General features: G+C 39.1%; 1 protein-coding gene and 1 long non-coding RNA gene across 3 annotated transcripts; one reads left to right on the forward strand and one right to left on the reverse strand.

The window, feature by feature from the left end:
• Positions 1–16,663: 16,663 nt before the first annotated feature.
• Positions 16,664–110,539, reverse strand: LOC137063113 (uncharacterized). Its single transcript, XR_010901346.1, has 4 exons — positions 110,290–110,539; positions 93,568–93,672; positions 19,594–19,685; positions 16,664–17,404 (listed from the first exon to the last, which is right to left on the reverse strand). It is a non-coding gene; the product is annotated as an uncharacterized lncRNA (long non-coding RNA).
• An 11,117-nt stretch (positions 110,540–121,656) lies between these two features.
• Positions 121,657–123,802, forward strand: ppp1r3c2a (protein phosphatase 1 regulatory subunit 3C2, duplicate a). Of its 2 annotated transcripts, none has more exons than XM_067433338.1 (3): positions 121,657–121,829; positions 122,035–122,103; positions 122,414–123,802. In XM_067433338.1, the coding sequence occupies exons 2-3, from the start codon at positions 122,090–122,092 to the stop codon at positions 123,396–123,398; spliced, it is 999 nt and encodes a 332-aa protein (XP_067289439.1). In that variant the 5' UTR covers positions 121,657–121,829; positions 122,035–122,089; the 3' UTR covers positions 123,399–123,802. The 2 variants fall into 2 exon arrangements, with proteins under 2 accessions (XP_067289439.1, XP_067289440.1); XM_067433339.1 differs by having other exon boundaries at positions 122,038–122,103.
• The last annotated feature ends 20,377 nt before the right edge of the window (positions 123,803–144,179 follow it).

Genomic DNA, 144,179 nt, shown 5'->3' on the forward strand with positions numbered 1-144,179 from the left:
TGAACATTATGTTGTATTTCGCTTGTTCCGATTGCTTAATGGGTAGTAATGGGCGGCACTAGAGCGCGCTCGCGCCCCTAACACAATTGTCGCCCTAGGCAACCGCCTAGCTCGCCTATAGCAAACGCCGGCCCTGTATATATATATATATATAGATAGTCATCTTTTCTATTCAATGAAAATTGTAGAAAAGATCATCTTGGATATTCTGTAAAAATAAAAAAGTATATAGGCTTTGCACAAAATAAAGTGTATAAATAGAGAATAAATAATTTCCATTTTGTGTGTGTGTGTGTGTGTGTGTGGTGTACAAAGAGTTCTTTTCCAGTGATAAGTCAGAAATTTAATTTAAAAAAGGAAGCCGTCACCTTAAGTAAAAGTTTAAGTGTGCTTTTGCTTATTGCACGCACAGCAGCTGCAAATGATATATAAGTGTGTCAGCAGGCATAAGCGTCTGCCATTTATTCTTACTGCGTGTTGGCAACCTGTGGACTTCCATCAGTGACTCTTGACAAAAGAAATTAAGGTCTCGTGTCGCGTGCCGTCACTTTGGTTCAGATATGTTAAGTGCTTGAGTGGATGTGGTGCGACACCGGAAATTAAAACGCATGCAATCATGCCTGAAGGACTTTTGAAGAGCAATAAAAGGTTTGTAGAAGACCTTTGAAGGTTCAGCTCAGAGAAATTACATTGCGCCGTTATATGCTAAGCGCTTTCTTCACATTGCATTTGGAATTTGAGCACTAAAAAAATTTGCAATGCTAATGCTAAAAGGAAATTAGCATTTCTTTTAGAGGAAGCTGACTTATAACATATAGTTTCTCTTCTAAATCTTACAAAGACTTGCCTTCCTATATGAATGACCTTCTTCTTTTCATTTACATAGCTGCAATCAAAGATGCAATCAAAGCAGGAACTCATCAATTTTCATGTCTTGATTTGTGTCACACCACTCTTAAGATGTACTTTATCATCTTTTTGGGTCAGAAGCAGAGTTAATGGATGCAGGTATGTCCTGCATATCAACATTTTCAATATAAACAGAATGGCTTATCTATCATTGATTAAAGTTATTTTAGAGTGATGAGCTCTAATGATAATGGCTTCTCAGATGAATTATATTGTTATGCTAATATTCATGAAAATAAATCGTTTTGCTATGAGCTATAAGTTTTGGTAATCGCACTGCCTGTAAAAAAAAGAAAAAAAAGTTACTGCTCTTCCTGTTGAATAAAGTTAAATATGAGTTATAAAAATAAATAAATAAAAAAATCACACCCCTCACAGTTGTCATGATGTCAAAATTAGCTGTATAGGCCAAAACCACAATTTGTACGAGGCTGTAAACATGTTTTTTTTTCTGCTGTAAAGTTGGGAATTTTAACATGGGGCTCAATGAGATTCTGCTCCCTTCTGGAGCCTGCCTCTAGTGGCCAGTCAAGGAATTGCAGTTTACATTACTTCCGTATTGGCTTCGATAGAGATCGCGGGACCTTGCACCTTTCATTTACATGCAAACGGAGAATTCGCCTCTGAAAATGAGACTTTCTAAAAACTCCGGCCAGAGTGGAGATTTTGAAAATCATCCTTTGCACGTTTGTATGTAAACTGAGACAGATGGCTGTTTAGGCAGCCAACGTCACAGTATGCGCCAGAGCTCACACCTTCGTCAAAAGTGCGACCTATGTGAACATGTGATCATGGAAGAGTTCAGACTAGCAGTCGCATTTATGTTGATGCAAACTCTTCTCGTGTGTTTGCATTTGGAAATACAACTGATCCATTATGTCGAGGAGCAGAGACGAATGAGTGCTCGGAGGTCAGCAATATTGCAACAACTTTCCACTCCAACAAGAAAAACCAGTCCGCGTCACCGCCAGCACCGCTGCTATTTTCGGGATTCTGATTGGCTTACGTATGCTTGAGCTTCTCGTTACACCGCCACCTACAGGTTTGACATGCTCTGGAAATGAACACTTTTCTGAAAACTGTCATGTGTGCACAATGTTATTTTTGAAACCGGAGAGGTTGAAATGTCAGTTTTTGAAAATAGCTGCCCACGTTTAAACAGAGCCTTACACATCCATTTCTTGAGACTTTTTCAAATCTGAGGTCAGGTGTGAACAATCAAGCTAAAACGTGGGGGGTGAATGGGGTGGGTTTCATGACAAATCCAAACAGCGATTTTTCTTTCTTTCTTTTTGGCCGGGCAGTGTAGCAAAATATACAGTAAGTGTTAACGGCTTGCTGTTTTTAGCATACATTTTGAATACATTTAATATACATATATTTGTGGCCATTTTACATTTCCCTCAATATACGTACATATATAGTTGTCAGTGTTTATTTTTTTATGTATTTTTCTGTTCAAAATATATTTAAAGGGGTCATCATGTTTTACATTTTCTTTAGTGCATTATTTAACTGTTTGTGCATGTATCTGCAAAGTTACCAAGCTCAAAGTCTCCCACAAAAAGATTTATTCTGTCTAAAGCTGGCCACACACAAGATTTTGAGCCCATTTTTGAGCCCAAATTGCACCAACAAGTGATCGTGGGTTGTAGCCTAATTCGAGGCTTGTCGCAAATTACTTTTAGTCTAAAAAATCCTCAATTGTGTGGCATCATTACGATTATTTTATTGCTCCTGATCGCGTCCGAGCGCACACAATCCCAAATCGTGAATATCAAGCATGTTTGTTCGAGCTGCCTCTGACGTGATACCTGTGGTATCGAGCAAGCATCACCAACCAGATGTTGCATACTTCTGTAGCTGAAACTTGGCAGCAACAAACATGGCATGAAAGGGGAGTATTGAGAAATATCCCATATTTTTCCCGCAAAACAAAACTCGCGCCAAAAGAACCAGCTGATGACGTTAATCGTCCTCCATCTGTTTTTCTTCTCAAGTCACGTTTGATCTCGTGAGTCTCCATGAGATCTCGTCTCACTTTAAAAATGTTACTTCATTTGACAGGTGTGTGGTCTCACGGTCTGGATGAATCTTCTAGTGTGTGCATTTGGAGGATAATGGTGCTAAAAATCATCTTGTGGTTCCAAGGCCCAAATGCATACACAAATAAAGAAGGCATGGCGTCAGTTATCGTAGTAGTGCTGTCGCCGTTATGTTGAGGAGATGCTGTGTGTTTCTATGCTAATTCAAAAGCAGTAATCATTTTACAGGAAAAATAAGTTGATTTTAAATTTCATGGCATCAATAAATTAGGACAAGGCCATGTTTACCACTGTTTGGAATCCCCTATTCTTTTCGTTACAGTCTGCAAATGTCTGGGGACTGAGGAGACAAGTTGCTCACTGGCTCCTTTTTTGACCTATAGAGTTTTAGCCGGCAACGGCGGATGGCACAGTGGATTGTGTTTTCTGGAAGTATTCCTGAGCCCATGTTGTGATTTCCATTACAGCAGCATTCCTGTATGTGATGCAGTGCCATTTAAGGGCCCGAATATCACGGGCATCCATTATGGTTTCCTGGCCTTAATCCTTACGCACAGAGATTTTTCCAGATTCTCTGAATTTTTGGATGATATTATGCCCTGTAGATGATGATAACTTCTAACTCTTTGCCATTTTTCTCTGAGAAACTCCTTTCTGATATTGCCCCACTATTTTTCACTGCCGCATTGGGGGAGTTGGTGATCCTCTGCCTGACTTGACTTCTGAGAGACACTGCCACTCTGAGAGGCTCTTTTTATACACCAATCATGTTGCCAATTGACCTAATAAGTTGCAAATTGGTCCTCCAGCTGTTCCTTATATGAACATTTAACTTTTCCAGCCTCGTATTGCTACCCGTCCCAACTTTTGAAATGAGTAGCTCTCATGAAATCCAAAATGAGCCAATATTTTGCATGACATTTCAAAATGTCTCACTTTCAACATTTGATACGTTATCTCTATTGTGAATAAAATATAAGAGTTTATGAGATTTGTAAATTATTGCATTCCTTTTTTTATTCACAATTTGTTCAGTGTCCCAGCTTTTTTGGAATCGGGTTTGTACGTGAGCAGCGCCCTTTATGGAGGACAGATTCATGAACCTGGGACAGTACAAAGCCGGCTGTGCACAAAGGCTATTTAAAAAAAATGGGGCAAATCCAAAATTTCTAGGGCAATTCTGAATCAGAGGTAGTTGAGTATGTTTTATTATTTTGTTACAGTATATGCTTTTGACTATTCAAATGATCTATTTTTGATGTATTTTGATCTAATGATCTATTCGAATGATCTAATCATCAATTTTTTTCGTGTAGTATAAGGAATTAGCTCTTTGTTTCAAAGTTCTCCTGAATTCGTCAAATAATAAAACCTCATGCACAAAGTCCAGTTCTGTTTGTTGGAGCCTGGTGAAACTTGGCACTATCTCCTCATCGCCAACTAGCTGGACCCTGAAAGCATGAGATTGATTGCAACCCGTGTCATACCATACAGTTTTCAGTCAGGGCAGCTCATGCTGTAATGTTTAATTAGACAGAATCAACATGATTAATTTCGCTAATTAAAAGTTAAATGTATTGATAAATAAATAACGTTGACAGATTAAGACTGTAAATGACACCTATTTCATGTTTAATTAAGCAGATGTTTGGAAATAAGCTACAGTATCTCCCTGCACACGAAGAGCTCTGTAAATCCATTAGGGTCCCTGCTGTGGCGGCAAGTTAAACAGTGGGCTTTTACTTTTAAATGGGAAATACTTAGAGCTACACTTGACTCACATTAGTGAAAAGCAAATGCTAAACCTGCTGAATTGATTTTGCCTTCACTCAAAATCTATAAATGTATAAACTGCCATCAACTAATTCAGGAGTCTCAAACTCAAATTATCTGAGGGTCACCAGCACAGGACAGTTGAATACTCACAACAAAGACATGTTTTCCAACCGCCATGAATTTTAACTATTGGCACAGTAATACAGCTATTGATGCATAGACTGATTTTTTTCAGAGCTGAATGCCTCATCTCATCCTTGTATACTGCACTGCATGTTTAGTGGAGTAATGATGCCTGAGATGAACTGCAATTTTCTCCTGCAGATGAGGCAGGTTTCAGTCCCATTAATAGAACAGGAACATCACGATCTGGCTGTGATGTAATGATCAGCTGTTTAATATATTATGTATAAGGAAAAATGTGGACCGGATTTGAAGATGATGTATTAAAACTTGAAGGGCCCTATGTTCCCTAGGTTTAAGACCTCTGAACTGAATAATTTCCTGTATTTTCCTTATGATTTTAGTTCAGCCATTAATAGAGCTCTTTCGATCATGACAACTCTCGAAATAGCTTTAGTATGTTGATGAATCTGGCATTCTTCTCTGCTGTATGGACTTGCTACTGCTAGCAAATATACAGACACACTGCTGTGAGCATGTAAGATTCTGCTGTGACACATAAATCCCACACTGTAAAATCCAATAGCTGTTCTTACTTAGACTTTTTAATTAACTTTACTTAATGTCCAATAATTTGTTGAACTTACTTGAAAAAAATAGTAATCTGAACTATTTACATGTTATCGTACTTCTTAGTTGCATTCACTCATTTTTCAGTCATCTTGAATGTTATTGACAATACAACGAAATACTTAGGGATAGCATACTACGGAAGAGGATTAGGGCCAAGCAAAAAAAAAAAAAAAGCATCTCGAGATTAAAGTCATTATAATGCAAGATTAAACTTGAGAAATTACATTTCGAGAAAAAAAGTCGAGATACAATCTCGAGAATAAACTCATTAAATATCGAGAATAAAGTCGTTCTGTTTCGAGAAAAAATTCGTTATATTTCGAGAAAAAAAGTCAAAATAAAATCTTGAGAATAAACTCATTCAATATTGAGAATAAAGTCGTTGTGTTTCGAGAAAAAACTTGTTATATTTCGAGAAAAAAAGTCGAAATAAAATCTTGAGAATAACGCATTCGATCAGTGTTCATTGCATAGCATACATCAGTAGAGGACATGGCAGAGTTGGATCACTTAAGCCCTATTCGGACTGGATTAGTTTAACATGGGGATGTGGGGGTAAAGTAATTATAACCAGAGGTTCTCGGTGATTTTAGTCCCGTCCGAATGTGCCATCTTGGTAATCATTACGGACAATGTCAGTAAAGATTACCGAGGCTTTTACCTTCTGTAAAAAGGTCTGGAAAAATGACCTTGGGTAATACTAATCGCGTTCGAATAGACCTGCTGTAAAAATGTATGGTAAAATTCCGTCATTTCCTGTTTAAATTTTTTTTTAAATAGCGCATTTTGCGACCTTGGAGGCGCTTGAAGCATTCGGTTGCGTTGTAGGTGGGGGGACAAATCTGTGGCAAACGTCCAGTATTTTCCGCATATCATTTAAAGCAAAAAGAAGATCAAAAGCACTTATTAGAGGCACAACACATATTTTAGCTCTAGGAAAGTGTCTATTACCAACACAATCCAATCAGAATCGTTAGACTGGACCTAACTGTTTATTAAAACACACATATATATTGGAGACGGAGTTCAGACTGGCGCTCAGGTTGTGTGTTTGTTCAAGTTATAACGGTAATGTCATACGCACATGACGTCAAGGAGGTGCGTAAAGCGAGTTACTCCTCCCACTTCTGCTAGTTTTACTGAGATGTCTTATCCCGTGCCAATTGGCCATTAATATTACAGACGTCCTGAGGTAAAATGACTTTACCCCCATGTTCCCATGTTAATCTAATCCCGTCCGAATAGGGCTTTAGTCAAGCTATATTTCAGACTTTCTTTCAGTAACAAAGAAATACTACCAACTTTAGCTAATTATGACAAAATTATATTAATGTCCTCTATCAGTATGCTATGCAATGAATACTGATCGAATGCGTTATTCTCAAGATTTCATTTCGACTTTTTTTCTCGAAACACGACTTTATTCTCAATATTTAATGAGTTTATTCTCAAGATTTTATTTCGACTTGTTTTCTCGAAATATAACGAGTTGTTTCTCGAAACAGAACGACTTTATTCTCGATATTTAATGAGTTTATTCTCGAGATTGTATCTCGACTTTTTTTCTCAAAATTTAACAAGTTTAATCTCGCATTATAATGACTTTAATCTCGAGATTCTTTTTTTTTTTTTTTGCTTGGCCCTAATCCTCTTCCGTAAGCGTCACAAGTTGACTTCATAAATTTATGTGGATTTCCTAAAATTTCTCACCATTATGGTGATCAGTGTTCCCTAGGTTGGGCACTTGGAACTTAATTTATATTACTATAAATCTCTTCCTATTGATGCAGCAATGCAACACAAAATCACAGTTATCTGATTTCACAGGAAAGGATGGAAATAGGTATATATATATATTTATATATATCACGCAACACATTGGGATCGCTCAACAGCCAGAGGGCGTGGGGATGAGAGCTGTGATATCTCTGCGGCCTCGATCTGGGCTGACGCTATGTTGCTGTCTGGGTTTGCATATGCCATTTATTTTCAAGACTGATAACTAGATATTAACATTAGTCAATTATTTATCTTGAATCTATTATTTGGAATCTAAAAACACAATTTGTAATCAAAAGTCATTATGAAGAGGTCTCAGCCATGAATATTGATGGATGGACAAATAAAGCATTTTATTGTTCAAATTGTGCAATTAAAAAGCAAATTTGTTGTTGTTTTTCCAGAGTGGATTTCTTCACGTTTAATCCCTCCAAGCCATAATAATAATGCCGGTTTTGTAACCTCAGCTGCTCCGGAACATTTCAAAGTATCATTTCAGACTTCCCCCACTATGATGCTTTGTTGGTTGTGTTCCTCAGGGATTCAGAATTTTTTTTTTTTTTTAGGCTGAGAAACATGATCAAAGAACTGGGTCAGTCAGGTTCAACATTCATATTTCAAGAGAAATGTTTCTGTACCACCTTCAAAGTTGCATTTTAATCAGCATATGCTAGGACTGAACTGATAAACCGTACTTTTGCACATCACATCCATCAGCAGTCTACCACCGAAGATTCCACTAGCACTCTGGGAATTTATGTTCTTCTCACTAGGAGCCTTTGAGAACCTTCTGTAGATTGTTTCTTATTTCATATGACAACACTGGTAGACTAATTATCTTTAATTATCTGTATTGTTTTTTGAAAAGCTTCATTCCCTACAGAAAAGGGGGAAAAATACTGTCAAATTGGCAAAAATCTGTCTGTGCTTCTCGGTAGGCCAGGTCGAGCGTGTACAGCATATGGCTAACATTTATGTCTGTATAATCAGTTTATTTTCAGAAACTTACCCAAAAAAAGGATTCTTCCAGAGGGCAGGATGGCTTTTAATAAGCCAGCTGTTAGGCTATGACAGTAAGCGATCCACACAGACTCCAGCGCTGATTTCATCCACAGTCATTGAAATGATGAAATAATTCTGCCCTTATTATTTTAATACAGCGCAGCCCCTAAGGACAGATCAGACTGCATGGGGGAGAGTAGGGTAAGACGTGTCGGTGGGTAATCTAGCAAACTGCACAATATTTGTCATGTTACCATTTCTCAGAGCAGATACATTTATCGTGCATGTTGGTAAATTTCCAAAGTATAAAAAAATACCTTTTTTAGCTACAAAGAATGGGTTCTATATAGACCCCTGTGTTTGAAATCTACTGTTAATGAACATCCTGATGCCGCCAACACTGCTAAACGCAACATTTACATGAATATGTCAATATGTCATGTGCACTTTCGTTTCAGTAACAAAATAAGCACAACAAATGTGACAGCGATGAGAAACAGTAGTTATGAATGCATCTGATCACAGTAATGTAGATGTTTGCGCACTTGCTGGATGTTATTAATGTGGTTGTTTGCACGTTGTAATATACCACTTTATACAATAGATTGTTTAAAAGCAGGCTGTTTTACAGTATTAAACATGGAAAATAATAATAATAATCAGTGTCTCTTTCAATTAGAAGGACAACTTAATATTCTACTATAAAATGACTCATTGTGTTCAAGTCCAAGACCTCGAGAGATTAGAAGAAAGGCAGAGCCTCAGAGCCAGACCTACCTATTACATAATCGCTATGGACCAATGGCAGTTCGAAGGTGTTTACCAGCCAGAGCTAGTAAAAGTTCAGGGTCCCCATACAATGACACCTCTTCATCCATGCTTCACGGTGGTGCGTTTATTATTATTATAGGCCTATTTTTCATCAGATTTTCGAAGACACCGCTCTGGAGCGTCTTTGATGTTTCTATGAGACAGCAATGGATTTTCAAGTAGTGCATTTGCTTAAATTGAACTAATTTCCTGACCAATAAGGTGTGGTTAAGACAAGTAAAAACTTAGTGTTTAGTTATTTTGAGCTTGGCTCTAATTATGCATTATATAGACATTTCTAAACATTACATTTGATTTCATTATGGGCCATATGCCCATCAATACCAAGTACTAGATGGTGCAGGCTGAATTGAGCTCAGTCGCATCCTGTTTATACTGATAATCCGTGAGATGTATCTACAACTTGATTAGAGTCCACCTGTGGTAAACTCAGATGTTTGGACATGTTTTGGAAAGCATGCACACTCAAAAAAATGAACTTGCACTGTTGCACTTGCACTCAAATCATACTTTTTCACATGACTTAAAAAGTCAGCTTTACTTAAAGGGGTACTTCAGTGCTGGGAAGATGAATATGTATTTAAACTGGGTCATCAATGTAGTATCAATGTAAATGTGAAATTATTTTTGAATTTGGTGCCTTCTAGACTGAGAAAAGACAGAAAATGTATTTTTGTCTCATGGAAAAGAAAGACTACAATTCCCAGAATGCTTCGCTGCCCTGTGAGGCCATTCCCAAAGCCACCAATTTGATTACAGTGACTGAGTTGGAGGAGACACTACAATTAAAAACTGAACGTGTCTGTTCAATATGATGAGTGAGTCACCACGCGAGTATCACAGCACTGAGCACTAACTGCACGAGTGAGATAAATGAGCTCTCATGATGAGAGCTGAGGTAATCGCGACTACACTCGCGGCATACATTCACAACGCGAGTTCAGTCTGGCGCGTTTCAATTCATGCCTTTGCAAGCTTAACTTTCATAGAAATTAATTTGAGAAGTTAAAAGACTTACATTGCTCACCATAGCTCCATTTAAATGAGTGCCTGTAGCTGCGAGCTGAGCTCTGAGTGAGATCTCTCATCCCCCTATGCGCGGGTTCAAAACATGCGGAAATGGCTCCTTCTGCTGGCTGTAATACTAACAGTACTAGCGCTACGTTTCCTTACAAATTACGAATAGAAAACATGCTAAAATGACTAAATCTGGAATATAAAGGAAGCTAAGACCACTGTCAAACAAATACTTACAGACAGATAATTCCCAGGGACCAAAATAACGAATTACAGACTTTAACACTCTGGAGATCGACTTGCTGCAGGATTGTTAGTAGAATAACTGAGCTACGGTAGCTCTGAGAGGACAAAACACAAGAAACTCAAAACGCAAATTACTCTTCCCACAAGGGGGCAGTACAATTTGAATATACTCCAGGGTTTCTACTGATACAAAGCCATATGCTAATCGCTGAAGTAACCCTTTAACATTACAATACCAATTTATCTGAGAGTTGTCATGACAGAACTGTAAATTCAGATACAATAAAGTTATAAGAAATTACTTGCTATTGGAAATTAGATAAAATATACCAGAAAAAGATGAAAGATTAAAGGAAAGAAATAATTATGATGAACATCAATCAAAGCACTATTTAAAGAACACAAGGAATAAAGATAACTTTGATGAGAAATAAAAACATATTATACACATTATACATATAATGTCTCAGAAATCATTCATATATGTGCTAAATGCCTCGTCAAAACTCTAAGTCTTTTGTTCAGTTTCTCTGAAAAATTAAGCTTTTAATCTAAAAATAAAAACCTAAAATGTTTTACAACAAAATATTCCGAATATTAAACATTTTCCTCGGTGGATTATGAATATCTTTTAGACTGTGAATAATGTGCAATAAATGCAACAGTGAATTATTAAAGAGCTGGGGTCAGAACAAAGGAGCATCTAAGTTCAAAAGAAGATCTAATTCAGCCCAAAAGATTTGATGCTTGGTTACATTAAGCCTAAGGGGAGTTTCTGCTTTCTTTCTTTCTTTTTTTTCTTTCTTTTTTATATTATTCTTTTTTAGGTATTATATGTTACGTAGGCTGATATTATCCTTTCAGATAGCATCATACAAATAGGATATGTAGTGTTTGGACACTATGTCTAGTTCAGTTTCACTCTGAATACTACAAAATGGGCCAGTTAAGAAGACATTCCACCGGAATAGAGAATCCGCACACATATCTGTGTAACATGTTCTCCAGACATTCAAAATTCCACGCATGGATGAATTGTGTCAGATATGACAGAACATAGTAGATTTATGGCATTCTGTGATCCCATGTCTTCAAAAATAAAGCCGTCCCTTGAGTTTCCTCCATTTTTGGCCCAAGCGAGTGGAATCAGCAACCACAGACAGTGGCTCTTGTTGAGAACTCCCTGTGGTTTCACGCATGAGCAGAACTTGTAGGTCAGCGTGTCTTACCAACACCATCAGTGATACAAGCTTCTGTCTGTGTTATCTCTAAAAGAGCAAGACCAGATACCAATAATTCTCAAGTGCCCCATAAATCATGCATAGATAGGTCATATTTTCTCATGCATGCGTGTTCCACCTTCAATTTTAACGTCGTATCAGCAGGCCCGCCCGGGATATGCGCCTCTAGAATTCCATATGAAGCACTGCACATTTCCATATTTCACAAAATCCCCTTGTGTGTTCGTTCATTAAATATTTTGGCTAATTTTATTATATTTTCCGCTAGCACATTAAGACATTTTAAAATCCATTCACATCTTTCCCCAAAATCAGCAGAAAAGTGTCCATATTCCTTCTGAGCCTATGGCTATATTTCTTTATGAATGCTTCTATAATTTAATTTATTGTTCATCAAATCTCAAACCTTGACCCAAAATCCTAAAGGTCTGTAAAATTATTATTATTATTATTATTATTATTATTATTATTATTATTATTATTATTATTATTATTATTATTATTATAAAACTATTTCTAAATTATTTATTATTAAATAATTTATTTATTATAATATTTATTATTAATTATTATAATACAAATAATAATGTGTGAATATATATATACATGCAAATATTTCTTAAATATACTCAACGAGTGTGTATTTATATACACAATAATAATTATAATAATGATGAATGATTGCCCAGCACTAATTTATTACTACTACTATTTAATAATATCCTTGTTGTTGTTAATATTATTACAATAATAATTTGTTTTTGTTGTTATTAAGGTCTGTCAGTGAAATAAAATCATATAATTAAATTCATTATAGAGTCAGACTGATGTATTTATTCATTTTCTATATGTGCAGTATTCCAGCGCTCTGTTGCAAGTGTTTTCTGAAAACACTTATGCTTTTGTACATCTAATTGTATCTTTAGGTTATATTATATTTTCATTTATGAACCTGAGGTTTTGCAGAGAACGTTTTCAATGACAAAGTTCCCATATGACATCAAAAGCCTCGGCCTGTAGCATCAATCCCGCCGTGCTCTTACACTGACGTAAGTCGCCAGCTATTCTGGCATCTCCCTTTCACCTTCACATCTCTGCAAACAAGTAAAGACAAGGCGTAAAACAAAGGCAAAACAAAGAACGTCCGTCAGCATACCATGTGATGCGCACCACAGACCAGAGAGGTCGATTCCAACTTGAGAAAGCATCTTAAGAGTACAAAAAAAACAACAACACACAGCTGACGTTCACCTTACGTGGCCTTGGGGACAAATTATAATTTCAGGGAGTAAAACAGCTCGATTTTCCAAATGAAAGTGTAAACAAATGATGGATGGCGATAATCTGAGCAGTCAGTGGAGCACAACGAATGGCTAAACGCCCACACAGCCATGTTTGAACACCGAGAGGATATCAGCAGGCACAGAAAATGGAGGCAAGGAATAACTGATAGATTCAATAGAAATCAAGGTGGAAAAGTCTCTTTCAAAATAGCTAGATGATACTGATGAGGACATTTAATGTTTAGGCTATTAATGTTGCAATGTATTATTTTACACATACTGAAAGATACAGTGCAAACACTGCTAATAATCATAATCATTTGTAAATCTAATTAATTAATTACATGATATACTGATTAATGCACATCATGTACATCAATATTGGCTGAAAAAGTTCAAAGACAATTCATTGGTCACGTTTATGCTCTGTTTCGATTTCATGCTTTTCCTGTGGTCCCTGTTCCTGATTTCTAAGGGGTGACACACACACACACACACAGACACACACACACACACACACACACACACACACACACACGCATACATATAACGGTGCACTATATCTCCACCCCACCCCACCCCAAAGTATAGTGTGGTGCAGGTGAGGACGGGACTTTATCACCTGTGTCTGAAGCTCAGTAAGCTCCAGTTTTGCCTTACTGACTGCTATCTGGTAACTCAACAAACTGTTAGGTCTAGCATAGGACAGTAAGAGCTGTATGTCTAAACCTTACCCCCCTTGCCTCAAGAGGCATTCTAGCACTTGACGCTGAAGGTTACGATCTTTAGCATCTTTGTTAGCACAACCGTCTCCCAAGATGGAGACCCGGGTTTGAATCCCGCTCTGAGCTGCTCGAGTAGGACTGATTACATTTGGTGCCATGACCCGGATGGGAGTGAGGTTTAGGGGAGTGAGTGCAACTGCAGTAGGCCAATTAGAGCTGTGCATGTAAACTGTGCATGGCTTAAGGTTAGGTATACAGTAGATCACGGTTGGTACCTAGTTACTACCCAGTTATTGCAATTATTATAAGTACATAGTTTGTAAATGGGGAACAGGACTGTAAAGCAAAGTGCTACCATTAGCCTACATTTGGCAGTTTGGAAATGAAATGTCTATCCTAAGGGAGTTCCAAAGAGCAAGTTTTTGAAAATGATACTGTTATTGTCTCTGTGTAAACTACAAAAAAGTAAATTTTGTGAACATGGTGATGTCATGCACAATGCACTTTGAAAATTTTTGCTTGTAGTTTGTTTGCTAGACAATACTTTCTAGACTGAGAAAAGACAGAAAATTTATTTTTGTCTCATGGGGATAAAAGACTACAATTCCCAGAATGCTTCGGTGCCCTGTGAGGCCACTCCCAAAGCCACTGCTACTGAATCACTTTTATTTTCCCACCAACGCATTCATAATCATAAAATCAGTTCAGTTAGAGAACAGACACTACAATTAAAAACTGAATTGAACGTGTCTGTTCAATATATATTGTGATTTGGCTGCTGAGGAAGTGTCAGCACAAATACAGCAGGAGTCAGATTACACGCATCGTGATGAGCTGAATGGGCTCGTGATGAGAGCTGAGGTAAACGCGTCCACGCTCGCGGCAGTAGTTCTCAGCGCGTGTTCAGTCTGGCGTGTTTTCAGTTCATGCCTTTGGAAGATTAACTTAGGAATTAACTTGAGAAGATAAAATACTCACTTTGCTCCACCGGCCGCACCGTTTCCATGAATGCCTGAGCCCAGCTGAGCTGTGAGTGTGACCTCATCCCCCATGTGCGAGTTGAAAACATGCGGAAATAGCTTCCTCTGCTGGCTGTAGTCTTTAGCCTCTGGCCAAACATTTTACCGATGATGCAAATTGACGATATTTGCGTCACCGGAGTAATTTTTCCAGAAATAAAATGCATAAATCTCTCGTCTCAGGGGGTTATGAGAGCGGGGAGCACGATCATTCGAATATAGGTTTCTACTGATAGAAAGCCATATGCTGATCGCTGAAGTAACCCTTTAATTAAGAGCTAAAGCAACACAATTTTAATACATTTTGTCGTAACTTAATTTGATTGTGTTCAATCCAAGTCAAATTGAAGTCAAACTTTATTAATTTGTGTTGCGTTATATAAATGATTTGTGTTGCATTAAATTAAACTGGGCGGGGCTTATTAGTTCCCATCATGCTTTGCATATGGCTAAATCAAGAGAGAGAAAATGTTGTTATTTTATATGTAAAAGTATAATTTTATGTATTTTTAAGCAAGATTAGAAACGAGGGATTTGGTTGTGTTTTATAGTGTTTAATGTTTAATTAGGTTGGAATTATTTAACCAATCTATAATTACATTGGGTTATAATTGTACAAAAGAGTGGAGAATTTGCTTAGGCTGTAGATTGATACAGCTAATGTCAAATATGTATTGCTGAAAGAGCTTTAAATGCTTAGCATTTAATATGCTAATGTGTGTTATTGCTAGCTAACAGTTTGTCAACTAGCTACTGAAGTATTATAATTTAGTTGTGTAACATTAAAATATATTAAACTGAAGTAGATGAATGAATATATGATTTGAATGCCTGAATCATGTCAGGGAACCATATAAAAATCACTTTGAAACTACTTAATTGGATTGCTTAAAATGTATTAATTCCGTGATGTTGAAGTTACATGAACAAATAATGTTTAACTTAATTGATTCATGTTAGCCTAGAAATCTAGACGAACCCTAGCGGCAGCAAATTTAATTTGCCCGCAAGTGTCGTCTAGGAACTCTCAATACCCTTCTGAGCTGTATTCCTCAGAATCTGGACGGCCCAATCACATCGTGTATAGAGTCGACAGGCGGGGCCATAATGACGACGGCCAAGTTGCGTTTGCGTGCTTCTAGTAAACACAGAAACTGGTGAACGGCGGCGGTCTTTCGAATCAGCTCTGACCGGGACTCTGGAAGACTTGGAGTTCAGCTTTTCTCTGAGAAAAGAACAAAGAGCGGCACTGAAGTCATTCTTAAAAAGGGAAGATGTGTTCGGAGTTTAGCCGACCGGTGAATGTTTAATCTGTCAGCGAGCTCTGCTTCACCTTCATGTTGCTCTGGTTGGTGTAGCGCTATCCTATCGCGTGCAGAGGGAGTTTGAAAGACAACCGTTTATCCCACCCCTCGGATTGAGCCCTGTCTATGGTGAGTTTCCAGACCAAACATCTTGATGTGGGTCTGGCTTGTCAGGCTAGATTCATGTAGGACCGATGTACACAATTAAATCAAGTAAATCAAACACATTTTTTTTCAGTGCATGTTATACGTTCAGTCTATAGGCGCAAAGTGTTTCTTTATAAAGTGACATCGCAAACTACTGGCCTGGCATGAATAATACAGCGTTTTTAGTCATTTTCACGGATCTGTGGGAACGTGTTTTGACAACGTTGTCGTCTATAAGTGAAAAAATGCAAAGGAGTTTTTTATACGTTGCATGTAAACATACCCTCAAATGCTATTAGCACAGAACCTCTTGCAAACATTGAGTTGTATATTCAGACTTCAGTGCTATTTCAATAAACACACTACAACTGATGCATCTAATTCTTTTATTTCATTTCATTTTTTAACAAAACAACTAAACACTTATATAATATAATGTACAGGTACAGATATAAAAGGTGATATATATTTTTTATATTACTGCACTGTATTTAGGCCTGCATATTTTAGTATGCTATTAACTTCCTAATAATAACTTGCTTTTGTGCATTAGCCTTTGAGGCAGGTAATACTCATTCATTTTTAAAAAATCACTTAAATTCACCTCACTGAACTCTCTCAAACCATGTTGTCCTGTCACAGTGGCTGTGAAGATTTCGTAACGATGTCAGAGTTAAGCCCAATCCTGCGCACAAAGCCCTCACCTCTGAGAGCAGATCCAGACAGGGGCATCAGGATTAGGCTCGGATCTGCCCTGGTTATAATCACAGAAGAAATCCAAATGGATATTGCACAGACAGAACAAAAAAAATCCATTTGCCTATTTTGTCAATGGTGGTATTAATCACATAAAAAGCCATTATGTGAATAGAGCTTTTTACATGCATAAAAAAATTCCATTCCTCCCTCATTCTCTCTTACTCACACACTCACACACTATCTCTCTCTCTAATGTGTATACAGTCTATTCACAGAAAACTGATAGGTCAGTAAGTTAAGAGCAATTTTATGAAACAAAAAACACTCTCTGATTCAGATGCAGTCTTATTTAATTCTCTCTTCTGAAACAAAACTATAAATTCTGACTGGAATGGGCGGCATTCAAATGTGAAAAAAAGCCAATAAACATGAAAGTTGTTATATTGTTAAAAAAGAAGCAGAAAATGTTTTAGCGCTGCTCTGTGACTGTGTGGGCGGGGTCAGCAGTGTGATATTCAAATAACATGCAAATCATTCTCTGACTGCTGTAGTCAGATGGCAACCAGACAAGGAGGGCCGCTGTATCTGTGAGGTTTGTCAGCAGATGGTGGGAAGTCAGACTTAGCTGTGTGGGAGACAAGATGGAGAGAGACAGAGAGAAATGCATAATCATTGTTTTATTCTTCCAGTCTCTACTGCCTCTGCCTTAGGGGCATCTTAAGGAACTGCAAATCAATACAGACCTCTCATTCACACTAAAAAGCAACTCTGTTTATCGAAAACACGCGGCAGACAAACAAGAGACATTGAAGACTTCGTCTGCTCTCTCCACTCCGTTCCCATTATACATATCTTGTCTTTAATAAAGCTGCAACATTCATTAAAATCGATGTTTACTGCCAGTTGCTATCTATTTTACACCCATGATGTGATGTTTTTCCAAGTGAAGAGCAAAAATGTAGGGTAAGACTTGATTTTATCCATGGCAATTGAATGAATTATGGGAAAAACATTGCACACCAGAATGGAAGAATGTGATTTAAAGGGGGGTCTAATGCTATTTTATGCATATTGACTTATTTACACTTCGTTCAGGTTATGGAAGCCGTCAGCAGTGCTAACATTTCGTTTTTTAGACCACAAAATTTCGTTTTTTGCTTTTCCGGAGCATTTACAGAGTTCTGCAAGTGTGTTTGTTTGTTACCGGTCACAAGTCGAAACCGCAGGCAGTGAGGGAAACTGCATCAAATGTCTGTGTTGTTGGCGTATAAGTGCATTTAATGTTAACAACGTGAGCATGCAGTGAATTGATAGTTATGCATGGATCTGGATTTTTCTGAGATATGAAAAATACTACTCTACATAGTTGTGTCTATGTATAACTAAAAGTATGACAAAATAGCAATTTTGGCTATCTTTGGTAAAAGGGGAACCAAATCATATTACAAAATTATGTAAAAAAAAAAAAAAAAAAAAACAATTAAACAAGTAAATAATTTGTATTATTCTAAAGCTTAAACTCAAAATTCCTGTGAAAAGAAAATGTTGAAACTGGACATTGAGTCATGAAAACAGTCCGTTTTTGTGATATCAACTTCAAATTTGGAACATAACTTAATTAGACATACAGCTTTGTTTTTCTAGCAATTCTGAGTCCAAATTATTTTGTAAAATGGGGGGGGGGGGTTGTTGAGTAATTTACAGTTTAATGCTTTACAATAAACGTAGTATTATAACATTCTTAGAGAGAGAGAAGAGAACTCAAGAGAACAACTTTAGGTCTGTATTCAAAAGCATTGAACTACAAATTTATTCTCAGATCTGAAAATGGGGGTGAAAATTATTCTAAGTATATATATATATATATATATATATATATATATATATATATATATATATATATATATATATATATATATATATGTTAGGGCCGGGACTTGATTAAAAAATGAATCTAATTAATTAGAGGCTTTGTAATTAATTAATCAAAATTAATCGCATTTTAATTGCATATAAATATTTGACCTGACAACAATAAGAAGTAATTTTTCACATGGATTTTTAGTATATCATTGAATAATGACTGAATACATAAGCTTAATCAACAAAATATTGTTTATTTATTTCAGTCCAGCAGACCAGTGCAATGTTTGCTATTAAGTGTAGCAAAAGCATATTTGTGATATTTGAGGCTCGATGTGTTGCGGTGATACGCAAGTTCCTTGTTGTATAGCTTGCACACAACCATGCTCTTGTCGACGCTTCCATCCTTTCATTTCCTAAAACAAAATTTCCCACCCACGGGGCCAAGTAAAGCGGTCTCATCAGCGTCTGAATTCGTTCATGTTCACTATGGTTTGATGTTGTCATGACTCGTGAAGGCTAGTTGGTGTTCCAGTATAATCGGTCCGTCGAAACTCATTCATTGAAAAACGTTCCGCGGTGCAAAAATAAGTGTGGTTAAAATTATGTTATTTATTTTTTTGCGTAATTAAATCTTAATTAACGCGTTAAATTCCCGTAATTAATTAATCTTAATTAACGCTTTAAAGTCCTGGCCCTAATATATATTTTTATTATTTATATATATTATATATATATATTATTATATATAATATATATTATTTTATTTATTTTTATGGTCATTATTGTATTTGTCCAAGTGCGTCCCTTTTTGAGCATGATGGGCTGCATGCTGCAGTCTTTATACCATTTATGAAGTTACCCGAGGACAGTTTACTTATGGTTGTCTCTGCACGTTACACAGATCTAGGAGGATAGTATTTTACTATCGAAAAAAATTACACACTTCACCTTTAACGCAGGAAATCGAAGCCCCATGTGTCTGAAGGCTGCCGTAAGTAGTTAGTTGTCTCTTTCTGTCTCTCTCGTTCTCTTGGAGATGCCTGTGGGACACAGCGGAGGACAAGTCGTATTGTCAGACCGCACACATATATATATACACACTCATGCACCACTGGTCATGCGCCTGGCAGGGATGACAAGGAGAAAGCAAGGTATGAGCCATTCCCCAGCCACAAACTAACACACACAGCTCTGGAAAAAAAAATTAACAGACCACTTAACAATGATTTCTCAATGTTAAGTGGTCTCTTAATTTTTTTTCAGAGCTGTATATGCCCTATCATACGGATGCGACTCTCAGCACATATCATATATTCCCTCTACTGTCATCTTCATAGGCTTATGGATTTATTGAGGCTTTAGTTGGAGAGTTCCAATAAACCGTATGTGATAAGGAGGTGCGGTCGACCTAGAAAGGGAGGGGGATGTGAAAAGTGTTGGATGATAAAGGGGATTACATGGTTAAGGTGATAGCTGTAAAGGAAAGGTGAATAGGTTTCAAGTTAAGGACACGCTTGATGCGTATTTTTATTGCGTATAGTCATGTAAATTGGACTGGTTCATATATCATTTCCATTGGAAATGGAGATAGTCCTCCCTGTGGAATCAAACCTGAGAGAACGTGCTCAGATCCGGCTCCTTCCGGATCTAATTCCTCTTGCGAAATATTTCCTCTGGAATATAAGCCTTTTGGTAATCCTAACCTCAGCCTCAACTTGTTTTTAGCCTTGGAAGCAAAATTGGGCAGTTCTGTCTTTTCTATAAAAAAAACAGAACAGAACAGATATGGACAAGGGTGCTGCATACACATTAATGTGTATGTAGTAAATAAAAGCCTTAAATATACCTTCGCATATACAGTAGGAGGTGTCAGTCTCATCCAGGCAGAAGTGTATGGTGCATTATCATGGTGTGCACCCCCATCATTGAAGTGTAAATCCAGAGGTAAATATGGATGGGGAAGGGACATACAGGGATTAGTGAGAAAAATCCATTACAATCCTGGGCCTGTAACATAGTTACTCGCAGACTGCTAAAACCTTTGTGTGTGTGTGTGTGATGTGTGCATGTGAGCGCTCTAAGTCTGACCTCCTGCACTTAGATTTGATTTGACTGTTGTAGAAAGAATTATATCAGTCTTAACTGAACCGTGCTGTGAAATTCACATGCAGAAGGGCAAACTTTAGTTCATTTTTATAAAACTTAGAAAAGACACAACTTTAACAATATGCATATTTTCAAAACGACGGCATTGCTATTCATATCTAAAAGCCTGTTTTGACCTTATATATTATGTGGACAAACACTTTGGCACACTTAAATTATATCATATAAGTCACACGTGGGTGTATGCAAAACCACGTAAAATAAAAGACGATACCGGATTATGAAACACAGAGGAGGCTTGACTGAAACAGAACAGGTGTAGAGCTAATTAATAATTAATTAATAAAAAAAGGAAACTAACTGGTCACTCACGCAGGAACGGAACACAGAAAAAAAAACTGACTACACGTTACAGTAATACAGTAATTGATTACACATACTGTAATGAGGGAGAGAGGATGTTTTTTTCATGGATTTTTTTAATGGGATGGTAGGCAGAAAATTGTCGTACTCATTGAAATATTACTGTCCTGAGATATCACGACGATCTGAGTCCTGAGTCTAAGAGCAAAATGGTTATGATGAGACTTTTTAGGAAATCGCTACATGCTGACGAGTGTTCATATATGGCAGTCGATATATGGGGAGACAGAAGCAGACAGAGTACACCTCAAGTTCAGCATTTCATGAGTTTGAGAGAGTGCTAAATGTTTGTGATTTCTAATCTATCAACAAAAGGACGACGATAAAGAAATCAAATAGCCACTTGACTAAATAAAGCAAAAGAAAAGGAATATTTCAAAGGCATGAAAGGAATTTCTTTCATTGCCAAAGTGAGGCTGAAAGATGCCGAGGTAAAAATATCATGGGCACCCTGACTGGTCTGCGCTATGCAGCCCCATACGCAACAAACTGCGATGCACTGTGTATTCGGACACCTTCCTATAAGAATCAGCATTAACTTCTTGAGCAATTTGATCTACAGTCGCTCGTCTGTTTGATCGGACCACACAGGCCAGCCTTCACTCCACACGTGCATCAATGAGCCATGACTCTGACGCCAGTTCACCAATGTTGATTCTTGAACCACTTTTGATAGATGCAGACCAGGAACAACCCACAAGAGCTGCAGTTTTGGAGAAGCTCTGACCTAGTTGTCTAGCCATCACAATATGGCCCTTAAGGCCCTTTGAGGACAAGATGTTCACTTGCTGCCTAATATGGTCATAATGTTATGCCTGATATATATATATATGTATGTATTTATTGGGTAGAAAACAAATCCGTGTCCTAATCCTGTGAATCCAGTCAGGCGAAATTTCTAGAACATTTACAGCACTTTTTATTGCCATTCCGATTAATGAAGTGGATCTGGTGATTGACAGTTTGCATAGCTTGATCTTGTTTAAGATGCAGTAGGCCAGTTTCTTATGTAACGATCACAGAATCACTACTGCTCTTCTAAACGATAATCCCAATCCTACCACAGGGGATTTATATACTGCTATTCTTGTAGTATATTCATCTTAATCTACTATGCATGTAGTATATTCCTCATAAGCATGTATTTCACACAATCATAGACTTATCCAACAATTGAGTGGCACAGAACAATAAGATGTGTGTAATCTCTTAGCAAGATACCATTAAAGAGTTGTGTGTGGATGGAAAAATGTGTCCACGATCCACAAAAGAAAAAGGAGAAGGGACAATTGTACCTCCATTTCATCATACAGGCATTAAGTTGTCCGTTGTTACCCTCTGGGAGTGTGTGAAGAAAAAATGCTCTTTCTCTGTCTCTCTTTCTCTCTCCTATTGTCTAGCATCTTTCCTTGTTCTGTCAACTACAGTAAGATTCAGAGAATTACAGTGCGTGCGATATTATGTGGCGAAACATTTCAACTTCCAAACTCTAGATTTTGCAGAACATTCAGTTACTTAGCATTTACATTATTTACAAGTATAAGTTGTGTCTAGAATGGAAGGCAAAATTGTCCCATTATAATCTTTTTTTTTTTTTTTTGCATATTTTTATATTCATTTTAGTAATTATTATAATGATATTATGAATTTAATTAGTTCTTTTTTTAGCACATTTTTGTTCATGATATTACAGGAATTTTAGCACATTATTATCACAGTTTTTATATTCTGCCAAGCAAATATGTCCACGGTTTTTGACTATTGAAAAGAAAAATGTCTTTTATGAGGATGCAGCATTTTCAAAGTAAATGTATGATGCAGGTACAAAACATCTTGCTAAAATTCTTTCTTATGACCTGTAAATTAAACCATTAATCATTTGTCCATGTGTGTATTCTATGTCTTATTTAGACAATTGAATTACAGCAATGCAAACACTTCCTTTCGGCATGAGGTGAAATATATCTTGACTGTGCAAGCATTATATGCTAAAATATAAGAAGCATCCAAATGGGCATTAAAAAACGTTGCTTTTAGTTTGGGTCATTTACCATTTATCACTGATATATTCCCCAAATAATCGCATGACATTGCGCCTTCAAACCACGTAGTTAAAATAAACAGCCATTTTCAAATATTATGTTTCCAGTGGCAGAGGAAAGGATATTCTCACCCTGTGAAGATCAGTGATGTGCCAGAGCTCGATGGTAGTCTGGTTACTGTGTACACTTCTTGTATTTTTATTGATTTAATATTAGACCCCACAACCCAGACCCCATTTATTTAATTAGAGTGCCCTTACATTCCTCTTCGGAGGCGTGATTAATTGAATGTACACTCTATGAACTCGTACTATGATTAATGAAGGCCACACAAGACCAAAATTTTCCACTGTTGCCAAGCTGCCTTCAAAATCAAGGTAATCTGGGTTTTGTGTGCAAAGCAGCTTTGGTGCTGTCTGCATGTTTGTTAAGCAAGAAAATAAAATAAAAAATCATACGTAGTCATTCACATATCTTTTTTAGTTAGTCAAGTTTTAGTCGATTAAAAGAAATAATGTCATTTTAGTCAAATAGTATTTCACACATCTCAAATATTGGTTAAATATCATAATTACCAGACAAAATACACTTGTTGAAGGATTTTTTTCTGAATGCAACTCTGTTAAATTTATCAATTTTGACCAGTATCAATTCTCAAATCAATATATATAGCCTACTGTACATATAAGGGTAAATAAGTTTGCCTTTTTAAGCACTATTTTAAACTTTTCTTGGGTTAAATTATATTTGCTTGCATTCATTAAAATTCACTTTTGTGCCTATATAAGTATAATAAAGTTAAAATATTAGGATGCAGGGTATTAATGTTTTTAAATTTCACATTTAAGGAAATCTAGTTCCCTTTCAGTCGGTCCCATTCGACGTACGTCGGACTTAGACCGACGAATTGGGATCTCAATTCGTCTCCAAATACGTCTCCGTTTCCTCCTTCAGGGAACGAGGGTTACATACGTAACCGAGACATTCCCTTTCAGTCGGTCACTTTCGACGTACGTCGGACTTAGACTGACGAATTGAGATCCCAATTCATCGGTCTAAGTTTGACATACGTCTCCATTCCCTCCTTCAGGGAACGAGGGTTACATACGTAACCGAGACGTTTAGACACATGTATATTTATTTATTAAAGAGCCATTGGCTACAAGCATAAAATGGGTAAACCATTTTACAAATGAAAATTATTATATTTCCAGCCACAAAGTGACTCTAAATTTGCCTCTTTGCACTGGAATTCTCTATTTTAACCTTAATCAGTACACTAATAGTAATATAAATAATTAATAAATAATAGATTGGAAAATAAAAATATTTTAAGTGCTCATTAATGGACCATAATTATTGCACAAAAGTTTTTACTACCAAAACATCTCCTCAAAATGTTCATGTGGCAAGGGGGGCGTGGTTCAGCGAGGTCTGCAGCGGGAGAGAGGGCCGCGGGACGAGCGGTAAGTGAGTGGGTTGGACGCAGATCAATAACACCTGTCTCTTGTTCCAGTAATGAGCGCGGAGACGGGATAAAACACCAGCGGAACCGGAGACCAGGGAGAGAGAGAGTCGGACTGTTGGTGCGAGAACACAGAGACTGAGTTTACCCGGAAGCCGGAAGTGCCGCGAACCGGAAGTTATTGTTGCTTATGAGTTTGACTGAGAACACACGAAGAAGTGTGTTATTGACATTGAGAAAGAGAAAATAAAGATACGCATCAACAGTCCAGCCGACCCCTGTGTCCTCTTCCTTCCTTACTATATCGAACTTGTTACACTGGTGCCGAAACCCGGGAAGGAAGCAGGACAGAGCCGCCGCCATGACAACGCCCTCCGCCTCGCCATTTGCGGAGATCATCAACTCCCTCGCGGTCCTCCACCAGGAACACCATAAGGCATTGCTGGACCTTCGGACCGAACAGGAGCGCCGCTTCGAGGCCATCGTCCAAGGCCAGCAAGAGGGCCGCGAGCGGTTCCGGAGCTGGATGGACCGGGAGGTTCGCGCCGAGGCCGCTGGGCGGGCCAGCGCACCGGTGCACGTGCCCCTCCAGAAGATGGGGCCGGAAGACGACCCCGAGGCCTTCGTAGATCTGTTCCAAAAAGCCGCGGAGGCCTGCGGGTGGCCCCGGGCACAGTGGCCGGTGCGCCTCATCCCCCTTCTATCCGGCGAAGCCCAGGCGGCCGCGCAACATCTACCGGTCGCGAACCTCCTGGACTACGACGACCTGAAGCGGGCCATACTTCAGCGGGTCGGCCGGACCCCAGAACAACACCGCCAGCGTTTCCGCTCCCTGGAGTGGGGTGAGGCCGGTCGACCCTTCGCATTGGCCCAACAGCTCCGGGACGAGTGCCGCAGATGGCTGCTGGCCGGCGGCAGCGACGGGGACCATGTTGTCGATCTGGTGGTGCTGGAGCAGTTCATCACTCGGCTTCCCCGGAAGACCGCCGAGTGGGTCCAGTGCCACCGGCCCACGTCGCTGGAGACGGCCATCCACCTGGCGGAGGACCACCTGGTGGCGTGCCCGGGGGTCGGCGAACCCCCACTAACTTCTCTCTCTCTCTCTCCCCCCTCTCTCTTTCTCTCTCGACCTGTCCCTCTCCCCAGGTCCCGCCCTCCAGGCCCTCCTCGCGTCCCCCCCAGAGGCCGGGGTGGGATGGGCCTTGGACTGTCTGGGAGTTCGCGGGTCCCGTCCAGGGGGGCGGGGCCACTGGGGGCTGGTGGTGACAATGGCTCTGGTTCCGCCCCCTTTCCGCGCTCATCCTCCAACCCACTCCCCGCCGCAGGGGTGGCGGGTAAGCCTGGGCTGGCCTGCTGGCGGTGCGGTGATCCGGATCATTTTGTGGACCGATGTCCGAGGATGGACATCGGGACAATGATCCGGATCCCGGACGTCCAGCGGACCACCCCCGATCAAGCAGGAGAGTACCAAATTCCTGTAAGTATCAAGGGGGGTACATATCAGGCCTTGGTGGATTCAGGATGTAACCAAACCTCGATCCATCAAAGCCTGATGCAGCCTGGGGCATTGGATACAAGCCGCATGGTTAAGGTGCGGTGTGTGCACGGGGATGTGGTGGAATATCCGGTTGTCCCAGTCACGATACAGTTTAGGGGGAAAAAGCATAGTGTTGAGGTGGCGGTTAGTCCCCACCTCCGGCATCCGCTAATTCTGGGGACGAATTGGCCCGCCTTTTCGGCGTTATTGGGGTCGTTATGCGCGGATGCCGCTTGGGGAAAAAAGGCTAGGAACGGGGCGGTGCGAGTGCAGGTTGGCGAGACTGATACGGGACCCTTGGGAACAGCTTCAGGGGAACCGAGCGGGGTTGAGAGACTGATTCTCTCGGACCGCGATGACTTCCCTCTGGAGCAGTCCCAAGATGAGACTCTAAAACATGCTTTCCAACAGGTCCGCACTATCGACGGTCAGTCCCTCCAACCCGCATTGCCCGTCACGTATCCTTATTTTGCCATAATTAAGGATCGGTTGTATCGAGTGACCCAAGACACTCAGACAAAGCTAGATGCAACCCAGTTGTTAGTACCAAAGAGCCGCCGGGAAATGCTTTTCCAGGCGGCTCACTCTAACCCGATGGCGGGCCACCTGGGACAGGCGGCCACGCTGAATCGTTTAATGACCCGATTTTTTTGGCCAGGCATTCATGACAATGTGCGCAGGTGGTGCGCGTCTTGTCCTGAATGTCAGTTGGTGAACCCACTGGCCGCCCCAAAAGCGCCATTGCGCCCCCTACCATTAATGCAGGTCCCCTTCGAGAGAATTGCGATGGACCTCATCGGGCCATTAGAGCGATCCGCACGCGGACATCGTTTTGCGCTAGTTATCGTGGACTACGCAACACGATATCCGGAAGCAGTGGCTCTCCGCAACATCTCGGCGAAGAGTGTTGCGGACGCACTGTTTCGTTTAATCTCCCGGGTGGGGATTCCGAAAGAAATCCTCACTGATCAAGGCACGGCGTTTATGTCACGCACGTTAAGCGAATTGTACGGATTATTGGGCATTAAATCCATTCGAACCAGCGTCTATCACCCACAAACAGACGGCTTGGTCGAACGATTTAATCGCACTCTTAAATCCATGATCCGTAAATTCGTACAGGAAGACGCCAAAAATTGGGATCGGTGGTTAGAACCCCTCTTATTTGCTGTGCGCGAGGTCCCGCAAGCCTCCACGGGGTTTTCCCCCTTCGAGCTTCTCTACGGTCGACAGCCACGGGGGGTGCTGGACGTCCTACGAGAAACTTGGGAGGAGGGGCCTTCGTTGGCCAAAAACGAAATTCAGTACGTCATGGACTTGCGAACAAAACTCCACACATTGGGGCGGCTATCTAGGGAGAATTTGTTGCAAGCCCAGGACCGCCAGAGCCGGTCATATAACAGGGGTACTAAACTACGCAAATTCACACCGGGAGAGAAAGTGCTCGTTCTACTCCCAACGTCGAGCTCAAAATTAATGTCAAAGTGGCAGGGGCCGTTTGAGGTCGCACGGCAGATAGGAGAGCTCGATTATGAAGTGATACGATCCGATAGGAACGGGGCACGTCAAATATACCACCTCAATCTGCTAAAAAAATGGAATGAGGTGGAATCAGTGTTGTTGGCAACGGTGATCGGGGGAGAGGATGATCTCGGGCCAGAGGCGAGCATTAAAGCACAATCAGTCGCATTGGCCCCTGGGGGAGATCACCTCTCACCGTTACAACTCGCTGACTTATCGAAATTGCAGGCGGAATTCGCTGACGTGTTCTCGCCCCTACCGGGACGTACCGACTTGATTCAGCACCATATCGAGACCGAGCCGGGCGTGGTAGTTCGCAGCCGGCCGTATCGCTTGCCTGAGCACAAGAAAAAAGTAGTTCAGGACGAATTAGGCGCAATGCTCGACATGGGAGTAATCGAGGAGTCCAACAGTGACTGGGCGAGCCCGATAGTTTTGGTCCCCAAAACAGACGGCTCGGTCAGGTTCTGTGTGGACTACCGCAAGGTGAACGCTGTGTCGAAGTTCGACGCGTATCCAATGCCGCGGGTTGACGAGTTGCTTGATCGGTTAGGTACGGCTCGATTTTATTCGACACTGGACTTAACAAAGGGCTATTGGCAGATCCCCTTGTCTCCATTGTCCAAAGAAAAAACAGCTTTCACCACGCCGTTTGGATTACACCAATTTGTCACGCTTCCTTTCGGCTTGTTCGGGGCGCCCGCAACCTTCCAGCGACTCATGGATAGGATTTTGCGTCCCCATGCTGCATATGCTGCTGCGTACCTGGATGACATAGTGATTTATAGTCACGATTGGCAGCGGCATATGCAGCATGTGAGGGCGGTCCTGAGGTCGCTGAGGAGAGCGGGGCTCACGGCCAATCTGAAGAAGTGTGCGATTGGGCGGGTGGAAGTAAGGTATCTGGGCTTCCACTTGGGTCATGGGCAGGTGCGTCCCCAAATTGATAAGACTGCCGCAATTGCAACCTGTCCGAGGCCCAAGACCAAAAAGGAGGTAAGACAGTTCTTGGGGCTGGCGGGATATTATAGACGGTTTATACCAAATTATTCGGACCTCACCAGCCCTTTGACTGATCTTACTAGAAAGGGGCTACCAGATACGGTCCAGTGGACGGAGCCGTGTCAACAGGCTTTTACCCAAGTAAAGGCTGCTCTATGTGGCGGGCCGCTCTTACACTCCCCTGACTTTTCTCTCCCTTTCTTGTTGCAGACTGACGCGTCGGACAGGGGGCTGGGCGCAGTCCTGGCCCAGGAGGTGGAGGGGGGAGAGCGGCCGGTGCTGTACATTAGCCGTAAGCTCTCCAAGAGGGAAGCTAGGTACAGCACCATAGAAAAGGAGTGTTTGGCCATCAGATGGGCCGTTCTTACTCTCCGCTATTACCTCCTGGGGCGGGAGTTCACTCTCTGTTCGGACCACGCTCCTCTCCAATGGCTCCACCGCATGAAGGATACCAACGCGCGGATCACCCGTTGGTATCTGGCTCTTCAGCCGTTTAAGTTCAAGGTGGTCCACAGGCCGGGTGCTCAGATGGCTGTGGCCGATTTCCTCTCCAGAAATGGGGGGGGGGGGCTGCAGGCCGGACGGCTCCCCGGCCTGAGTCGGGCGGTGGGGGTATGTGGCAAGGGGGGCGTGGTTCAGCGAGGTCTGCAGCGGGAGAGAGGGCCGCGGGACGAGCGGTAAGTGAGTGGGTTGGACGCAGATCAATAACACCTGTCTCTTGTTCCAGTAATGAGCGCGGAGACGGGATAAAACACCAGCGGAACCGGAGACCAGGGAGAGAGAGAGTCGGACTGTTGGTGCGAGAACACAGAGACTGAGTTTACCCGGAAGCCGGAAGTGCCGCGAACCGGAAGTTATTGTTGCTTATGAGTTTGACTGAGAACACACGAAGAAGTGTGTTATTGACATTGAGAAAGAGAAAATAAAGATACGCATCAACAGTCCAGCCGACCCCTGTGTCCTCTTCCTTCCTTACTATATCGAACTTGTTACAGTTCATTACTGTACTGTTTTCCTGTCTAGTGAAGCTGTTGTCTATTCAAATGTATTGACAGCGCTGGCTTGTGTGGAACTATTGAGAGCTCCATGAGCAACGTGACCACACGTGCACCGCTGGGAGATGAACGCTTGTCGCAACTCTGTTATTTAACGGCTCTGGCTTTAAATGTTATGCCACATTAAGTGCGCCAAAACGCTATTTATAGTTTGAATTTCATATTAAAACTATACAAATTTGGTGTGAGATTTACTTTGCCAGAGTGAGAGCGTGAGTCAGAGCCGGACGCTCGTGACTCATGCAAAATGCGCGACAGTTGGCAACTGTTTTCTGCTCTGTGTAGTTTCGTGTTGCAGCCACAGGAGACTGAAACAAGACTTGAGCAACAGCGCAAACTCATTCAGAATATTTTGAAGGCATAATGGCTCTGGTCTCGCGATGGAAAACTAGAGAAGATTGTAGACCAAAATGAACAGAGATTTTATCTTAGTTTTTATTTTATACAAAACATTTTAGTTGCGTCCTTTTTCGTCAACAATAATGCATGTTACTTAGTCAGCGTTTTTGGACATTGGTGCAGTCTCGTCATCATCTTGTCTTAGTCATGGAAAAAAAAGGTTGTTGATGAATATATATTGTCTCTTCTCGTCTACATACTGGTCAAAATGTTTTTAATGTTGAAAATGTTAACTGAATTTAGGAGCCCGATCTCACGAAAATGTGTACGAGTACGAGTGTGCAATCTCGTGGAATGTATATGCCAAAATGAGTTTTGCCGTGGATATGGTATGCGGTTTTTCACGTGCATATGATACGCACTTTAAGGCATATTATACGTTCGAACCACCCACTCCACCACTCCCATCCTATTCAAAAGCGTGTCATATGCACGCCATAAAGTGCGTATCATATGCACGCGAAAAACTACGTAGCATACACACGTCAAAACTCATTTTGGCGTATACATTCCACGATATTGCACACTGATTGATACGAATCACCATATTACCATATTACCATACATTCTTTCAAACATCTCCTTTTGTGTTTCACAGTTTAACGCAGCTGGATGTAAGTTTTTCACTTTGCTAAAGCATAAAAACACCGTAATATGCTTGCAGATATGTAGGAAACATGCTAAATGTTTAAATGCTAAACTTATTTCTAAGAAAAACAGTGCTACAGCCAGTTATTCTACTTTGAAATGTGTGCTCCGTGTTGGAATGTCTGTTTTTGTTTTGGTCTGTGAGATAACACACTTTGCCAGTTTACCCAACAGTATTTGACACCACAGGTTGCCAGTTGGCGGAAATCACAGCGCATCGCAGAATTTCAGCAAACAACCTGGGTCAGAGATCACAGATTCTACCCAACCTAAAAAGCCTCAGCATTTACAAAAAATCTTGATGTACGAGAGATTATTCAAATGCGGATAAATCAACTCTTACAGTGTGGCTTTCATTGTCAATTGTGCTCGCTCCTGTTGCCTGTGCATCAAGTCTAAGGAGAGGGAAACAACACTCTCCAATATTTAGAAGTTGAACAACAGTACCCATTTCCACCACTAGTCAAACCTACATACCGCACCTTTAAAGAAAGTCAAGTTTGGTATGACATGAATATAATTAAATTATGTTAATTTAGTTAAATGTTACTTTGTATTTAAAACTCAACTTTTGTTCAGGGCAGATCGTGGTTGTCCTTTTAAATTTGATGATCTGTATTTGCTCTGTGGAGTCAGTATCAAAGCTGTTCTAAAGTTTAGAAAGTCCTGGGTATCATTACAAGTATCAGTAAAATGGCTGAGCTGACACTAATGCTGAGAAGCATTCTGCGGGAAAATCTAGCAGGATTCCGGAACAACAAGGCCGTATCAGGCTGTCCTCTCAGCTTTCTTGTGGCAGCAAGATCACTATCTGCAATGCAAATGTCAGTACAGTTCTATTGGACAGGTCTTTGTTGCCTAGTAATATCAAAAGAAACCGGGAAAAAAAACAGTAATGACGACCTTGCTATGTTCTAAACAGCCTAAAATATAACTTGACTAGCCTGGGAGAGAAAATTACTTTAAGAGCAATTTACAATGCTCCCAAAAATCTAGGATTGCTAAAAAATTGCAATACCATGAAAGAGGGCGTTGACTGGTACAAGGGAAGGGATGGTGGGGTTAAAAGTAAAGCCAAGGGTTTATCCTGACTAACAAGATCTACAATAATGAGATTTATTCTGTCATTAAATGTAACCATAAAGCTAAAATAAGATTAAGAGCAGACTCTGATGGTGAAATGGAAAACAACATTGTGATTGATCACCTTTAGTTTAAAGTTGGGTTCTCGTGACAACTAATAGATGTTTTTAGACGTGCCAGCCAATAATGTGCAAGCTCCATTAAACAACCCCAAAAGTTTAATAGAATTAGAGGCTACAGGGTAATATTAAAGAAATCAGTGATGGACAATAAATAAGTAGTAATTGTTTTGTAAAATAACAAGCTACTTTTCACTTCCCCTGTCTTGTGTTTTGGGACTTTTAAGTTGAAATGTTTTCTGTTCCTATTGTTTCTGTGTTCACTGCCTATGTTCAGTTCCTATGTTAGGTTATGTGGTAGATGTAGATTGGTTCTCCTGTTCATTAGTCTTGATTGTAATTTTGTTAGCCCTTGTGTATTTATACCCCCATGTTTCCAACACGTTCTCACTCCCAACTTGGTTAGGATCCCTAGGCGTCACTTTTTAACGCACTGGGTACCCCTTTAGTAGTCTGAATGCCAGGCAAACTCAGCCACAACATTTGAGCTCAGGCAGTTCGGTCTGGACTTGATCCATAGAGGAGTAATTATGCCCGAACAGAAACTGTTTGGTTTCAATCAAATTTCTTAAAAATGTCTTTAATTTGGCTTTAGCTGATGACGGACAGATGATCAACAGTAACGTAATCATCCACGTCATCAAAGGCGCTTGGGTTGAATTTGTTCAAACCCTAAATGGAGAACTTGTTCGTATGTGCATTCACCTTAACTATTACGCTCAGAAATTATGATCGTGTCTGTAAGTACTCTGTGTATCCTTAAATTATTTTTTACAACACCGGCAAAGATCATTTACACTCATCTTTTTCTTCTAACGTTACTTATTCCAGCGTGCTTGCAGAAAGGGTTGCCAAGTTTTCACAACAAAGCCCGCCAACTACTAGCACAAAACAAGTCCAATAGCTTCTCGGGGGTGGCAAGGTGGCCTTGCATTCTGGGTCTATATAACACATAGTTGAGGTTGCTTCAACCCACAGACATGGAAAACAACCCGCAATCAAAACTGCAGACTTGGCAACACAGTGCAGTTGTGTTCTGTTGACATTTGACAACTAACGTTATGCGTCACTCTGTTGTTCTGATTGGTTGTAGGTCTATCCAACTGATGTCTTTCCTGGTTCGGTTGAAAAACGCCTCATCCCTACGGAGGGGTATCAGACTCATTGGCGTCATACAGATGCATTAGGCATGGGAATGTTATCATCATATTTAAATTATATATTGGGTTATAATTTTGCCCTTTAATTTTGGATTGTGATTCTCAATTTAATCAGCCAGTATAATTTAATTTTACACGTAACCCAACCCCACCTCAGTATTATTTAATATACAGGCGAAATTCCAAGTGTTCCCGAAGCCAACTGATTGATATGTTTGCAGAAAATACCCAAAACTGACAACCGTCTCCATCTGCCATACATCCTTGGCATTCCAGACCGGAAGTAACTTTGATTGATTGTATTCAGTGCAAATCAAGGTACCGTGATCATCAAGTAACGCCTTTCAAATTGCAGATTATTTTCATATTTTCCATGGAAGGAAAAACAAAAATAAATACATTCAAATTTGAATAACCAATGTGCTGCCTGTGAAATGATTTAAGATTTTCTGTCAGACTGTTACCTACTATAACCCAAGCCTCCTCTTAACTTTAAAAGACAAGTGTTCTCAGTGAAGCCTGTTGTGCTGGCAAATCTTTTATCAAAAACAGTTCAAAATCTTCCAGGTTTCAAAAACGAACAGACATCTACACAGCCCTCCGCTCATGACTGAACCGCCTTATGTTCAGAAAAATTCTTAAGTGTCTTTACCATGCCCGCTGGGAAATTTGCAAAAACCATCCCTGACAAAAAGCGAAAGAGGATGAGCGCAGAGAGTAAAAGCACAACAAAGTAGAGGGGGTTAGACAATCGATAAATAAATGCTTCAAAGGAGATACCTGGGAGAGAGGTGGGGATCGCTCCAAACAAGAGAGAGAGAGAGAGAGAGAGAGAGAGAGAGAGAGAGAGAGAGAGAGAGAGAGAGAGAGAGAGAGAGAGAGAGAGAGAGAGAATTGATTTTCTGTAATGGTTTCTGTGCCACACTCTGACACGATTATGATTTAGCTTCTCTTATTGGCACGGATTCAGGCCATGGTCAAAGCTCATCACTCACATTAATTAAACTACACAATCAATTGCTTGTTTAAGAAAATCACTATTATACAGCATTCATATTCCTGACAGAAGCTTCATGAAGGGAGTTTATTATCTTTTAGCATATGCTATAGATGGGATTTTATCTCTTGAGTCTCGAGCCTCGCCTCAAAGTCATCTGTTTTATGCGCTAAAGGATTTGGTTGACAAATATATAAATTCCGGAGAATTCCAGAGTCAGATTATGCTGTTTGCCAGGTAGAAGGCGAGATAAACCCAAAGTGAATAACATCTGCTTACGGTGCAGTCTGCCTCCTCTGTTGTTTACTTCTTTGACATTCTTCTCATGGGTAACAATTCAATCTAAAAGCCCCTGTAACCCCTCACCTTGCCTAAGGACACCCACTGCACCTTCGCCCAGGAAGCGGCTTCGCCCCTCGGGCTGCTGGGTTTTTTCAATCAGGTTAGTCCTTTCCCTCAGACATGCCAACATGACAGCTGACCTTCACAAAAGTATAGCCTTGGCCTTTTTCTCGGCAGAAAGTGGTTTTACTGTTATCCGGTGATGGAACGCTTTGGTCTCCGAAAAAAGGAAAAGTGGAATGGACTTAGACGAGGGTGGAAAGAGCACAAGAGAGTGACACAGAGAGACCGATAGATGGACAAAAAGATAGCGGCCTGGAGAATGATCAGCCTAGAACCGACTTCCTTTTTGGTCAAAATTGGTGTCTTGGAATTGCACTTTTCCCAAATTGCTTGACAGCCACTTCTTCAGGGAGAATTTGTTTTGAAGGGAAAAAAACATCGTACAGGTGGCTCTTTTGGCAAACTTCTGTAATTGTACACCAAGGCGTTCTGTTTAGAGTGCACTTTTGGCAATAGGCTAAACACTGGGTGCATTTACATGCACGTTCTTAAGCCGATTTACCTAATAAGCCGACAGTAAACATGGTCATGTAAACGCGGTAACCCGTTATCTTTTATCACAGTAAGGTCATAAACGGCGTAAGCATAAACCGGTCAGGACAGGTAGTTTTTTGCCTCTTAGCCCGATTTCATGCGGCATGTAAATGCATTAACCTGCTTTCTGTCGGCTTATTGAAGTGCACATAGGTGACAAAAACGCAAACTTAGAGCAGATTTAAACACATCCAGACAGAGCGAGCTAGTGTTTTACATGAAATAAGGACATATATCACAAACGCAGACTCTTTTAAAACCCAGAAAATTGTACAGATGTGTTCTCATCTCATGCAGAAGTAGAAGAGGTGCAGTCAAAACGCTGCATCTGTAACTTCATGAGGTACAATATGAGCTGTAAATCTCACGCTTTATTTAACATCACAATTGGCGTAACATTTGGAATACATAAGGAAATAAAGTTTGTTAATAAAGTCATGTAAACACGGTTTACTTGCGTTATCAGTTTACTGGTTTGCATGTAAATGGGGAAAACTGGATATTTCAATAAGCTGATATTTGTGAGTTATCGGCTTACTGGTGTGCATGTAAACGCAATAGGGACTGGCTGCAGACAAGATGCATGCTCAGACACGCATGCGCACTACACAAGATGCGCTCTGCCGCGCATTATACATATACAATACAGCTCAATAAAGTTTGAGCTTTTATTTTTTATTTTTTGCTCATCAAGGCTGAATTTATTTCATTAAAAGTAGAGATGCCAAAAATACAGTATTGTGGAATATTGCAATTCAAAATAAGTTTTGTATTGTAAAATTTTAAAAAAATGTCTGTAATGAATTTTCATTACCCGAGTGTCGCATGATCTGTCAGAAATCTTTCAATATGCCGATTAATCAATGTTGGAAACAACTTAATTCTTTACCTGTTACAATTGTAAGAATAAAAAAATAAACTGAATTTATTCAATATTTAATTCTTAAAGATCTTGACTTACACATTTTAACGAATGAAAATATCCTGAATACAAATATACATTTTTCAAGTGTAGCTGAAAGTATTATATACAGGTCCTTCTCAAAAAATCAGCATATCATGAAAAGGTTCTCTAAACGAGCTATCAACCTAATCATCTGAATCAACTAATTAACTCTAAACACCTGCAAAAGATTCCTGAGGATTTTAAAAACTCCCAGCCTGGTTCATTACTCAAAACCGCAATCATGGGTAAGACTGCCGACCTGACTGCTGTCCAGAAGGCCATCATTGACACCCTCAAGCGAGAGGGTAAGACACAGAAAGAAATTTCTGAACGAATAGGCTGTTCCCAGAGTGCTGTATCAAGGCACCTCAGTGGGATGTCTGTGGGGAGGAAAAAGTGTGGAAAAAAAACGCTGCACAACGAGAAGAGATGAACGGACTCTGAGGAAGATTGTGGAGAAGGACCGATTTCAGACCTTGGGGGACCTGCCGAAGCAGTGGACTGAGTCTGGTGTAGAAACATCCAGAGCCAAACTTCTGTGAGACCAGGTTGCTACATTTACATGAAACCAAATAATTAGTTAGTAATTCAATTGAATTTGAAAAGCCTTCGTGTAAACCCCTCAGTCAATCCAATTGAGCTAGATACAAATTAATCTTCGATCAGTTTGAAAGGAATGGTGTATAGATCTGAAATAATGAATGAATAGAAAAAAAGAAAAACTATACTTGAATACGACTTCTCAATCAGATAAAAAAATACCTTGCTTGATAATTGTCTTGATGCTTACCGAAGTCCTGTTATAATAAGATCTGACTTTATTTGACTTCTTTTGAATGTGCATACACTGTAAAAAAAATAATAAATCAGGTCTCCAATTGAAAAAAATTTAGTCACTGAATACATCTAAAATTTTCCGTTGGCCAAATGAAACAGAAATCCAATTTGGCCAACTGAAAATGTTTTAGATGTCATCAGTCACTAGAAAATTTCCAATTGGAGACATTACTATTATTTGTTTACAGTGTATGTTTATTTATATCTTATGAACTGGTCAGTGGAAGAGACTGATTTTTTACAAAATATGTGTTTATAAAAGCTCTATATAGACATATTTATTAACTTTAGGGATGTCACTAAGGCATGGAGTAGGATAGGATAGCAAAGTTTAGGATTCGTGTTTCAGAATCTAAAATCGGATTATAGTTATCTGGATTAGTGCATATAAAAAAGCTATTGACTTACTTTGCATTAAAAAAGTTTTTAAAGTATACAGTTTTTGCTTGTGGCAGAAATTACACTACAACTGTTAAATTTGCCAGATTGCAGTAATCTCCACAGTCTAGAACCCCAAAATGCAAATTCAGGAATTATACTGTGCAAATTACATTCAGCTAAACACCAAAGATGACGTAGAAAATTTACCACAAATTTCCAGCAGTCACAATACATTCAATTATCCCCCATCCACAAAGTCTTTTTATAGCTTTTATAGTGTGCACTTTAATGATCTCACCTCGCAGGGGTCCTTTATTTTCATCAAATGCCAGCGCTACAAAAGAGGAGTATATAGATCTCTCTCACAGTGGACACTTGTTAGGGATTAAACAATCTATAGCACTCCAGATGTGACCCTAGTAGTTTCTGTCAGGCGGCAATTCCTGTGCAGAAGATTAAGGCTCTCAGGAAAGTGTGTCAGTGTAAGGTCAATCGAATCCATCTCCAAAACACACTTACTGTCGCTAAATATCACGCTGAAGATATCAAAACATTGCCCGCAATCTATCTCGGCAGATGTCTGCTTGTGTTTTGGTTCAGTACGAGGTAGTGGAAGAACGCAGATAATAAGCTTAACTGAAATGACAACACACATTAGGTTCAGCGGCTGGAGACTTTGGAAAGTTTTGCATATGTCTCAGCTAAATGTGCATTTGGTCCAGAACTAAGGGAAAGCCTATGCAGGCTGTCGCTTTAGTACAAATATGGGCTGTTACTCATGAAGTTTCCCTTCGGCTATACTTCATTACTGACCTAATGAGCCAAAACAAACGAGTAGAGAGCTCTAGCCCCGCTAACAACATAGAGTACACTTTAACCTCTCAATGCACCACACTATAATCGCTGTATGACTGTGGTAGTCCATGGTGAGTGAGCTGACTCATATTGCTGTTCCTGCAGAAATTGTTTGGCGTTATTGACCTGTTTTGGACTTCTTGGCACTCTATATCCAGGAACATTATGTACAGTGTATGCCAGCACTTGAATAACCTTTGAAATACACTCACCTAAAAGATTATTAGGAACACCTGTTCAATTTCTCATTAATGCAATTATCTAATCAACCAATCACATGGCAGTTGCTTCAATGCATTTAGGGGTGTGGTCCTGGTCAAGACAATCTCCTGAACTCCAAACTGAATGTCAGAAAGGCGATTTAAGTAATTTTGAGTGTGGCATGGTTGTTGGTGCCAGACGGGCCGGTCTGAGGATTTCACAATCTGCTCAGTTACTGGGATTTTCACGCACAACCATTTCAAGAGTTTGCAAAGAATGGTGTGAAAAGGGAAAAACATCCAGTATGTGGCAGTCATGTGGGCGTAAATGCCTTGTTGATGCTAGAGGTCAGAGGAGAATGGGCTGACTGATTCAAGCTGATAGAAGAGCAACTTTGACTGAAATAACCACTCGTTACAACCAAGATATGCAGCAAAGCATTTGTGAAGCCACAACAAGACATAATCTTGAGGCGGATGGGCAACAACAGCAGAAAACCCAACGAGTAACACTCATCTCCACTAAAAATAGGAAAAAGAGGCTACAATTTGCACAAGCTCACCAAAATTGGACAGTTGAAGACTGGAAAAATGTTGCCTGGTCTGATGAGTCTCGATTTCTGTTGAGACATTCAGGTGGTAGAGCCAGAATTTGGCGTAAACAGAATGAGAACATGGATCCATCATGCCTTGTTACCACTGTGCAGGCTGGTGGTGGTGGTGTAATGGTGTGGGGGATGTTTTCTTGGCACACTTTAGGCCCCTTAGTGCCAATTGGGCATTGTTTAAATGCCACGGCCTACCTGAGCATTGTTTCTGACCATGTCCATCCCTTTATGACCACCATGTACCCATCCTCTGATGGCTACTTCCAGCAGGATAATTCACCATGTCACAAAGCTTGAATCATTTCAAATTAGTTTCTTGAACATGACAATGTCAATGAGTTCACTGTACTAAAATGCCCCCCACAGTCCCCAGATCTCAACCCAATAGAGCATCTTTGGGATGTGGTGGAAAGGGAGCCTCGTGCCCTGGATGTGCATCCCACAAATCTCCATCACCTGCAAGATGCTATCCTATCAATATGCGCCAACATTTCTAAAGAATGCTTTCAGCACCTTGTTGAATTAATGCCACGTAAAATTTAGGAAGTTCTGAAGATGAAATGGGTCAAACACAGTATTAGTATGGTGTTCCCAATACTCCTTTAGGTGAGTGTTTAGAATTGTCATTGAACTCGGGTTTTTCTGTGAGCTATCTTGTGATATCTTTAGATAACATCCTGAAGTAAACTTTTACTGGGCTATAACTTTACCAAACTTGCTAACTGAATTTATACTCTTGATCCTTTCATCTTCTTTATTTTACCCTTAATGCTAATTAGCACAACATTTACATTATTTGGTTTGTATCTTAGTGTCTAATATGCACCAAAAACACAAAAGAAATTACACATCAGGTGCTTTATGCACACTTTAAGTGCCCAGCATTCTAGTACAGAAGTTTGAATTAAATAAAGGCTGTGAGAAAGAGTTGATACTTCTGTATTAAATTAAGGCAGCAGCTATTTGCCCTAAGTGTAAATAGAATCTAGTCGCTATTTACACTAAGTGCAAATCACATTTTCTTTTACATTACCCCTTTGCCAAAACCCATTTGTTTGACCTTCCTAAGGCAAACAAACTTAGTGGTTAAAAAGTGATTTTAACATTTAACATTATAACCGCAACGCACATGCACCCTGGCCATCCACGTGATGTAAAATAAAACGTGATTCATCATACCAGGCCACCATCTGGTAAAAGCACATCTACTAGTAAAACTAGACACATCACACCTTTTGACAATAAATGTGTCTTCGAAATAAATCTAAATCCACCTCCTTTATGGCATAAAATAGCTTGTGGGAACGTTTTCTAAGAAATGATTGTCAGGCACCCCAAATGCATAGCTCAGCTATAGCCTATATCCCCAGCCCACATCCCATCCTAGACGTTCCCTTCTTTCTGTCCAAGTTCCCAGAAATTCTTTGAAAGGGCTGTCATCCCTCCAGTGCTGCTGCAGTAAGCTTACCCTCTGCTCAAACACCATACTAGCCCAATTGGCATTACCCTCAATAACGTGAAGTACAGTGATTCATGCAAAGGCAGTTTTTCAGAGGGACATGCCAGACCAACTCTTGTGAAAGCTCAAAGCTTTTTAGTGGCTCCTTTTTCCATCCTTGACACGAGCCAGTTTAGGAAAAGACTTTTGTAATCATGCAGATGTTGGCTTCTTCAGGAACAAACTGAGATGGTGTCTGTTGGAATGTAATGACAAAAGTTTGATGACATCCATAATTTAGGCCTGCTCATGAAACATGCACAGAGATGGGTAATGAGCATCAGTTTCCTGCATTGTTGCTTATATGTTGGTCTTTCAAAATATGAGGTTTTTTCCTGTCCTCTAGAGATTGTGTCAGCTGAATGTTTTGGCTTACAATATTAGCTTCTTTTTGCAATAAATAGGGAAAAGCTGTGATGTGCCCATTCATTCATAAACACAGTACTGCCTTCTGGATTATGTATTCACAGCTAATTCTTTTATTACACTGCAAATATGTGCCTGCACTTATGTTCCAACTATTTCAAATGTAATTAAATAACAACTTCACTGTAAAAAAAATAAAAAAATAAACGTTGACATAACTTTAAATTTTAAGGCACTTTATTTTTATTTATTTTTTATGTCACCATCATGATGATCAGTGTTTTCTTTAGCTGGGCAGTTTGACAACTTTTTAATGTTAGTGTTTCTCTGGCTGCTGAATAAGAATTTAATAATTGTGTTGTGGTTTAATCCACTGATTTTATGACTGAGTTTAATATGAGCAATATACTATTAACTTTTTTTTATTGTGATTCTAGAAAAGATCCAGCACTGTCTTAAGCAGACAAGCTGAATAAGTTTTAAAACTGATTGTACATTAAGCACTTTGACCTCCTGTGAGATTTACTCCCACAGACATCATGAATCTCAACAATGGTGACATGCTTCAAGCCGCAATGCATGCTGGGCTCCCATCCCACGGTGGATGAGTTTTGCATGATGCATCCAGGATGTACTGTTAACTTGTTGCAACTTGTGTGCTTGTTAGCTTGCAATTACAAATCTAATTGACAATTAATAATAGGTTGGTCCAATAATTGTTGAACCAACTTCTTTTCCAACTGGTTAAGCCAACTTTTTTGCATTTAATTGTCCGGTTAACTAAAACATAATCGGACCCACTTTATATTAGGTGGCCTTAACTATGTACTAACATTTTAATTAATCATTTGATACAATGCACTTATTGTGTACATACATGTTTTTTACATTTTACTTATATTTTAAAAAATACCTGCATGTAATTACGTCTGTAATTAATTTCTGTAGTTACATTTGTAATTACACAGTTGGCAGTTCCCTTAAACCTAACCCTACCCTTAAACTGACCCACACACCACACCTGTCCCTAACTCCACCCATATCCCACCTCAATATCAGCAAAAGTGCTTTGCAATACAATTTAAGTACACTGTACTTATTTTTTGATGTAAGTACATAGTACTTAAGGCCACCTAATATAAAGTGGGGCCACATAATCATTAACCTAAATTTGTGTGAGTTGGATTTTTGCATGTAAACATAAATACATGTATGTATAAATGGTAAATAACTTGACTCAAGTATTTGAGTTATTTATCAAGTTCCCATCATCTCAGGTATAGCATAAATGCATTTAAACTGCAGTTGCATAAATAATAAACATAACATTTAGTTCAATTAAAGACTGCATTTCCCATAATCCTTTGCCCCGGACTCAGCCACTGACCTCCTGTCCCGAGTCCAGAGAGGACTCCACCTCCTGACTGTATGCACTGCTTTGGTGATTGTCTGCGCCACTATGGGGTTCTTCAAGACCATCTGCACTGCTGAGGCGGTCATCTGCTTTACCGTGGGGGTCTTCAGTCCCATCGGCACTGCTGTGGCACTCTAAGTGTGACATGGTGCATTATCCTGCTGGAAGTAGCCATCAGAGGATGGGTACATGGTGGTCATAAAGGGATGGACATGGTCAGAAACAATGCTTAGGTAGGCCGTGGCATTTAAATGATGCCCAATTGGCACTAAGGGGCCTAAAGTGTGCCAAGAAAACATCCCCCACACCATTACACCACCACCTGTGGCCCTTTACCCTGGTCATCTACCTGTTACGCCCCGGGTGCCTGCTCTGCCTGGGGGGGGGGGGGGGGAATATGTCACGATTCACCAGTGAGAGTGCGCCGGATTACTCCACCTCGGACTGTCATTCCATCAAAGACTACATTTCCCATAATCGTTTGCCTGGACTCATCAGCACTCATTGTTTACACCTGTGTCTCATTTACCTCATTACCTCAGCCTATATAAACCATGTTCACTCTGTCATTAACTGTGAAGTCTTGTTTGTTTCTGAGTGTTTTCCCTGGTTTCCTGTCTCTTGGTTTTGGATTACTTGCCCGTTCTGTGGATTACCCTTTTGCCTGTCTCTCCTGTCTTGTTTGCCAGTTTGGACTGCTTGCATGTGTATGACCTTTTGTCAGTTTTTTTATTACGATTGTGGATTATCCTTTAAAAAAGCTGCGTTTGGATTCTCAGCCTTCCTGTCTCGGAGCAGTTACACTACAGTCTTTATGAAAAGGCCATTGAATCATTAAATTGAATGATTTATTCATTTAAAATATTACAATAAATGTATTAGATAATGTTATATTGCGTAACTTAAAATAATAATAATAATAATAATAATAATAATAATAATAATAATAATAATAATAATAATAATAATAATAATAATAATCTAGTATTCAGAATATTCCCTGGCATTATCAGTGTTGCAAGGTGACACACCTGATATTCATGTGATGCAACCATAAATTCTTGATTTAAAGGTGCCATGTGTAAAAATTGAGGTAAAAATATCCAAAAAATGACCTATACGCATCAAAAGAATGAGAAGAAATAAGGGCAATGATGTAATAAAAAAAAATGTCAAGTTATAGTGTTGCGGATATATCAACCTTAATTAGCAGTAGCATTACTAGGCCCGGCCCGACAGGTATCGTAATACCAGTCTCGGCCATGGGAGGCAGTTTGCAGGCAACATAACCACCAGCCAACCTGGCATACTTGAACCTGATGTCAATCGTGTGGAAAGTACAGCCCACAACAGTTCAGGGAAGAGGGTGGACGAATGGCCGAAGCCCTTGGCCCCTTAAATGTATCTGATATGATAAAAATAGCTGTTTTTACCTGACAGGAATAAGCGGAAGTGCGTGCGCCCGGCGACTGTGTCCCGTCCCGTCATAATAAAAGTCCCGGTACTCGCGAGCCGTTTAGAATAGGCGCCCTCCAGTGGACGAAAAGTTGCATAGTGCACCTTTAAAGCAACACATAATAGGCCAAACGGAACAAATGGCTGAAAACTAGATTGTGAATAACAATTGTAATGCAAGCATTTACTAGTATAATTGTATCATTATTTTTCTGTCTTTAAAAGTAAAATCAGATAATAAAGATAATAAATACCTAGTCTCATGTAGCCAGACCTTAGGACGGCAGAATGTCTGGATGTCTTGAATCACCCAAGAGGACGTTTGACTGACATGTAACACAGGCAATCACAGTTTATTTAGTTTTTTAACAATCTAAGCGCATGGTCTGAAGCGCATGGCACATAGGACATGTTCGAATCCACTTTTGCTAGTTTAACGAAGGGAAAAATGGTTGGCATGTGTGTAACTTCAATGATTGTTAATGAAGTATGAAGCAGAGCACCATTTCTGTTTTTCCAGTCTTGAATATGAGGTAACGCAGCTCTGTTTATCATATTAGATACATTTAGGTGTGTTTAAAATGATGTTATGACGTTACTCTGTGCGTTCGCTCAGCGGCTGCTGTGACACTTGTTCACACAAGAGTAAAGCAGAAACCGAGGGTAACGCAGATATGACGCAATTGACAGGCGACTCCCTCAGATATCCCGGCTCCTTGCTTAAAATAGCAATTTTTTCACAATTTACAAATAGAAAACATTTGGGATATTGTAAGAACTCAACTGAACAAAATTTATAACACTGGCCTAGTGGTTTTTGGATATTTTACTGCAAAAAAAATACTACAGTGCAAAGGGAAAGAAGCCTTTTCGTTTCCTCTTTCGAGTTTTTAATGTTAATCAAACAACAAATTACTAAGAAATCACTCCCTGTTCTTGACTACATAACTTTTGTAACTTCAATAATAATTCATCTTTATTTAATTTTTACAGTAAAAATTATAATATGCAATGTTACTTTATACTCGATTACGTGGAAACCACTGTTAGATATCTGAATAATATCTAACCACTAACCACTGTTAGATACCTGAAAAATCTGAAATGCACTTTATTTTATGCATCTTTGCTGTACTTTATTTATTTGATTCTACCACCTGACAAAAGCCAAAAAATGATTTTAAACATTGTGGTTACATTGAAAATACTACATAAATTACACTTACAATGACCTATATGTTATTGGTTTAAATTTTACAATCCAGTTTGGTGATGAACTAATCTCCCAAGCTCCACTCCCATGCTCAGACTTTCATCTCTACTAGATGTCTCCCCTTGCCGAGCAGATATAAAGAGAGAGTTGGCCGAGAGACTCTGGCCCAGAGGAGGCCACTGTCAGGATGCGTTAACCTCACAGAAGTTGTTGGCTTTTCTTTGCTCTCAGAGGTGAAGGGGCTTTATGCTGCAGATATAGTGCTGTTCCTCAGTCCATTTAATGAAAAATCTTACTCAGACAGAAAGCAGACTATTGCATTTCAGTCCACCATAGAATCATGAAACTGGGAAATAAAATCAAGCTACTGAAGAGTACAGAGCACATCACATTCTGATGGGAATTCGCTAGGAATGAATTGCCGGCCGCCACTTGATAGTGTCGTTTAAGCATCTGATAAATTATGCAAATGAGTTAACTGTGAAAATGACAAAACACAATCATATTTTGTTTATACAATTCATTTTATTTTTCACAATTCTTATTAAAATGTGCATGAAACATAAGCCTCAAGTGTCTTGTGTTGTCTTTTGTGACACATCCAAGTGAAATGGCCTCTTGAAAAAAAAATTGCACGAAGAGATTATGATTATGAGGTCATGTTCATTTTTGGTTACACGTTCTTGATACAAATACTGTTATTCTCTATGTGTGCTGAATGTCCCTCGGCTGTTTGTCACTTGTCAGTTGAGGTATAAAGGGATTTTTCTTCTCTCTTGCAAGAGTTTAAAGAAGGTAAGGTATACTGTCAATGCAGCAACTAACTTTGTATAAATGAGAAATGGGAACCAAGAGAGAACAGTGTATGTAAAACAAACACACACGCACACACACACACACACACACACACACACCTCAATCCCAGGAAGCGGTGCATGAAATACAGAGCCGTCCTACTTTCTAAAGGTTGTAATTAATGTAATGCCCCATCCACGATCCTCCCCGTGCCATTTCCACCCGACAAACGGGAGGATCCTGTTAGCTCTCCACTAATCCCGCTCAGGGTGGCACGGTTCCCAGATCATCGGAGTGGTTGGACACAGAGAGATTAGCGCTAACTGAGGAAATGCGGGGCCAGGCCTATGACATGAGCGCTTTTTACACACATTCATGACTTCTTCTACAACCTAAAGCCGCCCGTGTCCCAACCAGGCCCCAGCGGTCTCTCACCTCAAATCACCATATAATGAATGCTTTCCTGTTGCTATAGTCATAGTTAAATAATGTCAGTCTTTTCAGACAGAGCAGATTCAGACACTGTTTCTTTACAGTGCTGCACATTGCAACACTCTTATGTTACAACTTTCTTTATGTTTTTCACGTTAGGTTTCATACATGTTTTACTTCGTTGAAGGAGGTTGTGTGAAGAAAATTAGAGCAAGCAAAGTGCTTTTATATATGTGTTGCTGTTGTTTTTTACTCCCCTGCATGTTGTGATGACTTTGGCCTATATGTAATGCAGTGATACATAATTCTGCCAGAGATGCTTCTGCAGCAGTGAGGTGTTTTGCACAGTCATAAAATATTTCCAGGATTTAATTTAACAGTAACTAGTTCGGCATATAATATACAGTAAATGTAAAATCAGTTCAGGACTGACTTGAACTGATCTGCCATAAGACAAGAAATTACTATAAAAATTACCATATTTCATTACTGTGCTTCATTTGATGTCACCATTATGATGATAAGCATTTCCTTTCGCTCAGAAGTTGGACCTGATTTACTTTTAATCTTCAATTTCTCCTAGGCAATGTAAAGGGCCATCCACACTTTAAAATGTGAGATGCAGGACAGTGGACTGGGGAGAACGCAATGTCTAGAGAGGCATGTTTTACTTGTTAGGCGTTTTTGAAATGATATGAGCCACTGCAAGAGGCAAACAAACCAGAGGTGGACAAAGTACACAATTCTATTACTTGAGTAAAAGTAAAAGTACTACTGGTCAAATATTACTCCGTTACAAGTGAAAATTGTAAAAACAGATTTTTACTTAAGTAAAAGTACAGAATTATTTGTTTTCAAAAGTACTTAAGTATCAAAAGTAAATTTCCTTTTTTATGTCAACGCATAATTTTATAATTGTTGTATAAATGCACACTGTCATCGTGGTTTAAGTCATTCAGTGATGCTCCATCTGACATACTAGCATACGACTAACTTAAACTCATTTACAGTAAATACTTGTATATAAGTTACAAAGCCCTTTACAAAGCTGATGTCACTTTAAGGCCCAATGCACGGATCCAATACACTGATACACTTCTGATATTCTCCCAACTTTACTCTTCTCTTTCTTCCAGACGTTAATATTTTAAATATTTTATAAGACATGCATCAAGTGTATGGCAACTAAACTAATCTTGATTTATTTTTTTAAACTGAAACATACTTTCAAAGTATGGCTATGGGTGCACACACTTGTGCTTAAGAACCGTCTTCTTCCATTTTGCTATGAACTGATCAGTGTTCAAAAAAAGTTGGGAAATGTATATGACTATAAGAGTGATTCCCGACAGACTGTCTGCAACAAAAACAAAAAACCTTTTAAAGGAGGAAAAAATCATCCAGCGACTTTTAGAGCTGCTACAGAAACGACTTTCTACCTTGATAGAAATGTAGTGGAGTAAAAAGTATGATATTTGTATTTCAAATGTAGTGAAGTAAAAGTCATAAGTTTCCAGAAAAATAATACTCAAGTAAAGTACAGATACTCAAAAAGTGTACTTAAGTACAGTACTCAAGTAAATGTACTTAGTTACTGTCCACCTCTGAAACAAACGCACAGTGGTCGAATTGTAAACAAGCATGTTTCATTTTCATTGTATTCAGTTCATATTTCGCCTGCCATAGTTATCTTTTTGTTTTACTTTGTTCTCTGTTTCCAGAGTAACTCCAAAGATGCTAAATTTTATGCTAAAAAGGTTCTATAATGACAAGAAAGAACCATTTTGGCTCTTAAAAGGGTTCTATGTAGAATCTTTTAGGGGTTTCAAATACGCAGCGCCGATAGTACCTTTTAAGGGTCAATATAGAACCTTTTATTCTAAGAGTGTGGTTATTCAGTAATTAGATTCAGTTCATTGTCTTGTGTATATAAGCCCTCTTTAGTTCCAGAGGGTTTGGCTTTTATTCCAGAAAGCATGTGACATACCTGGGTATGTTTAAGAGTGAGCAAACAGATAACTTCAACTTTTGGTTCCAAAAACAGAGGTAACTTTGAGGGTATGTAAGCAGCCATAGCATCTCACTCTCTGAACATAACCTGTTCCAGAGGCTGCATCCTTTATGCTGCCTCTCTACCTTTCATTCTCAGTCTTTTTCTTTTTAATTTTCTGCTGGTATTTACCATAGAGTGTTTTATACAGCTACTTGAAGGCATAACAGTAACCATAGAAACGTTTTCAAACATGTTTATTGATTTTATCTTTCTGTCTTTTTTCTGAGAGTGTCCCTGACTTAAGAACTTGTGGCATTTAAGTTTTTCAGAGCTTGTTTTTGTGCCTTTTTATTACACTGGTTTGATGTATAATTACTGTTATTTATTTATTTATTTATTTATTATTTTAGATGATATAGGGCAGCAAAATGTAAAATAGCAACCTTACACTGATATACAGGCAAATAATGCTGAATTTCCAGCAGAGGGCACTCCCCTCTTGTTCATTGTCATTCTAACATGGACTACATTTCCCAGAACTCACTGCGTGGACTCATCATCGCTGATTGCCATCAGCTGTGTCATATTTACCGTGTTAACTCTATGTGTATAATCCTGTGTTTTTTTGTTTTGTTTTGTTTTTGTTTTTTGTTTTTTTTATTCGATGCAAAGTCTTGTATGTGTCACAAATGCATTTGTGACAGTGCTACTCCCATTAATTATGGCAATCGTTCATTAGTAGTCCTCGTGTCACTGCAGCTGCCGTTTAAAGCTCTGGTTTTTATAGAAACATGTCGGAGACACGGGAGATGTCCAGACAGACCCGCCTTTTTAGGAGCCTGAAACCAATATTTTTTGAAAACGGGTCCCAGAGTGGATAAATCTAAAACAGACAGACTTGCGTTTTCGTGTGTTCAGCCAATCCATATATTTTGTGAAACGGTGATGTCATCACACCTTGTCCCTAACGATAAAAACAAGAAGGCAATACAACAATGGGCACTGGGTATGCGCACATCAACATCGCATCATTTATAGGGTTAGGGTTAGGGTAGGCATTAATAAAACAATCTGCTAAGTAACAAATGTATTTATTGTTACTTTATCTTGATATTTTGCCTCACATCCTACCATTGCTGTACCCCTTCTAGACACAACTCCTATGTGGCAGAATTACAGCGCCACACACTGGCCTGGCCATAGACCGTAAAAAAATATGGACGACTCGACATCATCCGTTTCCGCTTGCCATATTTGAAGCTTTCAGGCGGCCTGCACGGCGCTGACATCTTGGGACCGAGTCTGCGCAGTAGCGATTTCAGGACAGAGTCTGCGCAGTAGAGCGCAGGAAGTAGAGCAGGAAGTACAGCTGCGATATTAAAAGCCCGCCCACACTCTCGCAGATGCAGAACAATTAATTATGTTGGTGTGAAATAAACAGTTATGGAAATGTAGAAATTAAAGCTAAAGCTCCAATCTGCTCCCAAAAATTCTGAAAAAAGTCAGTTAGTGCCTCAGTGACAACTTCACTCAGAGAAGATGTCAGTCTCAGCTGTCAATCATGACGTCACACCCCCTGTTTTTAAAGCGTCAGATAACTAACTAAAACTAAACTTATTTTAAAAACGAACACTTGAAATGAAATCATCGTGATGATAACTGCCTTCAATGACATTAACTAACTTTGGGGAAAAAATATTTGAAGTGTAATTTAATTGTTTAGTTTGTCTCGCATCCATTAGAAAACACAGAGGGGCGGCTATACTGGGACCGGCCACCGGGGGGGGATCGAGGCGCGAAAGCTTCAGTAAATGAGAGGGAGACTGCAGGCTTGGGCCTGGCATGTATACTGCATTGCTTGTGTCTAAAAATATGATAGGAACTGCACTTGAATGCCCGAGAGGCGTTTCAAAGATGGCAGCCAAGTGAAAGGACTTGTCTCACTTGACAACGCCGTGGCAAAGAACTACCCAACACAGAGTTGAATTACTTCAAGAACAGCTGTGTTATCACTCGTTACTAAAAATTTAATTTAGTGATAAAGTATTTTATTAATAGCAGTGTTGATAAGTTTATATGCTCCTCTCTCTCTCTCTCTCTCTCTCTCTCTCTCTCTCTCTCTCTCTCTCTCTCTCTCTCTCTCTCTCTCTCTCTCTCTCTCTCTCTAATTGACACATTCAAGCCAATAAGAATTGAGTATTCATACAGACTATGATGTAATTCATATATAATACCCCCCCCCCCCCCCCCCCCTTAATTCTTGAATTAGTTGGTGTACTGTAGAACTACAAATTTGAGTGAAATATCATATATATTTCCTAAAGCAAACATTCTCACTTTTGTCCACTGGAGCAGCTATGTATGCGTGCATCTTGCTATTACCATAAAACTTTGTTTTTTTTTCTGAAAAAAAAAAAATCAAATAACAATTGTTATTTGCAATTATATCATGGTAAACACATCTTAAAAATTAATAAATGTTATAATATAATTAATGCCAGTAAATATTCCCAATGAGAAAATGCATTAATGCAATTCCATTGTAGCACAGAGTTAAAAGCATATTTTCTGTAAAGCTGAAGATGAAATGAATCAGTTAGCAACAACATCTAATTATCAAAAATGGAGCACAAAAAAATCTGTCAACACATTTAATAGATCACTGTGTGGAGTCTCCTCTGTAAAAACAAACCCCAGGAAAATGAGTCTTGAACAGGAAAAGCAAAGGTGTTGCCGCTTAACAACAGCATGTTATTTGGTTACTTGAAAATGTGACCTTGGTATTGACCAATCAGGATCCAAGACCAAAACGATCGGTTTTAGGATTCTCTATATTCCCACAAACTCTCCTTTCTTTATTAACAGTTTTTTTTTCTAAAGGCAGCATGATATATTTTTCCATTACATGCAAAGGACAACCTTGAAATTAAAAGAAAATAAAAGAAGAGAAGAGAAGCGAAATCCGTAAAGTCAGGCGAAGACAAACTGGAAACATCACAAGTCTGCACAGCACGAAACCAAAGTGTTGGAGGAGGTCTTCTCTGCCAGCCCGGCTGTGAGGTGTCGTAATCAATTGAATGTTCCACTGAGGAGAAACCCCCGAAGGCCCTGCATACCCAGCCAGAAGTAGGCCGCTGTGAACTTTCTGCAACGCTGCCCTCGAAGACATGTGTCTTAATTAAAACCTGGGAGTTGTTAGGTCCTCCAACTTTCTCCTTCTCTCCCCCATTGGCAATCTAGTGCAATACAGCCTCTCTAAGGGCCTACTAAAGGCGCCTCTGGAGGGAACACTCCGGTCCAAAATTTGCCAGTGACAGGAAGCTGCTGTATTTCCAGTCTCAGTAATCGTCTGCTTTGGTTCGCAAAAAACTTCACATGAATAAAACTAAAGAGGATAAGTTGATAAGATCCACTGCTAGAGGTCATTTGTTCTTATGTCTTGTACCCGAGCACCTCTTTGCAAAACAAAGTGAAAGGCAGAGGTCAGTTGGCTCCAGTCAAATACAGATATGCAGTCTTTTCCTTTGCTTTATGAACTCGAAAGAAATAGGTTCCTCCGTGATGACCACAGCTCTGCATGCTGCTAGGATAAAAGAACACATAAATAGACGCTGTGACATTAAATCAAGTTGTCAGCAGACATAAAGTTGCCTCTGGTGCTTGAATGAGCCCCAGGCGTTTTTGTTGTGGATTTGAAGAGCTCCCTATCTCATTTGCTAGCTTGTTAAGTTGTACTCTCCAATGCACCAATCAGTAAAAAGTTCATTGGCATTGAAAGATCATTTAAGTCCTGTTAGACGACGTAGGTGTTTCGTTTCATTACAGTGACTAAAAGGCTTTAAAGCTTTAGCTTCTGAAGTCAGTGTTCAGAGGATCAAATTCAATAGGTCAATGCACCAAACAGGCTCATTTTTGCTTTTGTAAAGCAGTTTGCCTGTCAGAAACACATAACACTCTTTTATCCCTGGAGATTTTTTATTCAGGAGGCTTTCAATAGCAATCAGTCATTGATTAACAGTGTAAGCAAGTCCTGATGAGACCAGCTTTGATTTTAGTTCTTTTGGGGGGGGGATTTTTTTTCTACCACATTTGTTTTGGGAGCTTCTTTAGGTTATTACCGTCATGCAATTTACAACTTTAATGTGTTATCCCTGTCATTTTGACATGTGAATTTACTACAAATAATTATTAATGTTTAACTACTAGACAAAGACCTGCAAAAACGCTGCATAACCAATTAAAAATACAATTTATTGACTAAAGACCATTTTGTAGGAGCTTAATGATTTACTGTAATGTCTATTCTCATTGAATATTGGTAATTAGATTTTTTTCTTACATAGACTGAAAAAAGATAGATGATGCCCCTTTAATATCTTCCTTTGCAGAAAAGTGAAGCCACCAATGTCAGAAAATGGCGCTGACATCTTGTGCTGATTTGGGACCTGCGCGCAGTATAGTGTCCTTGGGACTTGAGGAGCAGAAAGTAGAGCCAATATATCAAAACCCTGATATCAAAGTCAAGATATCAAAACCCTGCCCACATTTCCGCAGAAAATATAGTACAGTTTAGTACAGTTAGTACAGTTTACTGCAGAGCAACTTATGTCAGTGTGAAATGAACAGGGACCCACTTTATATTAGGTGGCCTTAACTATGTCCTAACATTTTAATTAATTATTTGATACAATGCACTTATTGTGTACATACATGTTTTTACATTGTACTTATATTTAAAAAATACCTGCATGTAATTACGTCTTATTAATTAATTTCTGTAGTTACATTTGTAATTACACAGTTGGCACTTCCCTTAAACCTAACCCTACCCTTAAACTGACCCACACACCACACCTGTCCCTAACTCTACCCGTATCCCACCTCAATATCAGCAAAAGTGCTTTGCAATATAATTTGAACACAGTTAGTACACTGTACTTATTTTTTGATATAAGTACATAGTACTTAAGGCACGTGGCGCTGCTTCAGCTTAAGGCATGAACGGTTATGGAAATGTAGAAATTAAGGCTAAAGCTTCAATCTCCTCCCGAAATTCCAGAAAAAAGTATGTTGGTGCCTCAGGGACAACTTTAGGGACAAGTGTCAATCACAGCTGTCAATCATGCAGCTCACCCACCCGTTTTTATAGCATCAAATAATTACTAAAACCAAGCTTATTTAAAAAACATCAGCGTGATAAATACTTCCTAAAATGACAGAAACCTAGACTGGGCAAACCCAGCCTGATCTGTAAGAGATGTACATTAATTTATCTTGCTTCTATTAAACATTTGCAGGAACCAATGTCAGACCGGCTTATCCACCTGGCGCGCTATTGGCGGGTTTAACACAATGACGGCTAGAGAAGCGATGCATCAATGCCCGTTCATCACAACCCCTCTTGTGGTCTGATTGGTTGAAGGACTATCCAATTGCGTAGAGAGTTATTTGAATTATGCTTGTTGATCACGCCTCTTGTGCAGTAGAAAATACTTAGCAGACTCTCCAGACCAATGTTCAATCTTAAAAGATTGAGCTTGGTCTAGTGAAAGGCAGACTAAACAAAACCATCTTTGTAAAAATAAAAATAAAAAATTGGACTAATTTGATTATTTGTCTTGCATCCCATTAGAATAAATGGAGGGAGCGAAGTTATGACCTATACTGAGCTATACTATACCCGAGCTCGTGAATCAGTATATGGTGTATATGAGTTCGGGTGTTTGGATAGTAAAAGACGCTGGCTCACTACACAATGGAACACTGATGACTCTATTTCTGGCTAGGTGACAATGTCCTCACTGTACAACATCATTACTGATATTTATGAACAATAGCAGAGCTTATATCTTTCTTACATTACTTGTAATGTGATTTAAAGTACATTATGAAAAATACTTTGCTTATTACATATAAGTGCAACTTTTCAGCCATAAATAAATTATAAATGTTAACTAGATTGTGTTCATGATAGCCCTTGAAATGGCCAATAGTCCTTAAAATGGCCGACTCCCTGATCATTTCTCTGACTACTGAACCCTTGGGCTGCGTCTCAATCAGCACCCAGTCTCCTAGGTCATGAATCATTGTATTGTGTACATGAATGTGGCCGCCTCAATGATCAGTGCCTTGTCTACTGAACACAGGAGCTGATTGAGGCACACCCTTATTTTCTTAACTAGAATTCTCTCAATTAGAAAATATCCGGCCATTAATTAGATTTTTTAGAGATAGATATAATGAGATAATGTATATATAATATATATAGTAAATATATCTGAGTTGTGTTGTATCAGGTCTTCTGTATGATTTGCTAAAAAAAAAAAAAAATTCTTTGTTTGCTTTGTTTATATACCTGGATCTGAATTACTGTGACACAGTCTATTTTTCCATTATTTACACAAAGGTGAATGGAGTGCAACATAAAATAAAAAAAATAAAAAATAAACAATTTGAACAATTATGAAACCCAGTGACCTATTCTGTATTATTTTGCCGTGAAAATAATTAATCTCCAGTGCAAATTATGGTTAACAAAGACTTCCAGTGATGCAAGTCTTTTAATTACAGGGTTGTGGAAACATGCGTTCCACATTAGTGCGGCAATATGGAATTAATTCAAGCATATTTATCAAAGTGATAAGCCATGATTGGTTTTAATTGGTTTCACAGCCTTCCTCATCTCTTTTACATCTCCAAAACATCCACATTGGTGTTTCAAGAATAACTCATGGAGTTGCAACAAGCAACAGCAGATTATAATTGAGACAATGATTATATGATTGATTACAAGGCCACAACACTTATTTGACAGAAAGTAGAGAGAATCTGAATAATTTGAGCATTTTCATTTCTTTCTTTCTCCTTGTTGCTGGAACCGCCATGATGTGAGGAAAAACAAATAACCATTTCCTTCTTTTTCAGAGTCGGCGTATATTACATTACAGCAAGATTGGGTCACAAGCCGCACTGATTAAAAGTCAACAAGGTCTCTCCTTTCTGATTGGACAGCTCGCAGGTGATTAGCAAAACATTCAAAAGCTCCTGTTTGTTGGCTGCACATCAAACAACCATGAAATTCATCCGTTTCCTGGTTTGCAAAAAGAAAGAAACTGAGAGTGACATTGCCAAAAAAATATCATTAATAATAACAACGACTTGGTGAAGGAGATCAGCTTACGGCCATTTATCTAGAGATGACAGCCGAGGAAGCGCTGAGGAACATAAGTTTTATGAGCCTGGATGGTATTTTTACGCAGATGCTACTTGACATGCAGTTCACGGCGAGGGTTAGCCCCAGACCATCACATTATGTGGCTATTCTTGTAATCTTCCGTTTCTTCACGCTGCCATTTCTGAAAACATGTCATATTCCTAGTGTCTCGAGCATGAAGACAAACCTGTGTGCAGTTGGATTCTGAGTAATTTTGCTAGCATAATGAGAAATTATCCGACGGCGTTATCAATGTTGCTCTTATGTGACATCCCTTATCTTTGGACAAATCATGATTGGTCATTAATGATTCTCAGTTTAATCCTGTAATCCATGAGGTCACATGGTGCCATGATAATAAGGAAATCTCCTTCAGATGAATACAAAGGATGTAGATGTCTAATTCTCCAGATATACAATAAAAATGAGTTCACTGGTCACTAATTTCATTTTGATGATGATACGCCACTCTTCTCGTTTGTGGTCTTAACGCAACAAGTCTTTCTTTGGTGATGCTGGAAGTTGCACTGATAAGACTTTCCTCCAGACACAGGGGAATAGATATGGATCTCCCCTCCTGGTATTTAGCTTTTAGCGGAAAAAAAGGATTACCTGCCGTGGCCCAAAAGCTCTCAAGCTCTTCAGAGTGATCCCCCTTCTAATCGTCCAAATTGAAAAAGTATTTATAGTCAATCTGGCGGCCTGTCTGGGACCAGATAATCAGATCTGGAACGTGCTTTTGTTGCAATTTATTTTAGGTTGAAGTCCCTTGTGTGCACATGCACCTGCTAGTTTAGATTAAGTTGGAAATTTTACTGAAATTATTTACTGTTGTGAGTTTAGCCTGAATAATGGACTAATAAATATGATCTCAGACCCCCACAAACACTTGTTAGCAGGCAGAATTAAAATCACACCTGTTGTCATTTAGTGCAGATGTGTTTTTCTGAAGAATATCTGAGTGTTTTGTTTAATAATGCATCGATTGGTGGCCACCGAAGCTATGTCTACATTAATCTGGATAGATTTGAAAACGTTTTCGTTTCAAAATGCACTCCGTCCACCAAAGTTTTCCAAAAGTTTCTCATGAAATGTCAGTAAACGCCAAATGTAACTTACAGCGCATGCGTAAAAGCTTACTGTAAAAAATATTGTTGGTTTAACTTAAAAGGGTAAGTAATCTGGTTGCCTTAAAATGTGCGTTCATTGAAATAAAATAAAAAAGACTTAATACAATGAAGGAAATTGGTCTAATAAACAGAAACTCAAAATGTTATTGTATCTGAACCACATAAAAAAATGTTATGATAAATCATGAAAATTTGGCATGTTTCACTACATTATTCCGCGCAATATGCTTACAAAGTCTTTTAATACTATTTGAATTAAGGGTAATGTCAATTTTAAAAAATGTTATTAACTAAAAATAAGTACTTCAATGAACTCAATTTTAAGGCAACCAGGTAACTTACATTTTAAATATTATTATTTTTTTACAGTGCTGGGATGATACAGACGTCATAAAGTTATCACGCAATTCTTCTGGCAGGATCATTTTATTTAGCAAAATATTTCACCATTCGCTGATGTATGAACCTCGTGAGGTTATCGCACAGCTGAAGCAGCGCCACGAACTGATTGCTCTATTTCCCCTCACTGCGCCCGCGCGAAAGCAGAAGTTGAACCAATTCATTTTTAAAAGCAGCAAGGAAGAAAACGAAAAGAGGGAGATATTTAAGTTATGTAGTCAGCTATCAAATAGCAGAAATTACGTAAACTGTTGTGCCTCCAGTTTGTGTTGGATAATGGATAAAATGGATAATTAGTATTCCAAACCACCGTATATTTCCAGCATATCCAGTGCCTCTTATTAATTTATTTATGTGGATCATTAATTTAGGGATACTTGTTTTACTTTCACACTTTATTTATTTATGTATTTACTTACTTGCTTTTATTTAATATTAATTAATATTTAGCCTACTTAATCTTATTATGACAGGAAGTGGGAACCGTTGTCCATCTTGACACAACGTGTCATGTTGTCCTTTTTTTCTCTTCTTTTTTTTCTTTTTCCGTTTTAATTTATAAACGCGAGTCAGTGGATATCACGCAATGTGCAAACGCAGTCTCAAACCCATTCAATTATTCACTACAGAAAGTGAAAGTAAAACCTGACAAGCTTTCGGCGCATATTCTCAGACAACGAGAGATAAATCTAATTCAACATTCTGATACATAGCCTACTGTCTTAATTGATTTTCTCAATATTTCTATCTTGGTCCATATTGTGAGAAAAAATAGAAGAGAATTAGGTCCATTTCTTGTTAAACAAGTTGTTTTTATATAAATCTGCTCTTACTTTTCATTGAGACTGACATTATTGCAGTGTTCTGACATTATAGACTGATAATAGTTTAACTATAGACCTATAATTCCTTGTTTAATCAGGCTAAATGTTTTTAAATAGTGAGGAGTATTCTATCTATTATTTTATTATGCAGTGTGTCAATTATGCATTATGAAATTGTTGGGGGAAGGGGGTGCAAATTAATGTAGCCTAAAATCAATTTAATAATAAAAGTTGGTCTACTCTAATAATAATAATAATGTTTATAAATAAATTCTAAATACCTCTTGATATCGATAGCTAATGCATTTGATAGGCTATCTCTATATTACACCATGGTCTATCGTCGCAACAAGGCACAGGGGTTTTATTGGTAATTTTTCACCCGTCAGTGTAAGCAGACAAGTCGTGCTCGACAGTCGGACCACACATTGTGAGCACATAAATTGTAAACTTTGGCTTTATATTGCATGTGATCTACTCGTAGAGTGTATAGGTAACCTTGCTGAAATCACACAGAAATCGCAGTGTATTCCCAGCTTTACGCTTACCAATACTAGAATCAGCACATGTAGGCACAACATATAACGAACCAGCAACACACGAGGTAAAGAGTGCATATTATAAAGGAAGCAGGAAACTTGAGGAACCGGTGAACACTGAGACAAACAAGGAACGGAGAACTTAAGGAACAGGTGAACAAACTCAGACAAACAAGGAATGAATGACTAAACAAGAGGATTTTGAAACAAGGCGGCTGAACAAGAGGAGCACATGGCAAACACAAAAAAGCCAAAGCCATGTGGTGACACACAACACAAACAAAAAGACATGAAAAAAAGACAAGACTGACAGAACTGTTAGAGGAAAACTCTGACAATCTCACTTTATTAACCAATGTATTTTCTACTGATATTGATGATCCAATTCAACCATACTAAGCAAAACATAATTTATATTAACATCACATTTGTTAAATGTTTTGTTTTTTGTTGCTGAAGTGTTGAACTATCTACCTCTGTCCTATTATTCTGTAATCCAGAACAGCAGAACAGCTGAAATGTGTAGTACAGATGTGAATTAGCATTTCCTTTTGCACTTCATGTGAAAGGGCCTTTACATTTGCTATTTTGTTATTAAAAAACAAACAAGCGAGTCCAGCCCAGGTGAGAAAAAAGTAACACAAAAGTAATGTAATAGCTTACTTTCCATTCAAGGTAACTAAGTAATGCAATTAGATACTTTTAAGAAGTAATGCAATATTGTAATGCATTACTTATAAAAGTCCCAACACTGCTGCTTGAATTGTGTAAAGAGACCTAAAAAATGACATTCGAATGCTCGAGATATGATCTGTTAGTCTATAGATTTTTTTCCACCTGATTTCTCATCTGTCATGTTAACATTGTCCATTAGCTTAGAAAAGTAAATCCTGCACTCCATGTCAGATGCTGGACAATTTGTATGTTTCTTATGTTCTACACTCATTTTCAAGACGTCCATGTTTCCCACAGTGTCCTTTCCACATTATATATTAATTATTCAGCGGTGACTAAGTGGAGCCACAGAGCTCCCTCCCTTCTACAGCAGATCTTTGTTCGCTTCAGTGTTGCCAAATTTGTATCCTTGTTTTTTCTTTAAGTTATTGTTGTTTCAGAGATTTGGTAAAGGAAGTCTGCTTTACATAATGTTCCAGCTACTATTGTTAATCCGTCTGCAGAGCTTAAATCAAAAACCTTTATATATTTGTATTTGTTGCAATGATGAAATTAGATGTTTCTATTTCTTTATTCATAAATAAGTATGAGCTGGGCTTAAAATAGAAGTGTGACTATACTAAATGAAGACCTCATTTAGATCCCTTTTCCTGTAGCAGATATGTCTTGTATAATCCATAAAATGATGTATATTTTGACGTTTGTGTGAAATTAACCTGTCTGTAAAATAAATGCATGAAATGAAATCTGATTTGTTTTCAAAATGCATAATACATGTGAATGATTCACCCATGTAGGTTTTTTTTTTTCTTTAATTATTATTCTTTTTTTTTTTTTTTATCAAAACATTAAAACTGGGTCTTCAGATGAAACTTCTCTCATGATGTATGCCAGACTTGCAATCGTTTAGTCTGCTTAAACCCCGCCACTCCAAAATCAACTCGTATTTGAATCGTATCAAGCTCATATTAATTTTTTATCGCAACACTACATGTCAAAATCTTCCAGTTTAAATTTTTTTTTCTAATAATAATCTTTTAGACCTAGATGTTCATAATAATTCAGAAGAAAATATATGTTGCTACTTCTGTTTCATGTTGGCTTTTAGTTTTAAAAGAATCGTTTCAATTCATTCATTGACCATTTCGACAGTTTACAATTTTTAGGGCACCCAGTGGGCATTTGATGTATTTGGGCATTTGATTCAATTTTACATTGGTATGACATCAAACATTGATGTCAAAATTACGTCACAAAATAGGTCTAGAATGAAAGTCATGATGACGTCAATGTTTTGATGTCAAATTAATGTCAAGGTGCCAGCTGGGCAGTAAGTGCTGACATTTTATATGCCACAGTTCTGCACAAGTGAGTAACTGAGTTACTCACTTGACAGATTTTTACACAATGTTAAGTTGTTACCAACCAAAACAATTCTAAGTGTGTGTTCAGAGAAGGATGTAACCGGCAAATGATTAACATAACTTTAATTAGTAAAAAAAATAAAGAACAAAACAAAAGAAAAGAAGCATCCCCTCACCGATGACTGCCACATAAACTGAAACAAAACAACAACATAAAGTCCAGGCCTGGTCCTCTCTCATCCTTCACTGTCATTTCTCCTTTTATCCTTCCAGAGCTCCTCCGTGGGACTCGAGAACGGTGACGCTCATTAACACTTGCGCCACCGGCCTCGCTCCAGTCCCATGGCTCTTGGCCCCGCACTGCTTGCCACTTCAGACTTGGTAGGTTTGGTTCATATACTGTATAAAATAATGGATGTAGTGTTTGTGATGTCACCCCATAGGTTTCTGAAGTGCATTTTTAAAATGGGCAGAGCCGGCCGTCACCATCTTGGCAGAGCAACACTCCGGATAACCGAAAATGGGCAAAGAGGTCGGATGTGGGTGGAGCTGATGAGCCTGGTTAACAAATGGCTAGTGGTGACAGCAGCGGCAATCCACCTGTCACTCAAGTGGCCATGCCCTTAATTATGCAGAATGGGTGAGTTGTTGTTTTAAAATGAAAACAACTTTTTATGCATTTTTTCTGTTCATTTACACAACAACGGCATTTAGGGGGCCTGAAAAATGCTTCTGAAAATGCGTTTCAAAGCGCAAGGCTTTGAAAAAGAAACCTTTACCATCTCCATGCAAACAACAAAAACGCAAATCTATGAAAACAGTGACATCATGCACATACGTATGCGTAGTGTTCACAGAGTGCTTCTTGACAAAGTCAAATCTCCAACTTATGGCTTGGCAGCATAGTACAGCCTTTTTAGTCAATTTCGCAGAGTCACATGAACAAGGATCATTTTGACAATGTTGTCATCTGTTTTTAGTGCATCGTAGCAGTGCCGGCTCTAGCTCTTTGGTTGCCCTAGGTGAGATGGAGTTTTGCGCGCCCCTGCCCCGCCCCGTCCCACTCACTTTTATCGTCTCTAATTCAGCACGTCTGTTTACCTAAGCCTACCCCTAACCGAGAAGCACTTATTATTAAACACGTTAGACGCTTTATTTCCACTTTTCTAATATTTTCTCACTTTTTAAAATAAATGCCTTTCCGATCTGATATGTGATGGGAAAAGGGAATAAAGCGAGTGTGGCAAAAGGTGGATTCGAACCTTGTCATCGATACGCGTCAAAACTTGATGACATGAGTCTTACCCCTACTCCACAGCCACTGTAGATAATTTGGTGATTTCCGTAATTTTGTCTAGCCTACTCAATCTTTAAATAGCCTAAAACACATCATTTTTGTGTTTAATGTAAATAATATGGCATCTATAAAAAAAAAAAAAAACGAGAGGCCCCACTTTTTATTTGCTTCGGACGCCCATGTAGATTAGGCTACATACTTTTCATAACTAATGTGCATACTTTATCCATATTTATAACGAACTGGACTTAAATTACATCCATGTAGGTTATTGTAGATTATTGTCAGTGAAGTTATGTATGCAATATGTAGTAATACGTAGAGAACTAGCAAGTGATAGCTTAGTGACAATATTAATAATATTTATAAAATAAATATTAGTTGATAATATTGATAATACTAAGTAATTGTATTTTGTTTGACAACTTATTGGCTGAGATAAGAAGACTAACCTCGATTTTCTTCCTTTTTTTCTTTCTCTTTTTCCGTCCCTGTGCATCCGCGTGTTTAGACTATGGTTTAGACGCCTCATTTTTGATGAACGCGCAAGAGGAGAACTTGCCTGACCTAACGCCTGAACTAATAATCAATAATCACCATCAATTCAATCTAATCATCAGGTTGATAAGTAATTAAACGTGTGGTTGAGAGGGCGCCCTATGATGATCATGTTTAATAAACATTATGTTGTATTTCTCTTGTTCCGATTCGATGCTTAATGGTAAGTAATGGGCGGCACTAGAGCGTGCTCGCGCCCCTAACACAATTGTCGCCCTAGGCAACCGCCTAGCTCGCCTATAGCAAACGCCGGCCCTGCATCGTAGTCATGTAAACATACCCCAAAACACCCTCTTGAAGGGTAGGAGGTCAATAGGAAGTTGTGAGTTGCTAGTGTGTCTCGTGAACTGAAGTTCTCTGACTCCTCCATTCAAGGAAGCCCTGAATTTAGTGATGCAGTCAGGAATAAGTATTTTAGCTGTTAAATATAGATTGTTATTTTTATGCATGATAGTTTTTTTTCTCATGCATATGTTGTGATTATTTTATGATTATTTTAGTTCCTTATATGTGTCAATTCTACGACCCGACAAGCTCCAATTCAACATAGTTCGGGGGGAGCATGTTCAGATAATTAACCTAATTAACACAGGAGCAAATTCAGTTAATCAACTCAGTTAATTAATTAATTTATCTCCTCACTTCTAACTATCCCTATCCAGACCTGGGATGGGGGGAGTACTCTGGGTTCGGGCCAAATTCCAAGCTCGGAGCCCTCCCTTCGGACAGAAATCCAAATACACATAACCTTTACTCTATTCAATTATATGTAAGTGTGAAGTTCAGTCAGTTAAAACAAGCTCAGACAGACGGCAGCAGACATGGGTAGCACACTGATCCAACTAAATCCGACAAAGCTGTCTGTCGGTGCAGTGTGAATTGTCCTTAAAGGAGTTGTTCACTTTAAAATGAAAATTACCCCATGATTTACTCACCCTCAAGCCATCCTACGTGTATAGAATGACTTTCTTCTTTCTTATGAACACAATCAGAGTTATATTAATAAATATCCTGATGCTTCTAAGCTTTATAATGGCAGTGGTCTGCCATTGAGTTTGAAGCTCAAAAAAGCACAACCATTCATAATAAACATGCACCACACGACTCCAGTGGGTTAATAAAGGCCTTCTGAAGCAAATCAAAGGGGGTTTTTTTAATGAAAAATGTCTAGCTTCCGGCAGACTGCCTTCCTTGTTCAGCTTACGCAAATAGTTTAATTGTAACCCCTCCTGTTTGAATCGCCCGCTCCATGTGGGACTTGAAACCTAGTCCGCCGACATGAGAGTCGGATGCTCTAACAAGGAGGCTAAAGGCTACAAGCTCGAGCATCAGCCGCTAGAGCGTCTCTTGAGGTCAGAGAAGTGAGGTTTACTCACACAGCAACTACTAGCTGGCCTCTGTTACATAATAAAGCCTCTCAGAGTTCAAAACTCTTACGCTTCACTCTACACATCGCACCAGTTTCGTAAATTGAATACAGAAGATGGTCTGCCGCCGGAAGCTAGATATTTTACTTTTTAAAGTTTTATTAACTCCCCTAGAGTTGTGTGGAGAACATTTATAATGGATAAAACTCAATTTTTTGAGCTTTAAACTCAATGGACCCATCACTGCCATTTATAAAGCTTTGAAGCATCATGATATTTGTTAATATAACCGAGGTTGTGTTCATCAAAAAGAAGAATATCATATACACCTGGGATGGCTTGAGTGTGAGTACATCATGGTTAATTCATTTTAAAGAGAACTAATCCTTAAATCTAAATTAACCAAAACAGGACAGAAAGTGTGCCTGCTCATATTGCCCATTACAGTTCGGAACAGGCAGCAGATCTTAGTTTGTGTGCAATTGAGGAATTCCCGATGCTGTTGTCTCCTTTGAGCTCTTTGAGTTCTCAACTGCTAAAATGCCATCATATAAACACATACAATGGGCACATTTAGCCCAACACACTTCATTGCTTTGCAGTTCCATCACAAAATATACTTTATAATAGCTGTCTAAACAAGTTGTGACATTTTCCTTATGCCTTTTGTTTTGTAGCCTTAAAGGTGCACTATCTAGTATTTTTGCAGTAAAATATCCAAAAACCACTAGGCCAGTGTTATATATTTTGTTCAGTTGAGTACTTACAATATCCCAAATGTTTCCAACTATTTGTAAATTGTGAAAAAATTGCTATTTTAACTAAAGACCGGGACGTTTTAGCATAGCATTTGAGCGAGTCGCCTGTCAATCGCGTCATACCTGCGTTACCCTCAGCTTTATTCTGCAGAATCGCTTTTCTCTTAGCAGTGTGTCACAGCAGCATGTCACAGCAGCGCCGAGCTAACGCACAAAGGGAATCTCATAACATTATTTTAAACACACTTAAATGTATCTGATATGATAAACAGAGCTGCTTTACCTGACCGGAAAAAGTGGAAGTGCGAGCATCCCCGGCGGTACTCGTGAGCCGTGTGTTTGTATAATAATCGCTCCAGCGGCCGTGCTCAGCTCCACAACACTCGGTTCTGCTCTGCTTTACACTACAGTAACGTTAATAACCGCATCCATGAACATGATTTCTGCCCGAGTTCTATTTTCCACCGGCTGTGAGGTGAAGACCACATATCCCAAGATACTGCACTCACACTTGGCATCATCAAACTACTCCTTTGTTTAGAATAGGCGCTCTCCAGTGGATGGAAAGTTGCATAGTGCACCTTTAAGTTCAGTGTTAAAAATGTGTGTGAATGCTAACAGGCCTAAATATAGTTACCTTTCAGTCGGTCACGTTCGACGTACGTCTCCATTCCCTCCTTCGAGGAACGAGGGTTAGGGGAGAGCGGGGCACAACCTAACACTTTTTGACTGTCTTGGTTTGTGTAAATCCACTTGGGGTTTAGAGTATTTCTTTTTTCCCATATTAATTGCGCACATCTAGTACAATTATATGGTTTTGTTTCATTAATACAGTGTATAGTTTTTTCTTGATTTACCCTGAAAGAATGGTGTGTTACAAGAATGGAAAGTGAAATGTGACAGCATGCCCCATAGATGGGGTACATTGTAACATGAGCAAATGACAGCTCAAAATGTTATCTGATATAATTAAAACATATCCAAAACAAACTAAAATATTTTGTCAATAAAAAACAATAATTATCCTAAAAAAAAAAAAAAAAAAGATTTTGGCAACAAACACGTTGCTAATACAACGTGCTAATAAATGCTAATTAATGCTAATAAACAATTTCTAAAAATTGACTCTCATTATTGATTCATTAATCACCCTTTTATCATGGTTTCTCAAAAGAATTCATAAAAGTATAGAATATAATATCATAGTTCTAATAGGGGCTCATTGTAACGCTAGTGTCTTCTGCTTGTTAGATCAGCATTAAAGAACAATATCAACAGTTAAATAAGGTATAAGATTTATATAATATCAGATTTGACTTATTTTAAATAAACACAAAAAATAGAGATGAAAAATAAACTTAAAGGTGCCATAGAATGATTTGAAACAATATGTTAAATTGTTCTCTGATATCTACATAGAAGGTATGTGGCTTATTTAAGGGCAAAAATTGTCCAGATACAGTTTTACAGGTCCGTTTACAACACTATAAATTGTCCCTATGATGTAATGCTCTGTTTTTGCCTTATTTGGAAGGGTCATGAATATTAATGTTGAGCTCTGCTCTGATTGGCTTATTTCAGCAGCTCACAGCACGCAGCAGTTCAGTAAAGGGGCTTGTGAGTCCTGACCGTCCTGACAGAACACAGACCGACAAAATTACAGTTTAAAGCAAAACATCTCAAATGGAGATTGATAAAATGCAGCCTACTTGTTTTTTGGTGTGGTTTCCGATCATCAGAAAGAGCTTGTAAGCTTCCAGTTGCCAGATTTCAGTGATTAAATCCCCCAAACAGAGCTATTCTGTGAAAAGAAACGTGTATACTCTCCAGTGTTTTACCTAAACATGTCCAATCTGGCAAGCATATGCACGCGAGCTCTCTCTTGTGTGCGGATGTACTGAAAACACCAATAAACAAGTAAGCTGCACTTAAAGGGGGGGTGAAATGCTGTTTCTTGCATACTGAGCTTTTTACACTGTTAAAGACTTGGATTCCCATCCTAAACATAAACAAAGTTTCAAAAACTAATGTTGGATGTTTGATAGAGTATTTCTGTGTCTAAAATACTCCTTCCGGTTTCTCACAAGTTTTGGAGAGTTTTTTTCGAGTATGGGTCGACTTGACGTTAATAGAACGGAAGGTCCTTGTATGGGCCGTACGGGCTTTTCTCCCGGTAGGGTGCGCGCGCGCGTGACTAGAGCGAGAGAGTGAACACTCTCACAGGTGCAGATCCAGTCGTCCGTGAACACTTATGTCGGTTATAGTCCACGCCGCGCTCCACTTTATTCCTATGGGTGATGTCGAGCGACTTCAACGCTTCAGCACAGCATTCCGGGAAGGCAGCGCTGCATTTGAACCAAATTGAACGCAGAAATGACGGGAAGCTTCACAACATCGCTTCAGTCGCATCGCAAAGTGGATTTCCACGCCACTGCTGTCACAGGACTTCACCAAATCATACCAAAGAAGTGTGTTTTTGACAGAGCGGTCCCAGCGATAAAGGTTCGGTCCTGCTTTGGAAGCAGCTGGTGAGTAAAACTGCTTTAAATGTCTGTGCTGTTGGCTACCGTCGCGTGAGTAAACATCAGTAAACGACATGATCGCATGCTTCGTCATTCAAATGCGCTAACGGTTACTCCATTGCTGTTCTCTGTATAATGTTACACTAGTCTGACGTGCAAAACCATTTTGCTTGTCTAACGTTAGTCGCATACAATAGTCCATAATCCGAATCATGTCCTCATAAACTGCTAGTAAACACACAAATGTTGACAGGCCACTAAATACAGTACATACCACAGAGACGGACGTCCTGATGTTGCTGTTTCTCCTGCTCAATTTATTTCTGCCTCAGATTTGATTCTGGATCATTATCTGTATTAGCTGAGATAGCCATGGGTTTCTCCACGCTTGAGGACGTCACCGCTTTGCGCGCTTGTCATTCTTTAGCTCCACCCACACGATACGCCTCCAGGCGCTCGTTTTTTTCCGGAAAGACTCGGTACAGCCCATATTTCTTTTATAAATATAATAAAACTAAAGACTTTTCGGAGATATGAAGGATGCAATACTACTCTATAGGTACTCAAGATTGACATGAGATTGACTGAAACTGAGCGTTCCCCCCCCCCCCCCCCTTGTCAAATGAATATCATTTTAACTTATATGGTGGAAAAGGTGATGTTTGCTAGAAGGATCAAGTGAACGATCTGTAAGCAAAGTATCTACGGTTGTATTTTTTTATAGAAAATAATATTAACCTTTGCCATTAGACACACTATTTAGTTGTGTATGATACTTGGTGTTTCCTATTTTTAGCATCTTGCGTTATCTAGACAATGCGGTCTCTCTAAGAAACTTTCAATTTAATCAGAAATTGTTTAAACAGTCAATAAGTGGATAAATCGCTACTTACCGCTTGCAGGAATACAGTTGTAATTGCCACTTTCTTCAGACGCTAAGTGAAGCTTGCTTGAAATGGGCCGAACAAACGAACAATATTGAATTAAATTGTTGTGGTATCGGATTATAATAAACATCCACCATGACAGTTGACATTTTTTATCTGTGGGACGGGTAGAAAAGTCTCCTGCACAGCCTGGAACATGACATGTGTCCATGAGAGAAGTTTGGTTACCTGCCATCTCCGTCAGTTCTGCCTGACAATGCACATGTTTGGACAGATGCAAATGTTGGGGGCGTGCATATATATAATCCCCAACGCTTACGTCACGGTTGGGTTTATCTTGAGAAGCACTTTTTTTCCCCTGTTGTTTTTGTTTTACATGTACATAAGGAGGAGGCAATGGTGTTTGAGACTCACAGTATGTGATGTCCATGTACTGAACTCTTATTTTTTCACTATGGCAAATTTTTCATTCTAGGGCACCTTTAAGTAAGAAATGTACTTTTTCTATGGTAAAATAAATGTTCAGTGATATCTTCCAAAGATTTTTTTTTTAATTTTGGAGCTATTTTTTCTATATATCGTATTGATATGGCAACTAGTAAATACACAAAGTTTCGTCATCCTGGCATGTGTGGAAATTAAACCACGTGCCCCGTGCTCCCCTACCATACGTAACCGAGACGTTTTTAGAACCAAGAACCAAGAGAACAAACTACAAGTGTGAACCCTTAATTCACATTCTTTATTATAAACATGCGAGCAAATGAAGGTCCAGGTTCAGGCTAAACTTTGCATTTACCACAAGGAGCTCCGGGTTTTCTTTTATCTTATTTGCAAAACCCAATAAAGGGATAATGAGGCGACACCGTGCTGTCAATTAAAGGCCTGGTTATCCTCTCAGTTGGATACTTGCATAGCCGCAAGCCCCATCGTTTAATGCCCCCATGATCGTATTAATTCTCTTGAGAATGCAGGACCGCTGCGGAGGTATTCTAAGAATAAGGTCTGAATAACCCTCGAGCTCAGGCCATTGTGCTTCGCACTCGTCTGAATGCACGCGGCCATGACCGCTTTTGTAAGCGTGTGAGCAATCACCATGGCAGCCGGGGTGTTTTGTCTCCAAATGCAACCTTTCTTCTTACATTTCCAGATAAAGGACATTAAAGTGGTAGTTTGTGTTGCTATGACGATTAGATTCCAAGCACTCAAAAGGGAGACTAATCCAGGGGAAAGAAAAACATGAAAGCTTTCCAGGGAAGATCTGGGGACGCTGTCGAAAGCACGCTTCTCCACTTTGGAACCTGGGGCCATTTTCCCAATTACGACGCCATCCCCTCCAACAAACCCAAACGAATTGACAAGGATCTTGACGGGCAAGGTTTAATTAAGCTAACGCAAGCTCATTAGGCAGCCAGGCTTAAGCAAAAGCAAAGCTCTAAAGGACTTGGAATCGACAAGAGATTTGGAAGTATCCACAATGTCTTTTGAACTGCCTCCATTTTCGTAGGGCTCATTTAAAAGACCTCCTGTCTGACTAGCAATGCCTTGCAACTCCCACACATAGCATGCCAGGAAATTGAGCTCTTGAAAAAAAAAAAAAACAAGAATCTGATGAGAGCTCGGTGAAATTGAAATCACTGTTGTATCAACCCGAATCGACTCCCTCCCGTTGCGTTCGCATTATTCCCTCGATGCAGCGGCAGAATAAGTTTCTAGACATGAAATTGTGCTTTGATCAGTAACTTTAAGCTATGCGAGCCCATCTTACATCTCTCCTGGATTGTTTTGTGTTAGAACGGATGTGCGAGGAATCCACGGAAGCCTGGCGCGTGCATTTTCATGCGTCGAGGGACGTCCCCTCTGTCGACCTCTTGGCTGAGAGCAGCGTTGCAGCGGCGCCGTGGACTCTATATGTGTGTGCGTCATTGTGTTACAGCGAGCGGCGATTAATCACATGCTGCGTCCGCTCAGGATCCGCTGGGGGTGCGGCAGGGCTCCTGGGGACGTCCAGAGGGGCCAAACCTGGTGCGTTTGACACCGAAAGATAGCAGCCAGACACCTCGCTTAAATCCCAGCTGTCACTTCCATTCTCAGACGACAAGCCACATCCCCACACACAGCTTTGACAGGTCTAACACAATGTCTAACAACAAGCTTTTAGGGACAAATATCTTTTCATCTTTTCATCTTTTCCTTTCAGAGCAAAAACAACATCGAATGCAGAACCAACGCTAGGTTACTTCTTATCTAGGCTAACCGCTAAACTGATGTTTTGAATATGCTTTTTAATAACGCCTCAAGGAACAAAACAGCAGGTCCTTGGAGAGATGCTATGGGAAGGCAAAATAAAATGAGGCGATGTCAAAGGTTTAATACTCTCCTGAAGCTTGATAGGCAGAAACGAATGACTGGAAATAACCGTGTACATGACGTCTATATGTGCAAAGGACATTGGCCAAAGTAATCTTATTTCTGTCAACCTGATTGTTCATGTTAATGTAACAAATCATTGTGTTTCTGAGTGTATAGTCTCAGCCTGATGATAAGAACTACATTATATTATCCAAAAGAGGAAATACTGCAGTGGCTATGTTTACTAAATGCAAAAAAATAATCCATCAGTAATCGGATTGGTGGCTCAATCATCCTGAAAAGCTTTCATATAAACACCTTAATCGATCCCATTGAGCTTGATCTGAAGCAAAGCATGAGGCTTGATAAATTCTATCTATCTATCTATCTATCTATCTATCTATCTATCTATCTATCTATCTATCTATCTATCTATCTATCTATCTATCTATCTATCTATCTATCTATCTATCTATCTATCTATCTATCTATCTAAACACTCATATAGGACTAAGAATATTTCTTGTTCATCAGCTATAGCCTGCATTAATGCCATGTGCCTGCACAATATAGGGAATATTCTGTAGCTTTAAACATAAGTGACAGTTGTGTAGGAGTATGTGTGATTTATATGGCCTCGGCTTTTAAAACCTATTAGCAGTCTGAGAATTACAAGGTTGCAACTATCCAGAATTTTACTAATAGCAATCTATGAACACAAAGGCAAACGTGAGCAGGAGCTCCGAGTTGGCTGCATTATGATCAGGGCTGCATGTGAATGTGTATGTTATTTTCTGCCTGATGCTCACACATTGGACTCGTGAAGTGTTGACTGTAAGTGTGCAGATATACACAGATTAGCAGGTGGTCATAAAAAATGCAATACTTTGAGCGAGTAATGGGGTGATCAAGGAAAGAAAAAATCTTAGCTCTCTCATAGAGCGGTAATATTTCATAAGCATCAATTTTGATGCAACATTGCTTATTGGAAAAATTTTAATGGAAGCAAAAAATCATTTGATATTCAAATTGACTTCATATAGAATTAATGAAAGAGTTCACATTAATATCATATTTTTGATTGGAGATCTCCGAATCTTTCAACTTTGGGTCTTGGGGTCATCTTTTGCAGTGGTTTCCTCATTTAATCTCGTCCATGGTGGGGGAATAAACTCATTATAGCCTGTGTTTTCCTTTATGTTGGCACATCCTCAGAATTATTAATGCTAAGCCTGCCCTGTGGCACACAGCAAAGCTTGCCAACAAACTTACCAGCTTATGGGACATCATTTGCTTGCTTGTTACAGTTGTTGTCAATTTTTTTGAGTACTCATTCAGTATAAGATGTTCCTGCGGTGAGTCTGCAGTGTGGATTGGTACTAATTGTATTTATTGGGCTCCACTGTGTGCTTAATAATATAATTATTTATTGTAATTATATTGATTTGTTATTAGTTACAATGTTCAGTAAACAGAGGTTTTATGGGCTAGCTGCAGCTATATTTCTGTTATAATTATGCATTATGTTCAAGCCATCCTTTGCAACATCTTCATTTGCTTGGCTGCTGTCTTTTTTGAAATGTGACTATCCATTGTCTTGTGACACTTTGAAATTAATTACTAGTGTTCCAAAAGCACATTGTTTGTTTGTTTGTTTGTTTATTTATTTTAACATGTCCACAAATACTATATATTTAAACTGAAGAAAAATGTAATATTATATATCTGTTAAGGAATCATTGTTACACTGTCAATAGAGATTCATTTTAAAATATGCCTCTTTTATGAGGTTTTGTCAAAGGTTTCATGAGAACATTTCTGAAATCTGAAAAAAAAGAAATCTAAGTGTCTTTCCATGATTCAACTGCTAGTGACTTTTTTATATGTATTATACAAAAAGTAGACATTATTATATTTGTATGTCATAACCATTATATATCAACTCAGTTTGCATGTTTGTAAAAAAAAAAAAAAAAAGTAATATATATATTTGATATTTTTTAGATAATTTTCTCTGGAGGAAACCAACCTATAGTCTCAATTCATTTATTTATGAATGATTACATGCCGTAGAATTTCTTAAACAATTATCTTCAACCACAAACATAATGCTCACTCCTGAGCCTTAAAAAAATCAATCCATACACACAAAAATGAAGCCCTCGGAGCCAAAATGAATCCCTCTGGAGAGGCTATTAACAGCTTGAGGGGATTTGAACTGTGAGATGACTTAATGGTTGATTTATTTGTTGTATGCCTCAAACAGCCTGACAATGTTGTCATCCATTTTCAAAGACCAACCTGCCTCGCTATCCCATTCTTTGGGGCCTTGCATTAAAAGACAAGCAGAATAGTGTTACACTAACTGATGGTCATTCATTTAAGATGTTCCACTGGACAATCCCCTCCTTCCTTTATTTGCTGGAGGTCCATCCCGCTTGCTAAATCGAACAGAATTCAGATTGCTCCGCTATCAAATCCCCTTCTCGCCATCCACACAGCGGAACTATCAGACAATAGCACTCCATTCAAGGGAGCTTGGGCAAAGTGACACAAAAAACGGTTTGAATGCCATCAAATTGATTCAGCGAACCTGGAAAGCTCTTAAGAGGAATATATAAGACCATATCGAGGTGTTTGGGCGAGAAGACACAAGTGACGGAAAGTGGTGAGACAGTAACATGGTAGTCGGCCACTTTTCAGCTAAGATGGAGAGTTAGCTAGCTGGGTTCTCATAAAGACCCTTTAACGAGCGCCATTATTAGCCATCATGTGGCAGCCCCCACATCTGCCACTCCAAGCGTCCATGCTAGCCGGTCACGCAGACGGAGAGTGGGCGGCTAATAACGAGAGGTGACAGAGAGGCTATGTGAAGTGCCTGCTAAAGCTGCGGCATTTACATTTTCAATGCTAACCACCAATCTGAAGTGCTAACTTTGGTGAAAACTCCAACACCACATGGAATTTTAATAGTTCATTTCAGCCTACGAGCTTAATAGAACGGTAATTGTAGGGAAAATGATTACTTTGAATCATGGTGCGATTTCTGGGGGTGTTTGCGGAGACTCCTTAATTAAGGTTTGAACCCAAACAAAAAGTCAGAACAAAATTATTGTGTGCATACAAATAAGCACTCGTATACCGCAAGGCCGTAACCATGTCTTGAACATTGGGGAGGAACAAAGGTTTTTGTTTTGTTTTTGAAAGGGGAGGGGTGGTCTTTTTATTTAAAGAAATGAAATAATTAAAGGGCTAAAAGGGATTAAAGGGAATAAGGAAATAACAATAATAAAATTAGTTACTATAGCCTAATCCATTTAAAAAATATGCACACATTTACTTTTGTTTGTGTGTCTATATGTCAAAAAAAAGTTTCTTGTCACATTCAGTTGTGAATGACATCATCCTTTAAATGATATTTTAATTTCAAAATGGCGAAATTATGTTTTAAAAAAAAGTTTAGTAGTTTGCATCACTGCATGTATGTCGTTCAACATATCCATTGTAAAACCGTTGTCAAATGTTAAATGTTTAGCTACAAATAATCCAGTACCACATACTCTTTCACTGTAAAACTTGTCTTCTGTGTACATTAAGCCCCGCCTTCTTTGAGCTGATTGGCCATCATTTTTACATTGACGAGCGGTGTTAGACCAAAAAATTTTACATTTTAAATGGTTCATCAACAAACAACAAACAGAGCGGTACGTAATGGAAAACAGCATTAAGAAATATTATATATTTGTCCCCCTCAATGCCTATGGTGGTTATGTCCCTGGTATATTAGTTTTTACACAACATTCAAGGAAAATATTACATTTAAAAAAAGTAATATAATAATAGACAGACAGACAGACAGACAGACAGACAGACAGACAGACAGACAGACAGACAGACAGACAGACAGACAGACAGACAGACAGACAGACAGACAGACAGACAGACAGATAGATAGATAGATAGATAGATAGATAGATAGATAGATAGATAGATAGATAGATAGATAGATAGATAGATAGATAGATAGATATTGTCTGAATAGTGTTCACATCTTTAATCATTACTTTCAATCAATTTAATATTTTTTTCATTATCAGTTTACAAATATAATAAATTATTAACTCATAAACATGAGTATAGCATATACTATTTCACAGCCTGAACTGATCCTTAACCAAACAATGTAAATATTAATAAGCAGTGAAGCACACATATTTTGTTACAATATTTTTCGGTAACACTTAAAAATTAGGCATACTAACTCTCAACTAAACCCTAGCCCTATAGTAAGTGCATAAAGTTAATTAATATTAATCAGTACTTAAATATATAATTACACTGTAACAATGAAACCTTAAAAAAAGTGTAACCCTTTATTTTAAAGTGACAGTTGCTTTGTACTTACACAATTAAGTGAGTAATATGAATTAACTACAGACACTCATATACATATATATATATATATATATATATATATATATATATATATATATATATATATATATATATATATATATATATATATATATATATATATATATATATATTAAAAACGTGCTCATCATAAAAGAGGTGTATTCAAGACATTGTATGAATGAATTGCATTTTGAATTAGTTTTATTTGTCCCTGAATCATGATGAAAGCAATGCTTGAAAACACGTTTTTTCTTTCTTTCCCATCTTCAAGGACTTCTTCTGTTTAGATCCTCAAGTGCATGCACAGAAAACTCGGATGAAGAGCTTCCTAAGCAGCGGATGATAAGCCTTGGCTTTTTCTGCAAGTCTGTCCCTCTCAGGCACAGAAAGGCTTAGTAAGAGAGAAGATGTAGTCTCTGACTGCGTAACAAGATCAGGACAGAGTTTATGATCCTGTGGGACTCCCCTCATTCCTGTCAATGACGCGGAACGCTTGATCCCGTGGCATTAGACCTCCCTGTTTGAGTTAATACCCGGCATAAAGCTGTTTTATTCTGGCCTTAGAGTATAATGCTTCCGCAAGTGTGTGAGGTTGAGTCGTGGAGGCCTGGGACCGCAGCTGGTCAACGAATCTACCCTTTGTAATCCTTTGTAGCTGTTTTATCATCTAATAAATATATACACTCCTGGGCAAAAAAATGGCAAAACATTAAGCTTTTAATTGCCTCAACCAGTAATATTATTGGTAAAGAAAATTAGGGAAATTTAAGCAAATGCACTACTTAAAAAGACTTTGCTGTCTCAGAAAAACATCAAAGACAGAAGTTTTTGTGGAGCGATGAATCATAATGAAACATGAGTCGCATGGTGATGCTCCAGGACAGTGTCTTTGGAAATCTGGTGAGAAATATAATAATAAATGTATCTCTAGCACAGAGAAGCATGGGGGAACGATGTCATTGTGTGAGGAGCTGCTGGTATTGGTGAGCTACTTCACTGTGAAAAGTCATTTAATGATTTGGAGTAGAATAATATTTCAGAATAGCCTGCTTTCCACAAATTAAAAGTTGTTATCTAAAGAGGAATGATCAGATGTTATTTTCTAAAGAGAAATGATCAGATGTTATGTCATGTTTTGGTCCAGATTTAAGTATCGTACATTATCATTGGTCGTACATTAAACTGTACATTGGTCGTACATTAAACTGAAATTAACAGGGAGACATTTTCCAACTACTCTTGAACAGTTTGAAGCCATTAACATGACTCTTCCTGTAAAAAGCCGTCTGCAAGTTTACCCACACGGCTTAAACATTAAAGAAAACAAAAGGGACGGTTATTCTGTGCTAAGTTACTTTATCTACAGAAGCTATTTGTGAAATTCTTGCTCAATCCCTGATCAGTGATGGTTAACTCTTTCCACTGAATTTTCCGTTATTTGTGAGAAAAGGATTTTCTCTGTGTTTCCACTGTCAGACGCTAGGGGGCGCTATTACACATCTTCTGAAGGAGTACTGAATCTCCTGATCAAAACACACGTGAGTAAGACGAAGCGTAAAATAAGCGATTGTACGTAATTATGCATATGAAAAATATCTTGATCATCAAAATTAAACATTATATGTTAATGCTAAATGTTTTCCTGACAGGTTCTTCTTGAGTACATTCCGAAAAAGCACATTCGTTTTAAATTACCCAAGGCCACTAAGGCACTCAAAGTTTTGGACCCCAAACCCACTTGGGTCTTGGGTCGGACCTTGGGTTTTCGGATGCAGGTGGGCCTGTGAAGACCTCTACCACTCCAGTTACTTATAAATGGGAGAAAGTGCAACGCCAAATATAGCAAATAAGCCCCGCCTTCTATTTGAAAGAGCCAATCAATAATTAGTAAAGTCATGAACGGGCAGCGTAATGAAGCAAGTGGCATTTCCTGGCGGACCTCATAGCTACGTATAAGATTGTTTTTTGTGTGCGTGGTTACAAATGTTCCTTTTCTATGTGCGTTAATCAAAAATGCACTTATTGTGGCTTATTTAAGGGCAAAAATTGTCCTATATAAATCAAAACTGCCTGATGAAGGAAATGTAGTCCCAGGACGAGCTACAGGGCTGTGTATGCATTAGGAGTGTTGATGGACTCGATCTACTCCATCTGTGTTTGATCATCGCTCTTAATCTGATCTGATCTGTCTTTCACAAAAACGTGATTTTATCAGCTTTTTGTTCAAAATGTTGCTTTTTTATGAAACTTACCCATAATCAAGTGTTGATAAAAAAAAAGAATGCAAGAAGCTAGGTTTTTTAAAAGAAGAGGGTCAGCTCTTTCTTTGATACATTGCATGCTCAGATATTAATAAAACAAACTATTCTATATTACATTTTGGTGAAAATGGTCAAAAACCCTGGCGGTGGCTGGCAACTTCTTTTTTTAAACGCTAGCGGGGAAAGAGTTAAAAACACTAAGCATTTAAATATTATATATCAGTGTTTGTGTCTCGGAGTTAACAGTACATCTGAAACTGTCGTGGTTTTTAATGCATCATAGACAGAGGGGTCCATCTGGCCCTTGGTTTGAATAGTAGGTGATCCCTGCATGCTCCTGCCACACATTTCCCCTCCCATATGGATGCGGTTGTGGCTCTTTGAGAGAGTTCACACAGGGATTTGGCTCTGTGACTTTGCTTTGGAGAGAATGGCATCTCTCGAGAACTCAACTTGACAAGCTTGTTTCGTTTGCCATCAGAGAGACCATTAATGAGATGGAAGCCACAGAAAGGCTTGAAGATCGTGAATTTTGTGGATGAGAATTTACAGCATCACCCCCAACGGATTGAGAATGCGTGCAAGGCATACTTGCATTTGAGTGTGTGTGCGTGTGTTCACTCCTTAATGCCACCCAGTAAAGGCCCTTTTGCAGAGTCAGACCCCAGTCAATTCACCTTCAATTACTGACAGTCTTTACCCTTTGCAAGGAAAATGTCACAGTATTGACTCAACATTGTTTCTCCCTTATGGGTTGCCAGGCAGATTTTCAAATGCACTTTAATTTTTCTTCTCCCCTTTTAAAAGATACACAGCATTTATTAAAGTTATGAAAGATAAATTAGTATTGCTCTTCCAAATGGATTTTATATGTGTTTTTTTTATAATATGCGATCTGCCGTAACCGACTAGGACACACAGATCCCGTCGGTCATTAATAATAGTGTTATTTGGTCACTGTAACTGTGCGCATCGCTTAATGTTAGAGGAAGTTCAGGTAGTACATCTTTGAGTCACTCAACTGTAACATAAAAAACTCATCCAGATGCACATATAGTAATCTAAACCATATATCAAGATAATAAAAAAACAGAACATAGAACATATTAGAGCCAGTGTGCTTCCACAGGGACGCAGCATCATGTCTGACCTGCTTTAGATACTATAATTTCTATTCTCTCATCTCTCTCCAACTATTTTTATTTCTCTATCCATTTTATTTCTCTCTCTGTTCTGTCAAAGTCCATATGACATTTCTAAGAGCCCTCCAAAAAAGATCACTGATAAAAGCACTACTTAAACGTAATTCAATATTTCCATTATTTAATCAGAATAAACTTCTGTTTTTCAATTGCTGTTAATGACGAATGCTTTCCCTCAGAATGGTGTAGTTACGGCATCTACCAGCAGGGGCTAACTGGACCAGGAGGTAGAGACAAAGTCCCTTTAAAGTTTCACCCAAAAATGAAATTCTCTCATCATTTAGTCACACTCAAGTTGTTCCAACCCTGTATAAAAGTCTTTCTTCTGCTGAAAACAAAAGTTTTAAAGGTGCCCTAGAATGAGTTAAAACAATATGTTAAATTGTTCTCTGATATTTACATAGAGGGTATGTGGCTTATTTAAGGGCAAAAATTGTCCAGATACAGTTTTACAGGTCCATTTACAACCCTATAAATTGTCCCTAGGATGTAATGCTCTGTTTTTGCTTTATTTGGAAGAGTCATTTATGGTCCCGTTCTTCGCGATTCCATCTTTCAAACTTAAGTTAGTGTGTAATGTTGCTGTCAAAGCGTAAATAACACCTGTAAAATTATAAAGCTCAAAGTTCAATGCCAAGCGAGATATTTTATTTAACAGAAGTTCCCTTTCAAAGCCTACAGTGAACGGCCGGTTTGGACTACAGCAGGAAGTGCAGGGATGTAATGACGTCACTAGAACCATTTGTTGACTAACCCTCCGCCCACAAGAACACGCAAAAAAGGGGGCGTGGTTTTTTTGCTCTCCCACGTGGAGAAGAGCGCGCATTCAGCGCTTGCATCTCCCCGTTATGGTAAGAGGCGGGACCTTTCTGTGCAAAGTGCGCTAAGCTGCTGTCCAATCACAACACGGGAAGCGCTGGGCCAATCAGAACTCATTACGTGTTTCTGAAGGAGGGACTTCATAGAACAAGGAAATCATATATATATATATATATATATATATATATATATATATATATATATATATATATATATATATATATATATATATATAAACAAAATTAATAGCCTTGTCAAAGGACTGTCGTTTTAACTTATATGGTGGAAAAGGTAACGTTTGCTAGAAGGATGGACTGAACGATCTGTAAGCAAAGTATCTACGGTTGTATTTTGTAATACAAAATAATATTAACCTTTGTCATTAGACACACTATTTAGTTGTGTTTGGTACTTGGTGTTTCTTATTGTTACTCTACTAGCATCTTGCGTTATCTAGACAATGCGGTCTCTCTAAGAAACTTTCAATTTAATCAGAAATTGTTTAAACAGTCAATAAGTGGATAAATCGGACTTAATAAATGGACTTACTGCTTGCAGGAATACAGTTGTAATTGCCACTTTCTTCAGTTTAAGACGCTGAGCGAAGCTTGCTTGAAATGGGCCGAACAAACAAACGATCTTGAATTAAATTGTTGTGGTATCGGATTATAAACATCAACCATGACTGTTGACATTTTTTATCTGTGGGAAGGGTAGAAAAGTCCTCAAGTCTCCTGCACAGCCTGGAACATGACACGTGTCCATGAGAGCTGCCTTTTTTGCTATCCTCGAGTGTCGCTTGTTTACCTGCAGTCCCGATGATTCGGCTCCGTCAGTTCCGCCTGACAATGAACATGTTTGGACAGATGCAAATGTTGGGGGCGTGCATATAAATGATCCCCAACGATTGCATCACGGTTGGCGTTATGTTGAGAATTCCTTATTTTTCCGTGGTGTTCACGAGATTTACATATGAAGGAGGAGGCAATGGTGTTTGAGACTCACAGTATGTTATGTCCTTGTACTGAACTCTTATTATTTCACTATGGCAAGGTTAATTCAATTTTTCATTCTAGGGCACCTTTAAAGCAAAGCACACTCTAGAGCCTATAATGAATAATTCCTTATAAAAACGCATTTTCTATTCTCTGATATCTTAATCAGCATGGCCTTCTTTACATTAGCGCTGTTTTGCACTGATTGTTTGAATGAATTCAATTAATGGATCACTGAAAACTTTCCCAGAGTTAAACAGCTTAAAAAGGTCTGATCACAAACAGAGAAGAAGAATCAGAATCAGAAAGATTTAAAAATGGAAATTTCTCCTACCAGAGTTACTAATGCTTGTAGATGCTCAGTGTGGATGTTATGAACTCCGGACTTCTAAGATCATCTAACTGCTTGACAAAAATGACTTTAACGATGCAGCTTCACGTACTTTGGTAACTTATTTGCGTTAATTATATTATACTTTATATTTGAGCACATTTTTAATATTTGAACGCATTAAAATAATTGAACGTGTTGAGGACTTTGAAATTAATCATTAACACTGACAGCACTAAAAAAATGATTTATGCATGTTGGGTTTGGATGAGAAGGGATTTGGGTTGAGAACAGATTTTAGGACCCGAGAAGACCTCTACCAGGAGGGATAGCAGGAGGGGACGCTCTAATTCTAAATCAGTGGTTCTTAACCTTGACTCAAAGACCCACACCCCACCCCTGTTGTGCAAAATAATATTTAAAGCCATCATGTGAATATTTCAAAATATTTTAGCATCAAAAGATGTCTCACATCATCACCCTAAGATGACATTTGTGTTGCCAATTATTTACCACTGTAAATACTGCACCACTGTATTATGTTTCACAGATAAGAGCACTTGTTTTGTGGTGTTCAAGTGTTCTGAGTGCTGCCTGTCACTGAAGGAAGTGGACTTGTAGCACATTAAAGGGTGAGGACGACTGCCCAGAAGCTCCAAAAGAGCGAAAGTTCCCCTATCGAGTGCACTTGTTCATCTTCACCCCAAGAATATTTATGACATTGGCTGCTCTCTTGGTTCTCACGCTTTTGTAGAATTTACTTGGCAACAGTAAAGTCTAAGGGGATTCTGTCTGCATGTTTGCGCACTGACAGGAGCACTGGAGCCAAACAAAACATGCCCTCTCATGATTCAGAGATGTAAAAAGCGAACAATTTACAACAAATGCTCTGAGCCACTGCAATCTTGTTAACATGCACCGTCTATTTAGTCCGGTCATGATTCCGGCCTGATTAATTCGTCACTCTAAAAAAGAGGAGAGGGGAAAAAAAAGAGACAGTGATAGGGGGAGGGGGGTTCTCACTGGAGATGTGACCCAAGATGAGGAAACAGGTCACGACTGCGCTAGTGATAGTCACGGTAACCTTGGACAAATTGGGAAGGACAGAGGACAGTCCTCCTTGTGAAGAATCCTGAAAGACATAGGCTTTTGCTTTCTCTAATAGTCCCCTTCTATTTGAAGTGTAGTATTTGATGCCATCTAAATGCTAATGTACTTCTAAATGTTGATTTGACATTGATGACTCATCCTGCAAAAACTTTTTGTCCAATGAAATGTTCCCTCGTTTTACAATACCTGCCAGCAACAGTAGCAAGTGGCAAAAAAAGGGCTCAAACTCAAGGTTTAGCTAGTTAGCTTTTTCACTTAGTCCCTGTAGATGCTGTAACACACTGTAGCATCTTTATTTTGTTACTTAAAGGTGTCAGGTGTCTTTTTTATTATTATTTTTATACTGTTGTCTGAGGTCAACGAACGACGTTTGTGTGTTTACATTCAAAAACATCATAAATAATAGGCTATTTTCTACACTGGTTTTGAGGCTCTCTCCTGAACGCTCGGTTTTGATGGGTGTGCCACACTGGAGACTTGGAAGTAAACACCCACGGCTAGGATTGGATAATATTTGCATATTTAATGAGCTTCAGCTCCGCTGTCAGTTTAGTTCACATGAGGGAGGGATTGATTTGAAAGCGGCAACCGGAAGGATTCTCTCGATCACAGGGCTGATAAACGTCTTTATCGAACAAACACAACGATTGATTTCTCATCCACCTGTGATTGATTGGAATATTATTTTTGTATTACTTGGCCCATCCAATCAGTGGATATAAGTGTGAACCATGCGCATGTGTGTGTGTGTGTGTGTGTGCGCGCACGCACGGTTCACACTTATATCTAATGATCAAGATCAGAAATATTATTTCACTATTTGAGATTTACCGACCTATCGACAGGCTTAATTTTTGGTAGCCTGTCTGGAAAACAGTCCCCTGCCCCGGGAATACTATTACATATAAAAAAAGAGTGTGTTGCACCATTCCTGTCGGATCCAATATAGAAGGCACAACATTGTGTTTTAATCTCAATATGTCTGCAAATCCAGCTCAACATGACACTTTTTTACAAACAATTCTGCTGTGATATGAAGCGAACACGCGTACATGTCTTCCCCACGTGAGCTGGAACTTCATTAAAAATAAATGATGAATCACACATTTCTAATATTATGTCCGAAGGAAGCTTATGCAGCGACTGTGTTCTTCCACAACCAGGAAAAGCCCAATATCTTGCTATCTTCTTCGGCATGTTTATTGCTTCTGGCTAGCATGATCCGATGAGTCGGTGGGCAGGGCTACTGAATTACACTCTATTAAACTGTTGGCACACCACGTTTGTTCTGAGGCGTTTTTTTTTTTTTTTTTTTTACAGGTGATTCCTCAGAGGTTCAAGATTTACCCAATCCATGTCAACCTTTCTCGCTCGTTGGGACAAGTAACCTATGCCACTCCCACACCATACCCCTCAAAGTAGCTGGAGCAACTTTTACAGAATTACTGATCAGACGCACGGGCGAGGAAAGTTCCATGAAAACCATGCTGACAGGTCTAAAATATCTAAAATATAAAACTGGAAGAAGGATTGATGATGTACTGACATATTTTTTTACATTTTGTTCATTTTGAACAGAAGTACTTCCTTATCCTCCTAATAATAGGACAAACTTGAGAAGGACAGGAGAGGACAGTTGGCTCTCTGAATCCTGACAGACATAGGCTGTTAACTTCTAGTTCTATGTAAAGTATGCAGGTTTTTTGAGGTCGTGGCCTAACAGACAATGATTAATGACCTGGTGCTGTGTTTGTGAAAGGATTTTTAGTCAGCTCTACTCCTCTCTGTCTCTTTTGCACGCTCTTTCACTCTTTGTCCATCAATCTGTCTGAGCTCTTTGCATGCGCAGTCTGACTAAGACTTAGCTAAAGGTCTCTAAGAAACAAGACAGTGGCCTCGATAACAGATCACAAAGGTGACAGTTCTTTAAAGATAAGTTCCCACAATGACGTTCTCGCCTAAAGTTTGCATCAAATCAAAATTTACTTTGTTAGTGAGCATTACTAATCTTGTGGTAAACAATTAATCAGTGCGAGTTAATCCACAAAAAAAGAAAAATAATTTTTTTTAAATATATTTTTTTTTCAAAGTCTGAACATTTGCTTCCCCTTTGGAATGGCGTTCCTTCTCTGAGGATGTCAGTTTGAGAGCTAGGGCAGAACATCAACAGCCCATCCTCTATTCAGTATTCTGTTTCACTATGAAATGCATCACAATACTGAAGTAAACTTCCAATTTAAATGCACTTTAAACTCAACTCAGGCCCCAAAACGACATGTGAGACCTACAATTTATACAGTTAGCTTTTTTACTCATAATAACTTATAATCATTCTTTCTTTCACACATTAAAAAGCATATAACGAAAAGTTAGAATCTCTAAAAATGTATAACAAATAATATGAACAAATTAACATCCTAGCCACCCTTACGAAAAATATATTCAAATGTTCTATTAGTATTCTTCTTTTAAACTAAAAATAAGAATGTATACTTTCAGCAAGAATATACTTAAAATTAAGTATACTTGACATATACTGACAAAAAAAGTATATTTGGCCTATACTAATTGTAGTGTACTCAATCTTTTGATCGAGATTCGGCTTGTAATTGTGTCTAATCTTTTGTTTTCATAGTTTTACATAGTCTTATTAAACTTAAATATTTAACTTAGTTATATTTAATTAAACTAGAATATTGATATAACACAGATATCTTCCTAATTCTCTGTATCTGAATTTTTGTGGCTAGCCCGCTGGTAGTGTACCTGGGGTAATTTACTTCAAATCTACTTCACTCTTCAGTATTCCAGTTATCCATGTTTTCACTGTTTTACGGTAGGGGGCACTATAACACATCTTCTAGTTCAGAATCTCCAGATCAAAATACAGGAGAAGAAGAAGTGATAGACGATTGCTCAGGCAAATGTAAAATAACACGATCATCAAAAATTAACCAGTTTTTAAACATAACCCATCTTCTGTGGGATTTCTGGCAGAAATATCCAGATGCTTCAATACATCCAGAACAGCGCTGCCAGAGTCCTTATGAGAGTCCGTAAATATGATCACATAACTCCCATCCTACAATCACTGCACTGGATCCCTGTTTCATCCCGGATCGACTAGAAAATCCTCCTGCTCACACATAAATGCATCACCGGACAAAGGCGGACATGCACCACCATATCTACAGTAACTCATCATTTCGAAATCCTCCACCTGCACCCTCAGATCTTCAGGCCACCTGCTTCTTCAAGTGCCCACCACCAGTCTCCGTACCATGGGAGATCGAGCTTTCTGCTCGGCTGCACCGCCGCTTTGGAACCACCTTCCCAGTGAGCTAAGAGCAGTACAGAGCCTGGACCAGTTTAAAGCAGAACTGAAGACTTTTCTGTTCAGAAAGTCTTTTATGTGATGATTGTTTGTCTTATTCTATATTTTTAAAGTTATAAATAAGATATATTATTATTATTACTTACTTTTTCTACTCTGAATCTACCATAACAACACAATGTTATAACAGTAAGAATCCTGACAGTTTGACACCCAACATACCAGATGGGAATATATATATATATATATATATGGGCCAACATTTCTAAAGAATGCTTTCAGCACCTTGTTGAATCAATGCCACGTAGAATTAAGGCAGTTCTGAAGGCGAAAGGGGGTCGTCAAACAGTATTAGTATGGAGTTCCTATCCTTTAGGTGAGTGTAAGTAATAATAGCAACATTTTTAATAAATACATTCCTTCCAAAACACCTTATGTATTTACTGTCTGCAAGGTAAATTGTGGCTGTGCTAAAGAGACAAGTTTGTAGATGTGTGTATTGCCGTTTTCCACTTTACCTCATCATGTATTTACATGGTGACGGCTGTTTACAGCTGATTCACCACAGAACCTGTAATGTTCCCAAATCACACGACTGTATACAACTAAATTTGGAGTCAAAACATAATAGTCATATGACCACAAATGTGTTTTGTTGACCAGATGCAAGGGGTGTCTCACATTACCTGATGTATCCCTTTACTCCTCTCTCCTCTACTGGGGTAACGTAGGAATGATAACCTGAGTGAGGAGCCGCATCTCTTCAGCTGCTCACAGCATCTCGGATAATTGTGATAGCTCACTCTTCGCATAGCACTGATCACTAACAAACAGCGATTCAGAGATGATGTAGCGGAGTGATATTATCATAAAACAGCCAAAATGACCTTCCGATAGCACTACTCAATCCCACTTGGTTCTGTGAGTCAGTCCCAGAGGCATAAAATATGCCAAAAATGAACTAAGCAGAATACATTTTTATCATTTCAGGTATCTGAGGAAGTAATTGCTCATTTAATTCTAATATATCAAAACCTCATAAAAAGCTGTATAATGATCGCTGGCTGTCAAGTTAAACTGCTGTTTTGCTTTGTTTATGTGTATTGATATGACAGTTCGAGTCCACTTGGACTACTGACATCTAGTGGCATGGATGCAACATCATACAACATTTTTCATTACGTCGTGCATTACGTCGTGAAAGTGCAGACTCAGAGGAATAACATAAGGGTTTAGGGTGCTATTTGGGTCAGGGCTAGAGGTCACTTATTTAAAACAAAGGTACAACTTGATGACACTGGGAATGAGGGTGGAATCATGGGAGTTGTAGTCTTGACTCTTCACCTATGGAAAGGAATCCGACGGACTCAGGCAGAAATGAATGTGCTTTCATTCATTCAAAAAAAAAAAAAAGTTTTATTAACGTTACTGTGTATGAACATAGCCCTGAAGTGTCTGCAGAGACCTTGTCTATGAAGGACTCATCGTCACGACATCCAGTGGCAGTGATCCTCAACAAACTCGTCTCCAGACTCCTATCTTCAACCAGATGGAACTGGAAAAATACTCTGATTGTTCCCATCTAATATGACTTCAGACTGTAATTTTGCCTGAATCATAATCATTCACTGTTTGTTCGTTGGCCAGAGGAAAACTGGCTGAGTTGACTGAGCCTGGTTTCTCCCAAGGTTTTTTCCTCAATCATCTCACCCGATTGAATTTTGGTTCCTTGCCACCGTCGCCTCCGTTGCCTTTGGCTTGCTCAGTTGGGGACACTAAATAGTCATCTATTTCACTGATCTGTCCGCATTGACACTATATGAGCACTGAACTGAGCTGGATGACATCCCTGTTTTCTCCAGAGCAACTGTACAGCTGAATCAAATTCTGTTGCACTATTTTCCAGCTACCACTGTGAAGCTGCTTTGAAACGATCTGCCTTGCAAAAAGCACTATATAAATAAAGGTGACTTTTATTATACTTATGCTTCCGCTCTTTTCGTTGCATATGTGGGGTTTTGCAGTGCATGGTTTATAAATCATATTAAATACATTTGTTGAAAGTTGTGTTATAATGTTACTCTGTTGTTAATGTTAATGTTACAAGAGACTTCTAAAAGTCTTCCGATGCTCAGCTCAGCTCAGCGCCACGACACGTCTTTAAAATATTGAGCACCCCCATATTGCCAAAATGGTATGATCCTCGTTTCATAACACCCGCAAAGATTCGACCGTGAGATCGGTGGTCGAATCAGGCTCCGCATATCGATGCATCGAATCTTCGACTATTCGGGGTCACCCCTACTGTTGTTAAATGACATGCAATTCATTTTAAAATATATTGTATGATGGAGAAACCTCTTTCTGATTATGCTGTGTTAGCCACTTGATAAAATAGTGTTGTCTCTGAGGCAGGAGGCAAAAACAAAGCAGCAACCTCCCCCAGTTTCTGTTCGCGACATACGGAAGTTATTTAAATTGCAATTCCTTGACTGGCCACTAGGGACAGGCTCCAGAAGGGAGCTGAATCTCATTGAGCCCTGTATTAAAATTCCCAACTTTACAGCAGAAAAAAAAACATGTTCACAGCCTGGTACAAATTGTGGTTTTGGTGTATATGCCTAATTTTGCCCTTCGTTGCACCTGTGAGGTGGATTAATTTTTTTATAACTCGTTTGTTTACATTATATAAAGCCTTAAAGTTCTGCATAAATAAGGGCGTGATTACTTCGAGTGACAGGTGGATAGCCATTTATCCGCTGTCTGTTAGTCATTGCGTCACAAGCCCCACCCAAATTCCGCTTCTTTCCCCATTTTCTGCTATCCGGGCTTGACACGCGATGACGTGCTGGCAAGATGGCAACGCCCAGCTCGTCTCTACTCGTCTCTAAGCTTCAGAACGGCTTACCGGAATCCTATGGGTGAAGTCACGGACAATACGTCCATATTTTTTACGGCCTATGGTAAAAACTTTACTCACGGTGAATCAAGAAAAGCAATTTGAACATTTTTGTGCTGTATAACAATTTTCTGTTGATAAATGTATATCCAAACAGTCGCTTGCCTGTCGAATAAAATACATACTATATTAAAACGTGTTTGGTGTTTCCATGGTTACAACTGAAATCAAGGGTAGCGTGGATATGACGTCATTGCAGGCGACGGAAGGACACGGTTGCTGGTTTAAATAGCTGATTTCTCTAGATGTATACATTGTTGGAAACGGTTGTTGTAAATACATAGGACAACAAAATATCTAACATTTCTCTAGTGATTTTTGGATATTTTAACCAAATAAATCTTACATATTGTGACTTTAAAAGAGCAAGGATTGCTGTTTTGGACATACACACACACACACACACACACACACACACACACACACACACACACACACACACACACACACACACACACACACACACAAACACCAAAGACACCCACATGCACAAAGCAATCAGAAATGCTGCAAGTGATAAGAAATTTCTGTTAAACCTGTTATTAAGGTCACAAAAAGTCTGCTTTGTATTTTTCCTGTGTGAGTGTGTTTGCAGTGGAGTGACTCATGTTTGCGAGGCGTCTTAAGCGGGAAAATAAATATCACTCCGTGTGGAGGCAGAGAAGTGAGCATTTATTTATTTATTTTGGCTTATTGATTTAGTCTGAAGAGGAAGAGCTCAGCTTCCAATCATCCCTTTGAATTATAATGAAATGCGGTGGATTGGAGCGTGCAGCCAATCGCCAAGAACTACTAAATGAGGGCAACCGCTGAGTGATCAGAGTAATAAATTTAACCAGACGAGGGCTTCTTGCTCTCTCTCACCCTTAATTCACCCAGCCGACACTCACGCAAATACATTTTCTGTACGTGAGTGAGTTAAATGAGCGCTATGCTGTTTTGTCCAAAATCTTATCGGTATGCACAAAAGGCCACAGTGTCCCCATGCGCGTAGTATGTAAAGAATCCTGCATTCATGGATTCTCTCCCAGCAGTTTAGCGATTCAGACCAGCTCCTGTGGGAATGGGTTAGCCTACAGCTTGCTATGCAAAAGGCTGCTGCATCAAGCAGAAGGATCCCTTCATTAAGCACAAAGGTTCTTTTATACGGACATACATTTTATTGTTTGTGCAGGTTCCGCTGCTCTGTTTATATATTTCGGTGTGTAGTTTAACCTGCTCACTTGTGCACTTAATGTGGAGCCTGTTTGTTTCAAATGGATCTTTATTCGTTTAAACTTCTAACTTAACTACACTGCTCACCTCATGTCAATCTAAACCTGCATGACTTTCTTCTGTGGAAGCCAAAAGGAAGATATTTTAAAGAACTTTAGAGGGGGTTTTCCACAGTAAAAGTCGATGCAGTCCAGTGTTTTGTTGTTTTGGACCCCACTCACTTACCCTTTTTTACCCCCTCTTCTTCTTTTGAGTCCCACGGAAGAAACACAGTCAAATTTCAATTTTGAGTAAATCTCTCTCTCTCTCTCTCTCTCTCTCTCTCTCTCTCTCTCTCTCTCTCTCTCTCTCTCTCTCTCTCTCTCTCTCTCTCTCTCTCTCTCTCTCTCTCTCTCTCTCTCTCTCTCTCTCTCTCTCTCTCTCTCTCTCTCTCTCTCTCTCTCTCTCTCTCTCTCTCTCTCTCTCTCTCTCTCTCTCCCCACCTTGGATAAGTGATTAAAAGATTAAGATGCTGAACTTAGAAAATAAAGAGTTCTGAAAGGGATGGTGGCTGCTCGAATCAAAATAGAATTAGCTTATTTTAAATTAGTTAATAATATAATAGAATTTTCTGCAATATGGTCTGTGGGAAGGAGTTTGTGTGAGGTTGGGCAGGATGAAGTGTTGGTTTTAAAGATTTAATGAAAGGGTGAAAATCCTTTTTTGGATGTCGTGTTTTTGTTGTTGTTGTTTGTTTGGGGGTTTTTTTTGGGGGGGGGGGTTGATTTTTTTTGTAGTTTTGTAGTTTTTTTAATGATATTGGAATGAAATATGATAAAGGATAAAAATAAAGATGTCTAAACCTCTCTCTCTCTCTCTCTCTCTCTCTCTCTCTCTCTCTCTCTCTCTCTTCTGTTTGAAATCCGGAAAGCACGGATAAATGTCCTTTCTGTAATGATAGAGAGACTATTTTTCATGCTTTTGTAAACTGTCATTTGAGCCATTGTTTTCTGTGTTGAATGATGTTTACAAAAATTGCAATGAAGTATTCACACAAGAGATTTTTATTTTAGGTTGCAAATATGTTTTAAAGAAAAAGTTTTTATGCCAGTTGTTTAATTTTGTGGTGGGACAAGCAAAAATGGCTATTTATTTGAGCAGGAGAAAGAAAATAGAACAGGTTTTTTAGAAATTGTTTTTTAACTTGGTGCAATCTAGAATCTTAATTGATTTTTATAACTATAAATATGTTGGTGATCTGTTTTTTTTTTATATATTTGGTGTTGTAATGATGCTATATGTCAAATATTTGAAGATGAATTGATTTTCATATTCATCGTCAAATATTTGAAGATGAATTGATTTTCATATTCTATTGATTTGCATCGAGTTATCTGGAGGTTTTTTGTTTGTTTGTTTGTTTATTTTCTTTCTTTTAATGTTATGTTTTTGCAACAATGATTTTTTCAACAAAAAACAAACAAAAAAATTCTCTCTCTCTCTCTCTCTCTCTCTCTCTCTCTCTCTCTCTCTCTCTCTCTTTCTCTCTCTTTCTCTCTCTCTCTCTCTCTCTCTCTCTCTCTCCCCACCGTGGATAAGTGATTAAGATTCTGAACTTAGAAAATAAATGCCAGGTTTGTTAGACATGTTTAATTTCCATCAGAAAGACTTTGTAGCTTAATTAATCTCTCTGGCTTGCGGCTCACTTCCTCGCACCCTGTCACTTCTTCCGCCAAACAAATACAAACATCTATTTGTTAAATCAATTATTTCAGTACACATAAAGTCAAAAAGGAGAATGGCAATGTGTTATATGCAGGGCTGTCAATTTAATGTGTTAATTTGGTTAATGGAAGAGAATTCATGGGTCTCCGTGTGTTTTTCCTCTTAAAATGTATACTTTTGGTTTTGATAAGAATGTTTCTGCATTTATCTGACCTATGTTTAAATAGAAAAACAATGAAAAACTTAAGTCTACTTGATTAGGAAATATAACAAATAGTATTTTGGCATTTAAATCCACTTTTTGTCTATTCAATGATTCTCTCTGCCATAATAATGTGTGTTAAAGTACCCCTATCATGCCATTTTACTTTTGAAGGTCTCATACATGTACCAAAGGTCAAAACATGCTTACATTTCTCAAATAATCTAAAATACCTTGTCTGAAGATTCTGAAGATCTGAAGTCTGAAGATTCAGTCTCTCTAAACAAAAAAAGTATGCGAGTAAGTATTTGAAAGTATACTGTGCTGACTGGTCAGTCAACCCAGTCTGTCGTGATTGGTCTTAACAGACTTTAAGATATCTAAATGTCTAATATACGAGAGCAGGTTAGAACCCAGTACCTCTGACTTGCTTAACTTAAGTTTTACCACTACACAAATAGGGAACGAAAACATATTTTGTGAATCTATGCATTTATTCATGTGAAAAATCTCTGCACTAACGATAAAATGTGTTCAGATGCAAGAATGAAACTATTAAACATGAGTTCTATTATAAACTAAACCCAATGTAGGCTACTATTGAAAATTGATCTCTGTACATCTTAAGATTCTTTTTTCTGCTATTGTTACATATTTTACATGCTTTCTTAGTATTTGTCTTGTTTCTAGTCCAAACATCTAAAAATTCTTCAAACAAGAAGTATTTACTTAAAGTTTTTTGCTTAAAATAAGCAAAATAATCCTAAAACAAGATTATTTTGCTTTTTTTTAAAGGTGCCACCTGTAAAAATTTAGGTAAAAATATCCCAAAAAATGACCTATACGCATCAAAAGAAATTGAAGAAATAAGGGTGATGATGTCATTAAAAAAATGTCAAGTTATAGTGCTGCAGAGATATCAACCTTAATTAGCAGTACTAGCCCCGGCCCGACAGGTATCGTAATACAAGTCACGGCCATGGGAGGCGGTATGCGGGCAACCTGGCATACTTGAACCTGATGTCAATCGTGTGGAAAGTACAGCCCACTACTTCATTTCAGTTCAGGGAAGAGAGTGGACGAATGGCCGAAGCCCTTGGCCCCTTAAATGTATCTGATATGATAAAAATAGCTGTTTTTACCTGACAGGAAAAAGCGGAAGTGCATGCGCCCGGCGACTGTGTCCCGTCCCGCCGTTAGAATAGGCGCCCTCCAGTGGACGAAAAGTTGCATAGTGCACCTTTAAGCAAAAACTCTCTTAATTTTGAGTTATTTTTTTCCCAAAACAAGACAATCATTTTTATTTGTCTGGTAAATATTTCTTAATGTAAGAATGTTTAGCAATTCTGATTAAAAACAAGACAAAACTACTAAGTATGAAAAGCATTTTTTGCAGTGCTCATACACCTCACACAGACCTGTCCCACCCACTTTTTAAAACAAAGTTACACAACTGGACAGGATCACAACAAAAGTTTATACTGCTGTGGTAGTTATTACCACTGACTCTTTTCATGCAGGATGGAAAACAACATCTTAACACGTACACAACACAAACCAACTACAGTGTTTGAGGGTGGGTCCAAGTTGATGTTGTTTGTGGTGAAATAATTGATTTTTTTTTTTTTTTTTGGGAGACAATAACTGCACTTTGATCTTTACGGACCTTTTACATCTACAAACAGCTATTACAGGTCATTTCGGAAAAGCATTATAAGGGAGACTTTAAATTTCAGGGCTTTTCTCAGCAAATATTGGTATATAAATTAAATTAATTAAATTGAAATGAATTAATAGCACTTGTTATGTGTCATCAGCAAAGGAAGGCTTGTTGAGTATAAGCGTTTGTGAAGTGTGGAGTGGAGTGCGAGTGTGTCTCTTCTCAGGGCGCACAGCCACATGAAACAGGGAAACAAGCAGGATGGATTAGAAAAGGAAACTAGGAAATGTGGTGTTTGCCCCGCATGGAGCTCTGGAGAAGAATTTGTAAACAGCAGTGCTCTCAAATGTTGTCCTTGGCCCTTTCTCCTTCCATCAGTACAAACAGAGCCTTAGGCCCCCCAGGAGACCCCATCATCACACAAAGAGAGACACTAGGAGAAAGAATGAGGCGTGTAGCAATAAGTCCAACACAATAAAGGAATCAAGAGGATCGAGGAGAATAATAATCAGTGTTAATATCAACAACAAAATTACTGATGGAAATGTCTGGTGGCAATTTTATTTAATTTTTTTACTTATTTATAAAGAAGACAAAAAAAAAAACAAAAAAAAAAGATGTTCTGTACCATGCCTATAATTATTCAGAATATTCATTCTGTTCATGAAAATGTGAGGAAAAAGTGCACCAACTATGTTTTTACAAAATAAAAATGTAGACATAATTTCTTCACATAATCCACTCTGTAGTACTGAACTACCTGAGATGAAAGCTAAAGCGTTTTACTAGCAACTTCATCAACTTACACATCCTATTATATACAGAGTGTGTGTGTGTGTGTGTGCGCGTGCGTGCGTGCGTGCGTGCGTGCGTGCATGTGTGTAGGTATGTGCATGTGCGCATATTCGTGTTTACCAGTTCCTCCTGCTCTGCCGTGGTGATCCCAAGTTCCTCCTGTTCCTCCACCAATTCCAAAGTGGATTACCAGGGTATTCTCACAAAAATGCGTATAAATAGTACAAGTGTGCAATGTTGTGGAATGTATACGCCAAAACTCATTTTGGCGTGTCTATGGCACGCTGTTTTTCGCGTGCATATGATACGCATTTTATGGCGTATTATACATACGAACCCCCCACCCCACCACCCTAAACCTACCCAAGCGCGTGTCATATATACGCCATAAAGTGCGTATCATATGCACGCGAAAAACAGCGTATCATATGCACGCCAAAATGAGTTTTGGCGTATACATTCCACGACATTGCACACTCGTACTATTTATACGCATTTATGTGTGATCGGGTTGGGATTACCGACTCCTTACCTACTTTACTCACCTTTCTCAGCGTAGAGGTCTTCGGAAGGACCCGGGACCAGTACAGGTTAGATTAAATGGTCAGCTGGGTCTAAGTCGAGACCTGGGCTTGTTTAACATTGGTTCACTGTAAAAAAGTATTTAAAAAAATAAGTTACCTGGTTGCCTTAACATTTTTAAGTTCACTGAAATTTAAAATTTGAGTTAATACAATGAACATTTTTGAGAAACAACAACCTTTATTCAAATATTATATTTGTGTGTAATTGTGTAATTGTGGGTAATTGTGTGTGTTTTATTTGTGATGACAGTGAAATTGTGCTATTTTCATGATTTATCACATTATTTATGTGGTTCAGATACAATATTATTTTGAGTTTCTATTTATTAAACCCATTTCCTTCATTGTATCAACTAAAATTTGATACAAATACAAAAAAAATACTCGCCAGTCTGAGTATTTCAAAATCTGCTCCGTTACTGGGATTTTCACGCACAACCATTTCTAGGGTTTACAAAGAATGGTTTGAAAAGAGAAAAACAACCCGTATGTGGCAGTCCTGTGGGCGAAAAAATCCTTGTTGATGCTAGAGGTCAGAGGAGAATGGGCCGACTGATTCAAGCTGATAGAAGAGCAACTTTGACTGAAATAACCACTCGTTACAACCAAGGTATGCAGCAAAGCATTTGTGAAGCCACAACAAGACATAATCTTGAGGCGGATGGGCTACAACAGCAGAAGACCCCAGCGGGTACCACTCATCTCCACTACAAATAGGAAAAGGAGGCTACAATTTGCAAGAGCCCACCAAAATTGGACAGTTGAAGACTGAAAAAATGTTGCCTGGTCTGATGAGTCTCGATTTCTGTTGAGACATTCAGATGGTAGAGTCAGAATTTGGCGTTAACAGAATGAGTACATGGATCCATTATGCCTTGTTACTACTGTGCAGGCTGGTGGTGGTGGTGTAATGGTGTGGGGGTGTTTTCTTGACACACTTTAGGCCAATTGGGCATCGTTTAAACTAAAATGGCACTGTACTAAAATGCCCTCCACAGTCACCAGATCTCAACCCAATAGAGCATCGTGGAACGGGAGCTTCATGCCCTGGATGTGCATCCCACAAATCTCCATCAACTGCAAGATGCTATCCTATCAAAATGGGCCAACATTTCTAAAGAATGCTTTCAGCACCTTGTTGAAGCAATGCCACGAAGAATTAAAGCAGTTCTGAAGGTTAAAGGGGGTCAAACACAGTATTAGTATGGGGTTCCTAATAATCCTTTAGGTGAGTGTAAGTGTAATTGTATGGAGCAGAGCTGAGGTAATTTCTGTTCTATTTGGCATTTTAAGCCAGTCCCTGGTGACCATGTTTCAATGACACTTTTAATCATTCATTTATTTTTTCTCCACAGGCTCACAATCACACAGGGAATCCATTGGAGAGCTAAGCTGAGGACATGAAGACTAAATTAAAATGTTTTTTCCTTCTTTTTTTTCTTTTTTGCCTGAAAATGAATGATATGATATTTCCCCAGCCCTGCGGGCCAAATTTGATGCTACTTGATAGTCGAGCACGTTTTCTGACAGGTGAATTAAAATATCAAAGATGTATTCATGATGTTGCGTGTGCATTATTGTCGCTGGTTGTTTTGGTTTTTTTGTACTTATTAGAGAGTGTATTCAAATATCTAACAGCTTGTCAAACACAAAAAGCAATTTTCATTTACTTTATCTAAATATTATGCAGAATCAAGTACGTGATGTACACTCTGAAGTGGTGAAATAGACTATTTCTAGGCTCATTTGAGGTAGAGGAAGGCAAGCCTGGCTGGTTCAGTTTAAATCACTTTGCTCTATCTTGTCATGGGACACATTTCATTAAGCAGACCAGCTGGGGCAACGGCGTGCGATGCATCCGCTGATCCGTCACACAAATACATCCCTCTCTCTCTCGCTCACTCACACGGTCGCTCTATTTCTCCCACTGACAGAGTGTGAGTGATCGGTGTCGATCCGTCTGATGAGATGACTGACTGCTAGGACATATTTATTTCCCTCTCACCCCACTACTCGCACCCTCCACCTTCTCTCAGCTCTGTTTATTTGTCCATCAGACTGTTGCCATTTCAGAGCCTAAGTCAAGCACAAATAAAAAGCACAAAAAAATAATGTTATCTGAAAAGAGAAGAGTGATGCAAGAGCGTCCATGTTCTTGCGAGACTGAATATTTCAGTTCATTCATCTATGTACATATGTCAGACGTGTGTACTGGTCTTTGTGTCATGTCTTGCTGAAAAATCTGATGGGGTTTTTTTAGTCCCTTGTTTGTCCTGAGCAGTTAAACTGCCCAAAGTTGTTCAGATAAATGATCCAGGTCCTGCGAACTCTTCAGTTTTCCAGCATCTTTTGCATATTTGAACCCACTCCAGCAGTGACTTAATGATTTTGAGATCCATCTTTTCACACTGAGATAGCTGAGGAACTCAAACAGTCACTGACGCTCTAGAAGGAGAAACAATGCATTAAGAGCCGGGGGTGAAAACTTTTGGATGAACGTTCACAGTTTGTTTTATTTGGTTTAAATAACTTTCTTCTTTTCCATTTAGTAATGCACTTCAGAAGCAACCGAAGATAATTACATGTTTCCCGGCTCCTAATACATTGTGCTTCCTTCTAGATTATCAGTGAATATTTTAACCTTTTTTAATAGTTGTGTTTGAGTCAATTGTCCTTGGTGTGAAAAAATGGATCTTAAAATCATACAGGTCATTGCTGAAGTAGGCTCATTTTTTCATGGAAAATATCTTATTCAGGACAGTGCTAAATAAAAAAATAATATGCATTTTGTATGGATAGATGGTTAAATGGATTGATAAACAGACACTTCAAGGGGTTAGTTCAAACCTGTAACACCTTTGTTCATCTTCGAAACACAAACTAAGATATTATTACAGCTTTCTGACCCCCCATAGCAACGTTATTACCACTTTCAAGGCCCAGAAAGAAAAAAACACAGTGCAATGCTCCTGGATTCTATGTCAGAACGCTGGCTCTCTATTGGCCAGCTTCTTACGTAGAACCCGGAAGTGTTGCACTGTGTTTACTATGTGAACAGCATAGGAGACTGACATGGGAGAGAAGTAATAGTTTAATAAAGTGTTAAAATGCTCAAAAAAATAATGTCATAACATTAAGGTTAAACCCCTGTAATCACATGGACTATTTCAAAGATGAATTTTCTACCTTTCTTGGCCTTAAAAGTTGTAATAAGTTGCGGCCTATGTGGGATCAGATAGTGGATTTCCTCAAACATATCTTAATTTGTGTTCCAAAGATGAACAAAGGTCTTACGGGTTTGGAACGATATGAGGGGGAGTTTTTTGGGTGAACTAACCCTTTAATTTCCAAGAATGCATTAATTCTTCCACTTATTCAAACTCCAATTCAGCATCCTGTATGTAGCTGCCAATTTAATTAAAATTCCCATTAATGAATTGTAAGGTAGCCATTTCGATAAATCAGAATTTTTTACAACTTGGTCATCTACATAGCAATATGTTAATGTGTTAGCTCATGTTTAAGCACTCTGGACACCTTACAACACAGCTGTTGAATTGTGATGATGAGTTTTCTGTGGACAAGCACCACTCAATTTTTATTTTAAAACATAATTTCAGTGGTAGATACTGTAACACCTTCTCTCTCATTCTTTTTCAGTACTTACACCGGCTCCGATGGCTTAATTTAGTCTAATTGGAACAGGCCAGCAGCAGGAGGGGGATGAATTTCAGGCTGATAGCTAAGAAAGGTCACAAAAGGTGAGCACACTGGTACGTGAATGAAAGTTTTATGGTTAATAATTAATGGGAACGTTCTGAAGCAAATTTAACATAAGGCACATCTTTCACCTAGCTTCAAGTCCTCATACATGGAAAGCGAAATATGTTTGCGAGAGTTTGTAAATTGTGCACAGGTATCTCAATGGAATTTGTTTCCAAGTCCAGCATATAACAAGGGTTAGTGTTTATATCTTTAAAGATGTCAAATATCCCTCTGAGGGAGATTAGGAAATGCTATTCCGCATCTTCTGCTCCCGCGGGAGCAAATACAAAGCAAGCCCTCCCATTTCAAAAAGAATAAGCAACGATTTCCCTCAAGGAAACACCTCCTGTGATCTTCCTTATGGAGGATGCTATGCTAGGGGATATATGGGAGGGGGAATATAAACAGAGGCGAGAGAACATATGAGTCACAAGCTCAGTACAAGAGAATTTTGTCAGAAGGAGGGACAGGGGAAATGGGAGAGGAGTGGTGAGGTGAGATGAGGAGAAAATGAAATTGCAAGTAAATCCCTCACCAGGCTGGCATGTTACACTGCAGAAGAAGAGGAAGGGTGGGTGGGAAAAAAAGGAGAGTGGGTGGGACAAAAAAAGTAGGGTGGGAGGGATGAATACAATGAGAAAAGAGGAGGTGTGTGATCCAGAGATGGTGGCGAGACTGTTCCCTAAGCAGCTGTGGAGTTAATCCGTTTAGGGGCCTGGTGATTGGGGGAACTGCGTAGAGGTGCGTCTGGGTCAGGGAAAGGCTTCTGCAGTAGTCGCGCTGGTCTGTGACATGCTCCAACATGACACTTCTGCAAATTGATAACACACTGCCCAGACTCCGATCTGAAGATTTGGCGAACTGAGGTTGAGAGGTTTATGTGTGCGTGTGTGCGTGTGCGTGTGCGTGTGCGTGTGCGTGTGCGTGTGCGTGTGCGTGAGCGTGCGTGTGTGGCCCCTGACCCTCTTTAGCGGAGTATAATCCAAAAGCCTCAGTGGGTCGGTTGACTCCTCGACAGCACCAGATGTGAGCCTGAAACCGGGCTGATACTCAGCAGCCCGCTAAACACTCACGTGTTAACTGACTTTTAGAGGACATCCAATTAAATGACAACATCTAGGATGATGCTGCCAGTACAGTATCTGTCAAAATAAGCCAGCTGCATCAGTGAGTCAGTGTTATGTGAAGTCCAAGTACACAGGCTGGTATTGACGCAGGGATAGTCCACCCAAAAATGAATATTCTGTCATCATTTACTCACCCTTGTTTCTATCCAGACCTATGTGACTTTCATGCTTCTGAACACAACAGATGATGATTCAAAGAATGTTTTTGTCCAAACAATAAAAGTCAATGGTGTCCAAAAACAACAGTTTTTGACCCCATTGACTTTCATTGTAGGGAGAAAAAAAATGGATACATTTCTAACTTTTTTTGTGTTCCACAGAAGTAAGAAAGTCATATAGGTTTGGAACACATTTTGGTGGCTCAGTGGGTAGCAATGTTGCCTCACAGCAAGTCCTAGCTGAACCAGGATGCCTTTCTGTATAGCGTTTGCATGTTCTCCCCTTTTTGGGCTGGGTTTTCTTTCTCCTCAAATGTAGTCATTCTCCATCTCTCTGGACGCAATGGGTGGATCTTGAACTAATTAAGTTTAAGAACAGGTTTAAGTGAAATTGGGGCCAGACCTTCAAGCTCCACCCATTATGTCCAGAGAGGGGGAGCTGGATGCCAAGCTCCACCCATTGGCTCTGCAGTGAGCAGTTTCTCCAAGTATCACCCACAATCCAAAGCTGGTGGCCTGAGAGGCTGGGAAAGGTTCCAACATCATTGAGACCCAACATAGAACAAGTGGATGAGGGAATGCATGTAAGTATTTATGTATATATATATATATATATATATATATATATATATATATATATATATATATATATATATATATATATATATTGGGAAAATATGCCAGACTACAGAAGTAAAATGGGTTGCATTGCAATAGCATTTCACATTGACTTCAGGAAAGCTTTGCCTTCATTGGTCCTATGCTGTAGGGTAACGTTAAATCCAAATTTACTGCCGAAAACTTATTTACCATTGAACAGACAAAATTGGCCGCAGAGGATGTTTGCTTAACATTAAAAGTGAGGATGAAGCAATCACTGGGGGTAATTGAGAAAACATCTAAGGCCCGGTGGTGCTTAATGGACATATGACTCTATGCATGAAAAGCTAGCCTTGCTCATTTGCAAAATCTCTCTCTTCTCTGGTTTACTGTTTACCCCTGAGGTGTCACATCGCTCCCAATCTGGTTGTCTTAGTCTAGGGTAAACCCTATTAAAGGCATTCAATCCCAGAGGGAATGCTGAGCTCCCAGTGCGCTAACACACAAACTCAAACACAGCCAGACAGCAGGCTATATCTCTCAAACACCTCTACTCACCAGCCGGGTTGTAGCAATGCAACATCCTATTCAGCTGTTTTGACACTGCTGTCAACATACTGTTAGTCCCCCTGTGAAACTTTGACAGTAAATATCATTATGTGGGTAGCAAAGAGGTTCTGAAACCCATTCCCTATAATTAACATGTGCTTTGTCTTGGTTAGCAACAGTGGCCCACAAAGGGTATATTGTGTTAAAGGAAGTCAACACACAACATATAAACTGAGCAGAACTGCAGCGAGTGATGAAAAAATTATTCAGTATGTGGGGTATTATACGGATAAAATCTGACGAAAACAGCAGCAATGTTAAAGGATTACATGGGGGAGTAGGAGGTCTTTATTCTGTATGGGTTGCTAAAAGTCGGGGGGAGGGATTGGGGCTAGAGATGTTTAGGACAATTCCAGGGGCCATGATCAGAGAGCCACCACCCCCGGAACGTGATTTTGAAAGGGCCAGAGGCAATAAGCTGTCCAGGAGGCCCAGAAAACCTGTCGACGCCCTTGGGTTAAAGGATAGATCACCCAAAAATAAAAATGCTGTCATCATTTACTTACACTGGTGGTGTTCTAAACCTGTATGACATTCTTCTGCTGAACTCAAAAGACGATATTGTGAATAATATTTCAGTTTTTTTTCATACAATGAAAGCCATTGGACTCCAGTGTTGCTTTATCTCACTCAAAAACCAGAGCACTGGTCTAGAAAAAAGCAGTGTGAATGTTCTGTGAAACTTTTTCTTTTGTATTCCACAGAAGAAGAAAAGTTGCACAATGCATGTACACAAAGATTTTTAGATTTTATTGCTGTTTACCTACATTTCCTAGGAAGACTCTCTTTTGAGATCCTAGTGGAGTTCTTTTACACATAAGAGGGATGAACTACAAATTTCACAGTCTTTTTCTCAAAGGAAAATGCCTTGTGTGATTGGAAAGAAAACTCATCTCAGCTAGCCAGCAGCCCTATGGTGGAAGGTCAGGTTTCAGCCAAAGCAATCCCAAAGACTGCGTTTGGCTCATCATCTCGAAACACAATCGTCAAATAAGCAAGGGTCCACCGCTATTGCGGTTTATCTTGGCAATGACCAAAGTCATCATGACAAGGGACGAGAGAGAAAAAAAAGTATTTACGAATCCAATTACTCAAAGAATACTTTCTTTGAAGAGGTGAGGGGTTGCGAAAGTGGCCCCAGCTTGTGGTAGAATCGAGGCGGATGCTATTCGTTCCTGGAGCCAATTGCATTTTCAAGTCAAAAGTTCTGCGCCAAAGACTGCTGCTGGCCAGGGTGAACAATCCCTTGGCATGCTTTTCATGTGACTGATAACTATGAATCATTGTCTTTGGATAGTCAGTGCATTTGTCACACATAATGTCCACACCTAATTGGCAAAGGGCTGCTATGCAACAACATGCATGAGTCATAGCAAATATATCTAAAGCCATTGAGAACATACAGTTTGGTTGAATAACATTAGCAAGACATTTCCTTCTAGTACACCTTGTCATGTGTTCGCATTTTTAGAAGATCATGCCTTATAGTGCATCATGTGACGTAAAATTGCAAAAAGGGAAAAGTGCATCATTCAAAAGGGTCGCAAGGTACCGAAGACTATCTTTGTGCTGTAAATGACTGATGTGTTCACAAAAGAGCTCTTTGACAGGAATACCATGCTTTCGATAACAGCAAGTAGCATTTTCTTGACTCTCTTTTGCTGTCTGGGAGTATCAATGCACTATGAAGCATGATCAGGTGCTGCCTGTAACCGCTATGATTGCTTGCTACAGCCGTGATTGGCATGTTAAGGACAACATACCCCCTGTTGTTCACTACATAGAACAGGTCTTGTGAACTTTGGCAAGTTGCCAATTTTCAATACAAGTCAAAGGCCTTTTTTTAAATTAGCTGACATACAAATCAATTACAGACTGAGTTGCAATCCTTCTATTCTTGATGGTAAAGATGGCACATGGCCTTATTGTGTGGTTTAAAAAAACTGAAGATAAATTAAATACTAAAACTAAATGTGCTGTTTTCAAAACCTGCCAAAAGGAGCAGCATTTTAAGGCATCTGCCACAAAAAGTAGGCGTCTTGAGTTATGTCGGATTTTAAGGCAGTATCCTTGATGTCCTTAAAGCTACACTGTGTGATATTTTCCCCCATCTAGTGGTGAAAAGGTATATGACCATCCAGTGTATAATAGTTTCTGTTCCTCTCAATTCTGATTTCGTTTTAACACCTACGGTGGCCGATTTAGTCCAAGATTAACATGGCAATCCCCCTCTTCACATTGGACACGGTGCCATCGAGTGTTAAAACGCAAAAGGCGAAGCTTGAATTTATGGGTATGTCCCTCTTTGGCTAATGTACTTTCAAGATGGAGGGGCAACATGGCGACCTGCATTCGAACCCCTCACCCGTATGTATTTTCAATGGCCTATTATAAACTTACGAGAATACTTTATTACTTGAAAGAAGTAAATATACATTAATGAGCACATATATTTTTGAAAGAACTAAGCGTTTTAAGCTAAGAATAAACTAAAAAAAGTTACACAGTGTAGCTTTAATAGCGAAAACAACCATACAATGCATTGCTTTCAGCTTAGGGGAAAAAATAAGTCTTTCTCTAAATTATGTACTTAGGTCGAGTTATGTTGCTTTTAAAATGTTCTATATAAATAAACTTTTCCATGAGTTGACAAAACCATGCATATAGTTTGTTCAATACTGAAAAGTATTGATACAAATAATTAAGTTTAAATTTGAATATTTATGCAAATAAAATAATTATGTTGCATCAGATTTAGAACATGACAAACATACAACTGGGGATAATATTAACTTCATGAGCAGTTGTGGCTAATATATTTCTTTATTAACTAGTTAACCATTTTCTTTGGAAAACGTACAGGTCCTCTGGCAAGGTCCCTGTTTTGGTTTTCTGTAAGAGCTCCTTGTGAAGCTCCTTTAGGAGACTCTTAATGGAGCAACAGCTGTGCTGTAGCAGTTCCTCATTTAGATCACTTAGGGCCTGTTTTCTTCTCTCAGCCCTTGAGTAAAGCACAGCGTAACAGTTCTCTCACTGTCTCCTGCCCCCTGACCTGATTGCCAAACTTTTGTAAATAGTAGGAAGATGATATTCTTCTTCATTTGTCACATTCCTGCAATAATGAGGACACCATCTAATACACTCCTGAATAAGGGTTGGTCAGGCCTGTCTAAGTGAGTAATTCTGTTCTTCTGTAGCTTCTCAACTGGTTCATGCGTTTTGTTTAGTGTCACATGCAAAGGACCAGAGCCCATTTGGAGGCCCCAGGAAGAAAAAAAACGCACAAGGGGCCAGAAGATGACTTATGAGGATTTAAATTAAGTATTTTTAAAACAATCTAACTTAATTACAATAAGAAAAAATGGGACAACATGCAAAATACAACATATAAAATGCAATTTCTCACTCTGGTGAAAATATATTAACAAACCATTCAAATCTTTTTCACTGCAACATAAAAGCCTGTTTTGACTGATTTTTATAGAATACTGCGAATCTCATTCCACACCTGCCCACTCCCACAGAGTGGTACACATGGTCCCTGCTCACAATGAATTTGTCCCTGGCTGAACCTGCATGTTTTAGGTCCCATTATACTGTAATCCTGAATTTTTAACTTGCTTTTGATCAAATAAATTGTCAAGAGTACACATATGCTATTTATTCTTTTCAATATAATGTCAGAAAGACTAGTGGCCTATAGCATTGAAAGCTACACATTGTCATAGGCTTAACTAAATGTAGGGTAGGCATTTTTTTATACTAGTTGAAACTCTCTTCACATCATGACAGCAATCAATAATAGAAGAGGTATAAATATTAAAATGTTTATCTTCTGTGGAAGTCCAACTGTTTGTTTGTCCAATCATCGCGGTCCGAATGCAAAGATATGTTGTTTTCTCCTGCCTGTCAACATATGTATTTCCATACCTCCACGTACCTGCTCATGCAGGCATCCCCAGTCTTTAGAGCATTCCGACGGCTATGAAAAGTTGTAGACGATCACTAAGTGCCACAAATCACATCAGACAAATTTTACTGTTCCTCAAACAGTACAACACCAAAACAACAAGCTTATACTGTGTTCACCCATGCCGTAAACGTAAAACATGCGAGGACCCATTCATCCCCTAATGGCATGTGGGTTTTAGACACAAAGTAATTTAATGCCATTTATTGTGATACTTTGCAGAATCTGCTGTGTGTTCATGTGTTTTGGAGGAGGCCTGGCTTTGGCGACGCTCTGAATTGAGGGCGGGATGTTTTCATGCTTTCATGTTTTCAACTTGCTTTAGCATCTTCAAAATTGCCTACCCTACCTTTAAATGTTAAAATGACATGTCAGAATTGCAGTCTGTTTGTTTGTGTGGCTCAGACACAATAACATGGCGCAGTTATCACATTTGGGAAAAGGGGTTTGAGAGCACTCATATGTAGAAATAAATCAACTATTTTGACAATGATTGATTCATTTTAAAATGATTTGTGGCTGTTCCTTTAAAAAACATCAGGAAAAAAATTAAACACCACTTACCAACAGTGCACAAAGGATGTCATTACAGAAGCCTGTTATCAAGTATTGTCGAAAGCCATTTTAAGGGATTGCGCCCACTCACTGAAAATGAATTGTGTCCTAGAGCTGCGGATAACTTGTTCTAAACAGCTCTCTGTACATCCCTCCCCGCCATCCCCTCTCAATTCTGCTGGTGTCCGTCGGCCCATGAGAAAAGTTTCCTCTCCTACTAGAAGTCAGATGTGAAGGAGGAATGAATGTAAATGGGAAGGTTAATGTGTAGCGCTGTACATTGGATGTCAAGCTGAATTGCTATTAAAAAAATCCAACCAACTGTCCACCAGCTTTCATGTTTATCAAAAAACAAGAACAAACATCTTGATTGATTGAGTGAGTGAGTGAGTGAGTGAGTGAGTGAGTGAGTGGTGAGTGAGTGAGTGATTGATTGATTGATTGATTGATTGATTGATTGATTGATTGATTGATTGATTGAAATTAGACAAAGTAAAAAGTAACATATTTATTCATTTGTGATCTTTATCTGACTTAAAAAAATTTTTTTTTTTTTTTTTGACTTAAAATTTAATGTGATCATTTATTTGATTTATTAATAACTAAGTAAAATAAACACTACATTAAATGCTGCTGTTTATGTTATTTTTAGTATGGAAGTGTGGTGGTTTTATGTCTGATCTTAAGAGGCTTGTAAACATATGCTGTTCATGCCCATACAACTTTATGTGTGAAATAGTTTAAGTATTCTTACTTTTCTATGAAAGTTGATTATGGGGTGGACCTCTAAATGTGTGGTAAAAAAATGAAAAAAAAGACATCGCATCATTCCATGTTTTTCAACCAGCTTAATTTGGAAGAATAAATTGACAGGCCGGTCTCAGCACGATACTGTACAGTAAATGTAATATTAGTATGCCATTCATAGGTTTATAAAGTGTAAAGCATCGAGCCTCCCAGAACATCGAGCCATCAAAACATCCAGAGTGGCCTGCTCAGATCTGGCGATCTCTTTCCAGCTTAACCAATAGCGTGAGTTTGAGGGTGTGGCTACTGTAGCAGGCAGAGCCAGAGGGTTAAAAGAAATGTTAAAAGAAATTCTGATTCTGTTAGCAGTGCAAGCCAAAATTTGCTACATTTATAGCTTCAAAGATGTGTTCAGAAAGACAAATGTACCAGTTTTACTGGGAAAACTCCACCCAGGCCCACCTGTCAGTGACATCAGATAAGGAAATGTGCTCAAATGAATGTGACTAGCACAGATGAACAGAACAGAATTTAGTGACATAAAGGTATTTTCAAAGCAAGAATTAAAAAAAAACAATTTCTTCTCTATACACAGCCTTCTCAGCTCCAATATGAGCAAGGAAGACTCATGGCCCCTACTGAGGTTCACCTGGACCTGTAGTTAGAAACCCACAGCCACGGTTTGATTTACAGCCCTTGAACACAACCCCGAGTTAGCACTCAATGGCAGTCACACAACAGACACAAGGGAAGTGCCTTTAGAAAAAGCTTTCACACTTTGCAGTAGAAAAAGGTAGGAACCTACATTCCTACTTGACGGTTCCTTTGGTTCTGTTTTAACCTTCAGCCAATTGAGTATCTCAGAAACCATTGTTAACACCAGACTCACAGCAGAGGCTGCTCAGTGTGCACAAAAACCGATTAGCTCATTTGTCACTTCATCAGCAGTCCATATGTTCATATGCAAATGGGTTTATGTATATTATCAGTCCAATAATGTTATAATGAAGATTTGTAAGTGGAGGTTTGCACATGGGAAGCAGCTGAAAAACTAACCCTGGACGGTGCCTATCAAATGTCAGTCAATTCCCAATAAACACCTCTCTCATTTCTCAAGCAATTAAATGCTTCATCATTTAAAACCAACAGAATTTGATTTCAATGATATTATTAAAAATCAAAATGAAATTTCGGGGTCCCTATAGTTGAGATTCATTTTGAAATAATCTCATTACCTTTCCATTTAAACCTTTGCAAAACTCCTTGTATGAAGGCAAAAACTGAAAGATACCTCAGAGCAACACAGCTTCTCGTCCAGGCCCTGGCCATTTCTAGGCTTGACTACTGCAATGTGCTTATGACTGTGCTTTTATCAAGATGCTTCAAATGATTCCGAATGCAGCCGCACATCTTGCCTTCAACGAGCCCAAAAGGGCCCACGTCACACCACTCTTCATCTCTCTGCACTGGCTACCACTCGCTGATCGCATGAAGTTTAATGCATTGACGCTTGTTTACAGATCCACCACAGGCTCAGCTCCGCATACTTTCACTCGCTCGGGAACGATGGCTCGTGGTACCATCACAGAGAGGCATGAAATCCCTTTCCAGAACATTTTCACTAACTGTTCCCTGCTGTTGGAACAATCTCCCCACCTACATCCGGAATGCAAAATCGCTGACAACATTCAAAAGACAGCTGAAAACTCATCTCTTCCGTGAGCATATAACCTCATAAAAAAACTAAATTTTCCTCTATCCCTTCCCTATTCTAGATAATGCTACTCTAAGCAATGTCCAAAGCTTAGTATTTCAAGCACTTTGTGATTTAGGAACACATACTAATACTGTGTTTGACCCCTTTCGCCTTCAGAACTGCCTTAATGCTACATGGCATTGATTCAACAAGGTGCTGAAAGCATTCTTTAAAAATGTTGGCGCATATTGATAGGATAGCATCTTGCAGTTGATGGAGATTTGTGGGATGCACATCCAGGGCACGAAGCTCCCGTTCCACCACATCCCAAAGATGCTCTATTGGGTTGAGGTCTGGTGACTGTGGGGGACATTTTAGTACAGTGAACTCATTGACATTGTCATGTTCAAGAAATCAATTTGAAATGATTCAAGCTTTGTGACATTGTGCATTATCCTGCTGGAGGTAGATCATCAGAGGATGGGTACATAAGGTGGGTGGTCATAAAGGAATGGACATGGTCAGAAACAATGCTCAGGTAGGCTGTGGCATTTAAACAATGCTCAATTGGCACTAAGGGGCCTAAAGTGTGCCAAGAAAACATCCCCCACACCATTACACCACCACCACCAGCCTGCACAGTGGTAACAAGGCATGATGGATCCATGTTCTCATTCTGTTTACACCAAATTCTGACTCTACCGTCTGAATGTCTCAACAGAAATCGAGACACATCAGACCAGGCAACATTTTTCCAGTCTTGAACAGACCATTTTAGATGAGCTTGTGCAAATTGTAGCCTCTTTTTCCTATTTGTAGTGGAGATGAGTGGTAACCAGTGGGGTCTTCTGCTGTTGTAGCCCATCTGCCTCAAGGTTGTGCGTGTTGTGGCTTTACAAATGCTTTGCTGCATACCTCGGTTGTAACGAGTGGTTATTTCAGTCAAAGTTGCTCTTCTATCAGCTTGAATCAGTCGGCCCATTATCCTCTGACCTCTAGCATTAACAAGGCATTTTCGCCCACATGACTGCCGCATACTGGATGTTTTTTCCCTTTTCACACCATTCTTTGTAAACCCTAGTAATAGTTGTGTGTGAAAATCCCAGTAACTGAGCAGATTGTGAAATACTCAGATCTGCACGTCTGGCACCAACAATCATACCACACTCAAAATTGCTTAAATCACCTTTCTTTCCCATTCTGACATTCAGTTTGGAGTTCAGAAGATTGTCTTGATCAGGACCACACCCCTAAATGCATTGAAGCAACTGCCATGTGATTGGTTGATTAGATTGCATTAATGAGAAATTGAACAGGTGTTCCTAATAATCCTTTAGGTGAGTGTAAGTCGTTTTGGATAAATGTAAATGTCAGAGGATGAAACAAAACCAGGCTTGTTGAGTCTGGAAGTTGTCAGGCAGCAAAGCTGAAAATAAGTAGGCTCAGCAACCAGCAGTTGAACACTAAGCGCTATTTGCTGATACGACTAGTACACTTATTACAGGGACTGTCCTCCTGGAGCAACTTGAGGTTAAGTGCCCTCCTCAGGGGTTCAATGGTTCATAGATCAACTCTTACGAGGTTTGAACCTACAGGTCTTCTGTTAGATCATTAACCGCTAGGCTCTGCTAATTTCTTTGACCTGTCACCATGTTGGCATCCTAGTGCTGCTAATATATCACAAAAGAAAAACCAGTCACTGTGATGTAAGATTTCCTTTCAAACAAAAATGATCAAACAGCTGCCAAGGTTTACATAAAGAGCGAGGGAGCGAAATGAGCTGTGATTTCCCAGAGTGCTCCGCTAACATGCTAATGAAAGCAAATTCTAAATGGCATAACTATTTTCATCCCCAGAAATCACAGTGGTTTTCAAACAAGAACAAACAATGGAATCACTTCATAGAGGGCCCTTCGACAAAGCCGTACAGACATAATTAAGACCAACTGAAAAAAGAGCAGTTGTTTCTCCTGCAATGACTTTTTAAAACAGGAAGTTGGTTTAAGATGGGTATATCACAAAAGTGAATAGTGTTTTGCTACATGCTATTGTTAGTTAGGCAGGTTGTATTAGTGGGAGAGGCATTTTCATAGAGAGCATTTGATTGGACAAAAATGTGGACACGTCCACATACTGTTTCCAGGGATATAGAGGCATGTTAAAGGGTTAATTCATCCAGAAATGAAAATTCTGTCATTAATTACTTACCCTAATGTCGTTTGACACCCGTAAGACCTCCGGTCATCTTCAGAACACAAATTCATATATTTTTGTTGAAATCCGATGGCTCAGAAAGGCTTTCATTAGGTGCGTTTACATGCCCATTCTTAAGCCGATTATGCCTAATAAGCCGACAATGAACATGGTCATGTAAAAGCGGTAAAAAGTGTTCTTTTATCTGAGTAATGTCATAAACGGTGTAAGCATATACCAGTCGGGACAGGTAGTTTTTTGCCTCTTACCCTGATTTTGCGCTGCATGTAAACGCATTAACCTGCTTTCTGTCGGCTTATTGAAGTGCGCATGTGTGATAGGTGACAAAAAAGCTAACTTAGAGCAGATTTAAACGCATCCAGACAGAGTGAGCTAGCGTTTTGCATGAAATAAGCACATTTATCACATACGCAGACTCTTTTAAGACCCAGAAAGTTGTAAAGATCTGTTCTCATCTCATGCAGCAGAAGTAGAAGAGGTTCAGTCAAAACGCTGCATCTGTAACTGCATGAGGGATAATATGAGCCGCAAATCTCCCGCTGACACGGCAGACGCTTTATTTAACATCACAACTGACGTAACATTTGAAAAACTCAGAGTCAGATACGGACATTATAAATTTTGACGTCACTTCTGGTGTCGAACGACATTACGGTAAGTAATTATTGACATAATTTAAATTTTTGGGTGAACTAACCCTTTAAATGCATAGATCTGTCATATTTACTTTTCTTCTTTGTAGTGTGAAGGTAAAATAACATTTAAAATTTAAAATGACAGTGAGATTATTTGGTGCGGGTTGTACTAAATGTGGCATGAGTAAGGAAAAGCTATTAAAAAAATGGCACATGTCTCATCTTTGGGAAACAATCAGTCTAGATCCAGCACAGCTGTGACCAAGGAGGCCATGGGATTTTTTTTAAGCATTTCAGCAGGTTCAAATGTGCCATTGATGGCTTCAAATCTTTAATGCCAAATGAGTTTTTAAAAAAAACATTCTTTAGCATTACCTGAATTGTCACACTTTCAGTAGGCTATGTCAAGTTCACACATATACTTTAAGTGATTCATGCCAGGTGTCTGTTTGCACTGGTTTCTTATTTTAATCTATCATGAAATCTCATTCCATCGAGCTTAATCTTTTCCACCATAAACACAACATAAGCTAACTACCTTTTTGTTAAATAAGGAAATGTCTAGACAATAGCAATAGAGCCTCACTCTTCAGGTTATATCACTTACCGCTTATATAATATCACAGCCGAGAACATTCGAATTCTGTCCGTGATGTCTCTGTGAAACACACCTGTGCTTGAACCTCAAAGATTTGATCCGCTTTTCACAGGGTGCTGCAACCAATCAACTCTTCCATCAGATCTATTGTCTAAAATTGATCACGTAACGCAGTTTTCCTCCAGAGAAATTATTTTGCATGGCTAGTTTCGCTAGCATATTTATGATTAAGGAGATATAGTTAACTAAAGTAGCATTACTGTGCTTCGTGCTGTACTGCACTGCAGATTGAAAGTGAGTGTGCACACTTAAAAGTTATCCTGGTGCATTGCTGCCATCATGTGGTTATACATTGTCATTTTGTTGACCATATTAGTGGTTATATTAGCTTGCTTGGCCCCACTTTATATTAGGTGGCCTTAAGTACTATGCACTTACATCAAAAAATAAGTACAATGTACTTACTGTGTTCAAATTGTATTTCAAAGCACTTTTGCTGATATTGAGGTGGGATATGGGTAGAGTTAGGGACAGGTGTGGTGTGTGGGTCAGTTTAAGGGTAGGGTTAGGTTTAAGGGAAGTGCCAACTGTGTAATTACAAATGTAACTACAGAAATTAATTACAGACGTAATTACATGCAGGTATTTTCAAAATGTAAGTACAATGTAAAAACATGTATGTACACAATGAGTGCACTGTATCAAATGATTAATTAAAATGTTAGGACATTTCATAAAGTGGGTCCGCTTGCTTTTTTAACGAAGATGCTGATGCTCTGTTGGTTTTTTTTTTGCTCATATTTTCTCCTAAATTTCTAAAATGATCTGGCGCCAGAAACTGGTGACTTTTTAATGCGTTTAAAACCAGCAGGGTGGAGTGTTGCAATGGACTTCTCACATGATTTACCAAAAAGACCTGCAGCTCACACAAAACGATACTGGGGAGAACCAGAAAATCTGAACATATCACACCAGTCCTCGCGGCTATAAACTGGCTTCCAGTTACATTTAGAATTGATTTAAAATACTATTACTTGATGGTGAGCGGGGCACAACCTAACGCTGGGCACACAAGGATAAAAACTTTCCACATATGCAAGCATGATGAAACTTAGTGTATTTAGTAGTTGCCATAAAAACACTATATATATAAAATGCATGCGTGTGTGTGTGTGTGTGTGTGTGTGTGTGTGTGTGTGTGTGTGTGTGTGTGCGTGCGTGCGTGTGTGTGTGTGTTTCAAATTAGTTGATATTGTTCTTTAATGCTGATCTAACCAGCAGAAGACACTAGCCGGGTTTAAATCCCAGTTGTGCCCCTAATGAGCCCCTATTAGAACCATTCTATTATATTCTATACTTTTATTAATGCTATTGAGAAACCATGAGAAAAAGTCATGAATAAAGACTGAGAGTCAATATTCAGAAATCATTAATTATTATGTTTTGACCTATAGGTCAAAACATAATAATTAATGATTTCTTAAGATTTCTGTTTATGCTGTAGCTTTGTTTTTCGGTGTGTTTGAAGTCAAACTCAAAAATGTGTTACAATGTCATGTTACAATTTACCACATATGGGGCATGAGGTCACATTTCACTTCCATTCTTTTGGGTTAAATCAAGAAAAATGTATACACTAGTGTTAATGAAACAAAACCATATACTTGTACTAGACACGTGAAATGAATTGGGGGGGGGGGGGGTAATTCTGGATTAACACAAACTGAGAAAGTCAAAAAGAGTTGTGCCCTACCCTCCCCTATACATTGCAGATAAGCTCATTAAATATAAACAGTCATCTAGAAATACCAAGGGTTCACTCAAAGCAAGGCGAGTCCACTTCCAAGAGTATCCAAATTCAAATCCAGATTCAAAATATATGCGCATCTACTGAATGAGCACTGTGCCACTGTGTCCAGCTATCTTATCCATGTTTCCTCTTTATAACAGTTATAATAAATTTGAAATACATTTTATCAGGTATGCTTTTATTGTCCTTTCTAATGCATTTGTTGTGATTATTTTGGAATTCCTTTCTGTATGTGAAGCACTTTGAATTACTGTTGTGTATGAAATGCTAATAAACATGCCTTGCCTTGCCTGTCTAAAAACTGTTAAAATACTTCTGATTCATTGATTAGTTTGGCAGATTAATGATTTTTTTGGGAATGGCCCACATTGACTAAGTAGCCTATATTTATTCCTGAATGCAGCGATCAATCTTTTTGGGCATTTTGAGGGCACACAACAAATTTAGTGAAATTCTGCCAAACATCTATCTAACTCTACAGCCATTTAATTGAGACACTTTATATTCACTCCTCATGTTCAGCCAATTTTGAAACTGTGGTCATTTGTTTCAGTGGATTTGTAACTAAACTGTGAAACTAACAAAATAGCAAGAGGAAGAAAATGTTACATAACCTGACCTAAAACGCCTTCCTAGATAACCAGTTCTGCATAATCATCCACATTCCAGAATAAGGAGTGATAAACCAAGGCCTAATAATTCAATTACATAAGTTGGGCTGCATTCTTGTCGAGTCTTTTTACAGGGAAAATACTGATATGCCTGATATAAAAAGTAGTTTTAGAAGCAGAAAGTTTGCAGGACATTATAGCACAACACTAATGTGACACTAATATGTCTTTATTTCAGTCGCACAACCTGAACACAAGGGAAAGCATTAACCTTCCCATGTTCTCGCTCTAGCCTAACTGGGAGACTGAAACCGATCAGAGTGTGCACAAAGGTCCAGCACCTGCACAGATCAATGCGGAGATTAGTAGCGGAATTGGAGAGCAGAGATGGTGACATTTGCTTTGCCGGTGCTGCCTTTCCAATAAATGAGAATTCCCAGATAACAGTCTACCTGTTGAGGAGAATTGATCACCTGAGTTTGCTGAGGCAATCCTTATTGATTCCGTTCAATCAGCGCGCGTGCAGTGGTTTTACAGACTAAGATGATAGATTCAGTGAAGTCCACATAGCCAGCCAATTACTACTTCTATTAGGTGTGTGTGCGTGTGTGTGTGTGTGGGGGCATGTTTTTGTGTCATATGAGGACACAAATGTGTATAATGACATAGGTATTACAAGGAGAGGGTGAAATATGAGGACATTTGGCCGTGTCCCCACTTTTCAAAATGCTTATAAATCATACAGGATTTTAGAAAGTAAAAATGCAAAATGTTTCCTGCGATATAGGGTAGGGGCAGTGTAAGGGGATAGAAAATACGGTGTGTACGGTATAAAAACCATATGGAATGTCCCCATATGTCACAACATCAAACGTGTGTGTGTGTGTGTGTGTGTGTGTGTGTGTGTGTGTGTGTGTGTGTGTGTGTGTGTGTGTGTGTGTGTGTGTGTGTGTGTGTGTGTGTGTGTGTGTGTGTGTGTGTGTGTGTGTGTGTGTGTGTGTGTGTGTGTGTGTGTGTGTGTGTGTGTGTGTGTGTGTGTGTGTGTGTGTGTGTGTGCCTGTTTATGTGGTTTATGAGGACACAAATTTGTATAACTACATGGGTATTACACTGATATTACACTATAAATGTGGTTTATGAGGACATTTCAAATGTCCTCATAATTCAAATAGCTTTAAAAAAATACTAAATGATGTTTTTTGAGAAAGTAAAAATGCAGAATGTTTCCTGTGATGGGTAGGTTTAGGGGCAGGGGCAGTGTAAGGGGATAGAAAATACGGTACAGTATAAAAACCATTACACCTATGGAATGTCCCCGTATGTCACAAAAACAAACGTGTGTGTGTGTGTGTGCGTGTGCGTGTGCGTGTGTGTGTGTGTGTGTGTGTGTGTGTGTGTGTGCGTGCGTGCGTGCGTGCGTGCGTGCGTGCGTGCGTGCGTGAGAGAGAGAGAGAGAGAGAGAGAGAGAGAGAGAGAGAGAGAGAGAGAGCGAGAGAGAGAGAGAGAGAGAAGAGAGAGAGAGAGAGAGAGAGAGAGAGAGAGAGAGAGAGAGAGAGAGAGAGAGAGAGAGAGAGAGAGAGAGAGATATGCAGGAAGGTGGAGACGCCATATAGACACCGATCTGAGAGAAATTACAAGATGGACAAAAAAATTTTTTCTAAATGATTCATAAATACCTAATTATGCTGATGGACAAATACAAACATACAAACAGTGGCACCAAAACGTATTTTGTCATTTAAACCACTTCTAGCAATGTTACATCATTGCACTCAAACCAAACATCCCGATCTTATGGCAATATAACATCAATTAGGACTGGAATTGAAAGTAATCTGGCAGACAAAACAAAAAGAGTTGAAGTCAATAACACTGATTTTCTTATCACGGCACCTTTTAGTGGGTGGGAAATATTAGGCTGCAAGTGAACATTTTGTCCTCAAAGTTGATGTGTTACAAGCAGGAAAATTGGATATGGAGAGTGAAGGCTGGCTGTGTGGTCTGATCAAATAGGTGAGCTACTGTAGTTCAAATTGCTCAAGTTAATCCTGGGTCTGATAGAAAGTGTCAGAATACACAGTGCCTCGCAGACCAGTCAGGGTGCCCACCGATAGTCGGCATGTGAGCATCAGAACTGGACCACGGAGCAATTAAAGAATGTGTCTGACAAATCACATTTTCTTTTATATCCCGTGTATGGCCGTGTGCCGTGGGTCGCTTACCCGGGGAACACATGGCACCAGGATGCACTATGGGAAGAAGGCAAGCCGGCGGAGGCAGTGTGATGCTTTGGGCAAATGTTCTGCTCGGGTCCATGTCTCGACAGGTTAGGGATGTTTGGGCAGCAAGAGGTAACCAACACAATATTAGGTCATAATGTTATGCCTGATCTGTGTAATTATTTTGCGTGTAAAATATAAAGGCTAGTAGGATAATCTATGGACAGAAATCACAATGAGTGACTAAAACTTGTTGGATGAGCTCTTGGTCGCACAAAGATCCACCTAACTACTCTTATGATGTTATGAAACAAGAATGTACACACCCCTGAAGTCACAGCTTTTGTTTGGTTGTACAGTTGTTGGTTTTTTAAATATGAGCATGTATAAAACTGCTTTATAATGTTTCTGTTCAAAATCTTTATGCTAAATATTCCTTCAACAATTGTCAGTCTTTTTTTTTCTTTTCTTTTTTTTCTTCTTTTTAATGCCATGGAGCCCCAAATGTGATGATATCTTAAGCACATTCCTAAAATATAAAGGAATAAATCCACAAATACAGATACTTTTACACTGTGAGTGAAGGGCGTACATTTTAAATTAAACTATAGACATAAACCAGTATTTTTAAAAATATATATATATTTTATTTTTAGATATCAACACTCAAAAAAATTATGATGCTGTTTACTTTATTTAAGTCATTCATCTTGATTTAACACCATTATATCAGGTTTCTGGTTCAAATGTTAATTCATGTTAAACTGACTTAAAACTGTTACTCATTGACATAACTTGATGTTTTTATTTTGAAATAAGGTTTCAATCAAGTAACCCAATCAAACAGGACTTTCACTTCCCATCATGCTTTGCAAATGGGCTGAATTTGGAGAGTAAATGCTTAAATAAAGTGCTATTTTATGCATTTCTAATAAGATGAGAAAATAGAGAGACTTTTTAATGGTTAATTTTTTGTTATGTCGGTATTTAAAAGTGTGTGTTATGTTGTTTTTGGACTTTACCATTGTGGTGTAGTGTAGATGATGTGCTTGGGGTAAGGATCCGCTAAAAACAATTAGATAATAATTTAATAATTTTAAAAAACAACCACTTTGGGCAGGCCATGGATGTAATAAAACCATCTAGCCAATACAGTTGTAATGTAAAAGGTTTTGTAAATGTTGTAAAAAAAAAAATAGCCTTTCACTAAATAAAAATAATTTGTTAAACTGGATTACTTGTTTTAAGGACTTCCTCGAAGAGTATTATCCTGTCTCCTAGTCTCCAGCGATCTCCTGTGTCCAGCGTGTGTGTGTTCCGTGTTCTCCATCGTTCCCTCTTGAGTCTACCCAAGTCCATCCGAAGTTCACCTGAGAAGCCCAGTCACCGTCACTTGATTCACTCAGTCACTGTTTCACTCTACTGGTGTCCAACAATAAAACCCGCTAACCATCTCTTGTCCCCGTCTGTCTGTACCCGTAACATAAACGTAATAGTTTTGGACAAAATTAAGAATGTTAACCTGATTTAACTAAATGGCATTGAATTAACTTTACGTTAAAAAAAATACATTTACCGAAATAAACAATGTTAATTCAATTCAACATAACCCAATTACGTGGAACCTGTTGACATAAAAAAATTAAGTAAATCCAACGTTAAATTTTTTTGAGTGAAGGTATATGTTTATCGGACCACTTCACTCCCCGTGTGCATCAATGAGCCATGACACTGTCACCACAGTCCCTTCCTCGGAACACAATGTTCTCCTGCTGCCTAATAGATTCCAACCACTGAGTTTCAGTCAGTCATATTTCTGTTTTACAATGTCAGAAGATTATTTCACCCATACAGATGTGACAAGAATATCTGCAATATGAAGTGACAGCACATTAATCATGTTACTGTGGAACTGTTCACGATGTCTTCTGTAATACCATCCCATTTTAGCCCAAAAACATAGTAATGCAATGATTTCATCTGCCAATCCTTGTTTGAAATGTTAATTGTTGAAACTATGTTTGAAGGTGTAATATAAATGTATTTTTTGTTTTTTTTTATGTGGATTTTATTATTTGCTTTACTGTACAAGTAAAGTAATCCCTTAGCCTAGTAATGTTTTGAAATGTATATTCTTATATCTTTTTCTTAATCTTAGAGGATGTTTACATGATACCATTTTCAACAAAAAATGTCAAACATTATGAATTTTGGATGTGTGTTGTTTATTTAAACGACAGCTGCGCTTTAAGATTTTTCAAGAAACGATACTGTAATCGTTTCCATGTAAACTACAAAAACGTGAATTTGTGAAAAATTGTTATGTCATGTGCCTGCATAGGGGAGAATGGAGCACAACCGATAACGCTTTTTGACTTTCTCAGTTTGTGCAAATCCACTTTGGGTTCAGAGAATTAATTTTTTCCACATTAATTTCACACATCTAGTATGATTATGTGGTTTACTTTCATTAGTACAGTGTATACTTTTTTCTTGATTTACTCCACAAGTGAAATGTGACAAATGTAACATGTGAGGGGCACATTGTATGAGCAAATGACAGATTAAAATGTTATCAGAAAATGACAACGCATTACTAATAAATGGCTGGAAAAGTACATAAGTGTACTTTTGACCTCAAGTGACTCAAGGACAGCATTATTTATATTATTCTATACACATATATATGTCCAGTCAGAATCAACTCATCCAATAAACATGAGAACTATCTATTTTATAATAATGGTGTACTTTAGCTAATCCAAATGATGTAATGTTATGCAATCCTGCATTGTGTGTAAAATAAACTATTGGCCCTATTGTGCATGCATGGGGACACACACATTGTAACTTGACCACATTGATGACACCTTAAAATGGTATCTGATATTAAAAAAAAAAATTCAATCCAAGACAAGCTAAAATATTTTTTTCAATAAAATATAAAAATAAACTAATGTTTGAGTTTGACAACAAATACACCTCAAAATATAGCCATACAGCATAATACAAAATAATAATAATTAAGCAGTCTTTATTCACATTTTTCTCAATAGAATTTATAAAAGAATCGCAATAGGGGCTCATTTTAACGCAGTGTTAGAACTACTCGTTATCAAAGTACATCTTGGGAATCTAAAAGGGTTAGTTTCAACCAAAAATGAAACTGATGTCATTAATGACTCCTAATGTCGTTCCACACCCGTAAGACCTCCGTTCATCTTCAGAACACAGTTTAAGATATTTTATATTTAGTCCGAGAGCTTTTCTGTTCCTTCATGAAAGTGCATGCACACTATACTGTCCGTGTACAGAAAGGGAATAAAAAGTAGTCCATATGTGACATCAGTTAGTTAGTTAAAATCTCTTGAAGCATCGAAAATACATTTTGGCCAAAAAATAACAAAAACTTTGACATTATTGTCTTCTCTTCCGGGTTTGTTTTCAATCCTGAAATAAAGATTCAAACCGTCATGAATCAGCATATTCAAATGATTTTGTGTCAAACTGCTGAAATCACGTGACATTGGCGATCCAAATCCTGAATCAATCCGCTGATTCATAACCGTTCGAATCTTTTGCGGACTGAAAACAAACCTGGAAGAGAAGACAATACTAAATAAAGTCATAGTTTTTGCTATTTTGGGACGGAAATGTATTTTCGATGCTTCAAGAGAGTCTAACTAGCCCACAGATGTCACATATGGACTACTTTGATGATGTTTTTATTACCTTTCTGGTCCTTCTGGACATGGGACTGTATACTGTGCATACATTTTAAATGCAGAGACAGACTCTCTCGGACTAAATATAAAATATCTTAGACTGTTTCCCGAAGATGAACGGAGGCCATACGGGTGTGGAACGACATTAGGGTGAATCATTAATGTCTTAAATGTCATTTTTGGGTGGACTAACCCTTTAAGGACCACAGAGAGTCAGGACCTTGGTTTAACGTCTCATTCAAAGGATGGTGCTTGTTACAGTACAGTTTCCCGATCACTACTAGGGCATTAGGACCAACACAGACCATAGGGTACGCGCCGCCTGCTGGCCTCACTAACACCTTTACAAGCAGTGACCAAGATATGGCTACTGGCAAGTTTTTAGTCATTTTTGCAGGTCCATGTGAACAGAGATTTTTAGCATTGTTGTCTTGTAAACGTAGCCTACCCTAAAGGGATTTACATTGCATTCAATGCATTTTTTATCAGTAAACTTCCCATTGCTCTGTGTGCGAGCTTTTAAAAACTGCAAACATAAGAATTCAAAATGAGACTTTCATCCATTTATCATGATATTTATATTATGTAAGCATTAACTTTGCATTTGAGCATGACTCTTGTTAACAATTATTATATAAGCAATCAGAACTTAGCAACCAGTCCTCACAAACTGTAGATAAACAATGGAAAAAATCAGAGCAATTAATGTTTAGATCATCAGAAGTTCTCATTCTAATAGGGTGAGGTTTTTTCCAGAGCTTTTGGAGATTTGCGCGTTTTCTTTGTGCACCTGCATTTTATAACAGGCCTGTAAACTGAAATGACCTCATTTCAAACTCCTAATATGCAACATGTCTTATTTAGTTTGTGAACTAAAGCAGAAGTACATTTAGTTTTTCTTAGAAATTGACAACCCATTTCTTCAAGTGTACTTTTGACCTCAAGTGACACATTGTTTTTTTGTTTTGTTTTTCAAAGAATCATTTATATTATTATACACATGTACATCATCCAATCAAAATGAGATCTATCTATATTATAATAATTGTTTAGTATCCAACTGATGTAATGGTATGCAGTCATGCATTGTGTGTAAAACTATTGGCCCTATTGTGCATGAAAAGTCATGAGCGGTCATTGTTTAAATATAGCTGAAGAATTTTTTTCACATACTATGTACATATATGGAAGAGTCACATACAGGTGTTTCTTTTACTAGGGTACTTTAAGGTCAAATGGGTTGATTTTTATTCTAGCTGATGATCAAAACAAAGAATGAAATCAAGTGAAAATTACATCGTTGCAATTGTCCCAAAAAATGTGCACCCTAATACAGTTTTCTCAAATGTAAGTGTGCTTATTCACAGAGAAGACAACAGAAAAACATTCCTGAAATAAATAAATAGATCGGGTATACAGTAGTTAATTCAGGAAAGTTTTACCAGGAACACGATGGTTCTTTTAATGCAGTGGCATTATCCATTCAGATGTAGGCCTAGCCTACTTCCCAATCAAAGTAACAATATATTTCGTATCTTAGCCTGCGATTCTGCAATTCTGACTTTATATCTCACAATTCTAAATTTCAGAAAGTAAGAATTGTGAGATAAAAAGTCGCAATTACCTTTTTTATTTTTTATTCTGTGGTGGAAACCTTGTATGCCTATCACTTGTACTGTACATTCCATGTTCCTGGGGGGGGGGGTCACTCTGTATGACTGAAATATTACTTATTATTATTATTATTATTATTATTAATATTATTATTATTATTATTATATAGGCCTATCATTTGCAAACCCGAAATCTTATGAGAATTAAAAAAAAGGTTTTATTCCAACCTTTTTATTAAAATTCTGTCCATGTGTTCTTTACAACTCTATCCCCGTTGCACTACTAACACTATCAAACACCCCTAATTGTGTCAATGAGTGTCAGAAGGGGTTATTTTCTGTTTGGAGTTTTGTATAAATGATACAATGTCACAGGGTGATTTTGCCTAGTCTACACACTGTAAAAAAAATTGGTTGGTTTTTGTTGGTTTAACTTAAAAAAGTAAGTAACCTGGTTGCCTTAAAATATTGAGTTTATTGAAATTAAAAATTTGAGTTGATACAATGAAGGAAATTTGTTTAATAAATAGAAACTCAAAATATTTTTGTATCTGAATCACATAGAAAATTTGATAAATCATGAAAATAGCACTATTTGGCATGTTTCGCTGCATCATCAGAAATAAAACACACACAATTACCCAATATGCTTACAAAATCTTTAAATAATATTTTAATAAAGGTTGTCGAATCTCAAAAAATTGTCATTGTATTAACTCAATTTTTTAATTTCAATGAACTCAAAATTTTAAGGCAACCAGGTAACTTTTTTCTAAATAATTTTTTACAGTGCAGATGTTGCAATAATATTTCTAATATGAAGTGACACCACATTAATCATATTTCTGAAGAGCTATTCTCAATGCCAATGCTCGTAACAACAACTGACAACAACAACAGGGGGATCCGGGAGAAGCCCTTGTGGCAGCCCTGTTAGCACAAAAAAAACATGTTATTATTATTAATAATAATAATAATAATAATAATAATAATAATAATAATAATAATAATAATAATTTTACATTTTTAACCAAGATATCTCTCATTTAATTCGAAGTATATATTTAATCAGAAATAATCATCAGTTTTGTCTCAACATTTTATTTAAATAAAATTTCCAAATGTTTATTCTTTCATTAAAAAAATCATGTTATTCACTGTTGATCTTTTTAAGTACTAGCCTACCTAAATTTTATAAACTACTAAAACGTGTAAAAAGGACTAACTGTTGACTAACTGTTTTGGCATGCCCTATTGTGACTCGTTCAATGGAAAATGATTTACATCGATCTGCATAAACTAATGGGTGTAATACTTTCGTTTAGACTTAACGTAGGCCTACGTCACCGTTCAGCCCTCCCCTTTTTTGAGGGAGCTTTAAAATCTGAGAACACAGCGCTAGGACACAGATTACTTTGAATAGTGAAAGCGCGAGTGAAGGTTCGTTGAATGGCAAAGAGTGATGTTTACTTCTCATAACTACTTCTGCCGTGTATTCGTTCGGCGTTAACATTGTTTCTAACCTTCAAAAGTTCAAGGAAAATACATTTCAGCGCATCTTTCATTGACAGGTAAGCGAAGGACTTTCAATCATTCTGCATGATTTAACACTGAATACCTATTTGCATCTGTCGTTTGTAAACAGTTTGACCCGACACGTTTATTAAAATGAATCGTTTTCAGTAAATAGATTCACCCACAGGTCTAAGATTGTTCTCTCTTCAGTGTTTACTTCAACTTGTACTTAATTTTTTTCTTCTTCTTCTTGTCTTCCAGCAGACATTTCACTATAAACAATCATCTTCATCCGACGTTCATCTTTTAACCAAAAATGAGCATCACAAAGTAAGTTGACAACAAAATGCATGTTATATTACATAAAGAAAAATATTAGGCTAGCTTTAATTAAGATACAATATATGAGTTTAAATGTACTTTGGGATATTTGATAACACAACGTTGTCACATTGTCTGAAAAGTTGGTGTTAAAGTTTCTTCATGAAAACCATAGATTCCAAAGAACCTTTATTTTTAAGCATATAGTTAATATATAATTTCTTATATTATTTTTAATAATAAACAAGTGCAGAATGTGTCTATATGTCTCTGTATTTGTCTAATTGTCTAACAGCTGTTCCTCTGTGTGTTTTCACAGATCATATGGCTTCAGCGGTTACTCTTTCCCTGAGCATGTGATGCCTGTGGATTTGGCCATGCATGTGCAGGTTAACCCATCGGTGTCTCAGCTCCTTGGCATGTCCGCTGTCAGGTCCTCCTCATCCAACATGTCTTCACCGGAGCTAAGAGCCAGACATTCGCCTCCTTCCCCAACATCTTCACTGTCTTCCTCCAGCTCTGCCAGCTCCCTGTCCTCGTACTCTCCTCGCACGCAACGCAAAAAGAAGCGAGTTGTATTTGCTGATGATAAAGGCCTCGCTCTCGCCTCCGTGCGCATCTTCACCACTGACCCTTCAGAGGCGGAAACGGAAGATGCCCCGCAACCTGAGGAGCGTGCAAATGCTAGAACGCCCATGCAGAACGTGAGACTGCGACTGAAGCTTGGCTTTCCACAGCCTGTTGCAGACCGCGCAAGCTTGAAGGAAAACTTAGTGCAGATAGAGAGCTGTAGCGTGACCGAAAGGGTGTTGAGCGGAACCGTACGGGTCTGCAACATTAAGTTCGACAAGACTGTCTTTGTCCGCATAACTTTTGACTCATGGCGAAGCCACAAAGACATTGCATGCACTTATGTGAGGGAACCACATGCAACTCTGGAGACAGACTTGTTTGCTTTTAAAGTGTCTCTACCATCCGAGCTGGACCCAAAAGAGCGCCTGGAATTCTTAGTGGTGTTCCAACCCGGAAATAGCCACTTGCAGCTCGTAGACAACAACAAAGGTAAAAACTACCAGATTCATGTGGAAACCGTGGCACCGGAACCTCGGCTGGTGATGCCAAGCAGGAGGAACTTCGTCGTACCAAGCCCTCAGCGTCTTTCTGTGTGGCCTGGTATCAGAAGTCCATCCTCAGTCGATTTTCATCAGAGGATGGGAAACCTGACATGCAAAAGCCCACACTACCCAGACCGTCTGGTACACAGGACCTGGGGAAGAATGACAAATATTGCTCCGTTGTGTTAAGATGGGACTGAGACATTTGTGCATTCCACATTTCTCCTTGATCTCTATTAAGTTTAATTGCGGATTCAAGTACAAATATGACTTTATGCGCCCTGTGTTGTACATATCACTTACTTGAATGGACTATCTTGTTCAGCTTGCTATTTTGCACATGCTGCTACGACAGTGAAATGTGAATGTTTACTATGATATGTACTTGTAAATATGTTTGAATTGGTTTTCATTTGCACATTACACGTAATAATGCAATAATAGATGTTTTATGAGGAAACTGGCTCTCTTTTCCTATTGTCACCTGCCTTTCCTGTGTCTGAAGAAGTAAATTAACATGTTAAAGTAAAATAATCTTTTATATATATATGTATGTATGTATGTATTTATTTTGAACTCTTTCATTAAAAAGGTTTCCATGAATTTTTGCATGAGTTTTGTATCTTACACTGCAGAGGAAGAAAAAAAATGCAGGAATTGTGTCATTCTGTCAAGGGTTGTTGAGCAACATTGTAGCAAAACCAAAAGTGGGGAATGTGCCTGAAGCTTTTTCTTGCCTAAACTGGTCTCATAGCTTAATGTATTATATCTAGACACTCCTCTGGCCTTTTATCTAACTGACTGACACCGCACCTAGCAACAAGCAAAACAGTTAGTGTGAAAGAATGTTCCAGATGTTCTCGTGGGATAGAACATTTCATACCTACAGTTCTGGTGCAATTGAGAATGTCAACAACACCACATTAACACATGTGACTTTAGTTCTGTCTCCTGACAGGCAATGCAAGTTAAATAATAGGTTACACTTTATTCCAATAGTCCACTTTAGGCATTCTACTAATTATAAGTAACTTTGCAACTACATGTCAGCACACACTCAAAAAATTATTCTAGATATTTGATCAGTTTATTAAAAATAAAAGCTGAAACAACACAAGTCTTTAGCTTTTTACTTAACTGTCATTTGCATTCACTTGTATTATGAAATTAAATGTGTTAATATATTATGAAATTCAATGTTACGTTAACCTAAACCATCTGTGTTGGGACAACATGAATCATTTTTGTTGCACTAACTGTACTGGGCAGTGCTAGTTTCCAGCGTGCTTTGCATATGGATAGATAAGGAGAGTTGAAATTGAGTAATGTGTTTTTTTAAAAAGGGAAAGTTTGATGTTCAGTTATAGTTAGCATTTAAAAGAGTTTATGTCGATTTTTGAGGTTACCATTGTTGTGAAGTGTAGATTTTGTGGTTAGGCTGTGGTTGGCTACGTGAAATCCATCGGTTCTCAATGAGCTGCTAATACCAGAGGACAACTATTTTACTTAATCATAATTGCACACAAAAGTTACACTTCACTTAGCATGTGAGCAAGTGTTGTGTAGTTTTTATATAAATAAATAAAATTAATTAGTTTGATTCAGTTCATGCAATTCTACTACTCTTGATCTTGGGACATGTATGTGTGTGTACGCCAGCTACTCACAACCTATAAGCACAAGCTCGCCTCTTCACCAATGGCACAAAAAAAAATCAAATTCCCCAGATCTCAATCCAATTGAGCATCTGTGGGATGTGCTGAACAAAGAAGTCCAATCCATGGAGGCTCCACCTTGCGACCTGCAGGACTTAAAGGGTCTGCTGCTAACATCTTGGTTCCAGATACAAAAGCACACCTTCAGGCGTCTAGTGTAGTCCATGCCTTGATGGGTCAGGGCTGTTTTGGCAGCAAAAGGCAACATAATATTAGGAAGGTCATAATGTTCTGCCTGATCAATCGTTTATACAGTAAGTGCAAGTTTAATTAGCCATGCACGTTGCTGGATCAACATCTTTGTTTTTTTTAGTACTGCATTCTAATGCATTTATGGCCCAAGGGATGAGGTTAGAGTTTATATTAAGTTGAAAGAATGTTGTTCCAGGTAGAATAGGGGAGGAAAATCCTGTTGTGGTTGCCAAACAAATGCTCTTTAAAGAAATATGGTGACAACGTTTCCATTAAGGGATGTTGGTGCCTGTATATTTTACGTTTTAAAACCATATACTTTATAGTCTGTAATCTTACAACCATAATAACACAAATGGTGAAACAGATAGCCTTGCCCCTTTACCTCAAGGTCATCAGAAATGTATTCAGCCATAAAGAACCATATAACTAACAAAAAATAATGTAATAAACATTATCTATACAAATAACGTAACACAAAGCACCATAATGAGAAACAAAGTTACTTTTATCACAGGTAATGAAATGTAGTGCATCACAAAGGGACTTCTGGGGATACACATAGATGCCTCAGTCAACTGTTCCAGACACATCGAAGCGTCCGCCATCTTGGAATGTTCAGCATTTCAGATGCTGTCGTCACACAGTTAAGTGTGAACATTTTTTTTACAGTCTATGGTCGAGAGAGAGACGGAGCTGGGGAAAGATTGCTGAGGAAGTGTTATTGTACCGAGTTTTTGAGAGCGCAAGTTTATTTTGTTTGTATCTGAGAGCTCTGAATAAACACGAGTGAACTTTGCAACGTTATTTCTCTCACAAAATGCTTTCACCACAGCTAACAGCAAACACGACATCGACATGAATACAGTAAGAGCTTCTGTTGAGCATAATTACTAGAGTAGCGTCTTTCAAACGGCAGTTTGGGCAAGTGTGCACTGCAGATATAAGTGTGATTGACAGATCCGAACATTATAAAGAGTGTTCTTTGACCGCTCTCTGTAGTTTAATAATTTAAATAACAGATTTGTTTCATGTTGCTAACAGAAATGACGTGAAGTTCATCGTTTTAGTCACTGGCTTGATTCACAGTGCATTAAGGAGGCCAGCGGCGGGACTGACGGTATTAAACGATTTAGAAAGAAAGTCTCTGTGAACTTGAATGATTAGCTACACGTCAGAACTTTCTGATCCCAGATCAGGCATAATGAACACTGTTACTCACTGTTTGTGGCGGTAAAGCCATAAGGTAAAGCCTGAGCTGCCGACATCGCAACTGATAAACTGAAGCCATTCTCTACTAACTCTCTGGGCGGGCAGAGCAGAGGACGGGGCGGTAACCTTTCCTGATATGACGTCCTAACAGGAGAATTCAGGATCAGCTCGTCTGAGCTGTCATTCTCTCAAAGGCAGAGAAAGACAGCAAGAACTCGGTTTACACCGATCAAAATTTCTAGCCATGCACTTGGGGAAAACATTCAGGTTAGGGGAACTCATATTAATGTTGAAAAACCTCATAAAATAAAAATGTTATGTCATAGGACCTTTAAAGTGCACACATTGTCTTGAAGGATATATTTTTATTCTAAATTAGGTTATTAATTCTTTAAAAGTTAGTAAAATTACATTTATTGTTAAATTAATTACAGATTTTTTTACTTTACTGTAGCATTTTTGCAATCTCTTTCCATTAAAATTACTAATATTTTTAATTTAATAAGGGCTGCATGCATACGCCTAAATATGCTCCTCTTAAGCAATGGCTGTCCTGAGAATACCTCTGAAATGAGTCTTCCCTCCACATTCTTTTCTCTCCTACGTTTTTTTTTTTTTTTTTTTTTTGCTGAAGCTATATTGAGAAACTAAATACCACAAACAGGAGAATTGGAGGTTTTGTGAACTGAGCTGTATGGTGGTGAACACCTCTTTCTCTTCTCCACCTGAACTCCAACCTTTATTTCGTGATATCAAGATAACTGTGATTTGCCCAGCTCAGAGGACAGTTATGCTGTGGGTGTGAATGTAATTCAAGCAAGCCTGTTCTTGTAGTTGTCGCTCATGGCAACCAATTCTTTTAATGAAGTAAGAAGTCTGTTCTATCTGTGAACGACCTGCAAACGCCACACACATGAACATGCACACTAGCAGTCTCTTATACTCATAGCATAGATAATGGGGAGAAAGCAAACAATTCTAGGGACTCTCAAGTCTCCTGAAGGGATTGGAAATGCTCTATGTAATAGAATCCCTTCACAAAGGTCCAGAATTCAATTGTTGATGCTCTCAATGCTTGAGATCAGTGGTGTGAAATAGGCCTATTTGAGTAGATACTTCAGTATTTTTGGCTTTGTGGTTTTACAAAAAAATAAATTAGCAACCTTTTCTCTCTACTTAACTATTTTTGAATAAGTAATAAAATACATTTGTAATGAGTAACAGTTAGCTACCAAGGGGGTAGTAATCTAGCGCTCGGAAAGCGTTCCACCCCTAGGGGCGGCCATTACTAACCAAGCCATCACCTGCTGTTAGCATCCCATTGACTCCCATTCATTTTTGAGTCACTTTGACAGTGAATAACTTTACATCTGAGACGTTTAAAGACTCAATTTGTCCATTGTTTATTTCTAAAGAAACACGACAATGCATAAAAGGCTTCATTACCTTGTATCTTACACTATCGCCCCGTAGAAGCTGTTTTTGTAAAAAAATAGGCTAACGATTGCATCATAACCAATGCGACTCTGTTGCACAGTTGAGAAATTACCGTATAGACAGGAGGAGACGCTCAGAAATAATCTTTTACTGTCTATGAGACAGTCGGGGAGACGTGGAGACATAAAGTCTGATAAAGTCAAGGGGGAAGAATAGGGAGAAGCCCATAGTGAGCCAAAAGCAACGGGAGAAAATATTTAAACAACGTGATTCAGATTTCACTTTCCACAACTACTAGAAGACTTACAACTGTCAGACAGGTTGCTCACGTCACATCTACGCTCAGCCATCAGGAAATGAGTGCTCCTTTACTGACATCACTTAACGCCGTTGAAGTCAATGGGATAGCTCTGTCCATTTCTTTTACTGTCTATGTTAGCTACTCCTTTTTACTACACCTTTTTATGCAGCAGTTTATTTCTGATACAAAAGTGATATTGCCATCTACAGGGCATTGAAGGTACTATCATGTACTATACCTAAACTTGTCAACAGGGCTGCTTTACACGAATTCGCAATGGTGTTAGCAGGTAGGTGTTTACGTCTAGCACAAATCTTTAATTATATAATTTGATAACATTACTCATTGGTTATTTGAAGAGACCTTTTTGAAGGATATTGGTTTACTTATGCCCTTTTTGAACACTTGAGCTTGACTGAGACGAGTGTAGATGTTTAAGGCTGGTGTGTCGAACTTGATTTATTGCAATATTGAGGTTTTCAGTTTTATTTGGATTCCTCACAAATCAACTGATTCTTGTTTTTTTACTGGCTAGTCTCTATATGTGTTGAGGACTAGTGCTTCTTTGAGCCTACATTCATTATGAGTAAAATACTTAAATTTCTGTTAATATCAGATACTCTAAGGCCCGTTTCACAGACAGTACTTAAAGGGGGGGTGAAACACTCAGTTTCAGTCAATCTCATGTCAGTCTTGATTACAGAGTAGTATTGCATCTTTCATATCTCCGAAAAGTCTTTAGTTTTATTATATTTATAAAAGAAAGATAGGCTGTACCGAGTCTTTCCGAAAAAAAACGAGCGGCTGGAGGCGTATCGTGTGGGCGGAGCTAAAGAATGACGAGCACACACAAAGCGGTGACGTCCTCAAGCGTGGAGAAGAAAACGCTACCCTAAATCAGATTCAACTAATACATATATGATCCAGAATCAGATCCGAAGGCTGAAATAAATTGAACTGGAGAAGCAACAACAGCAGGACGTCCGTCTCTGTGGTATGTACTGTATTTAGTGGCCTGTCAACATTTGTGTGTGTTTACTCGCAGTTTATGAGGACATGATTCGGTTTATGGACTATTGTATGCGACTAAACCTTAGCAGTAGCAACCAAAACAGTTTTGCACGTCAGACTAGTGTAATGTTATACATAGAACAACAATGGAGTAATCGTTAGCACATTTGAATGACGAAGCACGCTTTGTGAGAACGCTAGGTTTATGTTTGGGTGGTTTTACAATAAACAAACTGACACCTATAGTGGTCAGCTAAACAAATGTATTTAAACACACACCATAGATTGCATGCTCCATTGATAAATTAACTGTAACGTTACACGATCGTGTTGTTTACTGATGTTTACTTACGCGACGATAGCCAACAACATATACATTTGAAGCAGTTTTACTCACCCCCTGCTTCTAAAGCACGACCGCGAACCTTTATTTTCACCGCTCCATCAAAAACACACTTCTTTGGTAACTTGATTTCGTGCAGTCCTGTGACAGCAGTGACCGTGGAGATCCACTTTTGCGACGCGACTGAATCGAGGTTGTGAAGCTTCCCGTCATTTCTGCGTTCAAATCGGTTCAAATGCAGCGCTGCCTTCCCGGAATGCTGTGCTGAGGCGTTGAAGTCGCTTGATGTCACCCATAGGAATAAAGTGAAGTGCGGTGTGACAGAAGTGTTGCACAGACGAGTGGATCTGCAGCTGAGACAGTGTTTATGGGCGTGCATTTGCTCTTTCGCCTCAGTCACGCGCGCGCACCCTTCCGGGAGAAGAGCCTGTACGGCCCATACAAGGAACTTCGCTCTCTCGACGTCAAGCGGACCCATACTCGAAAAAAACTCTCCGAAACTTGTGATATACCGGAAGGAGTATTTTTAAAAAAGAAATACTCCATCAAACGTCCAACTTAGTTGTGGAAACTTTGTCTATGTTAAGGATGGGAATCCAAGTCTTTAACAGTGTAAAAAGCTCAGTATGCATGAAACAGCATTTCACCCCCTTTAAATTAAAGGAACTGTATGTAAGAAATGTGTTTCAATGAATCATAAACTGGCCCTGACATGTCACTAGACATTAAGAAATCATGTTAATTTACATATACTTACAAATACTTTTATCACTGACAACTTAGTCCAGCTAGGATATTGTCATTTAAAAGTTGTTGTTGCAGCCCTCAACTGATGTTATGTTGATGTGTTGTATTTTGGCCTGAAGCTCCACCCTCCATCTATCGACCAATCACGAAGTCAGTAGTGTTTGGGCATCTGGGTTGCCAGCTCTGCTCTAGTTACCACAGCTGCAGATACACATGTTCGTGCTGAATTCTGCAGCATATTTGGCAACCTCGAGTCAAAGGGTGATAGTGATTGCATTACCAGTTTTGGCCACAGTCTTACATACTTTTCCTTTAAGCCAGGATTGTAGTTTAATTAGTGCATTTAAGTAGCTGTTGTAAATGTGCCTTAGAAAAAAAAGATTGGTGTGCAAAACTTGAGACAAAACAATGGCTCTGGCATATTTTAAGATATGTCAGTGCAAGTTGAAACCGGGGGTAAGGCTTTTACTCAAGTCGTATTGGAAGGTGCGTTTACTCAAGTATGGTTTTCAGGTACACCTCTGCTTGTGATGATGACCCACTTAAGGTCTCCACACTCTACCCTACTTATTGAGCCTGTGGGAGGTGAAGCCCACCCATATACATTTTGTCTATGTGAATTTAAGCAATGGCCCTGTGTACAGATAATTCAGGGGCGATTGCTTAGAGGTCATTCAGTTTCGTCTTAGACCTCAAACACTCAGTTGCGTTTAAATACAGTATCCAAAATTTTGAAACAACATAGAAAATCTGACTTTTTAAATAAGAAATAAGACAAATTTTAAATAGAAGCATTTGTGATAAAACTAAATATTAAATAATAATATTCATATTAAATATTAAAATATTTTAAGACATTTCAAATAAATAAACAAATACACAAAATAACCTGTAAAGAAACAAGTTTAAGGATTACGTGTGTGCGTGCATGCATGTGCATTTTATAATTATCGTCAAATAAAATAATTTAAAATATGAATGATATATAAATGTGTGCGTGTGTGTGTGTGTGTGTGTGTGAGAGAGAGAGAGAGAGAGAGAGAGAGAGAGAGAGAGAGAGAGAGAGAGAGAGAGAGAGAGAGAGAGAGAGAGAGAGAGAATATGAAATAGAATGATTTATGATACATATTAAACAATTAATATGGAAATAATAACATTTAATACATTATTTTATAAGTATCAATAATCAATAAGTATCAATTTCAAGGTGTCAATGTTACATATTGATTAAGAGTGCTGTGGCGATTATGCATTTCATCGCAATTATAAATCTTACTTTCAGACGGAATTAAGTATATGATGATTCATTCTTACAGAAATGACAGGTTCTGCTCAGCAGCCACTGATCTTCAGGACTGATGTCACTATACTGGCATTCCTACAAATCATCACCTCTGATTATATATGTAATCGAGACAGTTGACAACACCTCATATACTGGGAAAGTGTTTGGTCACCATAGTTACCCATTTATTTGTTTAAATTGACAAACTGAGCATTTAGTACATCTGGTTATTATTTTTAATCTTTGAATATATTTGCACTTCTAAAAAAAATGTTCATGCCTAAGTTGTCTATAGCATGTTCATAGTCTTGTTTCATATCCTATACTGTTTTCTCTCTCTATGTAAACTGCAAAACAAAAAACTTTTTGGAGTTTTACATAATAGCTAAAGCTACTTGATATACCCTTCACTTTGCCCATAGGAATGAATGGGTATGTATGGTCTCCGTATGGACCACCCACCACATGTGGTCTTTATAGAAAAGAAGAAGCTGAAAAAGCTTTTCACACGAGTCTTCCCTCTCTCTTCTCCAGCACTCTCTAAAACAGGGACAGGGGAATCATTGTGAGGGCCAACCTCCAGACTGAAGCAATATTGCGTAAATAGATACCACAGGCATCAGAGTAAAAGGTTTCGTGCCTGGATGGCGTGAATCAAGTTACATTGAATATAAGGCAGGGAAAGCCACTATCTGTTCTCCACCTCCCACGGCTCCAGCCTTGATTTCATGACTAGTTAGTGATTCGTTCAGCCCATAGTGAGGGAACACACTGGAATGTCCTTGTATCTGTGTGTGCTTGTCATTCACACCTGTCCCTTGTCATCTGAGGTGATTTATGCATTTCTGAAGTGTCTCCCCCTCAAGCAGTTTACGTTTGTAATGATGTCAAAAACAAACCTGTTCAACACCCAAATGACATACGTCCACAACCGCCTCGTTGTACTCACAAACTCACATGCTGGGTGTGTATTGCGTTATAAGGCACATATTGTCCTGAGGACACAATTCTCCCCATGAAATCAAAATGGAAGTTTTTGGCTTTTACTATGAATATGTTAGCCTTACTTTTATTTATAAGTTAGAGTGCTACAAAACAATGACATAAGCATTCAAAATGTACAGTCTCTCGATCAATGGGTTTGATGACATCACTCTGCACCTTGGCTTCTCATCCGATTTTTTTATCCAATCAAATGCTCTCTTAAATCAAAATCTGCCCCCTACATTATAAACAGATTTTGAAGCTGCCACTAAAATCGGTAGTTTACACATTTACTTTTTTCTACATGGTGAATGGTACACATTGCATTATAGGGCATAGGGAAGGATTCAGACAGGCATTTTATTGGGCCGAAGGAGGTCTGATTTTGCGCTAGCAACATGAAACATGAACCGCCGCAGCATGTGCACAATCTGGTGCAGACGCACAATAGCACAGAGAGGATCATGTACATAGTCGGTGCTTACAAGAAAATTTAGCGGACCCTTTTGAACTCAGAATGCTATACACTATATTGCAAAAAGTTTGGGGATGCCTGCCTTTACATGCACATGAACTTTAATGACATCCTTTTCTTAATTTATATGGTTAAATAGGAGTTGGCCCACCCTTTGAAACTATAACAGCTTCAACTCTTCTGGGGAGGCTTTCCACAAGGTTTAGGAGTGTGTTCATGGGAATTTTTGACCATTCTTTTAGAAGCACATTTGTGAGGTCAGGCACTGATGTTGGACAAGAAGGCCTGGCTCACAGTCTCTGATTTAATTCATCCCAAAGGTGTTCTATAGGGGTTGAGGTCAGGACTCTGTGCAGGCTAGTCAAGTTCCTCCACACCAAACTCACTCATTCATGTCTTTATGGACCTTGCTTTGTCCACAGTCATGTTGAAACAGGAAGGGGCCAAACCCAGACTGTCCCCATAAAGTTTGAGAGCATGAAATTGTCCAACATGTCTTGGTATCTGAAGCATTAAGATTTCCCCACGCCCTCACCATAATCCCCCCTCCGCCAAATCTTACTCTTGGCACAATGCAGTCAGACAAGAACCGTTCTCCTGGCAACCGCCAAACCCAGACTCATCGCTCGGATTACCAGATAGAGAAGCGTGATTCATCACTTGTCGAAAGCATGTCTCCATGCTCTAGATTCCAGTGGTGGCATGCTTTACAACACTGCATCCGGCGCTTTGTGTGCATTTGGTGATGTAAGGCTTGGATGCAGCTGCTCGGCCATGGAAATGGTTAGACATTAAAACTGTAACTTTAAAAAGCTGAATGGCTATGGCCGCCTGTGATATAAACTAAACTCTATTTCCTATTTTTAAAACGTGGAGGAGCTGTTCAATATGTCCCACCCTATCTTCCTGTTTTAATGGAAATATTCACAGTTAATCTGTGTAATTTTACAAAAAGGAAGGTTTTTTTTCTTCATCCATTTCTCATCTCAAGTGAAAAAAGTTGTTGCCTTAAATGCCTTTAAGTAAAATCAACTTAGATGTTTGTTTTTTCAACTTAAATTACATTAAACTGCCTTGAGTTGAATCTTGTATAGGTTATAAAAAAAGATGAAAATTGCTTAAGTTATTTTGATTAGCAATGTAAAAACATATCTTGTCATAACATATTGATCATATTTTTACAGCATGCTTTACTTTGTGTTGGAAATATTAAGGCAGACATAAAAAATAAAAAATAAAAATAAAATAAGCATTTAAAAATAAGCTGCAACAATAAATTAGCAAATATTTAAATGCTTAATGTTTTTGTACAAATGTGATTTTCTTTTTTAAAAAAAAGAGTTTTAATGAAAATCAACCTATGTGACTAACATTCATAATTTATTTAATTAATTATTTTTATTCAGCAAAGATGCATTATTGATCAGAAGTGATAGTATATAATTTTACATTGTTACAAAAAAAAAGATATTTCAAATTGCATATATTCTATGTTCAAACATAATGGTTTCCACATTCATATTAGTGTTGTATTAAATATAGATTTTTTTATATTAATAATAAATATCTTGAGCATCAAATCAGCATATTAGAATGAAATCTTTCTGAAAATTCAGCTTTCATCACAGGAATAAATTACTGTACATTTTAATTCAGCGTTATTTTACATAATAATAATATTTCTCAACATTACTGTTGCTATGATGAAATAAATGCACTGCTGGTGAGCATAAAAGACATCTTTCAAAACATAAAAAAGTCATACAGACCCCAAACTTTTGAACAGTAGTGTAAGAATGTTAAACATTGAGCTATAAAGAGATTTGTGGATTTGGACACATGTAATCTCTCTCTATAACCTCATCCTCTAATGCTAAACCTCTGAGTATGGTATGATTCATATGATGATATAAGCAGCAGCTGGATTCATGAATGAGAACATCTCGTCTGCTCTCACTGTGTTTAATTGAGATCTTCGACGGGCCGTCATCTGCATGATGAAATATTCCTGTCCATCATGTCTTCCCACAGCAGGGACGACTGTGGTAAAATGCTACATGCTAACATATGAACTGGGTATATACGAAAACAATGATCGCCTAGTTTCTCATTTAACCCTTACATTCAATTTAATTTTACACTCAATTTAATTTTTCTGACATCTTGCGCTTTTCGAGTCGCAAGATGTCAGAGAAAGCCTCTCTCATTCCTCCGCCTCCCTGAACTTTGATTTCGCCACAAGTTTTGGTGACTTTACTCAGCCTCGAATGAACCAAGCAGACAGGAATGTCCTCGTGTGACAGTTTACCATTCATTCCTCTCCCTTGTCAATGTCAATATGATGTGATTTATGTAATTGAAAGTGTTTCCCTCCCAACCAGTTGGCATATTTTATTGTTCAGTCTCTGTGTGGACTGAATTAATTGCCTTATTAAATATTATATGACTCATAATCATACACAGTGTCTTAGCACCTGCTGCACAGCACAGCTTCTGTGTAATATTAGACAGGGCTTCATTCTGACAGAATGATCTATTACATTATGTCTTTAGGAGAGGAGGAAATATTGCTGATAACTCTCAGGTGTATAGTAAAGATCACACGATGCATACTGGGACGTTATGTTCCCTGAGTTTAGTTAAATTCCCCAAAGGCTTCTGGCCTAGTGCCATATCTACTTTTTCTCTTGGCAAACGTGATTCCCTGAATGAGGCGTCTCTGTGCAAATTTCGATGAAAAGAAGAGACACTCTCACATGCAGTAACCTGATAGCACAAGGGAACTGAGGGCTTTGTTGACATGAACGCAAACAGGAAAGGAGAGGGGCAGGGGAAAGGAACAGTGAAAGCAAGTCTTTTTGGTACATCCTGTAGGCTACACACGTGTTCTTTGATGTAATGTATATTATATTGCTAATAATGCATCACGTTGGACACCAATGACCTAACCAAGGACACATGAAATGTTTTTAGAGTTGTCAGTGCATTTCTTAACTGCATACTGCAATATAATATAAACTAACAAGCATTTTATAATAAAATATAAAATACAATGTATATACAATATTAATACATTCGTTAATAAATTTGTTTTTATACAGTCATATATACACTTAGATATATACATATATAAGGGCGTATAAAAACAAATAGAATTTATTAATATTGTATATACATTCTATTTTATATTTTATTATAAAATGCTCGTACACACACAAGCATTTGCACACATTTGTGTGTGCGTGCATGCGTGCGTGTGTGTGTGTTTGTGTGTGTGTGTTATATAATATATATATATATATATATATATATATATATATATATATATATATATATATATATATATATATATATATATATATATATAGTAAAATAAATTATTCAATGGTCAAATTAAAAATCGTCTCGGTTACGTATGTAACCCTCGTTCCCTGAAGGAGGGAACGGAGACGTACGTCAGAACTGAACCGACGAATGGGATCTTACTTTAGAGACCAATCCTACTTCGAGCATCTAACAACGAGCCAATGAAATTTGGCATGCGATCACGCATTCCACGCTCCGCCCCGCAGCGCGGGTATAAATAGGAAGTGGAATGGTAGATCAGCGCTTTTCCTACTGAGGAGCCGAAAGGTGACCGGACTCCCAGCGGAAGCACAGCATCTGGCGACGGGACGTACGTCTCCGTTCCCTCCTTCAGGGAACGAGGGTTACATACGTAACCGAGACGTTCCCTTTCAGTCGGTCACGTTCGACGTACGTCAGAACTGAACCGACGAATGGGATCCCTATGGAAAACGCCAGGATGCTGGCCCTTCCAGCGTCCTGCTTGAGCGCACTGCACCGTCTAGTATGGTACGGAAGTCAGGGCTCCAAGCAGGGAGTACAGTCACTGCTGTTTCTGCAAGACCCACTCAGAATGACTATTGGATAACGCTGGGAAAGCGTGCCTACCTCGTGCTTGAGAGAGAGGGTACGCTGCGGGGCCACGTCCTTCAGGGAAGGAGAGGTGGCAGAATACACATAAGGACTAACCTGGCAGGGTAGTGCAACATATGGCAGTCTCTGGGGTGGTTCCAGCCTGACTGAAGGGGGGAAAGAACACGCCCAGAGACGACAGAGCGGGCTCTGTCGAGGGAAAGACACGGGGCTAGCCCGAAGGGTAGCTGATACCGTGGAAGAATACACATATGGGGTTGCCGTGAGGGAACCGCTACATATGGAACCCAGCCTACAGCCACGTTTCACAAGCATACGGGTGCAGGCCTGGCGTCAGACGGTCCGCAACGTCTGGCACCGGAGGGGTGACGGAGGAGCTCGACAGGGTTAGCCGGTTTCCCGGGGAACACAACTGGAGACAATAGACGCACGTATCCGGCCCAGAGGGCGGGAGTGGCGTTTCGCAAGCCGACACTTAGAACGGGCACTTAGCGCTCCTGGCCACTGGGGGCGAGGATGCGGGAAGATACCGGCTCTACACGTAAGCTATAGAATCTAGCAAACGTGTTAGGTGTCGCCCAGCCCGCAGCTCTACATATGTCTGTCAGCGAGGCGCCTTGCGCCAGCGCCCAGGAAGAAGCAACACTCCGAGTGCACGTCTTGGGACTGGTAGGCCAAGACTATAGCATCCACTATCCAGTGGGCTAACCTCTGCTTGGAGACAGCCTTTCCCTTCTGCTGGCCTCCGTAACAGACGAAGAGTTGCTCTGAGGTCCGAAGGCTTTGGGTCCGGTCAACGTAAGCGCGAAGAGCGCGGACCGGACACAGCAAAGCCAGGGCTGGGTCTGCCTCCTCCGAAGGCAGCGCTTGCAGGTTCACCACCTGATCCCGGAAGGGAGTGGTAGGAACCTTGGGCACATATCCGGGCCGGGGTCTCAGGACGACGTGAGAGTTACCTGGCCCGAACTCTAGGCACGATTCGTTGACCGAAAGTGCATGCAGGTCCCCTACCCTCTTGATCGAGGCCAATGCCGTCAGGAGCACTGTCTTCATTGACAAGATTTTCAACTCACAAGACGCCAAGGGCTCGAAGGGAGGGCTCTGAAGTGCTCGGAGCACTAGAGCTAAGTCCCAAGAGGGTATCGAGGATGGACGAGGAGGATTTAGTCTCCTCGCACCTCTGAGGAACCTGACGATTAGGTCGTGCTTCCCCACGGACTTACCTTCTACTACATCATGGTACGCTGCTATTGCTGCAGCATATACCTTGAGGGTGGAGGGAGACAGCCTTCTCTCCAACCCATCTTGCAGGAAGGAAAGCACGACACTGATCGAACACCTTCGGGGGTCTTCCCGGCGGGAAGCGCACCACTCAACGAACAGGTTCCACTTCAGAGCATAGAGGCGCCTCGTAGAGGGGGCTCTAGCTGAAGCGATGGTATCTACGACAGCTTGTGGTAGTCCATCTAGAACCTCCGCGTCCCGTCCAGGGACCAGACATGAAGATTCCAGAGGTCTGGACGCGGGTGCCATAGCGTGCCCCGTCCCTGAGAAAGAAGGTCCTTCCTCAGGGGAATCGGCCAAGGAGGGGCTGTCGCGAGGAGTGTGAGTTCTGGGAACCAGGTCCGGTTGGGCCAATACGGCGCAACTAACAAGACCTGCTCCTCGTCCTCCCTGACCTTGCACAGAGTCTGTGCAAGAAGGCTCACTGGGGGGAACGCATACTTGCGTAGGTCCCGGGGCCAGCTGTGCGCCAGTGCATCTGTGCCGAGGGTACCCCCGGTCAGGGAATAGTACCACTGGCAATGGGTCGAGTCCGGAGAGGCAAACAGGTCGACCTGTGCGGCTCCGAACTGGTCCCATATCAGCTGGACCGCCTGGGGGTGGAGTCGCCACTCTCCCGGAGGTGTCGGCTGACGAGAGAGCTCGTCGGCTGTCTGGTTCAGCACACCAGGGACATGAATGGCCCGAAGCGACCTCAGCTGCTTCTGACTCCACAGGAGGAGGTGGCGGGCGAGTTGGAGCAGACGACGGGAGCGTAGACCACCCTGACGGTTGATGTACGCAACGGCCGTGGTGCTGTCCGTACGGACCAGTACATGCTTGCCACGCAGCGGCCCCTTGAGGCGGCGGAGTGCCAGATGTACTGCCAGTAACTCGAGGCAATTGATATGCCAATGCAATTGCGGCCCCGTCCACAGACCAGCAACTGCATGCCCGTTGTACGTGGCCCCCCAGCCCGTGGTGGAGGCATCCGTGAATAGCACAGCATGCCTGGACACTTGTTCTAGGGGCACCCCGGCCCGGAGAAACGAAGTGCTGGACCACGGGCTGAAGGTTTGGCGGCAGTAAGGAGTCACTGGGACCCGGTACTGACCGCTCTGCCACGCCCACCTCGGGACTCGGCCATTGAGCCAGCGTTGAAGCGGTCTCATATGAAGCAATCCGAGCGGCGTGACCGCGGCTGCAGATGCCATATGCCCCAGGAGCCTCTGAAAGAATTTCAGTGGGACCGCTGTCCTGCTCTTGAACATATTCAAGCAGTTCAACACCGACTGGACTCGCTCCTCGGTGAGGCGCGCCGTCCCTTTTTTTTTTTTTTTTTTTTTTTTTTTTTTTTCTCTTTTGTGCATCGCAACCGACCGCTCGACTGGAGGGATCCCCTCGTAGCCCTTAGCTGCACCACCATCGAGAGTGGTGAGGATGGAGGAGTCAGTCGATCGCTGGCGTACGCTGTACGGCGCTACCCAGGACTTCGTGAGCTCCTGATGCACTTCCGGGAAGAAAGGCACCGGGGCGGGACGCTGAGAACCAGCGCGACCCGTCCCGAGAAACCAATCATCCAGCCGCGAAGGTTCGGGACGTGGTGGAGGGTTCCACTCAAGCCCGACACTTGCGGCGGCCCGGGCAAGCATAGCCGTAAGTTCCGGGTCAGACTCGGGCAACGCTGTCACACCCGAAGGGGGCAACGCAGCCGAGTCTTCATCCTCGGAACCCATTAGCTCATCCCCCGATGCAGCAACCGACATCTGGTCCTCCGCCGGAGCCCCAAAAGAGACGACTGGCGCTCCACGTGGGAGGTCAGCGCGCCCTTCCGGAAGCTCCACCGGTACAGTGGAGGGGGGAGGGGCCCGAGGAGCCGTGAGACCCGTCGGGTTTACCCTGACCGACACCCTCAGGTCCCCACCAAGGTCATCAGCCAAAGTAGTAGCCCTCTGCTTTGCAGCTGGAGGACCACTAGATCGGGGGATGGACGATGGTGTTCCACCTCTTCTGAGGTACTGGAGACGGGACCGCAACACTGCAATGGACATATTCCCGCAATGGGAACATGTCTCATCCACGAACGCAGCCTCAGCGTGCTGTGCGCCCAGACACGAGAGACAACGAACGTGTCCGTCAAGCGGAGACAGAAATCGACCGCACCCAGAAACACACGGCTTGAATGACATCTTGAAAAAGACGCAGGGTCAAACCGTGTTGCTCTTTTGTGAATGGAAGTTTGCTCTTTTAGTGCTGAAGCACTCAGGGAGATGACCGCGGCTCCACGCAGTTCGATAGTGCAAGCCTGCGTGAGCTCTCAGTGATATGTATGTGTGAGCGCCCAGCGAACCAACTGTAATGTGTGTGTGTAAGGAAACGCTCAGCGAACCAACAGCTCTTTGTACACTCTATCACTGAAGTGGACGGTCTCTCGCTGACGCGCCGTATCACCCGCACTGGCAAACTCTTTCACAGGAATATTCTCGACTTGTAGTCAGAAAGCTCTTCGTAGAAACAGCAATGAAGACTGTTCGGCTCCGAAGTAGAAAGCGCTGATCTACCATTCCACTTCCTATTTATACCCGCGCTGCGGGGCGGAGCGTGGAATGCGTGATCGCATGCCAAACTTCATTGGCTCGTTGTTAGATGCTCGAAGTAGGATTGGTCTCTAAAGTAAGATCCCATTCGTCGGTTCAGTTCTGACGTACGTCGAACGTGACCGACTGAAAGGGAACAATTATTACTGTAAAATTGACCAATTAAAATTATTTAAATAAAAAAAAACATTACTATATAAATAAACATTACATATATAATTTTTTTAAACATTTTATTTTATAATTAAAATAATGCATGCAACTTTATAACACATACACACACCCATTTTTGCCTCACCTTTTCTTTTTGTTATGGGATGGTCTCTCGCCAGAGAACTGCTTCTTCTCACCCTTTTCAGTTAGGAACTCACACATTCACGTTCTTTTAGAATGCCACTGACGCAGATAGGTTATTCATCAATTCAAATTCTTTTTAAGGTCAAGACATTTACTCCAGGACAGTGTGGTGATGCGATGAGACTTGGCTAAATGGCATATAATCTGCCTATCAAACCACGCTTAACATGTTACTAAAGTGAAAAATACAACAGAATGTCTCATAATAATTATTTTCAAACAGGTTTTTAGGTTAAGTATACATCTTTTATTTTTGAAGCAAACACAGTGACATAATGTCTATGTTTTTGCAGTATATTGCAATAATCTAGAGGATTAAAGGTTAAGGCTGCATAGATTTTGGTAGCATAATCAACACACACTGTTTAAATCAATGACTGATTATAATTTAGCACTGAATATATCAAAAAAAAAATACCAGTTTGTCAGCTCATTTGGAGATTTTATGATGTACAGTCTTTCCCCCTCAGTTATTCCTGTTGTTTTTTTAAGTGTGTCTTATGGAAGAACACCTTATAACAAAAGTAAAGTTCATGACGTTTCTGTCAGCCTGTGTGAACTCCAGCACAGTTCCGTCCAAAACCTCCAGAATGATCAGAAAACATATCCACAAATCATCTGCCTCTCTGCTTTACAATTCTTGAAATAAAAAAATCTTGTTTAGTTTAAAAGTGGTTATTTTTGTCCCCCTCTTCCATTTTTACAAGTACTGTACAAACAACTGTTAGACTTAGCATTTAGCATACATTTCTTATTCCATGACAAATTCTTCAATAATCTAAAGATTATAAACCTTTCTTAAAGGGATAGTTCTGTCTTCATGTAGTCATGTTCAAGCTGTTCCAAACATGTAGGAATTCCTTTGTTCTGCTGAACTCAAAGGAAGATATTTGGAAGAAAGCTTGAAACCAAGCAGATCTCAGCAGCCATTGACTACCATTGTGGGGGGAAATACTAGTCAATGGCTGCCATTATCTGTTTGGTTACAAACATTCTTCCAAATATCTTCCTTTGTGCTTAGCAGAACAAAATTCATACAGGTTAGGAACAACTTGAGGGTGATAAATAATGACAGAATTTTCATTTTCTGGTGAATTTAAAACCTTCATATGGATAAAGTTGATAACGTTGATTATAGCGTCCTCTAGTGGTGAACTTTTAAATTACAACCTAAGAATTTGTTAACCTTTTTTCACAAACGTACGCAAAGAGAAATGTCCTTAGGACTGGAAAACTAGTAGCAGGCAACATTTTATTATGAATTTTAGCTTATCATGACTTTGACCGACATACAGTTCATCCACCGAATTACTAGCTTGATTTTACGCTAAAAACAAATCGATTCCTCAAGTGAAACAGCAAACTTTCAATTTAAATGAGTCACAAATGATTACAAGCACAGTATGTCCTTGGCAGACACTTTACTTCTGCTTCTGCCAGACTGATCTGCAACACTTAAAGAAAGGTAATTTAAACCGGCTGAAAATAAAAGGTTTGGATGTTCAGGAATCCAAACATTCCTGCTTGATGTTTTTCCTGCTCTTTAAGAGCATTTTAAGACAATTACATGTTTTGTGGCCTCATTATGCTAATATGAAAATGGCTTATAATGAGTTGCAATTTGTCCAGAATTGCCATTAAACAGATCATATTTACCTATTTATTAAATAATTAGACTATCACAGCTTTTTATATGTCTTGGTGCACAGAAAATAGAGGACAAGGACATCCATAACCAGGTCATTCTCTGTCTGTGCGGTTCGGTGTCTGGTACACTGGCTCCCAAAATATTGTGTCCAAATCTTGCTTAGTGGTGAGGAACATACTGACATTATTTCTGTACAAAATGTGAAACACGATTTCATCCATTAATAATTACTAATTCGTTTCAATTTATTTTGCCAGATATGAAATGTCAATTTTTTTTATTTTATTTTACTTGAATTGTTTAATATAGGCTACACTGTTTATTGGCATCTGTAGTTCCATTAAGAACCTTTAAAATACATGGAACTACAACAACATTCTTTGTAATAGTGGAAATGGTTCTGTAGATTATTATTTAAATGTTCTTTACAGTAAAAACGGGAAAAAAAAGAGAAAAGAAAATCTTCGTTTTAAGACCTGTTCACTAAAAGGTTATGGGCCAGTGGACCAAAATTTGTCAAAAACATTTTTTAACTTTTATTTTAAAGTCTGTGACATTATTTTACTAATTAATTGTATTACATTACAAATACAACCTTTTATTTTTGTAAAGAACATTGTGTTAGAATTTTGATCCTATTTACTGACATTTTTTTAATCTGTGCTGTTAAGCCATGTACACACACACACACACACAAACACACACATACAAAAACACTCAAAGACAATAACTAATGCAAAATTAATGTAGCCTGGTTGGATGTTTTGCGTCAGCAATCCAATAAACTGCAATTTTCTTTGTTGAAATACACCTAGACCTGTTTGTGCTGCGCATCTTGCGTCATGAGTGACCTAAAAATGATCAATTTATATCCATCGTCTGTGCTGGAGGTTTCAGAAAACATTATGGTTGTAATTTACTCAAGCCTTTTTATGACCATGTAATTACATGAGTAACTACTGAGCGATATAGATTGTTCTTACTTGAACATTTTCTGTAATTTAACAATGTGATAAGTAGGCCAAGCAAGACGTTGTTATTCACTGCAATGACCTTCTTTCCTGGCTTGTCACATTTCTAGGTATAGGGAATATTTTATGGGTGGTCAGCATCTGTGGAGGAAATTGATCAAACGTTTGCATGCTTTTTAGCCAGTTAATGTTGGCCAGAGGCTTATCCTGGGAGATCATCACGGAGAGGAATTTTATACAGTGGCCCTGAGGATTGCATCAGTTAATAAATGAAATATGGTGCATTACAAATATCATGCCGTCTGCAAACAAATTATCCTTTGTCAAAACTAACTTTACTTTTCTGAGTCAAAATTGCACTCATTTTTAATTAACTGGTCTCAAGGTGCTTATTAGTGTTTTTACACTATTAAAAATAAAGTTTAAACCCCCCAAAGGGGATTTTTTTAGTGATGCCAAAGAACCTTTCAGCGAACCGTTTTTTCTCCTTAAT

This window comes from Pseudorasbora parva, chromosome 23, assembly GCF_024679245.1.
Source record: "Pseudorasbora parva isolate DD20220531a chromosome 23, ASM2467924v1, whole genome shotgun sequence".
NCBI lineage: Eukaryota > Metazoa > Chordata > Actinopteri > Cypriniformes > Gobionidae > Pseudorasbora > Pseudorasbora parva.